General features: G+C 36.6%; 2 protein-coding genes across 4 annotated transcripts; one reads left to right on the top strand and one right to left on the bottom strand.

The window, feature by feature from the left end:
- Nucleotides 1-2,662: 2,662 nt before the first annotated feature.
- On the bottom strand, nt 2,663-61,290 carry AK9 (adenylate kinase 9). The gene is made up of 36 exons (XM_066315261.1): nt 60,808-61,290; nt 60,229-60,353; nt 57,755-57,818; nt 55,327-55,379; nt 55,146-55,242; nt 53,361-53,473; nt 51,484-51,681; nt 50,598-50,723; nt 48,378-48,452; nt 46,856-46,960; nt 44,863-45,002; nt 44,598-44,778; nt 43,626-44,125; nt 41,417-41,549; nt 40,551-40,707; nt 37,887-38,010; nt 37,406-37,476; nt 27,778-27,984; nt 26,651-26,817; nt 25,505-25,717; nt 24,671-24,925; nt 20,964-21,082; nt 19,426-19,645; nt 18,139-18,201; nt 17,140-17,340; nt 16,028-16,246; nt 13,153-13,366; nt 12,149-12,350; nt 10,847-10,993; nt 9,375-9,595; nt 7,992-8,188; nt 7,331-7,494; nt 6,508-6,606; nt 6,324-6,426; nt 5,664-5,778; nt 2,663-3,104 (listed from the first exon to the last, which is right to left on the bottom strand). The coding sequence occupies exons 1-36, from the start codon at nt 60,827-60,829 to the stop codon at nt 2,905-2,907; spliced, it is 5,610 nt and encodes a 1,869-aa protein (XP_066171358.1). The 5' UTR covers nt 60,830-61,290; the 3' UTR covers nt 2,663-2,904.
- Nucleotides 61,291-61,844: 554 nt separating this feature from the next.
- On the top strand, nt 61,845-114,038 carry FIG4 (FIG4 phosphoinositide 5-phosphatase). Of its 3 annotated transcripts, none has more exons than XM_066315253.1 (23): nt 61,845-62,039; nt 72,185-72,283; nt 72,498-72,621; nt 75,563-75,719; nt 76,994-77,044; nt 79,598-79,746; nt 81,663-81,791; nt 83,264-83,364; nt 83,803-83,965; nt 84,511-84,608; nt 85,536-85,669; nt 86,136-86,252; nt 86,643-86,688; nt 87,904-88,052; nt 90,577-90,743; nt 93,532-93,670; nt 96,386-96,444; nt 97,061-97,208; nt 98,027-98,110; nt 100,848-101,043; nt 103,505-103,587; nt 106,572-106,661; nt 112,173-114,038. In XM_066315253.1, exons 1-23 carry the CDS (start codon nt 61,971-61,973, stop codon nt 112,348-112,350), a joined length of 2,730 nt encoding a protein of 909 aa, XP_066171350.1. In that variant the 5' UTR covers nt 61,845-61,970; the 3' UTR covers nt 112,351-114,038. The 3 variants fall into 3 exon arrangements, with proteins under 3 accessions (XP_066171350.1, XP_066171352.1, XP_066171351.1); XM_066315255.1 differs by lacking the exon at nt 112,173-114,038 and adding an exon at nt 109,870-109,939; XM_066315254.1 differs by lacking the exon at nt 76,994-77,044 and having other exon boundaries at nt 112,173-112,904.
- The last annotated feature ends 5,746 nt before the right edge of the window (nt 114,039-119,784 follow it).

Below are 119,784 nucleotides of genomic sequence, written 5' to 3' on the forward strand. Positions count from 1 at the left end.
GGTGGTATCACCTCCGGGATAACAGATTTAATAAGGGGGAAAGAAATGTGCACAACTGCAGCTGGAGAGAGGAGTGAGAATATGTGGAAAAAGCAGCCCTGCAGACACAAGGTTGGTGGAGAAGGAGGGGCTGGAGGTGCTCCAGGTGCCAGAGCAGAGATTCCCCCACAGCCCCTGGTGCAGACCATGGTGAGGCAGCTGTGCCTCTGCAACCCGTGGAGGTCCATGGTGGAGCACAGATCCACCTGCAGCCCCTGGGGGACCCCACACCAGAGCAGGTGGATGCCTGAAAGAGGCTGGGAGCCCGTGGGAAGCCTGTGCTGGGCAGGCTCCTGGCAGGATCTATGGCCTCATGGAGAGAGGAGCCCACACTGAAATGGGTTTGCTGGCAGGACTTGTGACCCCATGGAGGGCCCAGGCTGGAGCAGGCTGTTCCTGAAGGACTGAACCTTCAAAATCCAAGGGGATCCAAGCTGGAACATTTTGTGAAGAACTGCAGCCCACAGCAAGGACTCAGGCTAAAGTAGTTCATGGAAGAAGGACTGTCTCCTGTAGGAGAGATCCCACACTGGAGCAGGTGAATAGTGTGAGGAGTCAAAGGAGACTCAAAGACAATGTGCAATGAACTGACTGCAGCCGCCATTCTCCATCCCCCTGCACTGCTGGAGGGAGGATGAAAAGAAAACTGGGACTAAAACTGAGCCTGGAAAAAAGGGAGAGGTGGGGTGAGCTGTTTAAAGATTTGGGTTTTTCTCATTATCCGACAGTGATCTCATTGACAATAAAGTAATTTCCTCAAGTCTATTTTGCCTGTGCTGGAAACTGGTGAGTGATCACTCTCTGTTCTTATCTCAATCCATGGGCTCCTATTATATTCTCTGTCCCCTGTCCACCTGAGGAGGGGAGTGATGGAGAGGCTCTGGTGGGCACCGATGTCCAGCCAGCACCAACCCACCACACTGAAAACAAAAAGGTCAGCTGCAGTTTCATCAGTGCAGTTTACTCAGGAACAAGGCTAGGAAATCATGTAATGATAAAATTTCACTGGTATCAATGTGGCAGGACTTCATGGCTTCTTTTACCCCATCTATCCTTCTGAAAATGTCTCTTTTTTAACACCTTTTTTAACACTTTCACTTTTTAAACACTTTAACACTTTTAACTTCACTAAGCTTCAGCCTAAGAACGTAAGCAATACAAACAGAAACAGCAGGGGTTTGAAGGGTTCTGTCTAATATAGGGTTCACTAAGGTCTCTATTAATGATGAATTTGACTTGCTAAGCATCTTTGATAGTAAAGCTGCAAAAATTAATAACAAACAAACAAAAAATACAGCAATTTCAGAAGAATCCACCAAGTAATATGGAAGACACATGCCCAAAATGTCCTATTTATAAAGCTCAGCTAAACCAAAGATAAAACAGATTAGTTACCTGTTATATCCTAATTTATACCAGTGTCATATGAAAAACCTATAAATTTGCATATTTGTATTTAGTTACTCCAACAGTTTTAATCACCTGAACAAATGCTCCACAAAACAGCAGACACTATCTACAGACGATACCTAAATGCCACTGAGGTGCTGAACAGGGGATTCTGTAGCCCTAATCATCTACCAAATAGTTCACGGTGGTGGAGTCAAATTGTTTTATCCAGGATCTTCAATTTCTGGAGCATGTGAGGCTGATGTTTGCTGCTGGAGCACCTTAAAGCACAGCTGCAGGTGTGATCCAGTCTGCCTTATCGCGCATTACAAGAATTCCTGGACAGCTGTTGCCAACTCTGCCTGCAGGCATCCCCTAACATCCACACGTGTTCCAGACAAGGCAGTGGGTGTTTCGTGAGTCCTGATTACATGAAGGACTTCGGTGTTTAACCAGGAGGTGATAGCATTAGTATTCTCACTGCAGAATCCAAACCACCATCCTTCCCTAACCCCCCCAACCATTACAGAGTGAGGCTGCACTCCTGCAGAAGGCCCCACGCTGCCGGCAGTGCGTTCGGACACACGCTCCGCTCCAGCCGTGGAAGGGCTCAGGAGCTCCCGGGAGGTGACCCCGGGGCCGGGCCTCGACGCGGGCACGGCCAAGGGCACCGTGCGGGTCGCCGCCCCCGCGCACCGCGAGAGCCCTTGGGGCCGCCGCTCACGGGAAGGCCGCTGGCCCCTCGTGGGGCAGCAGCAGGAGCGGCCCGGAGCACCCGGCCCGGCCGCCGCCCGCCCCGCCCGGCACTCACCGCCCGCCGCCGCCGCCGCCGCCGCGCTTCCGGGCCGGGGCCGGCACCGCGCCTGCGCCGCCGCAATGAGGCACCAGGGCGGGGCTCGGAGCCACGGGGGAGCCTGGCTGGGTACAGCTCCCGGCCCTGCCCGGGACAGCCCCCAAAATCGCACCATGTACCAGAGAGCGCTGCCAAGTGCTTCTTGAACTCTGTCAGCCTTGGTGTTATGACCACTTCCCTGGGGACTCTGTTCTAGTGCCCAGCCACTCTCTGTGTGAAAAACCTTTTCCTAATATTTAAACTAATCCTACTCTGGCACGACTCCAGGCCATTCCCTCGGGTCCTGTCACTGGTCTCCACAGAGAAAAGATCAATGCCTGGCCCTCCCAAGGATGTTGCAGACTGCAGTGAGGTCTCCCCTCAGTCTCCTCCAGCCTGAGCAGACCAAGTGACCTCAGCTGCTCCTCATACGGCTTCCCCTCAAGGCCCTTCACTATCCTCACAGCCATCCTTTGGATGCTCTCTAGTAGCTTTATATCTCTCAACTTCAGACAAAAGATTTTATTTTTAAGATTTCGTATTTAAAAACTGGCCTGAGAACATGTGATGCTCGCAGGCCGTGTTGCAGCCATACTGGTGCCGGATAGTAACACTCCATGTGTTAATCAGCGGAAATACAGGGTTCACACAAAAGTGGGGCGGGTGCCTTTCAAGGAAAAAAAAGTCTGCAGCCTGTCATCAAGACCAAGGGGCCGATCTCTTGGCTCCTTATACGGGCCCATGGCAGTCCCCAGGTAGGGGATGAGTTGGCAGTGCTCCACGAACTGCAACAGCTTCTTCCTGTACATCTGCCGCACTGGCTCCGAGCTCCGGGGGTTGTGTGCTGCAAGAATTTAAGCAGAATGTTAGTGTCCCCTATAAACTTCGTGGGATTACATTACAGAAGTTTCCAGAGGGACCAAATCTACCTCTGTTAGCATTACCCATGGTACAGATAAACATCTTGATTTTGGTGCCAAGCCAAAAAGATCAAGTCTGGTATTTCAGAAAGTTCCTGACTCCAAAGGGTCATGATAATCAGAAGGATAAGGCTTTTGCAAAAGAAGACACAACAAACATGCCCAGCTGCTGTCAACTTCCCATTTCTCAGACCATGACATACTGGTGAATCTCCATGTAGACAGATCTGGGTAGTGTGGCACATAATCTGAAGTGGCACATCCTGGAGATAGCCCAGGTCTGGCATAGCTGATGCTGGGTTACTGTGTCCTTGGGACAGGTGTTCTATGGCCTAAATGCTTTGCCCATAAGGTGGGCTAGCTTGTCATACAAGGAAATCAGGTTTGGTAAGCAGGACTGTGACCAACATGGCCTCATGAGAGAAGAGTCCTGCTTATTAAACCTGATTTTCTTGTATGACAAGGTAATAATCCACCTAGTTGACCCAAGGAATGCCAGTTGATGTAATCTTTTTTAATTTCAGTAAAGCTTTCAATACCTTCTTTCACAGTATCCTTCTGGACAAAATGCCAGGCACACAGCTGGATAAACACGTCATGCCATGGATGAGCAACTGACTCACCACTCAGGCATGAAGGGTTATAGGGAACGGGGTGACATGGGACAGGTGACCTGTCACTGATGGGTTTCCCACAGGGCTCCATCCTTGGCCCTGTGCTCTTCAATATCTTCACAAATTACTTGGATGTAGGAGTGGAATGGATACTGAGGAAAGTCACAGATGATAGAAAACTGGGAGGAGCTGTTGACTCCCTTGAGGGCAGGGAGACCCTGACAAATTAGAGGACTAGGCAATCACCAACCATATGAAGTTCAACGAGGGAAAGTGCCAGATTCTGCATCTGGGATGGGGCAACCCTGGATCAATGGACAGACTGGGGAATGAGAGGCTGGAAAGCAGTGCTCTGGAAAGGGACCTGGGAGTCCTGGTCGATGGCAAATGGAACATGAGTCAGCAGTGCTCTGGCAGCCAGGAGGGCCAACCATGTCCTGGGGTACATCAAACACAACATTGACAGCTGGGCAAGGGAGGGGATTGTCCCACTCTGCTCTGTGCTGGGGCAGCCTCACCTTGAGTCTGTGTGCAGTTTTGGGCACAATACAAGAAAGAAATTAAACTATTAGAAAGGTGACCACATCTTTGTTGTCCTCATTTGAACACTTTCTAGTAGTTCAATTTCTTTCTTGTATTGTGACCACAACTGGAAACATTTTGGTCAAATGTTTTGATCAAGAATGGTGTGACTACTCTGAAGAGATGCACAATAATAAATAATGCTGAATTTGCAACAAATCACAGGATGGGTCAGGCTGGAAGGGACACAGTGGGTCATCTGGGCCAACCTCCCTGCTCAAGCAGGGTCATCCCAGAGCACATGGCACAGGATTATGTTCAGATGGCTCTTGAATATTTCCAGACTCCACAACTTCTCTGGGCAACCTGTTCCAGTGTTTGGTCACTAGTATGTGAAAGAAGTTATTCCTCAAGTTCAAGTGATTTGTCAGTGTACAGGACTGTTATATCTTAAAGCTGAAAGCAGTCCTACCCACTGCTTGTTTTCCTGAATTGCTATGGTAAAGCTGTTTGGCACTGCATGAGGAGAAGAGATTTCTGTACTTGCATAACCCTTCTGGTTCATCATGCATTACTAATAATGATTTAATGTTGCAATATATGAGCAAAACATTCCTAGGATGGGCATCCTTATGTTAGCAAAGCCATGCTAACAATAGAATGAGAACAGCCTTTGTGAATGAAGCAAACTACAATATAAAAGCAGTTTGGTAGCTTAGGAACTGTACTTGTATGCAGAGGCTTAACATGTGCCTGCCCTGTTCAATGGTCCTCCTTAACAAAGCTGAGCTAGCAAAAAAACTCTGTGATAGTTCAAGAAAATTCTGGAGGGCTCTGGAAACTACATGAGAAAACAGGATGTAAAGAGCTTTGAATAAATAATTATTTATTTATTATCTAAAAGAATATCTAAAAGAATTATCTAAAAGAATAAGTATTATCTTATTATAAGATAAGGTATTATCTAAAAGAATAAGTAAAAAATGTAAAATATACAAGGCCAGGTGAAGTTCACCCAGTGAACAGGTTGGCTTATAAAAGACAAAAGTGGTGGGTTGAAAGAAATGTCAGTCATGCTCCAGAAATCTCCAGCAGTGCTGGAAACCAGCCCAAAGCTATAGCAGAGCTGCAAACAAGGACACTGAAACTGAGAAAGCTGGCAACAACTAAACTGATTGCAAACTGATAAAAATTATTACCTGCAACTGATATCTCCAGAAAAAAAAACCAAACAGAAATTCTAAAAAATAGCAAATATGAACACTAATTTGCTATCTATATTGTATCAGAGGACTTACGTCATTTATACAATTAGTTATTTTTATAGCATGCTATTTTATACACTACCTTTTAGATGGAAGGAGACAAAAAGCAGAGCAGTTTCTTTCACACTTAAGAATGGAAACTTTGGCTTAAGGCTGCCAACTTCATGCAGAGCTTTTATTAGAGAAGTTGCTACTCCCTAAAGAAAGAAAACAGATTTAAAAGACCATTACATAAATCTTGAACAATGCTTTATCCTATTGTAACTCAGACTTAACCATACAGGAGGATACCCTAAGTTGATGAATAGTAGAAGGTAACAAATCAGCATACAATAGGCAGGGCTGTGACCATGAATAATTTTTTAATTTGTTCATATGTCAAAGAGGAACAAACGACTCTTAAATTTTTCCAGGTAAGCTTGTGTCTGTGCTGGTATTAAAAGTCACACCATAATGCACTCTTACAAGATAGGATAAACAACTAAGTCAGAAAATCTATCATATAATACTGCAGCTTATTATCTCCCTCTGACAGTCTTGTGTTTTTTCCATTTAAGCTACAAACATCTATTATTTTAAAGCTTTAAAAATTGCTCTCAATTGTAACTAAAAAAAAAAAATTCTTTTTAATATAATCTCATTAATAAAGATAATATTCAAATGCATTAAAATTTTAAAAAACTGAGTGAGATACACTATATATCAAAAAATCATGTTTTAAAATAGAAAAGGAAAAACTGGCCTGTTCAAGGTATCCAGCCAAAGGAAGTGTAGTTAGCAGCATTGGCTCTCTTTTTGGAGGGAGTTTATGGGGAAGCTTCAGATTCCAGTACTTCTCTGGTAACCTAACCAGATAAAAAGTAAGCACTTTTAAGATGTATAAACAGTGACATGATTGAAGATTAAAATGCAGTTAGTGTATTCACCTCATAAACTTCTGAAGTTTTTCTTCACTTTCAAAAATATATACCTTGTCTTGGTATTTTGCTGCATACTCGATGTTGCCGGGCACCAAAGCTTCATATCTGAAGAGATGGAGCAACAATTACTCATTCACAAAAAATGTAAAACATAATTTGTGTGGTGTAAATTCATGAGCTACTGGTAACCTTCTGGTAATTCAACAAGCGTAGCAACTAAAAAAAAAATAGCAATTTTCCAAGTTTCCACTACATGACTGACAGTTACAAGGTTCAAAATCTGATAGTCTCTATCTCAAAATCTGCTTATTAAGGAACTTTTATAGTGCTTCTTTAGAACTCCTCCATTTAAAATGCCAATCGTAGTTGTTCAGGAGATTAAAAAGGGATAACATAGAATTGAATATTATGGTTCTCCTCTGATGAGGAATTCTTGCACACTGAAGAAATCTATGTGACTCTATGGCGGAGTTTTGTGGATCTCTTACAAAAATCATAATACCTAGTTTTGCATTTACTAGGGATTTATGAGATTTCTTTGAACCTTTGAAGGCTTATGATAGAGAGAATTCAAACTATATCTGTCCGTCTTCATCATGAAAGACACCAAGCCAACACAGGTTCTTGTAGAACCTGTAGCCATCTAAGTATTAAAAGGTGATTTTATCTTGATTTCCAAAGCCACAGGTGCAATATAGAGAATTGTAATTGCTTTTCCTGTCCAAACCCTGAACAGCATCAAAAAGTACTTTGAAAATATTTCCTCATGAATGCATTAATATAGGACATATAGTCTGTAATTCAGATTATGAAAACTCTAGTGACATACCTCTGTTTTCCTTCTAGGTAAGTGACTGGACAGTATCCCTGCATTTCAGCCTTGACAGGAAATAAGGCTTCTACTGCAGTCAGTTTCTTTGGTAGCATATGTGGGGGTGGGAGAGGGTGAGATGCCAGTGATGATACATAAACCTCTGGTCTGCTCAAGAATTTCTGTAGAAAAAAAAATTTTTATCATGAAAGAAGCACTGTAGGTCAAATTCCAGAGGACTGGCTCACACAATTTAGATACCTATTTTTTCTACAATGCAACAGTGTGTTGGCACTGCTGTTGCTCCTGGGTAATTTCTTTTCCAGCCTACTCTCAGTTAAATAGTCACTATCCACCCACCATCCATACTATCTACTGCTATCTTAAGCCACTTTCTAACTCAGTCTCCCCACAACAGAAAAGGAGAAGTACTGTTTTCAAATGAATGTTTGATCTGTGACAATTTGCAAGATGAGCTTTAGTTTAATGTGTCTGTGCTGTATATTGTCTGTCTAGACATTTGATAGCAGAAGTATGCAGAACTAAAGCTGGACTGCTAACAACAGTGGTCTAATTCAAGTTGCATATTACCTATATCTGTATGTACCCAAAAATTCTAAGCAACAATGTTCCCTCTTCCCATAATCCCCTCCTTTTGGACCTGCTTTTTGACACGCACTTCCAGTTGTTCCTGTGAAGCCATTTTGTAATAGCGCCCTTGAAATTCTGCAGCAAACTCCAGTGATGGGGTTACAGAGCAGTCAATCAGTTCACCTTTCTCTGCAAGGCTGACAGGACAGTACTGTCCACACTCCCCCAGCTGATCCTGCAGTTCCTTGGGAGTGACACCTAAATAAGCAATGCTGGCTGCTTTTCCTGTTAATGAAAGCAATTAATGATAATGTTTTATTTATGAGAGACATAGAAACATCAAACAATTCTACTCAGGAATGCTACAGTCTAGCAGATAATTAACAATTTGAAAATTATATGAAATAATGAGAACTAAAACAGCAATTTGATAATAAAATGAAGTTGTAACTCATTCTACCAATAATTTTAATAACATGTTTGTATCATTTAAGAAATATAATAATTATTAATGATGTGGGATACTCTGCATGCTCAGCTTATTAGTCAGTTCTTCTTATTTATGGTTTATTGTTTCACTCCTTTGTGTTACTAAGGGACATTTCAGCTATAATTTTATTTCTTAACATTGCTGTAAAAGAGTACAAGGTGCAATGAAAGCCTCCCCTTTATCCATCCATATCTTGCAAATGCTACAGTTGATCTGAAGGAAATATATCCAAAATCTTGAATAAAATGTCATCTCAAACCCAAATTACTTAAAAATCATGCTTTTTCAAGCTTGATGTGTAAAAGTAAAGTGTATTTTAATATTTTTGGTTATGACTCTAATTTTTAAGATGGGTGCAACCACACAGCTGTAAAAGTTAAACCCAAAAGGTGGATATAAGATAAGGAAGTATATTTGCCCTTCAGAGGAATTCTAGTTAAATGGTATTGATATGTTTAAAAGGCATGTTTAATCCTGACCAGTGCTGACACACAAGAAGTCAAGTGGGAATTGTGCCATTTTAGAATAAAGTGGTCTTCTTCTCAAAACGCAGAAATTAACGGAGATGACATATTCAAGCTTATTTCTAGATTTTAAATTAGCACCTTCCCTCTCCCTCCCTCTTCTTCATTCTTAAGTGAAGCTGCAAGCTAGAGCTCCCCTTGTACTTTTGAGATACTCTGTGATTTTTACCACCCAGTGTTGCCAGATCTACCATGGACCAAGGATTCTGCCTTCCTTTAGCAGATTTCTGTTTCCCTGTTCTTTGGAGGATGGCCTCAGACTGCCCTGTAGCTGGCTTTGTCTTCACTCTTTTCAAGAGATCTCTTCAAGATCTCTGCAGATGAGGCTGAAGAATTTAAAGGTATGTATGTGCCCAAGAATTAGCCTCATCCAAAGAAAGGTGTAGTTGTCATGCACATAGTACATTGTAGCTTTTTAAAGAAACAAATATTCTGGGAAACTTTGGGGGTTTTTTACCTTCTTTTCTTCTTTCCAGGTATATCTGCATTTGTTTAACAACCATCTGAACTTCCTGCAGAACAGTGTTCCAGACCTTCCATTTGCTATGATTGGCATCAATCACATACCAGTTCTGATGTTCCTTCATATAGTAAGTTCTAATATCATCAATGTGCTCTTTATAGCAGGAATTTTTAATAGCTAGAATCTGTTGGCTGTCATGTTCAGGATAGGGAGGTCTAAAGATAATGAAAAATAAGAGTGATTTAAATCTGAAGATTAGATAATTTTGTTGAATTTCAGGTGTAAAATTTAGAGTTCACTGTAAGTTATTTTCACAAATTTTTTTTTTACTTGATACGGTAGAACATATTTGAGAAATACAAATTTCTTATTAAGAATACTACCAGCTACATGTGAAAAGCAGTGTACTTACGATCAGACAGTCCTGCTCAAGAATGAAGAACAAAACTTTTTCTATTTATGTCCCAAATACAACTCAATAATTATTTTGCAAAGGATTTGGAATGTATCAACACATATTACCTGACACACACAACAAATACACCTTTAAATGGTACTTTGATATTGCACACTTGATTTGTGCTTAAGCCTATGAAATACAATTAGTTTGGTATTTAAAATGAAGTTTAAAGTAAATACTTTCAAAACCACATAATTTATTTAATTTTTTGCAATGCAAATTGTCTTTGTCTTTTAGTAAACAACTTAACATTGTACTGATTACTTGATAAAAAGAAAGAGACAAAAAGAAAAGGACAAAATGAAAGAGGCATGCAGTAATGCTCCAAGCTATCTGGAACTTCTTAGAAACACTTCCTCTAATGAGAAACAGGTTCTTACACAATTTAATTTTAAGGTGAATGTTCTGTTCTTTTTCATTCTCTGTCTGCTTATAAACTACTTACTGTTCTTCCCCAAAAACAACCAACGGCTCTTTAAACAGAATATTTGTCTTCTCAGAAAAACAAAGAAGGGAATGAACTAAATTGAAAGGCTTAGAACTCCTGAATTCTATATATTACTAAATATGCATTATTTCCATATTTTTAAAAGAACTCTAGTTAAATTTTTGAAAGATACCAATATCTTTTATGATAACGATTGATGAAAAATAAATTTCAGCAGCAGAGAGAAGTGGTAACATTTCTGATGTACAGTTTCATTAAACCAGTTAAACTAAGCAGCGGGTGCACAGCATTGCACATTTGCAATCTCAGTCAAGCAACTGAAGGATCTGGCCAGAGTATACCCCAAATACATTACATCCCTGCTTCTGGTCTATGGAAATCACAGCATTAGAAAGGAGAAGGACAGATTCCCATGTTTTTCATATGTGGAGTTCAGAGACAGCTGAGTTATGCTCAGGTTAGATACAACCTCTGAGTATAGCACTGAGGCACACAAATAGAGATATTATAATACTGTGTAGAAAATAAAAAAAAAATTCTATCAGGGAGTATCACTACCGGTTTGTGCTTTCCTTATCCAACAGTGCTCTTCTGAACACTTCCTTTGTATCCATATCAAATTCAAAGATTTTCACTGGAATTATCTTAGTTGATTCCAAGAGATCTACGTGTTTTCTTGTTAGAGGATATCCATCAATTACAACTCTGTACACAAACAGAAACAGAAAAATAGTTTTCCTAAGAAGTGAGTTTCCAACCAACCAGTTAAGTTTATATATATTTCTAGTATATTTTCCGCGGAGACAAAAGTCTACACCCATGCCATGAAGTTACCACTGCTCTCACCTGACAGGCACTTTCTTCACTCCTAAGAATTTATGACCAAATAAAAAAATCAAGTAGGTAGAAGAAGAAGTAGTAATGAGAAAAAGAAATGCAGAAAGGGCAAAAGCTAAGTGGATGGCTGTGACTTATAAAAATGGTGTAGTTTAAAATTCGGACACATCAATCATTCAGAAACATAATTTTAACTATAAGAAGTCTGCATGTGGGTTGGGAGGAGCAGTTTTGAAAGTGGTAAGTAAAATGATTTACTACAGTATTTTAAAAGTTTTTAAATCATATTGAAGAAGAAATGCTTTTCACATATTAGGCAATACTGGAACAAAATATACTGAAACAATATTCCAGGATTTAACATGAAAGAGAAGCTGAAAGAATTCCGACCTTAAGCACAAATAATTTTCAGAGATTACTGCAGAATTGCCTTTCTCTGTAACAATTCTCCTTTTTTAGATGAGAAGGTGAATGTCATGAAATACTGATGATAAAGCTTTTTAAGTCTGCCCAGTTTCAAAGGTGTTTCAGTGGTGGAGAAAGAGCCTAGGATCACATAAGAATGAGGTGGGAGGACTCATTGGTTTCAGATCCTCCTTAATAACTTAAGCCATTAAGAAAAACAGAAAAAACCCAAACTTGAGTACTGAACCAGTCTGCATGATCAAAGAGAATCAGGTGTGTCCAAGATGGTTTTGGAGTTGGTACTAGAGAGACCAAATGGTAGTTCTCAAAAGATAATAGAAGATACTGGCATACTGACTGAAAAAAACCCTGACTGTCATAAAGCATATTACTTGGATTTACTGGGATGTTACTTGAAAATTGCAGAAAATTATGCTTCAGTCTCATTTCACAGAACAATTGTAAATAAAATCTCCTTTTGTACAGATTATTTTCTTAATGCAGAAACCACTGATGTGTTTTAGTGAAATTGTTTTACAGCGATAACATGGGAATCCATGCCTGGGAAGGGACTGGCATATCTTAGAGAAACCCCCAAAACCCCGAGAAGGCTCTTACCCAGTGGCATTATCCACGTGATTTAGCAGAGCCACATCTAGAGCCTGGATGGCCAATTCATCAGGTACAGTGAGTCCCTGGAGAAGGTGTGACTGTACCTCAAGTGCCAACTCGCTCTCTGGCTGGTTGTTCATCACAAACCGGATGGCATCTCCTAAGGACAGGCGCAGGAACCCATAAACACTCGCAAGCCTCTGGGCAACTGCAAAATATTTTGATTTCAAGTCACAACTTTTAAGCTAAGTCACATCACAATCTTGCATATGCACAGGGCATGCTAACACTATTCAATTTTGTACAAACCCCAGTAGATACAGTCAACATTATTAAAGTGTGTTAGAAAATATGCCTGCATTGCTGCTCCTCTTACACAACAGCCCATCAATTACACAATTTATCCAGAAAATGGGAATTATAGCAAAATTTCATCCTAAATATAAGATAATTTGAACCTGTCTCTCTTCTTCCTAACATCCTATTCTAATCAATAACTATGGTTGAAAATTAGTTTCCTCCTCCTCCAGTAAAAGGCAAAAATGTGTGGATTGACAGTCATGGAGAAGGAAGGGGAGGAGGATGGAAATCTTGGGGGTTTTTTTAATCTAGAAATTTGGAAAGAGACTGGGAAGTTTGGGGTCCTCATCTTTGATCTTAAGACTATTTCTCCATTTTACATTAGCTTATACTGACTGAAAAAAAAAATAAGAAACAATTAGAAAATACTAACAAATAATACAAGGGGTATAAATAGTCTACGTCCAGTTTTTCTAAGTACAAGTCCAGGTCACTAACATCTTAAGGACTTGGGATAAAATTCAGATGGACAATGCACAAGTATCAGACTGTCAAATGAGATACTAGAGAATATAACTAAAAGCATCTGTGCCCATCAAGAAAAGCATGAAGACCAACAACATTAATGGTTTATGATTTCTTAATAACAGTAAAGACAGATACAGCTTGAGTCACTAAAGAATGATTTTTTAATAGATAACTGCTCATACCTGTAGTCTTTCCAGATTTTGGAAGTCCCACAAATGCAATCTTTACTGGCATAGATAGCTTAGGTTTTGGCTGACAAATATATTTGATGGGATTTGTCATAAATGTTTCTCTATTTTCTTTACTTGAAAAGAAATAAATATATTGTCGATGGATTACTGGAAAGACTGTGCTTCCCTGCCTTTGCTGTGGCCTGATCACATCTCCTTGGCTTAACTGTATAACATACAAAATGAGAATCAGTTAATTAGGTTTGACAAAGCCTCTTCTTCCTCCATCTCAGAGAAGTGGCAATATAGGAAGGTAGAGGAGTACCAACCATATGAGACAAACCATCAAAGCATTCTGAAATTCACACAGATTTTGCTCAAATCTGAGAAACTTCTATACCTACACTTCTTGTTAAAAAGATGAAATAAACATTGAAGACAGAAAGAATACTTGCTATTTCCAGTAGGTGGTACCATAACACTTTATGTCTGTCAAGATAGTGTAGTCAGAGAAGATTAACATAACAGGTTTTTGAATTTTCAAAGAACAAAGAGAATAATTTTATTCCTCAGTGAATTAGACTCACCTGCCTGTCTGCCAATAGAAAATACACTGAGAATATTGTATTCATCAGAAGTCATATACAAATGAAGAAGACGTAAAAGGATACCAATACTTACATTATGGTAAAGTGAAAAACCACAAGAAGATAAACTGAAAAAGTTCTTGGAAAAATATATGCACTGCTGATGAAAGCTTTTCAAACCCATCAGACAGCCCACTAAAAAGTCTGCAGTATTGATGGATCATTGACATGTAAGGCATGCAATTGGCAGAAATAGTCATTGAAGTAATGCTGGATTAATTCCTTGCACTACTCTTCTCTATGGAAAAACTTAGTCATGTTCCCGTTGCAGCCCTTCTTGGAAGAACTGTCGTAAAGTGTCAATAAAAGATGCTTTAAAACAACATGTAGAAAAACAGTACGTAGAAAAATTGCCCAGACTGGATCGCACTCACCTTACCATTCTAAAGGGATTCAGAAGTGTCACTCTGAGTAATGTGTAACATTGACCTTCCTTCAACAAAAGAAGGAAGGGGGAGAAAATTACCATTTTAAACTTTTTTTTTCCTCCAGCATAGAACCTGGCAAAAATAATTCAGCAAATCCAACTCTGTATTAAGCAAACTGAAATACATTAAGGAAAAAAACCCAGTACTTAAATGCATACATATCAAGTAATGGGGAAGAGCCAACTCAGCTTCTTGTCAAGAAAAATCCTACCTCACAAATCTATTACTATTCTTTCAAGGAGTCAGTAAGGTTGGTCTGATTATTACAGCTAGAGATGGGGCTGTTCTACTGCGTGGCATTGTTCTGCCAGACTCTTCTCATAACTTTAGGTTCCTATTCCTGCATCAAGTCATTTCAGAGTGCTTGCCCTCAATTTATGGGATTTCATGAGTCTGCTCTACTGCATATCTGCTTCCATTCCTCACTCAGCTCATAATGTTTATTCTCTGCTTATCCAATCAGTTGCATAACTACTTCCCCTCCTCCCCAGATTTAATCTCAAAGTAACTGGCATATACTCAATCCGCATTTCTACCCCAAAGCTTCCAGTCTGTCGTCAATTTTAAAATTTCTATTATTATTATCCAAAAATGCCCTGAAAATGATCCTATTTCCCTTTCATTTTTATCAGCTTGTACATTTTCACTGTCAGCACACTATTCTTATTTTATCCAATAGCTTCCTATGACTTCTTTCTTCTAACTGAATTGTACTTTTTGGTTGGTAAAAAACACTGCATAGAACAAAGGAATTAAGTGGAGAAATGAAATAAAAAAATGTGAAATCTAATAGAATGAAGTGCAAGGACTAGGGTGTAGAGACTAATTGCAATTAAACACAAAACTGTGTTTCAGTAGTTGGAAATGACAGAAGTGTAGACATATCTACTTCTATTAGTATGTACCAAGATTATTAGATGCCAATTGATGCAGCCATGAAAAAGAATGAAGATTCTGACCCTAAGGCTAAAGAGAGACAAATGTCATCTAGAACAGGTGAAGACCCAACATGATGCTATATAAAATGGAATAAAATGGTTCAAGTAATTGGCATAGTAAAATGAAGGCCAAAGTATGTTTCCTTCAGGGCCTTCGTGCTTTCTGTGTGTTGTTCACTGGACTTTGTTTTCAATGAATCTTTTTAATTTTTATTTAATCAGAATCCAATCTGCTTTTATCTCTAGCATTAAACCAAAAGAATTACCTGTGAACATTGAATTTCCTACCTTGGGGATAGTGATGAGTACTTTCTGACCTCAACTTTCCAGATCTCTAGTACAATACCATGGAAATAGATTTCTTGCTCTTCAAAAATTTTGACTAGAAAGATCTATTGCTAATGAATTAAGTACATTTAACATTTTTTGCCACTGCTAGGTTTGGTGGGTAGTTGTGTATGTGGTTTCTTACAAATTCATATTCCAAATCCTTTCTGTTTGTTCTCACTACTATTGGAAAGTTTTAGGATCTTCTCTGCTGTCCTTTGTTTTGTGTATCATTAAGAGTTAGGCATTTCTTTCTGATCCAATGTCACCTTTAATCATGTTATCAATGATAGTGTAACAAATTTTACTAAATGCCTCTCAGCCTTAAATTGGCTGCAACACTAAAAAGACCAACACCTATTATTATTAATGCTTACTGTATTTTTTTTTGTATATTCAGTGGTGTAGTTTTGATTCATTAATGTAGTTTTCATTGAATATTTCTGTTATTAGTTGCTACAGTCTGATAACATCTTGCTAATGTGAAATACATTTTTAAAAAGTGTCAGCTCTTGAAAAACATTCTTCAGTCATTTAAGAACATTACCTTGATTGGGTCCCACTGACCAAAAGAACTTAGGAATTTATAAGAGAAAAATAGCATCTTCTGTGCAAGTGGCAAACTTATTGGGTAACATTTCTCAAAAATGCTCCTGCGGTTTTCCACCAGAGATTGCAGCTTGCTGTAAATTTGGTAGCACACGATGCGAGGCTTCCGTCCTCCATTGATCTCAATTGCTGGTATTAATAACTTTTCAAGTTCTTCCTGGTTATGAAAACATAATGAAATATTAGAATCATAAATGCAATCAGGTTTTTAATGAAGACTCATGGCAAGATTTTCTGTGAACTATCCAGGGTTTCCTAAGCATCTTCTCAGTCAACATAAATCAGCAAAGTTTGATGGGAATTGGTCTTTCTGCCCACTGAAGTTTAAACTTCTATATTAGGTGTCACACTGCTACAATATTGTGTTATTATCTGGTTTTGTAAACCTCCTCCCTGGTCAGTGGATAGAGCTGCTTCTAAATCATGATTAGTTTCTTTCTGAAGTGAGATACTTACTTAGTAGATAATAAACAAATGTTACCAATCTACCGACTGCCTTAGATGTGGCATTAGCCATGCAGATATCTGGTGTTGGATGAGGTTACCTCGCCATAGGCAATTGCACTGATTTCAAGAAAATTATATCACTAGGTGTGGGAATGGTGCCAAACACCTGGCATCTAAATCGAGATTAGATCTGGATTTTTCCTTACATTTGGTTTCTTCACTGACAACTAGGAACTGTATTAAAAAAATAGAGCTGTCTAGTAAGATTTTGCCTCAAAAATTATTTTGAAATACTGTTCATACAGACACAACTGTCTAGGCTAGTTGCCTTTGTCAACTGACCTATCAAAAACGAAATGACACCAAGACTGGATAGATCTACCCAAAAGCTTCTCCTTTTTTTCCTCTACTGTATTAGTAATATAAATTGTATACTCTTTAAAGTCTATACCTTCTCAGTACAGTCTTCATCTTGCTCCTATTCTTAGATAATGAGTACAGCAGCATGGTTATTTAGGCACTATAATGTTTAAATGTGAAAAATACGGAAATTCTTCTTCATGTGATCCTATAATTTAACAAGATAAGCAGTAGTATCAGTACCTGCATGCTTTGTAATATTTCTACTTCTGATTCAAACTTCTCTAAAATTTCATTTTGCATGCGCTCAACAGCATCTTCTTCGCTTTCTTCTTCTTCTTCTGGTTCTTCCTCTTCTTCTGCAAACTCTTCTGCAAGTATAGCTTCAATATCTTCATTCTCCTCCTCCTCAGTAGCTTCATCATTATCCTTATTCGCTAAAGCCTATAAAGACAAAATATTTTGCTGTTTCATGTCTCTGATACAGATATTTTGAAGGAACATACGGTCTTCCTGTCTCCTTTTAAATTAAAAAAGCCATTAGCTCAACAAACCCTCATTTTGGAATATCCTTTATCATATGCATAAATCTAGTAAATTCTAGAATCTTATTTCAGAAGAAAATACAGCAGTATTGCATAGTGCACATAGTGAAGCATCATACCAATTCCAAGAGTACTTTAAAAACCTGAGGAGCTGCACTGCAGTTTTGTAAGAGGAGTGGTTTTTTTTCATACATGGTATTGTAGTTTGATGGGACAAACAATTGTGTTTGATGAAAGTGTAGCTGACAGAATATCATGAGCAGTCAAGTAGTACATGAATGCATTTATAAATATATTATGTAATTGACTTTGGGCAGAAATGCTTGTATAGTCCTATTCTGGATTAACCATGGATTTGAGAGTGTACTGAAAGGCACATGCTTAATTTCAATTAGTGGGGCTACTCTTACGCTTTACAAATTAGATACATTAACACATTCATAAGTATTTTCCTGAATTGAAGCACATGTGGAGAATTCTTTTCAAGTAGTTTTAGTCTTCATGAATCCATAGTTTCTAAAGGAATTCAAACATAATATAAAATTACCTTTGAAAGTCAGAAATAATTTTCTGCAGTCTATCATAATTTTACTGTTCTGCATTGTCCTGAAGTCTGTGAGTAAAAGCTCTAGAAATTTCTGTGGTATGAATGCAAACACTTCTATTTAAAAACTGTCTTATTAGGTTGTTTTCTTACCTCTTGCTTTTTTTTTTGTCGCTCTGCTAGAAGTTCTTCCCTTCTTCTGATAATCTTCTCAATCTATTAGTGAAAAGAAGATGTAAAAGACTGATGATACTTCCTAATAAAAGCTCCCCTCTGAAAATTGCTAATGTAACCTATAATAAACACTGTTCTTTCCACCTTAAAATTCTGTTACAGGTGGTTCTAATGTTAAAAAATACTACCTAGAGTTTGAAATGTTGCAGACCAGATATACCTCTCTACTAGGCAAACTTGTAAGTATATTTTAGAAAAACTAATTTGGCAATTTCTGAGATTAATATTGGAGGAAAAAAAGACTGTGATTCTTATTACACTGAAAATATACTAATAGGTTTATTGGTAGAGTACAGTTTCTCAATTTACAGGTGGTTTCTGCCACCTATAAACATTTGGTAAAGGGGTAACTAGATAAGGTAGTAAATGTGTGGTGTTCCTTTTGACTGCTTAGGGATATTAACGGTATTGTATGAGTCTTGTCCCAAATTTAGTTGTTCTAACTTCCCACATATCAACTGCTCTGTAGTAATTAGGCTCAGATCTTTTCTGATATTACATATTAAGTACTTTATCTTACTTTTATAGAAACTGAGTACTTTATCTTACTTTTATAGAAACATTTACATGTGCCAACTGTAAATGTCTGCAGGGAGGCTTCAGGTTACCTCAACCAATTTGTAACCTGTTCAACAACAGGCACGCTTCATTTGAATGGGACACAGAGCAGCTGCAACAGTACTGAGAATTTACTGAGAATGAGAATGGCTTAGAGTTATTACATTCCTGTGCAGAGTATCAGAGTTGGGAACACATACACACTCCCCATATAGTAGTGAAGTCAGCCTATGGGAGATGCTGATCAACTCAACAGCATGCGCTCAGGGAATCTGGGATGTAACAATACTACAGTGCGTGAACTGTCTATTTGGGTTTCTTATCACCATATTCCCTCCCTCCAGTGACTTGCCTTTTCTCCCAGACTTTCCAGGACTGCCATTTATCTGGCAGCACAGCTACTTTTCTTTTGGGCTGCGAGATGTCCAAATTCCTGCATGCATTAATTGCATAGAAGAGGAAAGCAGCCCTCAATTATTTTTGGTTCCTATGGTAAGCCTAGGAATGCTGTGAATGTATAGGACTGTGTCTCCTGGCTCCAATATCTATTACTCTGTGTGCTCTTCACAGCTTTGGGAGTTTCAGAATCTGTATTCGAACCTCTCCTGTAGAAACGACAAAAAAAATGGAATAGGGCTGAAAACTTACCATTTTTTTTGCTTTTAGTTCCTTCAGCTTCTTTTTATATTCCTTTTTTTTATGCCGTTTGTCTTTCCATTTTTTTAGACGTGGAGGAAAAAGACGGTTAAGAATGTCATCTTCTTCTACTTGAATATAAACTACAACATCAGGACAGAGTCCTTGTTCTGACAAATAACTGGCTTCATCTGAAGTACGAGGGAAGCCATCCAGTATAAAGCCTGTGGATCTAATTAGAAAATAAGGTATTTACCATTACACAGTGTAGTTTAAAGTGCAACACAGTGAACATGTAACTAGTTCGAAAAAAAAAAAAAAATCCCTCACCACAAACTTTCCCATATTAAATGCATATGTGTAGGGGTTTCATATTTGCAAACATAAAGTTTAGTTCCTCTTTAGCTGAAAACAAAACTGTGTTAACCCATGAGAATGTTAGGAGTAAAATTTAAAAAATACTTTCAGCTAGTATCTTTTGACAATGTAAAACTGCTATTTTCCTGTGTATTGTAATTAGTGTACTTACAAATTAATTTCTTCTGAGATTTTAATTTGCAATGCCTAAATATTTTAAAGGAACTTTAAAAAACCAAAACTAATTGTGTCCTCAGATTTGCTTGTGTGACTCTAAAAACAATACTTCTTAAGCACTGGTCTCAAAAAACAGAAGGTGCTCCAAACACTTTTCCGGTAACAACTTGCAAAGAAAGCTTGTGTCTAAAAATTTATGTTTCTTCTGTTGTATAGGATGAGAAATTTGCCACTCAGTGGGACTTATATTTCTCTTCCTGCAAATGTTAAAAACAAGTCAGTTACACCTGAAAAGCTCCAAGGCTTATTGGACCTCTTACAATTTTGAATTAGATGAGTAGTTATGTAAGGATGAATGCTGTGATAATAAGAAGCTAATATTTATATCTATTACTTTAGACTTAAATAGGATACACTGTAAAATTGCAGAAAACTAAAGAAGCTAGAAGAAGTGGAGGGAAGAACAGGTAGCCCTGGATGCTGTGGGGAAGAGTACAACATAGTATATTTTAGTAGTGCAATGCATTGTGATGTGATATAATACAATAGAATTTAATCTAACACAATATAATATTACAACATTATACATAATGCTGGGTAAGTTTTTGTCTTGGTGCATTCTTTTTTTCCTAGAACTGATCCCCCTGGTTCTGCACTCTGTAGAGAACCATTGTCCCCAATCTGTAGTCAGGACAAAAATTATATAAAAATATAAAAGGTTTGGTTTTGTATCTATCCTGCAAGCCCATGAAAACTACCCAGCCATTTAGGAGATTTAATCCAATTCAGGTGTGCCATACTTTTGTCCAATCCTGTGTGCAGCATATGAAACATGGTATTACTGTCAAAATATCAATTAAAACAGTACAAGAAAACCAAGACTGCCAGGTAGGTCATTACTCATAACAAGTTCAAGAGTCTTGAACTGATCTCTTGCCACAGTTATTTACAATTGTGGACACAATGGATGATATACTTCCTAAAATTAAAGGAAGAGAGAGTCTAATTACACTTACCGGAACGGCTCCTTCTTCCACCAGTCAGGAACTATCTTATCAAGGACTTCTGGAGGTAGTTCCGTGTTAGCCATTAGATTTGCTTTGATTGCCTCTTCCTCATCAGTTAATTTCACTTCCTTTATGTAAAGAAAATCCACAAAAAATGAAAAACAAAACAAAACAAAAACCACCAAACAAAACCACAAACAAACAAAAAAACCCCAACAAAAAACCTAAAAAAATCCCAAATCAACCAAACAAAACCAGAAAGAAGTATCTACTTGATACATTTATTGTTTTTGGCTAAATAGGGTACTGTCTTCATTTGACTTAAACCAGCAGAAACAAACTCATTTGCCACATTGCATTGTACCACATTAGACGTTTTAGGCAATTCCCTAAAATTAGGGCAATTGCTGCTATATGAGTTCTAATGAAACCTAAAATCAAGCACAACTGTTAAGTATTTAATTATACATAAACTCAATTCAGAGGAATAGAAGCTGAAAAGAGCACAGTTTCTCCTAATTGTCTACAAGCAGTTTTGCACTTGGCTATACATGTTCCCATGCTGGAAGACTACCTGCACTTCACCAGAATGTTTTTTCACTTTTTGAAAGCAACTATTATATTTGGATGGATTAAAAAAAAATATGTTGAAGAAGGCTATGTAAGGTTATGGTATATAGGCCGAAGAACAGATACCAGACAGATAGCACTGTGATATACAACAGTAGTAGTATTAATGACTAGTCAAATGCTGAGTGTTCAAACACCAAATCAAACTACTCAATTCTTGTGGAAAACTCTTGAGTTTTTCCAGAATATGTAACTCTGTGAGATTGATATGGTTGGAGATGCACTTCTCAGAGAATGGCTTCCTGACAAAGACAGTGGTAAAAAAAATGAAATGATGATATATACATTAGTGGTTCTGAATTAGTTTACATATTTCATATATCAAAACGTGTCAGAATCAAAACATACATGTCTGATATCAAAAGGACATATCTGAATAAGAATTCCTATGCCTGACATCTATTCTGATAATGTAGCCAAAAAGCCTTGAGGACATGCTGGAAGTTACAGGTCTAATGTAGTGTGTATGAGTAATATTTTCTCTAGTGCCTGACACAGTATATGTGTTAAAAGATGTTTGTATGACAGAATATGCCTAAGTAGACAAAGTGGTAGCCAGATTTGCAAGACAGAGGCATCTTGAAAGAAATATGTAAAGTGGGAGGGAAATAGTAAAACACATATAAAAACGTATCACTGGCATTACCACTGCTTAAGAGAGGTAGGAATGGTGTTTATATCTGATAAAAGAAAAGAAGCACGAGATGTATATTCCAGGTAGAAAAAAGAGAACACCCCACAGAGTGATTTGAAGGACAAGGCTGCCCCTCCAAGACCTGTCAATGATGTGGTGCTAAAACAACCAGGATGATATCTTTTTGCTGAACTTTCCAGACTGCATGGTATATTTTTGTTTGCCTTTAGTGGTTTTACTTTGAATATTACAGCTGACCTTAAGCTTAGATAGATAAACTTCTACTGTTTTGTGCCAAAGTGAAAAAGAATGATAAAACAGAATTTAATGAAATTTTGCAGAGGTGGTGAGTCAGTGAAAAATATTAGTCCGACAGTCCAGTGGTATTCATATTCAGAGAAATGCCTGGGAACTCTACAGCCTTGGAAATTATCCTCTAGAGTTTTGTGCCAGGACCAGTGAATGGGGTTCTAAACTGAACTGAAATTGTATGAGCTGTGCTGAGGTCATGTCATCAGATGAAGCACTTTACAAGAAGTATGGGGAAAAAATACTGTTGTAGAAAGTGGTTTCCCAGCAGATACACAGATGATGAGAGAAAAATCCTAACAGAAATACCTTGGTGTAAGACATGTAGTGATGCCAAAAAAATAACATTAAGTAAGAGCCAGCCACAGCCATGAGTGTCAGAAACATTTGCTGTATTTTCAGCTGTGATGACCAAGTTGTAAACTGACTCTCAAAAGAACCTCCTCTTTCATTTTGATGAAAACCTGGATTTTTGTTCTGACATCCATGATTTTGATCTGTATTCCATCCATCTTGAAGCATTTGCTTCCAATATTTCCTGATCTTGTATTATTTCATCAGAACACTACCTTCCAGTTATCAGCGAGCTGCTCTACTGCTCAGGATAGTAGTGGTCTTGAATGTACCTTTGGCAGCTCTATCAGCACCTGTGCACCCCATTGACCTGTATCTGTCCAGTTTACATAAATGATCCCAAATTTTATCATATTCTGGTTTTGCACAGTCCCATTTTTTACCTATTTGACACAGAGCCCTCTGGGCCAAAGATTAGACTGTACTTGCAAAGACCATGTTTCAGTGTTAGAATCATATTTTCTAGATCTTTTACTGCTGTTGTGCTGCAGTAAAAGAAGTTCTTCTTGCAACCCTTCCGATCCCTCACTAGTTTCCACTTCCACTGAGTGCTTATCTTCCTAATACTGTGCCTGAGTATTGTTTCTGTATGCCTCCTGCTTTGTAGCCTGCTGCCTCTCCTGCATGCTTCCTTAATCCTGCAGTAGGAAATACCTTTGATGAAGAAGATCTTTGATGACTAGTAACTTGAGGGAACTTGGCAGGTAGCAGGAGGACACACTAAAAAAAAGGGCTCTTAAAATGTGATGCAGAAACATATTTCTTCCTGAACCTTTGAGTGTTGGGTAAATCCTTATTCCTGTTTTGTGAGAGATAGATTTACTATACATTTTTTATTGATTTATATTTTGTGGACTTATGTTGAGAATTCTCCACATAATGAATGGCTTTTATCATATCCATTGCTATCTAAAGAAATCATTTGCATTAAAACTTTGTGGATTTTTGTTTTTCTCCCAACAGATCACTGCTTAATAGAAGAAAATACTCTCCCCAGTAAACCTTTATGTAAAAGTTTCTTCCTCAGAGAAATGGCATCCTATAAGAGATGGGGTTTAGAACGTATATTTATAAGGATTTTAAGCCAGCAGTCAATCTGATTAAGAAAAAGAACAAATTTTCTGAAAATTATAATTAATTAATTATTCTACCAGTATCATGAACATAGAGCTATTTGAAACAGTTTTTTAGTTGAACTACAAGACATATTTTATGATACCCAAGAGTTGTTTTATTTTTGTGGTTTGAAACTGCTGCCAACAGGCAAAGAAACATTAAAATCCAGGTTAAGAAACCTATTGCATTTAAAAAATACTACCTTCCCCTGTTATTAAGGCTGAATATTTTTTATGAGGGATGATCAGACCAAAGGACTGGTAGAGGCAGTCTATCCTTTTGCTCCAAGGGAGTGTAAAGAGCACACCTGGGGAACATTTTTAAAGTCCTGTGCAATTGGAACACACGCACTTGAGTGAATCTGCATATTATAAACCATTAAAGGAAACCTTGCCTTCCCATTATTATTCTGACCTAGACCTTTTTTTCCCTTCAGTTAGTCTTCCATTGGCCATTTAGCATCTATCTCTACTATTTAGAAAAAAAATGTATATAAATCATGAAAATATTTTCTAGAATATTTGTGATACTTAAAAGAAAATGTAGTCAAGGATTATAATTTCCAAATTTCATCTAATATTTAAAATAATTTTAAAAATTTTACAATTTTATAGGAAATTTCTAGTCTGAAAATGGTTATTTTGTGTATGGATGTATAGAAGATTATTATTACCTGTTTTCTTTTTGCTGTTTCAGTTTTAGTAATGGGCTGAGAGAACTCTTCCAGTTCCGCTGGTATTTTATCGTCATCTTCCTGATCTTCATCAAAAGAGGACCCAACTTTCCTTTTAGTTTTGGGTAAAATCAATTCCTGTAGATATTCCTCAAACTGAATATGGAAAATGCCTAATTTGTCTGCTATCTGTCGTGCACAAGTAGTTTTACCTGCTCCATGAATCCCAAGTAAACACACCCGTAAAGGAGGAGCCTATAGGGAAAAAAAATGGAATATTCTGTAGCATTTTGGAGTGTACAGTGCACCCACCCCCTATTGTTTTTCACTTCAAAAATACCATTATAAAAATTCCATCAAACACAGTCACATAATTTTGTATTTCAATTTTTCCAGACTTTATATTGCTGTTCTAACTAAACTACCTGCTCTCTCTGGAAACACCAAATATATTACCCTACTATCAGCAGGTAAAAATGAAAATTCATTAGACAATTCTAGTAAATTCTCCGTTTTTTGCCCTTTTTCAAGTTACAAAAAATCCCACAAAACCCCCAATGTGTCATTTGTTAAACATATTTTGAGATTATTGTAAGCCTTTATAATCTTCCTCTCTTTTCCACTGTATTTGCATATTAACACATTCAATGTGTTAATTTAAATTTACATTACAAAATCACTAGGGAAGCCATGTGTTTTATTTGCTTCAAGGACTTGCCTAATATATTGTTACCTAGGAAAAAAATCAGCAATAATAAACAAATCTAAATGGGAATGGAAAATAGTTATTTTGATCTGCTATTCTCTGCATTAAATAATTTTTAAGATTCTCACTTGTAGTGGTTCATTGTGAGCCACATACTCCTCAGGGTTCTTCAAAAATTTATCTCTGTACTCAGAAGTTGAAAAGTAATAAATCTTTTCTTTATATTTAGCTGCATGTTCCTGGAGTCCAGGGTAGAGGACAAAGTTCTCTTTCAGACTGACTGGACAAAAATGTTTTGTGTCTCCCATGAGCCTTTTCTTTTGCATAATTGCTTCTTCATCCTGAAAATATGAAAATTTTAAAGAACTCTTAGAATTCAGGAAGTTACTCAGATTAAGTAGATCAGATTAAAAAAAGCCAAATACATTAACTGAGGATTGAATGAGGATGGTATTCCCAGAACAGTTTGTATGCTGAAAATAAGTCTATAATATACACACTTTTTAGATTCTGAGTCAGAAAACAAACTGTCCATGAGAATAACTGAGAAAATAATTAAATTCAAAATATCACTAATATAATAGTTAGCCATTGAGGACCAAAATTAGGGTAGAAGTATCTATGATAAAATCTTTTCCAACTGTGTTCTTGAAACTGATTTTCTGTTTAAATGTAGATCTCTTCAGAAAATACTGAGAGTTGGTGTTATGAAGTCAGATTACTTATCCAGTTAAGTTAATTTCTAAAATATCTATTCAATAATGTTCTAGTACAGTCTATGAATATCCTGTACTGTTAAGTTTGGGGATGGGAATCTTCCAATATAGGATGAAAATAGAAAGGGAAAGCTAGACCTCTCATTTCATTAAAGTGGCTGTGTGAAAATTATCAATAGCTGAAATGGAAGAGGACTCTGCATCTTCTGATGTTTCCAAGATGGCTCATGGAATCATTGCTAGCTGACAGAAATCAAAGTTCACATTTGTTTCTTTAATAAAACTGCTCCATGCCATCTGGCAACAAACACAATTTTCAGTCATTCTCTCTATTATCATGGGGGTATTTGAACTTCTTGCTGTAGTAAAACTACTCTTGGCCACAACACAGAACTGTATTCAAATTGAAGGACATGCTAATATTTATTCTGTAAGATGGCTTCAACTGGATCAAACAACATCAGGGTCAAGCAAAACTTGACTTCTCTGAGGTTATGTTCAAACTGAAAATAAAGGAGTTATAATAAAAGCATAAATAGATAAAGCTGGCATGCTTACTTCTTCTTCTTCTTCCCCTTCTTCCCCTTCCCCTTCCTCTTCTTCACCTTCACCTTCCTCATCCTCTTCCTCTTTCTCTTCCTCATTTTCCTCTTCAGCAGCCACATCTTGTGCTTCCTCCTCTAAGTCTTCGTCAGATAATTCCCAGCCATAATATTTAAAAGGTTCTGAAAAGGTTAGTTATCTTTTTTCTTTTTCAATAGTTCTCCTTTGACTATACCAGAATATATTTTCTTTGTCCATAAAACTAAGTACATACACAGAAGAAAATAATGCCAACTGTATCTTGCATTTTTTCTACTCACAGAACAAAATGTCCTCCCTAGATGTGGAAATCAGTATTTTGTCTCCTCCAAAAATGGAAATTCTACAGGTTGTTTTTGGTTGAAGTAAATTGATATTTTCAATGGGAACTTGTATTACAAAACTATTACACAAACACATGCAGAATAGTACCATTACTATCTGCAACTTTTTTTTTTCCTGTTACTTGTTGGGAAGAATCATCAATCAATTTTTAGTCTATTATAGAGCCAGCACAATAGATGTTTTGGTTAATAAAAACACTTGATATGTAGATAATAGGAAAAACATAGTATTATTTATCCAGTGCTCAAAGTTCTACAAGACCACACAAACAAAGAAATGTAATATGCTGAAGAATTATTAATTAAAAAAAATGTAAAATTCAGTTTTTAAATACAGTCTGTGGAGGTGGTTAGGTTAGATTATTACACACTCCAAAAGTCTCACTAACCCAATGAATATTGTACACTAGTGAACCTTCACTATCTGTCCATTTCTCAAACCAGTATCCTAGCATGCACAGATAGAAAAAGTAACTATGGAAATGTGCTTTCAGAATGTTTAGGGAGCTATTATGCACTTATTTGCACAGCCATATTTTATATACATATTTCAAATATATACATTTTACCCACTCTTAGATGTGGGTAAAAGTCTGCTATTGTGCTTTTCAGCTGACCCAGAGAACACAGTATGACCCTCTTTATATTAGCAATATTAGCAAACTGAATATAACCTTATTCCCTATACAGTTGTCACACGAGCTATCCAAAATCCCTTTTGATAGTTTAAGTGCCAATTACATAAACAGTATTACTTACTTTCCATAACCAGCACAGTTTGATTAAGCAAACTTTCTGGTGTTTGATCAGCAATCTCTAAGACAACAACCTGAACTGGAGATGACTTCTTGATTTCTGATGCCACTTCTTTCCAATCATTCATGAAAAGATCAATCTTTGCTTTAATTGTTTCCATTTCTTCTGTATCTGGAAAACCATCCTCTGAAAACTCAGGTTGCATGATTTCTGAAAATCAAATAATGTAAAATAGGTAATGCTCCTCTAAAATGTTTGTCATTGAAAAGCTATCATTATGCTTTAGGACTCTTTTCATATTGCTCACATATAGGGGCATACTTTTTAATGCTCCTTCCTCCCCATAATTATGAATTATTATATTACTGATTCACAAAGACATTTTGTCGTAGTATTGTATTTTGTCATTTTTCTTTGTATGACATTTTGTCTTCATTTATGTTGATACTCTATACACTGAGGCTTCTCCAGGAATAGAAATGAGGTCAAATTGCTGAACTATATTTGCACATGCTAATTTAAATCAGCACTGAAAATAAATATGACTGTTTCTGCAAAGAAATACAATACAGAATACATTAATCTAAAAATTATTATTTAATGATGAACAGCTTTTGACAGACTCTCCACATAGTCATGCCTCATGCCAATATAGGAAAAATTTGAATGAACAAATAAATGAAAATAAAGTAAAAAAAATCTTTTCATTACTTCCCTCCGTAAATAGTGGAACTGAGAAACTCTCACAAGAAATTCTGGCTTTAAAGAAGCCATGTCTGCACACAATCACTGGTTTAGTAATTAAGAGAGAGAGAATACTTTAATCTCCTATGAATCGTCCAGAGATTTGTAGTGTCTGTTGTTTAAGATCAGTTCAAGCCTGTTTCCTAACACTGTCTCAGGGAAAACAGACAGAAGCTAGAGACTGAAAGGATACATTAATATAAATAAGAAAGTCACAGGTACTACACATTGTAAACATGACAAAACCATGCCAAATGTGTTGCCATACTCTGTAAACAAGTAAACAAGGGGTTAGTTTCTTCCACCACAACTTCTTGCTGAAGAAGACAGATGGAATTAAGAACTTGATACTGAGAGCTGATGTTGATTTTAAAACTTAATATTGACAACAGATATGGAATTTAAAACTTGATATTGTCACGTTAAAAAAGGTTCCAATTAGGAACTAGGTAGAGCTGCAATTACTATCCGTTCATACATTGTTAGACCCTGAGTCCTGAGATAGACTCCTATGTCAGCTAGAAGATGATACCCCAAGTGCCTCCATGACACCATAAAGACCTCATTGCTGGCAGCAGCAATGTGGTGGTGTTGCTGCTATTCCCATTCTCTGCACTCACATGATTTTCAACACTGACTGTGGTTTTTTTTCTTGTAATTTTTCTTTTGTGTTCTGTTAATAAGTGACGTCAGCTAACAAACAGAAAAGCAATTGAGAGCAGTGACCTAAATGATCTGATATTAGATATTAAATTTGCTGGGACTTAAAGCATATGCTGTAGTTTTTCCTTGCTAGAAATTAAGATACAAGAAAAAATTTTATAAGTGATGGAATGATTTTCTATATCACCAAAATTTTCCCCTTCTCTTGTTGTTCCTGTCTTGTCTAGTTTGTTCCTGTCTAGTTTGAAAGAGCAAGAACAGATTTTGACACAAGTAACAACGTGCTCAGCCTATTCCAATGAATATCTACTGATTTTTTACATAAAAAGGAGAATTACTACTGTTCTTCCTTATGTAACTTCCTACATGAACAAATGAGAGGTATTACTGAAAATTACAGTCTTTTGTAATGCCTTGTATGTAAAAAGCTTTGACTACTTCCTCTAAAATACAAAACCTCAAAATGTTAAAACCCGAAAATGCTTTATGGTCTCTCTCTGGCATTAAGCAGGCTCCCTCTGTCAAACTGCAGCACTGCAACATTCATTTTGAGTTTGTCCCAGTCTGAAAAAAACAGAAAAACAATTTTCTGGCTTATGAAGGGTTAGATTGCCCTGTTACAATTTTTCTCATTAAGAAAACATTTTTTTTTTCCCAGAACCAAGTATCTCTCAATCTCCTCTTGTGGACTAATGAAGAAATTTACAAATTACACATTTAATTGTCCAAAATAGAGTCAAAAGGCAAAAAGTGTACAATGTAGCTGTATTTCAGTGATTAGGTACCAGTACGATTTGGAAGAAAACAGATGGAAACTTAATGGTCAGAGTAGAGATGCTGCCTAATTTTTGTGTCATATTCTACCAACTAAAGCATTGCCTCATAGTGCCAATATCAGCTGGGATATGTGAGTGCCTTCAGAACAAGGAACACATCTAACACACCTTCTTTTGAAATTCCTTCATGGCCCACTAAGGTTGGTCCCTTACTAGTTTGCTACTTGTGCTTATTTCTTCAGTCCATACATGAACTCAGGCACTTTAGAGGTAGTGTGGGAGTTTTGGGTACTGCAATGTCTACATCTTCTTAAGGGTTTATGTCACTATGTGTAGCCCTCTAGAAATATGCTATATTTCTAAATATTAGGATGCTTTTAATAATTTTATTCTTCTATTTTTGAGATTGAAACTTTTATTCTCTCAATACCACCATTAACCTGAACTATAAACATAATTGAGTTTTGAAGCAGGTTGGGCTCTCTATAGCAATTCATGTGCTGGCTCAGGGACCTGAGGGCACCCCCAGGGTCTGGCTGTCCCCACCCGGCCCCTGGGGCTCCCCTTACCTGCCCACCGCCCAGGAACCCTTGTCAGCCTTAACACATCTCCACCCATTTTTTTTTCAGCTTTGACCAACACAACTATTAGACTGACACCTTAGTGGCTAACCTTCCTCTTATATGATTATTAATCTAAAAGTGAATCAAAGTGCAAAAGGGCATATCATTAAGGATAAACACCTTGCAGATTTCAAATAGTCTTGAATGGTCTTGAATTAGAAATAAGGTTTTCCCTTGAAAAAGCTTACAAATATTAGCATTTTACTAAACTAGACATTCATTCTATATATGTCATTACATATACCCTGCAATGACATTTTTGCCATGATTCTAAATAGGAATATAAATATACCTTTTAATGTTACATTAGAAGATGTTGTGCATTATGTTGCATTCTGCAGTGATATATTCCAAATGAGACAGAGATTTAGCCAGGTAAAACCTGTTTAAATTTGGGCAGCTCTAATGCAATATGTAATGATGGCTCCCTTAGAAACACAGGTTTTAAGAAAATAAGGAAAGGATACATGAATAACTGGGTTACACTAACTGCTGCTTGCACATGTTATCCCTGGCACAGTCACACTGCAGAAATCACATGTGCTGCCTTGTGAACCACAGCTCTATTCACAGCAATAACACGTTGAAAATGGGACGAGGTCTGGCTGGATCTGGCTTTCAACAGATCATCTTACAGTCCAGCCCTTTAAAAACCTCTCAGTTCTCAGTAGGTCATGACACTTTGGAAATATACAGACAAAACAAGCGATTTAAATGAGGATTTGGCATCATCTGAGACAGAATATTGAATATGGCAATGAATCCACTTAATAGAGTAGTTCCCATAATCTTTAACTCAGAGGCACTTACAAGTCATGTTACCTCTCCTGACAGGCCATATTTAACAAAAGATGGACCAGCGTGTGTTCCAGCTTTGTTTTGCTACTTTAGACACATAATTCCAACAGACTAGCTCTATCCAGAAGTTTTTGTTGCTTAAGGAAACATATCCAGCAGCAATTATTTCATACTTATAGAGCTTGTAAATAGGTTACCCAGGTATAAGTGAATTGGAGAAGCTTTCCCCTAGAAAGAGGGGAGAAGTAACAAAAGAAAAAAGGTTTATATTCCCAGTGAAAAGAGACAGACCAAAAATCAGACAACCCAAACCTCATTTCGTTTTGGTTCAGGTATTTGAACCTTATTATGAAAAAAATGTTGCCTCCCTGACATTTAGTTTGTCTCAGGGAACAAGTAAGACAGCTGTACCTTTGCCATTAGATATAAATTATAATAACACTGCTTGGAGAGGTTATTTATGGTGAGAAGATAATTTTTTAAAAATTAAAAACATAGTCAAGAAAAATACATGAAAAGACAGCAATGGTTTAAAAATAAATTATGTAAAAATGCAAACAACTTTCTCTCCAAGGAGGTGGCCTTCTACCTAACAGTACTGTTCTTAATTTAATTTCCTTATCACAGTGGTAATAGGAAACAATCTTCCCCAGCCTTAAATCCTGGGCTTTTACTGGGAAAGCCTACATGCCAATCTCTCATATTCTTTTGCTCTGCATCTTCTGTGCTTTTACTGAGCATAGTTACCATAGAGACAAATAATCCTCGAAGGCTTTCTGCCCCCACATTCTCTAAGTGAATTGTTGGAGAAAGAGAGCCTTTAATATCTTAGTATCTGTGACTTTTTCTTCCCTCCGTCCATATTGCAACTTCAAAAAAGATGAAAAGATCCTTCTTTTCTCCTCACTGAAACCCTGCCAGAGCTGACACAGACACACCAGAAGCCAGCATGTCTTCTCCATTAGAGCTTAACTATCAAAATAAACAGAAAGACAAAATATATGATAACAGTGACCCTTCAATTTCTTGGAACTGATCTGTATTTCATTATGAATGTATTTTCAGTTGTCTTTTCAAAACAGACTGTAGTTTGTTTATAGACTTTTCATTTCTTATAAACTTCCAAATAATCTTCATCAAGTTACAGTGAAATGTACTCAATAGACAAACCTATATTGTATGTACTGATTTTTTTATTTGGAAAGACAACTTTGGTTTAGGTATAAAGTTGATTCTTTCTAATGCATAAAATATGTATATTTAACAACTTTATATTAAAATAAAATGGTTTATATTTGATTTATTTCTGGTTTGTTCATTAAAATATTCTAAAAATTCTAGCAGATAAAAGCGAAAATGTATATTTTAAAAACTAAAGCAGACCATCTCCATTAAAGATGAGTTTCCTTCAAAATGGTTTTTGAGAGAAAGCTGTTAAAAGATTTCATATATCTTTCCATTAGCTTATGGTTCTTTTTCATTTACAAGACTGGTACTGGACAGGGTCAAGGAGGACAGATGGACAGACATTAAGTGAAGTAAATTAAGAGGGTGTCTCTTCTCTTATTATGTTCAGAAAGTGAGAAGAGCTTTCAGAAAGAGTGATAGCTCTAATCATAGGCTTTTGTTCTTTTTTCTTCTGCAAAATATTGCATAGTTGTTCTCCACTGATATTCCTTTGTTTTTATTTATCTGAATGAGATACTAAAAGAATTTAAGAACTGAAGGTATTTGAGATTTAATTGAGGAAGTTGTTTTTAACCTTTCTGGTTTTTAAATTTTGAATTTTTTTTGCCTAAAAGGCAGGAATTACAGGTATTAAAACGCAATTATCACATCTGATTTAAGAAGGACGCCAGAAAGAAGCTTTGAAGATCGTGCAGCTTTGCTCAAAGACTGAACAAACTGCGAAGGTAATATCACTAGAATTTGCTTTGAAGTTTGCAGTACAAGTAATTTGCAATCTCTCATCTCCAGTTTAATAAACTGCCTTTGTCCAAAATCTCTCACTGAAAAGCCTCCAGTTAAAGGTAGAGGAAAGCACAAATCAGGATGCCAGTCAGTCAAGCAAAACAAAGAAAATATATTTAGAGGCTGTAGGACTAAGCACACATCATCTGCCTGGTAAATGTTATAACTACAATTGATTCCAAAAAATATTTATCTTCAAAGACTAAATAGGAAATGCAAAAACATGAACAGGTTTAATTATTTTTTTCTGTTGTTGTTTCAAATACCTTACTGAATTTAACATGATGATAAAAATAAAAAAGCAAGAACACAGAATAAAAGCCTAAGAGAAGAATATTGATTCAACCCTCCACCACCTGCAATGAGAAAGGAGATCAATATTAAAGAGTTGGGATTCAATATTAAAGAGTTTATAACTAATACTGATTTTAACAGCTGTGAAAGCACAAGCATGAGAGGTGACATCTGGAATTATCAGCCCAGCTACTGATTTATTTTTGCCAAGAACTTCTGGCTAAATAGCAAGAGCAGCAGAAGAAGTATCAGTGAAGATGAGGTTGTACAAACACACCAGCCTGAGCTACTGAGGCATAAGCATGTGTGCTCCAGTTGAGTTTGCAATAGAAAGGAAGTAATCTCTGGCAGAAATGTGGCAGGAAGAGAAAATGCCAAGTATTACTTCAGGAAAATTGGAGTGAACCCACAGATCTGTTTGAAGCTGAGAACTCCTCTACAACAGTGGAAATATAGTCTCACAAATTGATATAGCTGTCTCCTAGTATAAATACAGTCATACTCATGCAAAGCTTCTGCAAAAATGCTTGAATAAAGTAAGAAATTCCTGATAAAAAAACCTCAGAATATTTGTGTCAAAGGACATGAAAAAAATATGTGAAGCTGTAATTTTCAGCTAGACATTACAAGCAAGAGTTACCACATAAATTGATTTCTATATTTTTAGCAGACATTTCAGCACTGAACTTAGCTTCTTAAATCACTTAGATACATTTGTTAGATTTACAATAAGTCTCCTTCTCCAATTACTTTTACTCTCATTAAGACACATGCAAGTACCTTGTTCATTACAGGAACCATTTTTTTTCCTTTTAAACACACACAGTATTATAAACTTGAATGTATTCAGTGCTGAAGCAATCCCAGATTCCACTAACATTACAATAATTGTAATTATTAAAATGTGCATCTATTTATATAGAATAGAATGGACTAGAATGAAATAGAATAGAATAGAATAGAATAGAATAGAATAGAATAGAATAGAATAGAATAGAATAGAATAGAATAGAACTGTTTCAGTTGGAAAGGACTTACAATGATCACCTACTGCTCATCAAATGAGCAATTCAGGGCTGACTAAAAGACATGTTACTAGTGGCATTTCCTAAATGTTTCTTAAATGCTGTTTAAGGTTTGGGACATCAATCATATCTCTAGGAATCCTGTTCTGGTGTTTGACCACCTTCTCAGCAAAGAAACGCTTTCTGACACCCAATCTAAGCCTCCCCTGGTGCAGCTTTGAGCCATTCCCAGAGGACACCATATATGAGAGACCACAGGGGTATGATTTGGGATCTGGAGTACTTTTCTGAGCTATCATTTTTCTATATTAGAACTGCAATATATTATAAAAAATCAACAAACTGTGAACATGTGGACTGCGAACATTCATTTGTATTGTTGTAAAGACATATCACATGGGAGAAAAGCTGCAGTCAATGTGCTGATGGCACTACATGTGAAATAAAACCATGTCAGGCTAAGAGCAGCATGACTGAAGTGTTTTGGTGAGTCAGTGTTTGATTAATGAAATAAAATGTAGGTGTAGGAAAACATGATTTTCTCTCAAAAACGACTTAATACATCTTAAAACCACATCACATTATCACATCTATAATTAATAAATGTTGTTTTGATGTACTCAGATCAAAATTAGATATTCAAAACTACCATAAACTTTGTTATTTGAGACCCAGATGAAAAATAAGCCTTTATATTTAATACTATAGGATTCTTTCCCTTTTGAGAAAAGCTGTGTGTTTTATTAGAAAGTATAAAAAGTTATAATGTGGATTTTCAAAAAAGCTTACATGCAATTTAAAGAACACTAGAAAGCTACAGTATTTTTTTCAGAGTAGGTGTAATGTTACCTCATTAAAAATTAAAAACATGCTATCTTATTCAGTCTATCCTACACTACCTTTAAAATTTAGGCCTTGGTATAAACATGTAAAATAAATGCCAGACTAGGTCAGGCATTTCCAGACTAGGTCAGGAAAGAAAATGTATGGGAGACATACTGATAATACAGAACTTAAGCTTGGCCATATTAATTTTATATAGAAACTAGTATGTTATGTTTGAAAGAAAGACAGTAATAGCAGCCAAGACTCTTGATCAGAAAAAAAAAAAAAAAAAAAAAAAAAAAAGAGAGTGAGAATTCATGCTTTTCATTTTTTAATTTCATCTTCTGGCCTTGGGTGATAACTTAGACTATGAATGGGAAATCTTGAGACTGCATAGTAGAGAAAGAAAATACTCCAAAGTCCCCAACCTAGTTCTTAACATAGAGACAGATACTTATGCACAGTAATTCGTTGTGACAGCAGATCCAAATCAGGCAGAAACACTGTTCTAAGAAACTAGGCACTGATTAAAGAAGGCTAAGAAGGAAATAAAACCCTGCAGCTTTTCGGACTATTAAGATTGAAACTAACTGGAACTTACTCTAAACCTCAATCCAACTGGGAGAATCTGAGGTGCAAAAATCCAGCCTGTATGTAACAGCTGGTCTGCTGCCAAAATCTCACTCCTCACAGATTATTCACTTCTGCCCAGGACAATTATATTTTCTCTGCTGGAAACTAAGTATAACACAATTTTGATATAACAGTAGGATCTTTACAGGAAAAAAAAAAAAAAAAAGTGGTTTTGTCAATACAGAAAACAACAAAGTAAGAATATCTTTACCCGAAATGTTTTATTAATGTTGTTATCAGAGGAGGAACCTCATGAAATACTCAGAAATCCATTATTTTTTATGGTGTTAAGTTACATTGTTAAAGACTGATCTCCATAAGCACAAAGGAGGGGAGAAACAATGACAGATGGATGAATTCCCAAAACTTAATCATGACAAATATAACTTTGACTAGACATCACTCATGGCCATTAGGAGATGATGATGAAGGTATTGTCTGTGTGTGAAATCAATGGAGATGGGTCATCCTGAGAAGCTGTCTCTGGCTTAGGTGTATTACTGCCTACAGGGCACGAGATTCATTAGGGGATGCCTAGGGAAAAGCAGTTTGGGATTGTGGGAGATTTATAATATCAGGAAGCTTTTCTGAGAAGGAAACAAAGGCAAGGAGAAGGAAGGATTAAAGTGGACTGGAGAAGAACTAGCATGGATAACAGAGTAAGAAGAGGATGAAAGGGGAAATGGGAATACATGCTCAGACTCATTGCATGGTCCTACGGACATGGAGCTGCAGCAGCCTCACCTCTACTGGGCTTCTGGATTCAGCAATTCATAATGCGTGTTGCTATCAGATTGAGCAATTCCTAATGCATGTTAAGAGAGCCACTGCTGAACTGATTTCCATTCCCTTTTAATTACTTCAGGCTGAGATTACTGGAGGAAGACCAGAAAATCAGGCAATTTGGTGTTTTTTTCATTAACTATTGACTAAGTTCCAGCAATGTTTTGTAACTTTTAAAGAGCTACAGACTTTTTGATGAGTAATTTCAAGACAGTTAATAAACCACTTAGAAAGGTTGATAGAGGAGATAGAGTCCAATCCTTTAGATTTATTGAAAATTTCAACAGTGCTGGCTGATTTAATGGAAACCATCTCTATTCTGTAACATCCATGAGGAATGGCACAGAGAAATTGAGTGCCCATATCAGTGAAGATAGTAACAAAAAGTCTTTTTTCTCGAGATGCTGAATGCAAAAAGAAAATCAAAACTGGAAAATCAAACCACTAAATAATTGAAACATATAAATAGATAAAACAGAAGTCAAATGATACGCACTTTCACCTTCCTCCTCAGCAGCAGCTGGAGACTGATCTTCCTCTGATGTCAGTGTTTCTTCCACTCCTCCACTGTAAATAAAAGTTTCTTATCTTAAGACCTTTACAAATATTACCAAAGCAAGTTGCAGATATATTAGATGCAAAGATGTGGAAATATAATTTGAGTTGTAAAAAAAAAATATATACATCTTTTATTATTTAAAATGTTATAGTCTCATTGCATTAAAAGATTGGACTAAAGAAAGGATAATGAGAAAACATTTAGAAGGAGATTTTACTGCCACCATATATACTGATACATATGTAATATTCCTCAAAGATAACAGATACTGGATTATTTCCTATACATCATAACTAGTCTTAGAGTACTGCTTTAGTTAATTTATGTGATAAATGCACTAATACCACACTTTAACACAAAACGAGGGTAGAATTTCCTTGTGCTCATTTTACAAACTCAAATATTTGGAATACTTTACCTTGCATCATCTTCTATCTTTTCTGTTTCATCTGTTTTTTCTGCTTCATCTGTTTGTCTTTCCAAAATCTCAGAATTATTTTTATTCCTACTTGCTAGGTATGCTCTGCGTAGTATACAGGCTCCTGCCGCACAATGACATGACAGTAATGACTTCAATGCATCTTTATAAAACTAAAGTCATTGGGTTAGGAATACCATTTAATAAATTATAGGCAACTTTCTTTTAAAGTCAACAAAAAGCATTTATATCACTGAAATGTTATTCTGTTGCTGATTTCTACAGTTTTAGAGCTTTTTTTTCAATTTATATCACCTAATAAACTGAATCTGGGATATTGGAAAGTTACGAAGGATATAAAGGGAGACAGAACTGAAATTATTTGTCTTATATTTTCATATATCATGTGTTACACTGACATTTATTTTATTTGCAAGTGTACAAAAAAGCTATGAAGAAACAAATTAAAAACATTCAAATAAAAATATAAATAATGTGCATACCTCTACTACTACAGCTGGTTGGCAGAAATGAAAAATATGCTGTTCCTGCTAGGAACTCTACTGATTCATTTACTTTGACAAATAGATTTATATATGGCTGTGTGGCTTAAACCTGCTTTCATCAGTGGATTTACATGAGTTTAGACTAGGACAGGGAACAGCTTACCAAACAATGACTAAAATGCTGTGAAAATGTAAACTTCACAACTGCATGATTATTTAAATGACAAAAACGAGTGGAAATCAAGTAAAGAGTCAACATAATTGTGCAAATAAAAAGAATAAAGTGAAACAAAATAGCTAAATTCAAGGAAATGTATCCATAAACAAAAAGTTATGTTTTTTAGTGAAACTCTTATACTACCAAGAATATAAAATAGGTTGTTCAGATTAGAGCAAGTACTTCAGAGCTAGGTTTTGAGAACTGATGGAAATGGCAGAGGTGTACATTGCAGGAAGGAAGCACATAATAGGAAGGTTCTAGAGAGGCCTTAATTTAAAAGCCTCTGCTACAAATTCTTCCCTTTGCAAAAAAAAAAAAAAAAAAAAAAAAAAAAAAAAAAAAAAAAAAAAAAAAAAAAAAAAAAAAAAGAGCAGTCTCAATGTAGTTGTCATGAAGAACTATGTGTTTCAGAAATATCTGATCTAGATTAAAACTTTTCTTCTATCCAATTAATTCACTTATTTATTAAACTGAAAAGTGAAGAGAAATTTAATATAATTCTGAAAGCATCTCTCTCACCTCAGTGTTCTCTCTGCAGTACAGGCCAGAGACTCCTAATATTTATTATTTACCACACAGTAGTGACATTTCATTACCATGAGCCAACTACAGGAAGATGCTTTTTGTGGTTGTATGAAAGGACAATGCACTGTGTCCCAGAAACTAGGTCCATGAACATTTTAATAAGCTTGGAATGGCTGCGAAGCAAAGATGAAGCATGGAAATGCAATTTACCCCTAGGTTTTTTCCAAAAGTGTCTGAGATGAAGTCTTGAAAGACAGCTTCTGCAAATATGATTTTCTGACAAACACTGTATCTAGAACTTTGTCATAGAAATTTTCAGTGACTATTTAGTCTGTGTATGAGTTCTGGCCACTCTGAAACACTTTCAGTTGCAAAATTTCACAAAGCTGCGCGACTAAGTATTTTAGGTACTATTCCTGAGTTGTGAGGATGATTTGCTGATCAGTTGACATACTTCTGAAAAGTTTGGGCTTTTTAAAATAAGAAATCTCTTCTGAGTAAACTGGGTAATCTTATTTTCTCAGATTAACTTTTATATTCAAAGACAAAGATCTCTGGACTAACTCCAGTGTTGGGCATCTACTGAGTTTTCTTGAACTGTATGGGAACAGACCCATCATGCCTTTCTTCAGTGGAAGTTTTTGCCACAGAAAGACCTTAAAAATGGATTGGGTTGAACATTGCCAAAGGTCAATCAAACTTGTGGTGTGGTAGGAATCAAGCAGACATAATCCACGAAGACATGATTTGACAGACAAACTTTTAACAGTATACGAATGTGTTCAGTTATTGATGCCTGCTTCCAACCTTCCTTTTGGCTTGAAAGAATAAAGTAAAAATCTCTCACTCTGAATTCATGGATACTAAGCTATTGTATTCATCTGGGTGGGAAGTTACTGGGTTGGGGTTTTTTTTGATCCCAGAATAGAGAACAGGATACACCTGCATACAAATATTTCCCCTTTTGACTTTTCTCTCAAGCTGAGAAATTTCATACCTCTAACCTGACTTTGCAAATGGGAAAACCAGGGCAGAGAAATGTGACCAACAGCCACATCACAAGGTGGTGGCCAGCCAGCCAGCCAAAGAATACAAAAATCTGACACTACAGGAGTCTATTGGTATTTCCTACTGGTTGTAAATAGGAGAAAATTGAAAATGGATTAAAAATAGGAGGAATTTTCTTTACCGTTATAGCAAAAAATTCCTGTTTTAAAGTCTGTGTAATTCCCTTACTCCAAATTGTAAGAAATCATGGTACTCTTGTTGATTCACTGGATTGATCATTCCTTCTCTACAGCCCTTAAATGGGACATAACTACTAGTTTTTCTCATAATTATGTTTTATATACAGATATCAACACTGAAAAAGATAAAGAAAATATGAAGTTGCATTAGGGTGCATTTACTAACCATCTTTGTGTGTATTCTTCAGACAGACAACAGTGTCAGGTAGAAGTCCTTTCTTTGATAAAGCTGACCAGTGGTCTTCTGACAGAGGGTAGTTATCCACTACCCACCCTCCTCTTTCTGAAGCACCAGGAAACCTGTCTTTGTTTGTCTTCATAAGCTGTTCGAAAATGTCACATTCAGGAATATAAAAAAACTTAAGTCAGCTGTACAAAAAAGACTGCAAAATACAAAATTCAATAAATGCTATGATTTTTCCCTTATTGTCATTTCAGGTCAATAAAATAAGACGTTTATAACTTTATATGTCCGAATTAAATTAAAAACATTTTAAACAAGAAGAGACTAATGTAATAGTGATTTTTAAGCTTGCCTATAAAGAATTTACACCTCAATTTCAATAGTTACATACCACTGAACAAATTTAAAACATTTCAATATTCTTGGATAATCTTCATAAACAATTCCTTTCAAACTCTTACATCTGGTGTTCACCTCTTTAATAGTGACTAAAAACGTAACAATACAGGAAGCATGCAATGATGTCTCAGATAATTCTCCTGGCTGTTAACAATTTAGCTCAAGTAATTTGCAAGACAGAAATCATTTCTGTATAAGTGTGTGAATCTGCATACATCTGCATACACATTTTTATTATATATAAAGGACTATGAAATAGTCTTCAACACATTTGTCTTTCATGATCTTCCACAGTATCTCCTCAATCCCATGTAAGGTTTGGGATATGTGGTATAAATGAAACTGATCTCTCAAATGGAAAAGTTAGGAACATGTATGGATAATGCATAAACTGTTACAAGTTGCTCTTAGGTAAAAAGTACTTTGCTACATAGTACTTGTATTCTCACCTCTGCAATAGCTCCCTCCAGTACTTCAGCACATACTTGAGGTGACACAGCTTCAGGGATTGATGCACTTTTCATGGCTTCTTCTACCATGGCTTGAACTTCTGGATGGTCAGCAGTTATCTCTGGTATTCCTAACAACATAGATTTTTTTAAATGCACTTCACAGAGAAATTAGAAATCAAATAAAGCATTAAATCATAACTCCAGCACAGCAGTCATTTTAAGCAGTACACAATTTCTCTGAGAGAGAAACAAACACCAGTTCTGAATGCAGATGTAGTGTGTGTCTCATAAACTAACATCTTGGTTTGCTCTCTCAGGATGAAAAAACTCAGCTTTTTTAACTCTACAGTATTTTCTAACTCTAAGTTAAATATTGTTTCAATATGAACAGAATGACATTTCTGTACTAGAACAATCCAGCACTTACAGCATGCTAGAATTTCCTTTGATTTGATTTTCCTTTGATTCCTAAGTCAAAAGATTGACCAGACTAATTTTTCAATCAATACAAATTTTAGATTAAGGCAGTGTATTTTAAACAATAAAGTAGCCTGCATTCCCTCTGATATGCAAAACATTCATATTAGATCCACATTTCCTTATTAATTGCTGGCACAACAACGGTAATTATTTAAAAGTTTTTTAAGGAACATTCAAAGTTAACGATCTGACAAAATTAGCTGAAGAACTGTTTTAACCAACTACAGTAAATACTATAATTTGGAAAAAATGCCATATTTACTTTCTGTATTTATGTAAGGATTTTTCCATTATTGTATTGATACTTTTTACATGCACAAATTTACACATTTATTAGGTTATTTTTGCCAAGTTACAAGATGCCAAGAAATGAGGCAGCATCTTAATAATTCCCATTCTGCAAAAAAATCTCAGCGCAGCCCAAACCCAAGCATCTCCTTATCTATTGAAAAACTCTGAAACAATCTTATGCTATGAAAAGAGATGTAAGGGAAAAGACATCTTCTGTTTGTACTTCAGTTTTGCAACGAAACTGCTTGAGCTCTCCAAAGTTTTCAATTAGGATTAATTTCTCATTAATTCTAGTAGGATTTCACATCCCTGGCCTCAAAAGTATTTAAATAGCCAGGAATCTGGAATGTAACTCTTTCAATTTTGGTGTCATAGCTCATTATTATTCTTACTGCAATGCCAATGATTTGTTAGCACTGTCAGCACCAGTTTTGCAGCACTACAGGAATACACTGACCTCTTGTTAGATGTATCCACCCATGAGAAAGTTAAACACAATTCCTTGCTTAGGTGAATAAGGCAAAATGGCCCAATTATCCACTGGAACCATAACTAGAGCTGACTATAAAAAGGAAATTCTAATTCAGTGGAGTATTTTAATTTCAAAAGAAATTATTTTGAAAAGCCTCAATTGAACTTCCTTGGGAAAAAATACAAACTTTGTTTAAAAGATACTAAAATAACATATTATTTTCACCTTTTCAATATACTTATTGAATTTGTCAAGGTGCAGAAAACTAGGCAGCTTAAGAAGTCTAAATGTGAACAGAGCTGGAGGGACTTATGGATATGCCATCTGTGGCAGGATACTTGGAAGGCTGCTCCAAAGTGAAAAATCTGTAGACTGGGGATTCACATCAGTCCAGCTGACAATTTGCTTTCTTGATGAGTATTTCATTTTTTGCAGAGATTGAACTTGTCAGAAAGTCATTAAAATGGAATGTTTTCCACCAATGTCAGTCTGTTTTTCACCAGTGTCAGAACCAATTTCTTCTTTCAGCTCAGAGTTCAGAAAAGTCTTTTTTACATGGCCCTCAAATTCAAAGGATTTTATATATATAGATATGTGTAAAAAATTATTGAATTTTACTAAGCTATTCCCTTCACTGCTATGTTCTTTTAGTTCATATTTAATACACAGCAATCATAACAACTTCTGTAACTTTTTCTATGCCAAAGTGACAGCAACTGCTTCAGTTACATAACGTAAAGCAAATAAGACAGCTTCAAAGACCACAGAACAGCTTATTCACCTGATTCTTCTGATTGCTCTTCTGATTCCAATCTTTTGGGTTCTTCTGGTTGTTCTTCTGATTCCAATCTTTTGGATTCTTCTGGTTGTTGTTCTGGTTCCAGTTTTTTGGATTCTTCCAGTTGTTCTTCTGATTGTTCTTCTGATGGTTCTTCTGATTCCATTCTTTTGGATTCTTCTGGTTGTTCTTCTGGTTGCTCTTCTGGTTCCAATTTTTTGGATTCTTCCAGTTGTTCTTCTGATTGTTCTTCTGATGGTTCTTTTGATTCCAATCTTTTGGATTCTTCTGGTTGTTCTTCTGGTTCCAGTTTTTTGGATTCTTCCAGTTGTTCTTCTGATGGTTCTTCTGATTCCAATCTTTTGGATTCTTCTGATTGTTCTTCTGGTTCCAGTTTTTTGGATTCTTCTAGTTGTTCTCCTGATGGTTCTTCTGATTCCAATCTTTTTGATTCTTCTGGTTGTTCTTCTAATTGTTCTTCTGATTCTAATCTTCTGGATTCTTCTAGTTGTTCTTCTGATGGTTCTTCTGATTCCAATTTTTTTGATTCTTCTAGTTGTTCTTCTGATTCCAATCTATTTTTCACTGCTGCTATAGCCTTTTCTACTGCATCCTTCTGCACTTCCTCAATGATTTTTTCTCTTTCTTCTTTATATTGCTGAATTAGTTTGTCCATATCAATAACCTAGTGAAATTATTTGAAAAAATACAAGTATCACAGAAGACAAATATAGCATCTGATCCAAATTCTATAAAATGAAACTATTTTTTGAAAAGCTCTGCAGATTTCAGAAAAAATTACATATAATTCAACTGCAGAGTTTTGAGTTTTTGGGGAAAAAAAAAAAAAAGAAGTATTTTTAATTTGCATTTATATTTAATTATCTGTTTTAATTATTCAATTATATATTTAATTATCTAATGTCTAAGATCTAATTCATAATATTCTAATGCTAAGACAATTACAATGTAAGAGGATATATAAAAGTACTTCTGATCCATAGTTACTTTTATAAAAATGAATTTCACTAAAATTCTCTGTTTCCTCTGAAATGCCTATAAACACAATGTGAATGTTAATAACGTGGCAAGAATGTGCTTAACTGATTCCCAAGCCCCAGCTGATATTCTGCTACCTAAGATATTTATGAACTTACCTTTCCTTTATAATTGTGTGCAATTACATCACAAATAGTTGTTCTTCCAGAGAATGGAGGACCAAATACGAGCACTTTACAGGGAGAAACTGGCATTGGAGGTAAGAGGTAAGGCCGTGGATTCAACATAAATTTTTTCAATGCCTCTTCAGATGACAGTACGTACATTTTGCCTAGAAAACTTAAAACAGGAGAGAAGCAAACAGATATAGACATCTATCTCATAAAATAGATATGAAAATTAAGAGTGTCAAATTCCACTAACCTGACAGCAAACTCTGGGTTTCCCATTACAATATCCCCTTCCTTTAGAGCCACGGGACACACCTGTCCCCACCTGCTCCTACGCCATCGGTATCTGGGTGCTATCAGCTTGTAAGATGACAGAGCCCGGAAAAGTTCATCCTGTTTATTAAAATAGCCAAATTGCATGTGTAATTGCAGCTACATATGCCTTTTTATTACACTTTTTTAAACTTTTGATGGAAAATAAACAAACTTAAAAATAAAACCACTTCATGATTTTTAGAACATTAAAAAAATTATTTCAGAATTGTAAGACAATTTTAAAGAGAAATTATGTCATTTTTCAGGTCTATTTAAAAGAAATAGTACTTAAAATAGTTCATGTAGGCTTTACTTACTATTTTTAGAAGTTTAAAATTATAAAGAACCATTTATTAAAGACAACAGAAAATGGCTAAAATTTCTTCTAAAGGGTATGAACAAAGGGCCATGATCTGTATCAGAGAATAGCAATATTACAGTATCTATTTTAGGCATGCAGAAATATCATATGATAGGAATAAGTTTAATAGCCTTTTTACAGAATGTGAATAGTGATTGAATTCTGAAGCCATGGTGACTCTGAATTCAGAATAGTACAGACAAATGCTGGCTGTGAAGAACTGCAGAAGAACTTTCAGAACCAACTAAGGCAGGCATTAAAATAGCAGTTTTACATAGAAAGTTATGAATTTTCACTGACTTTTAGTACTCAGAAATAGATCTCTCTGTGAAAACATTTTTTCAATGCCCAAGAGCAGTCAGAAAACCAACTTGAATGTTACGAATGTTGAGCACAGAGAGAATATATGATAAAGGTTTATGTTTAAATTGTTTAAATATTCCCCTTTGCTGCAATGGGCCTCCTACTACCCTAATCTCAGAAAGGACACAGCAAAATCGGCTAAGTTTCAGGAAAAGGTAATGCAACTGATCAATCCCACAAAAAGATTGTTGTGTAAGAAGGAATAAAATTGTACAGACTGGAACTCAGTATAGTTACGAAAGAGCAGGACAGAAGTCTGAAATCATCAGTTATTAGAGGGTAGATATAAAAAATCAAACTATTCACTGACTTCTGCATACTGGAGGACACTGAGATAAAAGGCTGCAGGTTCAACACAAAAGGAAGCAATTCTGTACAAAATGTTCAGTTAAGATGCAGAACCCTTTGCCCTGAATACTGTCGTTATGAAAAGCTTAAACACAAACTAACACACAAACTAACTAACTAATAAATACAGATGACCTTTGACACAGGAAGTCTTTCACTTGTGAATTTGTTAAGAAGTGAGAAAACAGAAAAGTTAAGAGAGGGGTATTTCTCTGAAAATGTGGAGTCTCCCCATGACACTTCCATTCATATATTTGAAGTTTTGTTTAAGAAATAGGAAAGATGATCGCAACTAAATATAGGTGATGACATTTATGCAAGACTTCTGGGTTTCAGTTTTATTTGGAAGGGACACAAATTATAATTGCCATGATTCAGCAAAATTCAGCACTAACTTGTCATATGTCTAATTAATTACAGGAAAATAGAATAAATGTGATCTCAGGCAGAATATTGCTATATTTGGATTAGCATGTTGTTTCCTATCCAGGAAAAGAGTAGACTGAGCTAAGAGTCAGTTGCTGAGATTGTTGTCCTTTGGTTAAAGTTTATTTCCTTGGAAGGAATTGATTTTTCCTCTATTGCTAAAACAAACACTTTGTTCAAAGTTTTATTATAATCCTTATCCCTTTTTTGAAAATGATAGATTATTTTATTTTCATACTTTTAAAGTGAATTTCAGTTCCAGAATTACCTTAAATTCTCTTTTCTGAGAGGTCAATGCTTACAAGATGCCCTTACTGCATGATAAAACAAACTGGTTGTTGTGAAACAAAGATGCTATAATATAAGCTTACAGCAGAACAGAAAAATAATTCTAGTTACCACAGTCAATCACACTTTGGAAAAGCACGCTTACATTTTGCTTTCCCTCCAGCGTTTCTTCTTCTTCATCTTCACTCTGAAGTCTGATTACAGGAGCTGCATTTTGAATGTCCATAGACTGAAGTCGGCCTGCCACTGTCTGAAGTGAAAATAAGTCTTGATTTAGTACCAATCGAAACTGCTTTTGTCTTCTGAAGGGCCCTTAAAATATCTTTAAAACTGTAACTTATTATTTATATAATGGCTACATAAACGCCAAGGCCCAGTTTCTAACAGACTCATGCTAGTTATTGAGTTTTAAGAAGCTATTTGGTAGATACAGGCAGTGCAAAAGACCAAATCATAGCCCTTGTATCTTCTCATTATGCTGCGAATCCCAAGCCTACTAAAGGAGAAGATTGTGGAGGCTCTCCCAAGGCAGTGCAAGTACTCAGATGAGCTCCAATTGGAAAAAGAGGCAAATCTCTTTGGAAAATCAGATTATGCACATTCAGAAGCAATACAACTTTGGGTAGTTTATTTTGAAAGATATTTAAACCAAATGTCTACCAATGAGAATCAGATTATATTAAGTTTATTTGAAGTATTTCCTGAATGTAGTATTGATTGAATGCAAGTATTCTTGAAATGAAAAAGAAAATTCTGTCATGTTTGGGTTAGTTTTATTATAGGCCTTTGCCTTACTAGTAGGTAAAATGGTTGGAATCATAACTTGATTGCACTTACTATAAATTTTGTATTGTAACGTTCACAAACAGATCATAAATGAGGAAATTGTACATTCTAATGCTGCAAAATCTGCCTTTTTTTCCCCATAGGACTATTCTTGGTAGAGTTAAGCACAAACTGAAATAATTAACTTACAGAATTATAATAATACAATTTATTTCAAACAGAGGAGAAAATGCAGAAGAAGTTCACTTCCTATCTTGTCAGAGACAATCTCCTACTTAATTTTAAACCTCATACCCTAGTTTATTATTTGAAGCAACTTTCAGTTGTAAGGCAGAGGATAACACTATTTATCTTGAAAATTTACCGTTGTAGGTTTTTTAACAGGGAGAGCAAGTTGCTCTGTTACAAGCTAAAAATTTAGACACAAGCACTCAGCAGATTCTTAAAAGAATCAAGGGTCTCACTGCAAAACAGTATCAAAATTAATTAAAATTACATTCCAATACACAAAATATATTTTAGACACAAGCATCAAATAAACGAGTTTTGTAAATATATCTTACTGAAAATGTTTTATTTTCTCATTATATTTTACATTAACACAGATCAGAAAAAGCATTGAAACCAGATGGACATAATACAAAAGTTTATAGCCTGCCTAAAGATATTCTCGTGTAACATACATGTAAGCCTGGGGACAGAGCAGTGAATCTTACAACTAATAGGGGAAGGAAAGCAAGTATTTCAAAAGTCATGTTTTCTAATAGTAAGTGAATTTGTTTCAAACCTAACTTAAAAATTTGCCAACAGGAAAACAATCCACAGAATTGAGAAATTGTTTTCTAGTGGAGGTTAACTTAGCTGATGCATAGTTTACTTACCTCAAAGACTTGATCTGCTTGCTGACTTCCATCCACTTCAATAAGATATCTACAATCCTGGTCAGCCAATAATTCCTGTTTAAGGACAAATCTGTCAATGAGTATAGTTAACCAGATGATAACACTGCAGCTCATTCTCTTCCTATACATATCAAAGGTAGGACTCCTAGGGACTTCAGCAAAATCAAGATTCATTATATTAATGGCTTATAAAGTCTTACGGAGATTAACTTTGATGACAGATAAACACAGAGATAATTCCAAAACTGGAGTAACAATGGATTCAGAAGATAGCTTAGATGTCTTAGCTCAAACGCAAGAGAGCTAAAAAAGATCAAGATACAGTAACATTTTGTGTATGAATTGAACTTTTAATTGTCTAACTACCTTAATTTTTTACTGGAAAATAAAGGCAACCTCAATTAATCCAATTAATTCATTTCTTGGAAATGCCAATCAATGTTTTAATTTGATTCCTCTAAAATTTGGTCCATATATTTTATTTTTCTTATTTTAAATTTTTACACTAGCAAATAATGTCTTAGACTGAAAAACACATCCCATGTCGGTTGTTAATGCTTCTCCCTGAGAAATGAGAACACTCACTCTATTCCTGACAAATGCTGGTCTAACCTCAAGCCTGAAAAGGCCTATTGAAGGTGACTTTACAACTTTGCAGGCAATCTGTTCCACTTCTTCACCACATTTATGGTCAGAGCTCATTTCTTGGCTCATTTCATCTAGTCTGTCTTCTATACTTTCTAATACTCTTCTAAAGAGAGAATAATTGTGTTTCTCTTATATACCACGGTCTTACAAGTCTTATTAGTAAATCCATAGTATTTGAGTTTAGACAATAGTATCTCATTTATTCACTCAGTTTTGACTAACTAAATGCTCAGATAGATTGCAGACAGTCTGAAGTACTGAGGTCTAGCCAATTATTTCACGTTATAGTTGTTCATTAGGTTTCCTTCCTCACTGCAGTATTTCACATTTATTTCAGGTCATTTTAATCCCAGCAATTTATCATGAAATCAAAGTGTGTTCTCCAAAGTTCATTCTACCTATCCCCCTATCAGTGCAAACTGCACATCTTACAAGCTTTTTGTTTCAACTTCAATTTCATAATCTCAAACTCTGCCTGGGCCAATTGAGAAAACCCTGTGTTCTTTTATTGTATTAGTGGACCACTAAGCATCTTCACCAACACATTCATTGCTAGTGAACCCTAAGTGAACCCTACTACCTAGTGGAACGTGTTGAAACTGTTGAAGTTTAGTATACATCCTAAAGAAATTTAATCTAAACAACCTTCCATTAGCTCTCTTGTAAGAAATCCATGTGAGATCATGTAATGATTAAAGATACTACATTTTTTGTTTTCATCTTCACAGCAGTAACAAGTTTGTTACCCTAGCAAAGACCATTATACCACTTTTACATGATTTTATCTATAGGTTTAACTAATCCATAGGGAAATTGAAAGGCATAAACAGTAATTCTCAAGTTGGAATCAAACACAAGTCTTTTGCAGTTGCTTGTACTAAGAGATTAAAAAAAAAGAAAAACAAAACAAAAACAAAACAAAAAAAACCCAAAAAATAAAATAAAAGAAAACAAACCCCCAAAAACCCAAACTATTCCTCTGGACCTCAGGCTACTTTTTTTTTTTTTTTTTTTGGGCGGGAGGCGGGGGAGAAGGGGAAGAAACATACAGTAAATTCACTTTCCTGAACACAACAGGGAAAGAAAATGTCAAAGCTTCAGAAATTAAATAAGTAGTAAGGCAAACTAATGGGCTAATTACTGTGTACATAGATCTGCAGGCAATGAAGCAGGCGATAAAGGGAGTAGAAGATGATGGATGCAGATTACTTATGGGATTGCATTCTGGAATGGACTCTGGTAATGGCAATGAAACAATAGAGTCTTCACATATTTCATTTACTAGATTTAGAAAGTATATGCAGAAGCAGGTATGGTTTCACTTCTAAAAGTCAAAGCTGATTTCTTTATCTTGACTGCAGAGTAGAAACAACACCTACAGATGACAACTTTGTATCACTGATTTCAGAATAAATTTCAGAATTTGGGGATATATAGTAGCATGACCACCTCAATACAACAAATCTCAAACTACAAAAAGAAATTAAAACAGTGCAAGATATTTTAAAAATCTTTTGTTGTGCATAATCATATTGCTTTGCTTTTTCTTACTTCTAAGGGAGAATGCATTATATCCTTGTGTATTCCAATTCTTTTTTCTACATTTTCAAGAAAATCTTCAGGCCTCTGCACTAATTGATGAAAAGATTCTAATTTCTTACGTGGACCTTTTCCAGTCTGAAAAACAAAATTTCAAGACACAGAAATAATGTATTAAAATAAGTTTTGTCTTCACTCAAATTTAAATAAAGTAGCTTTGGAGAGTATTGCAAAGAGTATTAGTCCAGTGACTGCTGACCATGATCCTTGTGTTTGTTCAGCGAAGCCACTACAATCCTATCCTGATGAAGTGTAGTTTCTATGAATTGAAAGCAATGTGCCTAGAACTTGCATTGATAAGTCTCTGGACTCTATTATAAAAATTTGACCTGAATTCAAAACTAATACCTTCATGAAAAAAAAAAAAAAAAGAAAATCATGAAACAAAACAAAACAAAACAAAATCCATTTGTAGTAGTGTAACACCAAAACCAGAAAATAAATTAGTGTCCTGCAAATATTAGTAAAAAAGTTGCTACAATGAACAAAAATTAAGAACTCTTTTATTTTTATAGATTAAGAAACAGGCAGTGTAGAGCCACCCTTCTCCTCCTGATTCACACTTTTAACTTATGGTAAGAAACACATCAGTGACTTTTGAGTCAAAGATTGAATCCAGGCTAAGCTGTACAATGATCAACATTTGCTGTCATTTAAACCTACTGTTTAAGTGTTACCCCACATCTCTTAAAGCAGGATAGAAATAGAATTAAGATTAAATTTGAGCAAAAGAAATTCATAACATAGTATGGTGATATTTTAGAAGATCAGAATTTTTTCTGCTTTGTCTAAAGTACATTGTAATATCTTGCACTGGCTAGAAATTAGCAACATTTACCTCTTCTCCTTCTTCCTCTTCTTCATTCTGCTCTTCTTCTTCTTCTTCTTCCTCTTCTTCCTCTTCTTCATCCTGATTTTTCTCTTTCTTAGGCTTGCCAATAACATTAGGATCCCACTGGCTCCTCTGATATATATCCCCTGAATCAGGGTTTTGCCTTTGTCCTGATATTCTTCGGCATAATTCATAATCTGGACACTATCAAAGAAAAATCAAAAAGAAATCGTGTTTATTGTACTGCTATAACGTCTTTTTCTTGGTAAGAGAAAATTTCTCTAAATCAGTCTACTAATAACAGTATTTCATTATTGCCACAGTTATTTAGAATCCCCCTTCTCCTTTTGTTTTTGGTCTAATGAAAATAATTACAATTCTGACATCCCCGTGAAAACAGCTTCAATCCACTGAAATCAAAGGCAAAGTTATTTCTTTGATTTTGGGGCAAGGATTTTTAATGTACATTTAGTCTCTATCGTTTTCCCAGAGGAGATGATGTTACTACGTGAAGTCAAAAATTTCATTTTTCTTTCTGGTGTAGGTAGTATCACTCTTCTATTGGTACTGTTGCCCAGGAATCTATGCAACACATATTCTCAACAATGGGGATTTCTCACTATGTAGCATTAAAACAAAGATTGGCTTTCTGAAAAAATCAAATCTGCCTGAATAGCAGGACAAAAATATGTCTCCTTGATGTTTTAGAATCCTTTGAGATCACAGAAAAAAAGTTTGAAATAGGCATTCACCAACTTCCAGTATGCATGGTAAAGCAAAATTGAGTCTTAAAAGTATGGGATTAAAACGAACACTGAGTCAGATCTGCAAAGTGATAGAGTAGGTCCATACCCTGAGGTTTAGCATCTGACAAAACACATAAAATGTGCCGACTGGAATCAAAATCCCAATGAGAATGGAGCACACCACCAGAGGCTGACTATTCAGAGCTGTCTCAGCAGCTCATTCTGCACATTCAAAGTAGAAGACAAAAATAATCTAGTTGATTAAAAACAAAACATTGCTAGAGGAAGGGCCTGAAAATGTGTTCATGTCCACACATAGGGTTATTTTTTTGGATGGAGTCTGGCACAGTTCAGTGTGGGCCAGCCAGAATCCTCCCCAGTGAACAGCTGGGCACAATCTGGAGAACGGCACAGGCCTCAGGCCTTTCCCTGTGGGCAGTTTGGGCACTGCCACCCCATTCTGACTAACAAGATAGCTTAGCAGTGTTTGGCCAAAGCAGCTGGCCCCATGTCTGAAGAGTCCCTCTTGCCTTGTTTTGTTTACTACTGTCGACATAGCAAGCAAGTCCTTTCTTATAAGCTACATTGAGAAAGTCCTCTAAATCGCACACTATCAATGATTTGTGTTTCTCTGGTTATATCAGAATCACTTTTGTAAAATATCTGGTATGTCACATCACTGCTCATGAAGAAAGTGAGATTTCTAAACAAGATTAATTAATTTTCAATTAATTTGTTTCAATTAATTTGTGGTTTCACAATTAGTGACTTAAAATAAAACTATTTACTTTCTAACTTCCACATGTGAGAAGTTTCTTCCTGCATTACACAAGTGGCAGATGTACATATGTCCAAAATCCCATAATGATCATGTAATTCAAAGTTTTCCTTTCTTGAAAACCCATATCTTCTAATTGGTGGAGATCTATGGGACATGTTCATTATTTTACCTCAGCAATGCTTATAATGGAACAAACTAGTGAAATTCTATTCCAATAATAAAAGAGAAGAATTTATCATTCTTCAATAAATTCTATACTCAAGTATACAGAGGAAAATATTATATTTGGCATGCAAAGCATATGAGTCTACTACTAATAAGGAAAAATACTAGAAAGCTACTGAAGATGACATTACCTTAATGTTAATAAGGACATCTGGTTTTAATTTTAGATTCATTATTTTCTCTATTTGCTGTGGAACAGTCATGTATTCCTCCGAGAGAGAAGGAAATCCAGTGAGAACATAACCTGCCAAATACATTTAATTGAACAAATTTTAAGAGGGTTTGTCAATTACAGAGCTAGTTATACTCATCTTCTTTAAACAATATGTGTAGTGGTACAGTTTTAAACCATGTACATAACACAATGCTGCTAAAAAGACTGTGCACCCATGTCTGCTTCAGATGAAACACAAAATAAGTGTGTTCCTTTCAGCCTTAAAGAGTACTCTCAACATCTGTTAACTCAATTAAAAACACGTAGATATTAAAGACCATAATCAGAGCACCTGCTTTATGTGTCTAGCTCAGACACTGCAGTGACTAAAAAGTAACAAGCTTTTGGTGACCAATTTTGCCACTAAAAGACTTTATAAAAGGAACTGCAAAAAGTAGGCACTCTATGATTTAAAGCATTTCAACTAGGAGTCTAGGCCTTTTACACAACCTTTAAATGTGCTGGCTTCTAATGGAGTCTGAATCACTCTCCTGCCTCTCAAAAGGAGGCACTATGCACACGGATAATTTGGTAAGCATCTCCAAATGCTGAGTCCTGTTTGGCAAACAGACGTAGACACGACAAGCAGAGTGGTAATAATATGTTTTTCTAGTATTACAGTGCTCAGCCTCATGGATGAACTTATGGCCTCAAGTTCCTAGGAAAGTACTGTAACTACTGATGGCTGTATGCATGCAGTAAGAAGAACTGAAAAGCAATAAAATCAGTATTCATGAAGCCAGCATCAGGTGGCTAAACAAAAGTCAGGTGGATGTTTTTAACCAAATAATGAGAATATTCCCTTAGAGAAATGGTGCATGCTCAGAGTTTTATGTGATAACATTTAAATGAAATTCTGGGCAGCAGAAAAACAGTGGCAGTAGTCTTTGCAAGATGCGTTAGGAGTGAAGTCCTGTACTGGAGAAGGAATAAAACTCATTGCAACTGAAAGCTTAAAAAGCAGGCTAGTTTTTAGAGCAGTAGAAACTAACAATGGCAATACACCTGTCTCTCTCCTATAATGGAAATTTCAAATAAAAGTCAAAACAAGAAAAAGAAACTACATTTCCTTTTTACTTCCTTTCCTCTTAGCTGTACATTTGTTTTCTCATCAGGGAAGGAGGTTCAGACACCAGCAAGATCTGCAGCACTTGTCCTGACAGCCTCAATTAACAAAATCTTTCCTCAAACACAAGAATTATATCCACTACCATTACTATTCTCATCCATCCTACTCTGTGTCACAAAATGCAAAGGGAATAAATAATTGTGTAAGAGAAAAAAAACCCCATGATACTTCTCATTTTCAGTAATCTGTTCCTTCTTTTTCATTACTTAAAATGTTTCTGCTGATGGATTGTTCTTATGTCGTTGTTACAGGAGTATTGAAGAATAAAAAATCTTTATTTTAAATCCCAAGATTCTTCTGAACAGATAATATTGTCAAACAAGAGTCATATCAACACTTAAAATTTAGGGAAAATTATTTTCTCAAAATCAACACAACATAGGACCGGTATGACACTTCCTGATCTCCCATACTGGTAAATTAATCCCTAAACACATTTCTGGTTTATTGATATTCCACAACCTGAAGAGCATGAGAAAAAGCTAGAATTATATTTGAGCACCAATGGATGTAAAATGTATGTAAAACTATAGGTAGCACATTCTAAGAAGTTTAGGCTATAAATATACTTACCAAAATGAGCAACTTCTGGTGATTCAATCTTTTGCAGAATCATTTCTGTCACCAGTTCCTCAGGAATGCTTTGACCTTGACAAAGCAATTCTTGACACTAGGGTGAAATGCAAAACATACTCTTTTATAGTAAGTGTTTGTTAAGAATGTGACAAAACCTACTAGAAGATTAGACCTTTACCTTAAGTCCATATTCTGTTCCTTGTTGAATATTCGTTTGAATTACTTCTGAAGCTAAGGAAGGATATCAAACATAAGAAAAATAATTAATAACAAAGTATTTTCTAAACAGATTTGTACATGCAGATACATACGTACATACACATACAGGAGGATGTATGTGCGCTCCAAGCAACCAGACTATTTTGAATGAACAGCTATATGTAGGGTCATTATTATACTTTGCCAATCCAGAATCTGGGGCCTTATGGCAAGGTCTGGATAAGTGTTTCTCCCCACAATTTAACCCTGTATATACTTCACAAAAATGCACAACAGTAGTTTTGCAGGATTATTTGAGCTCCTGATTTAAATTCAATCAGCATTACTGTCTTGTAATCCAGGGATGAGTATTTGAGCTCAATCATTTTTTAAATTTAAAACCCAGGCTTTAGAATAACTGTTTAGACACACAAAATCATCTGCTTTAAGAAAAGTGACATCCATCAAATTCAAAGACTGCTCTATGTCTCTGTGGATAGTGACATCATACTAAAAGGACCCTGGATGTCTTTCACACTTCTGTATGAACAATCAGACATTTTACAAAATTTTTCAATAATTACTTTTAAGGCTACATTTATATTACTAATAAACCAGGACAGTGAAAGGTCCTGAAGCCAGGTGACTCATACCTATAGAGCCATAATCTTTCTTCTCAAAACACAGTGGCTGTTTTCCAACTGCTCCTACTAGGAATGATGACTGTTGTACATCCTACCTTCCATACTATGGATATGTGTTTGAGAGAACAATATTGGCCATAGGCCAAAACTGAGACAGGGAACATACTAATTAACAACACAGGCAACTGAAAATCAGCAATCTGTGCACCAGTGTGCACCCTGGCCCTATTTTACTTATGAGTATTGACTTATTCACTGGATAAATTAATACAAAGTATTACATCATTAAAAAGATTGCAAACACCTTTCCCATTCAATAATTTTCTGTCTTGGTTTATTTTTAACCCAGGACAGGACATATGTTGATACAGACAGGACAGATGTTTATTTTAGCACAGGACAGATGTTGATACTGTGGAGCAAGTTCAGAGGAGAGCACCAAAACCAGCATCAACCAGAAGAATTGAACAGTCTAGGAGATGCCAAAAGAACTGACCTTGTCAGCCAGAAAGCAGACAGCTCTTCCTGCTATCTAAAACTACACCACAGAAGTGCAGGTAGGACAGGAGGCAACAGACAAAAATAGGAACACGAGAAATTCAAATGGGGTAATTAGGAAGCAACTTTTCATCAAGAGGATAGTCAAACATTGCAAAGTGTTTCTCTGGGAGGAGGTGGAGTCTCCATCCTTGGAGATATTCCAAATTCAACTGAGCAGGCCTCTCTAAGTTGACCCTACTTTGAGAGGAATGTTGGACTCAGTCACCACTGGAGGTTCTTTCTTAATTAAATTATTCATGTTTATGTATGTTGAATTTCTTAGTTTCTTTCTTTTTTAATGTAGAAAATGAAAAAATTTACTAGTATAAGTAGCAATGAGTGTGTACACACAGTGTGCGATCACTAGCTAAAAGATTAAAAGAAAGAACATGAACAAAATAAGAAAGGAGTAATTCCTTGAATTAAAAATAAGGCTTAAAAACACAGTAGCTGAGATTTAGATCAGTTGCTAAGAAAAACTTTCTAATGGTGAAGAGTGTGTTACCGTGATAGACTGCCTAGAAATGTTTTTAAAACAAATTTGATGAACATTCTTCAATGCTGATTTAAATATATTCAAACAGAGTGGACTGGCTTAAGTACATTCCTGAAGTCCCTTCTGATTTTGGCCTGATCTATGTTGAGGACCAAGTATTAACTTTTTATCTTGTTATACAATACTATGAATTAAAAATGCTATACATACAAAAAAGCACTTTATTAAAAGTTATTTTTACCATGTTACAATTCTAAATCTTCAAAAGAAGTAAAGATACTTCATTTGATAAATAACTCAGTTTCCTGGATTACATCTCCTTGTTTTGGACACTGCACAAACAGAAAGGAAAGACCCTGCTACGTTTGCATGCTCTGCACTGGAAAATGTCTGTACTCTTTGGAGTTGAATGAGCTGCCCCTGTGTGAACAAGAAGGGTCACATGAATCTCCTTTCAGGATTGGAAATAGAATTTATGATTAAAAAACAAACAAACAAACAAACAAACCAAAACAAAACCAAAAACACAGTGATTTTTCTAAGCCTTTCAGTAACTAAAAGACCATGATCAGCAATTTTATTTCTGGTAAAATGGTTACTTGGTCCTTATCAGGAGTGTTTGCTGCAATCAGAAACATGCCCTTTGAAATACAGAGAACAGTGAGAGTATTCTAAACCAAAAGCTATTGTGAAAGCAAAGCATTGTTCCAAATATAGCATGTGTTTACCTTCTATGAAAATGCAGTTCCATCTCTGTGCTAGCTTTCTAGCTAACGTTTTCTTTCCAGAACCCTTGAAATGAAAAGTACACTTATAAAAGGAAAACAGACAGAACAAAACCAAATGTATAACACAATGAAGAACATATTTTCACATGATAAAAACAATGAAAAAATCTACCATTGTGATTAAGGCTTCTGAGTGATGCATTGGGCAAACACAAAATATTCTTTTTAATACCATCGTCTACTTCATATTACCTAGCATTTATTATATGGTGCTACTTGTAGCTAATTGCTTCCAAAGTCATCATACTGAGTTTGTTTCTGTGTAACTCTACCTAAAACTCAGGTATGATTTGACCACAAATTCCTATGAGAAATTCCTTAGGACTAAAATTTCTTATCTTCAGACTCAAAGCAAATTATGAGGTAAACCTACTAAACCCTTTCTGAGTAGGATACATTGGGATAATTCTTTTACTAAAACAACAAATACTTAAAACCTGCCCTTGTTAGTCCACAAGTCTGGCTAGATACTGATAAAATCTTTATTATTTACATGAATCCAGAGGAAAATCAACACAACTGAGAGTTATGAGGCCTCCAAGAGTGATTAACTGAATGGGGTTTAGCAAAACTCACCGTTTTCCAGCCTTAGAATTATGCCTTTTTTTAAGAAGGGCATATAAGAAGACCTGTTCTGACAGGTTTTCTGTCCTTGATCAATTTTGTGATAAAAAATAGCAAGACCCCACAAATAAATTATATTCCCAGTAAAGAGTGTATCAACAATCACTCCAGCCTACTCACACCTTATATCTTACAGGTGTGATGAAAATATATGTATTTGGCTTTGCTTTAATGGCATTATGGTTTTGATTTAAAAGATATATCTTAAATAGGATGGGCACTCTGCACATCAGTCAGATATATAAAAGACATTATCATAAAAATAAACTATTTCATTCCCTGCTTTCCAGGTAAGGTCTGTACAATTTCAATCCTTTGTAATATTAATGTCAAGCATCTACTGAAGGCAATGGTTGATACTATGACAGGTTTTTTGTGCTGCCTTTCAATGAGCATTTTACGGTAGTTTGGTCTATAAAACAGAAAGTTACATTTTTCATGTAAGGTTCAGATTCTGATGTTCATTTAAAACTAGAAGTTTTAAATGTTCACTGTAGTTTTCTGCTGAGCTTAGTGCACTCTTACACGTGCATATACTCCTAAAACATGTTATAAGGCAAACTTGTACCAAAAAAAAAAGAACTCCCTTCAGCAAACTGAAGCAATAACACAAACTCACATTTGGGGAAAAAAAAAGAAATCTGAAAAGTTTAGGTTTACAAAGCATCAATTTTTTCGAAGTTAAGGAGGCCACAAATTAGTTGAGAAAAAGACAGACTTTGAATTATAGTTAAAATGTAGTACAGATCTTTTATCAGGACACTTTGGTGGATTCTTAATGTTTCCAAATATACAGGATAGCATTTTGTCTAAGTTTTGTATTAACATCTGTAATATCTCATTGTATGTCTAAGTCGGTACCTAAACCTGAAGGTTCTCTTACATGAACTTGTCTTTAATCTGTCAAGTTTATTAAAAACTAGAATATTTTGACAGCATTGTTCTGGTATTGGCTGGGGTAGAGTTAACTTTCTTCACAGTAGCTAGTGTGGGGCTGTGTTTTGGATTTGTGCTGAAGAGTGTTGATAATACAGAGATGCTTCTGTTACTGCTGAGCAGGGCTTGCAAAGAGCCAAGGCCTTTCCTGCTTTCCTTAGTGCCACACTGGTGAGGAAAATGAAGGTGGACGGGAAGGGAAGCTGGGAGGGAACAGAGCCGGGACAGCTGACTCTGACACACAAGGATATTCCAGAGCACATGGTGTCATGCTCAGAATATAAAGCCGAGGAAGAGAAGGGAAGTACTTCTGGAATGACAGCATTTGTGTTCCCAAGTCACTATGAAGCATGATGGAGCCCTGCTTTCCTGGGGATGGCTGAACATCTTCCTGCCCATAGGAAGTGATGAATGAATTCCTTGTTTCGCTTTGCTCATGGGCATGCTTTTGTCAACCCATGCATTTTATTCCTTTCACCTTTCTGATTCTCTGTCTCACCCCACCAGGATGAGTGAGTAAGAGGCTGAGTGGGGTTTGCTTGCTGGCTGGGGTTAAACCACCACAAAAATAAAAACAATCCAGTTGTCAATGTCAAAAGAGAAGAAATGTTTTGAGCAACGTGTAACTTTTAAGTACAGTAATAACATTTTTAACCACAACTGACTGGTCACTGAAGGCAAAAATTGGTCTCATTAAATGAGACTAGAACTTTTACCATCCTGTACAGGATTTGAAGAGCTGCAAAGTAAAAAAGTAGGTATTTGACTTTTTGATAGCACTGGTAAACTAATGTTTTGAAAAGTAAAATTGTTAACAGAATATCTTAAAAAAATACTTCTATCAGACATCTTACTGGCTTTCCAAAGACAATTAAGCAAGTGGGCTTGGACAAGAGAAAAGATCTTTCAGCTTCATCTTCATCAAAGATGTCTGTAAATGGCTGAGCTTGTTTCTCCTCTTGTGAAGCCATTTCTAAGTCTAGAAGGAAAAAAAAGAATTTGCTATAAAGTACAGTAGTTACATGTGTGTAATATGACCTTCAAATGGAACTGAATTACAAGGTAAATGGATTTGTAAAAAATAAAGCTTTTATAAGAAGAAAAAGCATTTAGAGAACATACACAATGCACCCATCAAATGAGAGAAAATCCACTTCTGAAAAAAGAAGGACTGTTGGAACAACCCCTGATCACCAGCTGTTGATGACTTCTTCGTGACTCTCATATTGCTTGTCACTCTTTTTCAGTTGTTTTGATTTTTCCTTCCTGCTCCAATTACCACACAATTGTGACTTCTCTCTGGTCCCTGAAATGGGCCTGCCAAGACCTTTGGTTTTGTGTTTCAGACACAGAAGTGCCCTGCCATGGTCAGTGGAACTACTCTGTGTCCACAGAGGCAGGTATACGAGTAAGACTCTGCAGAGTTCACTCACAGTTCATGATCTCTTCCACCATCCTCTCACAAATCCCAGCTCTTCCAGGAATGCAGGCAGTAGCAAGTCCAGTGCTGCACAACGAATTAAAACCTAAACAAATTTCTAATGAAGTTTAGCTGGAGGAAAATTTGCATGGACCTTTCAAACAAAACGAAGGCCAAAACAAAGGAGCTTGCTGAAGTTTGTTTGGAAAAGGCGAAACAAAACCTCACTGTCTTTAGAGGACCACTTCGATCTCACAGCCCCAGCGAAACTCACATGCAACCATCCAACCTAGCACAGCCCACACAACTCTCAGTCAGTTTTAAATTAAATTAAAAACTTCAACTAAAATAATCTACTTCAGGATGAGAACCTGAAAAGATTTTCTTGAAACATCAAACCCAAACACTCAGACAAACTTGCGTTAAACATTTTAATATTAAAAAAAAAAGTAAAAAGCCACTACATGCGAACCAACTGCCCGTTGCCCTGACAGAAAACTCACCGGCTGAGCTTTACCTGCCGTTCCCAGCAGTCTCGCTCCTTCACAAACCTTCACAACGGTCTACTTCCTAATTCACAAAACCCACCACAACCAAAGCAAAGGATTAAACCAGGGACACCCCTACACACACTGAGGCCGAAGTCCCACTGGGGGCTCCCCTCCCGGTGGGAACCCCGTCGTGCGCGCCCCCGCCGCCGCCCTGCGCGCCCCCGCTGCCCGGGCAACGGCCGCGCCCCGCCCCCGCCCCCTGGCCCCGCCCCCTGCGGGAGGGAGAGGCCCCGCCCCACAGAGGGGCGTGGGCGGAGCTGCGGAGCTGTTCCTGGTGCTGACCGTGCTCGCCCCGCGGGGAGCAGTTCCCGGCGGGAGCAGCGGGGGAGGATTTGGCGGCAGTGTCGCCTCGCCCGCCCGGGTGCCAAGGCCTCTGCGTCCGGAGCTGCCGTTACCGAGAGGCCGCGTGTGACGCGGCTCCGAGACGCAGGCGCGCTCTCGCGGCCATCGCTGGGCGCGCCTGCGCGTTGGCGCGCCGGCGCTTCCGGGTTCCCTCGGTGCCGGTGGTGGTTTTCCGCTCAGCCCCGGCGTGTTCCTCCCCTGGCTCCGGCTGTTCCCGGGGTGTTCCCGGGGTGTTCCCGGGCAGTCCCGGCCGCGCCTGCCCCCGCCGCGCCTCGGGGCTGCCATGCCGGTGGCGGCCGCCGCCCCCCTGATCAGCTCCGTGCAGAAGCTGGTGCTGTACGAGACCAGGGCTGTAAGTAGCGTCTCCCCCGCCGCCGCCGCAGGTCCCGGGGCTGCGGCCGCCGCACAGCGCGGGAGGGGATGTCCAGGCCTCTCCCGGCGTGTTGGCTCGGCCCTGCCCAGAGCTGCTGCCTCGGCTGGGTTGCAGCCTGTCATAAACTACGCCTTACCTTTCTTTTCGTGTGTTGGGATCCGGTTCTTTTTGGTGACACATTCAAAACATCCCAAGAACTGAGAAGAAGGTTTTTAAGTTGTTTTCACTATGTCTCTGCCTTGTGACTTAGGCGAAGGAATGGCCTCTGACAGGCAGGTCAGCGCAGGGCGCTGTGGTGCGGATGCTGCCAGGGAGGGAATGAAGGTTGGGCCCCTGCTTGTTCTGTCCTGTGGCTGCTGTCACACTGCCCGGAGAACAGTGCTCCCCCGTGCCAGCTGGGGTAAAACTGGACAGCTGGAGGTGTCTGGAAATAGGATTTGAATTAAGATTTGAATTAAGAATGGCCGAAGTGGTCACCACCTGTTTGCTGCTTATGACACACTTCAAGTCCTAATTGTCTGAATGGCTGGTGAAACAGCTTCCGAAGTTTTCAGTCTGGCCTCTGGAAGTAAGCTCTTGAAGATTTTCAGCATTCCTTACGTTGCAGAAACTGTAGGCATATGTTATTCACAGTACTTTTTTGTCATGGGCAAAGTGGATTGGAGGTCAGAGTGGTAATTGCTGCTTTAGCCATGTGATGAGCACAGTGTGAGTCAGAAGCCAATTCTTGCTGTAAATACCACTGTGTTTACCGTTCCTTAGCTCCCAATCAAATTTCTTTGTGTTTCATAGTGTTTTGATTTCTCCCTTTTTTCATAGTATGTTGGTTTTCTTCACTTGAGGTAGTTTTGGATAGGGTTAGGTACCATGGCTTTAAATGCAACAGCTACGTTTAGTTTCAAGTTCAGATGTTTCCTGTATTGATAACAGAAAGATAATTTATACACTGAAGCCCTTTGGATACTTCCCAAAATGTCACAGATGCAAGAATGATCTCAGTGTAAATAGGAATCTGACTTCCAGCTTTGCTTCTGTCAGAAGTAGGTTTGTGCTTTTGTGATAATTCCCCACTGAACAGCCTATGAAACAGAGAAGGATTAAAGCATGCAGAGTTATTGTTACAAGTAGACTTAAAAAATAAAGGTCACACTCCAGAAAGTCTTTCCAGAGTGTTACTTTCTTACCTATGCCTAAATGAATTTTGAAGGTTATCATATTAATCTTTCTCACTGTTGCTGGTAAAGGCTATTTTTTGTTCTGTCTTCAGCTGAATTTTTGTTATACTTGAATAGGGCACCCGGGAAATGTGATTTCTGAATCAGGTCCTGTATTACTCGCTTCAGCTGTTCTTGGCTCACAACTCATGCTACATCTTAGTTAGCTGAGATTTGGCTTCTTGTGACTGGCACTTGTGGATACCTGGCCTGCATCTCTCTGAGCTGAGAGGCTCAATTGCTGAGAGACAACATGCTGTGTGCAGGGCCAATATTGTGCTTTGGAGTTCTGTCAGCTCTCTAGGCCTCTCCAGCTGATCCTGTTATTTCAGGAAGCACAGTCTTTCACATTTGGCCAGTGGTAGCTGGCAGTCTCTGTCTGAGTGGATGGGTTTGTCCGTGCTGTGCTTTGCTCAGGATTCAGTGAGGGACAGATCCAGCAGTTCTGATCACACCAGGAGGCAAGATGGTGTTCATTAGCTGTGAAAGGCAATGGTTTGTGGATGAGCATGTGCTGTTTGAAGTGTCTCAGCTGAGCAAGGGCATCTCAAAGCTGTTACTTCAGTCACTTCTTGTGAGTGATGAAAATGGAATATTTTCCCTGAGTATGGTTTTGTTACTGCTTTAAAAAATACAAATCAAAGCACTTTGTGGTTTGATATTCAAATTCTAGTAATTCTTTCAAAAGAAAAAATTCAGTAGGAATCATTTTGGTATGATTATTTGAAAAGACTTGTTGCACTTAATAAATGCATAGACTAAGGGATGTTAAAATTGACTTCCAGAGAGCACCAAGTCGAGCCCCCTGCTCAGAGAAGCTTCAACAAGCATATTGCTCAGGGTTGTGTGCAGCTGAGTTTTGAATACCTTCAAATATATAGATTTTACAACCTCTGCAGACCACTTGAAAGAGTTTGTCTCTCTTATCTACACTTTCCTGTGATACGGTTTTAGACAGCAGCAAGATGCTGCCGAAGCTTTCTGAAGGATGAACAAACCTAAACCTTTTTCTCTCAGCCTCTCCCAGCACATCATGTGCTCTTGTGGATCATCTGGAAAGCTCTCTGCTGGAATCTCTCTGGTGTATCAATGTTTATCTTGTACTGAGGAGCCCAAAATTGGACTTCTGGTTTGTTCAGTTGGTGTTGCAGTTCATTCAGTGTCACATTGTGCTGCTGACAAACTTCTCCCTGAGGTATCCCTCATGCCTTCTCCTTTGCATAAGATCTCTACAATCATACAGTTGCCAGCTGTGATTGTCACTGGGAGTGCATAAGCATCATCCAAAAATAAAAATTAACAGCTTTCTCCTGTATTCTGATTTCCCTAAGGCCATAGACTTGCTAGATCCAGCATGTGGGATTTGGAGTTAACATGAGACTGTATCCTAATATTTCTGGTGCAAAAAAGGGATTATGTAAATTGTCAGATGTGGGAGAAACAGTGAATTTTACACTGGTCATGCAGCTTATTCCTGTAAAATCCCTGTGTTAAAGCAAGAAGAGATTAAATGGATGAGGAAGCATAAAAAGTGGAAATGGTTTACAGAGGGTTTTTTTGTTTGGGTTTCTTTTTAGATAAAAATACAATAATTTTATTGAAGTCAAAGAGGATGGGCTTTGGTAGTGTTATTGGAGTCTAATGAGAGAGCGCAAGAGGTGAGGAGAACTGAATTCATGGTGTCAACTGAATTAGCAGAGAGCAAAATTCTCTTATATTTATATTTAGGATAGTTGCTGAAACCTATCTTTGCAACTGATGCTTTGGGTCAATAAATGTCATGGAGATGTTAACTGTATCTCCTAATTGTCCTAGGAAGTTGAAAGCTTGTTTAGAAGTAGTCAGAAAGATGAACTGAAGGTTTTTTTCAGATCAATGCCAATTATCTTTCCTTTTATGCATATATTGATCATTGAAATGCACACCAGAGGGCACTAAAGATATTTGAGCACTATGACTAATAAATGACAAAAGATATTTTCCTCTGTTCCTCAGAAGATAGAACTTTTTTGTTTCCCCTAGATGAAGCCACCTAAAAGCTGCAGGTTAGTTCACTGGAAATTATCCTTCCCTGAGGCAATGTGACATTGAACAAGACAATTTGTGTTGTCTCTATAAAGTCATATCACTTGCCTATCTTTCCAGATATTATGAGGCTTAATTAATGACATTTTATTCTAATCAGGTTTTTTACAGTCTCCATCTCCACAGTATCCAAATGACTTGCACAAGCTTATTAAGTAATGTGACTGGCATAATTACCTGTAGATATTTCTGCCCTTTATTCACCAGAGAAAACTATGGGCATTTGTTTTATTTTAAATGTAATTTTTTCTAATAATAACAGTGTAAAGATTTTTATATTAAAAACTCCAAAGGTTGCATATTTAATGTTGAAGTTAATCTGTGGTCAATTTGGAAAAACCTCAACATAGAATAGGATTTCACAGGACAAGCTATAGAATTTTTACTGAATTATGAAATCTATATGATTTATATAGATGAGTATCTGCACATTTTAAAAATGCTGAAAGTAGTGAACAGCCAACTGGGCAACCATTAGCTATTGTGATTTTCTAGCTAGAAGTGGCTGTGAAATGAACAGTTTCATTAGCAAAGACAGCTCCTTTCAGCTGACTGTCCTACTCCCTATATATTGGTGTTCTAGCAGTGTTGGTGATGTAGCAGAGCAGAGCATGGAATTGGGACGAGAGGAGTTTTGTGCAACTCAAGAAAACACTGTTTCTGTGTTAACTGTCTTGCCATACTGCTGGATATATGGCTGTAAAATAGAGAAACTTGATCTAGTGGTGTCTGTGGGCTCTGAGAGCATTTATAAACAAGACAGATGGCTGGTGGAATAGCCACCATGAAAACATCACAAGTTTTGAAGGATACGTGCTATTCACACAGTACAAAACTAATGTTCAAAAGTGGATGCATCCCACTTGATGTGAAAGGTGTACCTACAAATGTCTGCCTAAGTTCTGGCAACATGGGTTTTATTTCTTTTGTTCTATTTTGTGCTGGGTTTCTTTATACAATCACTAGAGCAACAGGAGAGATACACTTACAGATTTGGTGTGAATCCATCTTTCTGGATGGGAGGCTTGTGGATAAATGATCACAAATTGATAATTGATGTATTTGAAGGTAATGATTCTATGGGGAAAAAAAAGGTACTTATTTTAATGTAACAAAGGATGAATAAAAATAGGCATTTTCTATTACATTTTTTTATTATTAAAACTGAGTTTTTTATGGCCCTAAAACCGAAATAAATATTTTTCTTTGTTTAAAGTAAAAATTTACTTTGGGTGTGAATGTACTGAACGAGGGGGGAAGAGAAAGTGAGTAACAAGAATAAGGTTATGATAAAGGGACCAATCAGTGTTGAGGTAAAAAATAAAATTAAATATACTAAACAGTGAAATGACTGTGAATATTTTCAAGTCAAGGGTGTGCTGTGACTGGAACACGACAAATGGAATATTTAATCCATTCTGAAGTCCTGCATACAGGAAAGCAATTGCAAATTCAGGCAAATGACATTAAACAGTCTAGACTGATTAACCTGGTTGCATTGCACATTTTAATCTGAAAATTAGATGGTCTTATGTATTTAAATCAAGTCCTCTACTGAGATGCAGTGCCACAAGGAAAATCTCTGGCTTTGTTATGGAAGAAACCTAGTAGAGAAATTAGTAGATAAATTAGTATGGAGTGAATGAGGAATCATTTGGTAGGGATGACTTTTTTCAAGTAATGTTTTTAGGACTGATGTACTTAAGCATTTTCATTAATGTTATTAGCTCAAAACGTGGACCAGCTCTGATTAGTCTTTTAAGGTATTGTAAATAATCAGGATAATCAGAGCACAATAAAGCAAGAAATTATGATGATACTCAGGAGTAGATAAAAGAAATAGTAAGTATAATGGTATACTATAAAATTTCATGCACCTTACAATAGGTTACACACCAATGAAAGTTTGCTGAGAATTTATCAATTCAGAAGCAGCAGATATGAAGGAGGAGGGTCTGGGTGTGTTATCTGAAGGAGTGGGAGGGTTTAGCTGCTGATGAATTACAGCTCTGAAAAAGAGAGATGTGGTTGGTTGTGGTAAGGTCATTAATAAAAAAAACCTTATATATCTCTATAATAAAATCTTGTATGGTATATTGTGTGGATTTACAGCCAATATTCATCTAAGAAACAAGAGTTCAATCAGGAATCGGTTCACTGAAGGTGCGGTGAGGTAACATACATGCTAGTGATGTCTTGGGAGGGATAAAAGGACAGACTGTTCTATTAGACATAGAAATTTCTTTGTCTATTGAAGTGGGTGCTGAAGAGGCATCCAATTACTTATTTTTCTGAAAGTATTCCAGAAAAATAGATGCTGAAGAGCAAATAAGTATTTGGCTGAAGAAAATTTATAGATAGATAAGGAATAGATTTAGCTGAGGATTAGAAGGGAGAATTGGGAGGAATCCTTCACTGGAGTAGCAAGAGAAGTCTTGTTTGGGACCAAAAAGCTTTGGTTGCCTTGGGACAAAAGGGATTCACTGAATTCTGTGGCTTGTAGGATGCAGAATGGATACCCATTCCTACTTGCCCAGGGAGTGGTGCTTGGCAGCATATGATCTTAAAATTTCTCATGTAGTAAGTGCTTCTTTTGAAGAGTTTGAATGGATTATGGGAAGCAGATAGCTTTGCTTTTCCAGGTACCTCTCTTTGTGCCTTACCATGACTTCCTTTCTTCGTGTCATTCTGCCAGTTTCTATGAGAGATGAAAGACAGACACTTCCAGAATTACTCTAGGTCCTGTAGAAAGGAGTAGAGTGGAGTTTTTTACACTGAGGTATAATTATACTATGATGCCATCTTAATTGTCAGTAAATTATATGCATTCTTCCCAGCTCAAGTCTATTTTGCCTGTCATGGTAAGTGTTAGGCAATCTTTCTGTCCTGACCCATCACCTTTTCCAACTTTTTTGCTGTGCCCGTCCTGTTGAGGAGGGGGAGTGAGAGAGCAGCTGGGTGAAGATCTGGCAGATGGCCACGGTGAACCCACTTCTTCAGGGCTTTGTGTTTTTATGGCCCTAGACATCCATGGTCTCAACAGGTATCGTTTGAAAGCTTTTTGTCTAAGATCATAAGTGTTTTCTTCGTCCTATTTGCAGTTTTGAAAACTGGCTGTATTAGTGCACTGCCTATTTCTCAACTTGTAATGTATTTTTGCACTTTTTTCCTGCTGATTAAGCTGTTTGTAGCCTTTTAACTGAGGATTGAAAAATTGTTTTGCTCTGCTGGCATTCCTTAATCATAGTTAGTCTATACAAAGAAGCAAATCATAGTTACAGACTTGGAGTTCTAAGAAGTAATCTTAAAGAAAAAAAAGGCGGAAAAAAGTGAGCCGAATGTTTGATTTCAGAACTATTATCCTGCCACTAAAAAACAACAAATCACAGTAAGAAGTACTTTTATTTTGTTTAGACTCTTTTTAGAAGAAGCTGTTTTGCTTGCTTTGGCTGAATCAAAAGATTGATAAAAGATGGTGTAAAGCCTTTCAATTAGATTGCTTTTGTTAAAATCAGTCCCAGGTGGAAATGACTAATGACTGTTCCTATCTTGTGGTTGCTTAGTGATAATTGTGCAATAAATTAAGGTTCAGTCCAACTCTTGTAGCTGCCTGGTGTGTTGCCATGGTTGGTAAAGTGTGCTTGTTAACAAATTTCAGCAAAGGCCAGGGGCAGAGGAAACTTGGAAGCAGCATGGGTCACCTCAGGTGTGGTTGGAGGGCTCTGGCCAGAGCAGGGTGAGGGAGCTGGCAGATTCTCCTGGAGTGCTGTTCTCTGGAAAAAGTACTTTGTTGGTCAAGGTTGCCTGTTTATCTAAATGCACTGGCTGTGCTGTGATGTGGGATTGTTTGAGACACTTGGGAAATGCTTCAAATTATTCAGTTCAACTTAGTAATAAACGGAATGAAGTAATAAAGATAAATACTCCCAGAAAGGTTTCCGTAGCTTTTTTTTTTTTAAATTGTAACAATTTCTGTAATTCAGAAGAGTTGTAAACACTACAGCACATTTTAGCTTTGATTAATTTTACAATTATATTACAACCATAAAATTTGTTTGCTGTTACATGCTCAGTGTTATGTTGATTTGCTATTTTTCTTTATAATTTCCTCATAGTCATGTGATGGGAAATATAATTGCAGCATATGTCACTGATACGGTTTTATTTGTGCTCTGTGTCATCCAGTAAGACAGACATAGTTATTCATTAGACAAATAAATTAGGTAGCAGAAACAGCTAATGATGAAGTGTCTTCTTTTGTTATTTTTTGCATCATTAGTTTTCATACAATCTTTGTTTTTCTTTCAGATCTTGAAGGTTGAATATGAGTAGGCATATCAGGCTGTTTTTCAAGTAATTCTGAGGTTGTTAGCCAGTCCTGAAAACTTCACAAGCAGAGGCCTAATTTTGGGTTCCTAGTTTTTGAGCACTAACCTAAATTAAAAAGTTTTTGCAGATGTTTCCTTTATTACTTCCACAAGGACATCCTCTAACATGGAGTGGGTAAAATGCCCATTTGCTAAATAGAGATTTCTCATTGCCTGCCTTACTTTAAGTCCACTGATGCTCAGGTTTGATGTTGCTCTCAACTGACCTTCCTTAATACATTACACAGTCCGGCTTTCCAGCTTAAACCCCATAAATTAGTCTTTAAATTACTTCAGAGAGCCTGTTAAGTACTATTCATTATAGTGGTTGCTTCCACGGACTGCAGGTGCAATTACTCCTCATCTAATCTAACTGCTGCTGTTCTAAACAGCAGCAGCACCTAATGCTGGCCCTGTAGCTCTGCACACCCCTGTATTGCAGCTGCCAAGGTGATGTGAGTGATGCATTCCTTAGGGCACTTCTTTATGTTTTATTGGTTAATTAAAATGGAAATGGAGAAGTATCCAGCTGAACTGCTTAGTAATAGCATTTGCAACTCTGTATCTGTCTCTCTGTCCCTCTCTCTTCCCCCTGTGTGTCCTGTGTGCTCCAATTTTAAATGTGCGATGGTCCAAAATGGCATTAGGACAAGCATCTTAGAGTTGTGCTCTTCTGTTTTTATTCAGTATTATTTGTTGGTAAGCATAGGTGTCAGTTTGGGAAGAAATTGCACTCATTTAGTGAGCTGGACATAGTGGGACATCTCTGAGCTGTACTGCAGTATTATGGGATACTTAAAATTGTTTACCTTTAATTAGATAACAGTTTTCTACATATAAAGAAGCTGCACTCTTGAAATGCATGCTAACTTATCATCTGAGTATTACAAATAAATGTATTTCTCTGCCCATTCAGCTTTGCTGCTTAAGAAAAGGATGGCATAATGGTATGGTGAAGGCATGTGTCTGTCTTGGTGGTTTGGTGTTTCTTGCTGATGGTGGGTGATACCACTGTACCATTTGGTGCCACACACTGTTCTTAGGATTTCCCTCCTGGGAAGCAGGAGCTTGGCACTAAGGGGTCTCCTGCAGAGGCTGCTCTGAGGAGGCCAGACTGAGGAGCTTGGGCTGTGCAGTGCAGCACATCAGTGCTGAAAAAAATCCCTGTAGGAAACACATTCCTGTCCCAAAGTGCTACCTCAAAGGCTTCGGTGAGGGAGTGTTGTGATGACATATGAATTTGAAGGGCCTTCTTACTGTCACTTGGGAGTAAACAGCAAAACTCACCGCTCAGTTAGCGCAGTTATGTCATTGTACAAGGCAGAGCCAGAAGTTGGTGGTGTTTCCTTTTATGGCTTTTTTTAATTTTCCTATTTAGAGCTTACTGAATATGTGTATGCTTTTGTGAATTCAAGGAAGCTAAAGAGGGCTTACAAGTTACCTTAAATATTTTGAGGGTAAAGATGTTTCTTAACACCTAATTGATGTAAATTATGAAATTGTGAGGTATGTATGAATATGATTATTGATTTCCTTTCCCACGTCTTAAATCCATGTGACTCTTAGAGTTAAGATGACTGCATAGATCCACATGAATTTGCCACGCTTTCCTGCTAGGCTGAGCATTATTAATGAGTTCCACCTTGCTGTGCTAGCACCACACTGATTAAATGTATCAGAAAAAATGAAAGCTACTTTTAGCAAGTCAGTCCAGCAACCTGTGCTTATTGTTAATTCCTCTAAACGTAGAAGTTGATTTATAGTTGATCTTATATGAGAAATAGACATACTATATGTTTATCTGTGGTCATTCTTTCCTATTTTGAATGTGAAATAAAGCTGATGTTTTTTTTAAGCAGTAGTATTGTTAACCAGAAAATTTTAGCTTTGTGAAAGAATATTGTTGAGAAGACTATCATCGCAAATATAAAGTAGAAGAAGACTTGCAGTACTGAAGTACTTAAAATTTTGCAGTGTTTAATATGAATCAAGAAAGACTGGTTGACAGAAATAGGAAAGGAGTACAATATAGCAACAAAAGTTTTAGATCATGAAAGGTTAAAAACTCATGTATAAGCTTCTGCTAAATTTTACAAAGCAAGTGAAAAGACAGTAGTGCTGGGGCAGGGTATGGTTGGACAGAACATGGCGTAAGTTACAGTTTTTCTTCTCTAAACAGGTTTTAACCTTTGATTTTTTTTCTCCTTATACAAAGGAGAGAAAGAGGTCTTTTAAGTTGGAGAGGTTGATTGTATACAAATATACCTACCTCAGATACTGGTGTCTAAAACAGTTTATTAACAGTCCATGTGAAATACTGCATATTTGATGTTAGTAGGAATGGATCTAGTCTAGACAATATGTAAATGGCATTGCTGATGTCTTGCATTACTCTGGGTTTTGGTTGCTTTATCTTGCATAATATTCTGACTTGTTTTGTTGGTCTTCTTTTATGTAGCGGTATTTTCTAGTTGGAAGTAACCCTGCAGAAACCAAATACCGTGTTTTGAAAATAGATCGCACTGAACCAAAGGATTTGGTTATAATTGATGATAAGGTGAGTGCCTCTGTGTTTGATTGCTGGGCTTTTTTCCCAGTTGTTTCAAATAATACTGGTTACTTGTTGGTAGTACTGAAATGGGAAACAAAGAATGTAGAGCAGGTCTTTGGTTTATTGTATATTTCACTGATTAAGCAAATTCTGCTATTCTCTGACATGAAATATCATTTAACTACCAAGACAGTAACTTCTGTGACTTTTTATTTTAAAGCATGTTTATACGCAACAAGAGGTGAGAGAACTTCTTGGTCGTTTAGACCTGGGAAACAGAACAAAGATGGGGCAGAAGGGCTCTTCTGGGTTATCTCGAGCTGTCTCTGCTTTTGGTATAGTAGGTAAGTGTTTTGATTGATTTTATAAAATCTTCTCTATTCTAGGAGGTGAGGCTTATTGTGTCATGCTGTATATCTTTCTGTCTCTCCCTGATTTTATTTATTTGTAAAACTAAAGAGGATTTTGAAGTTTGTCATGCTCGAAGATAAATAAATTTCTGTGTTTGAAAACACAGGTGGTCAGTACTGGGGTGAAAGTTGTGCTGTCACAGGTCTTTTCTCTGGCACTAAAGAACAGGTCTGGGAAATAGCCAGACTCTAGAAACTTGGTTGAAGATCTTACCAAACTCAGCTGATCTTAGAATACAAATCATGTGGAGTCTGACTCCTGAATTCCAGAGCTCACAGAATGCTTTTTAAAAAGAAAATGAAAGTCAACAGTCTTTATTAGGCTATATTTCTTTATGACACACTATTCAGAAAGATGACTTTTCTATTTGGCTAACTTTTTGCAATGATGTATTTAAAGATTTCTTTTTCATGTTTGAACAAGTATAACTGACTGGTATGTCAGCTGAATTTTAAAATGGTGCTCATTGCTGTCCATAATCCTCAAGCATTCCTTCAAGGATTTAATAACTTTTAACTTCATCTGAAAGTCACTACTTTCCTACCTATTGTCTGATACTGAGGTCAGTGTATTATTGCTGGCTGATGTCTCTCAAGTAAATGTTAATGTGTGCTGTGACAGCTCTCAAGAAGACTTTGTGGTTTCTTGGAGTCAGTATACACCTGCACGTCTAAAGCCAAAGCTGCAGAGAAAGTAAAGAGTGCAATTACTTTAAAGGATGCTCCTGAATATTGCATAACAATCAAAACATAATAAAATTCTATTGTAATCCAAAGTGGCAAATTAAGCAGACTTTTTTCTTCATTCTTTTTACCTGTGAAGCATTTTGGAACTTATCAAATCATCCAGCTTTTCAGAAATTCCTCAGATGGTGTTTCTGTATCTTGCTGATATAAGAGTATTCATAATATGGGTAAATCTAAAGGAGCTTCTAACAGCCTTACAGTATTATTGTTGTTTTTTTTTTCCCAAGCTATCAGTGCTCACTGTCTAAATATGGGATAAATATGGTTGGAAAGTGGTTGCAATCGATTAAAATTTTGCATCCCAGTTGTACAACTGTTTACTCATACTGCTCATAGCAGGAGAGTTTCTATTCTGTTGCACAAATGTGTTGGTTGCCAGATATGATATATGTATTTCTAGATGAGCTCTGTAGAAGTAACAGACTCTCTATCAGATTATATACTTCCAAATTACATGATTCAGACCATTTCTGTATAAACATGTAATTTGAATGAGTGCAACTGGTTGTTTATTTATGCCTCCTGGCTCAGGTCAGAAGAACAGGGCTATTTTTTCTAGAACTGTAAAGAACAGCTTTGTTCTGTGCTCTAGTTATTTCATTAACTGGATGCAGTACATTCATTGCACTCAGAATGGAGATGCTGATAGGCTGAGTTCTGGTTTACTGTGTAGTGTTTAAAAGTAGAAATTGCTGTTAGAGGGAGGGAACCAGGCCAAGGCTCAGTTCTCTATCAGACTTTGGTATAATGTTTGATGAAATTCAAAGGACAGAGGCTGTTCACATAAGTGATTTTAGTACCTGGAGGATACAGGAAGAACTGTGACTACTATTTAACAACTGAAATTCAATAGTCTGCTTCAAATGGAAGGTTTGTTTCTTACTGTCAGCAGGGCCTCCTGTCTTTGTGCAGGTGAGAGCATTTTTCCAAGGGGGGCTAATAAGGTGGAAGAAAAGATTGCATTCGATCACGTTGCAGCCTCCAGCAGTGACAGAGAGGAAAATGTGTGCTCTCCTCATCCTTCTTCTTTACTTTGTAATGCAAAGCTAAAATAACTGAGTATAAATTCAAGTAAAATTGATTCAAATGAATTGTGAAGCCCATTTGTATCATGTCCTCACTTCCCTCTCCAAATTAATTTATTTGTTGATAGTGTGGTAGTGAATGAGGTTCAAGCTCTCAGCAATCTATCAGAGCAGCTACCTCCAATAGCTAATTAATGTAATTTATTACTTATAAAAGCATATTACTGCTGTACTATACTGTATTAGTAACACATTTGCGTTCAGGGGTGGTTATGGTTCTATTTTTCATTTGAATTTCTGTCTTTTTGTTGTATTAAAGGTTTGTTACACTTTTTCCTAATCATATATAATAGAGGTATCCAAAGAAGGCACTCCGTGAAGCAGCGTGGCTATGCCCTGCAGGGAATGATGGTGGAGGCTTCAGAAGCCATCTTTTTATAGGCAGTAAAACCAGACACTGCCTGTTCTACCTTCTTAGCCTTCTGCATTTCATCAGGGTCAAGTGTTGCTATCTGAGAGAGGAAACAGGAAATAAAGGAGTACCCCTGGTACTCTGAATGGCTGATTTGGGGGAGATGCTGCTCTAGTCAAGGAATTCAGGAGATAGAGCAGAAAGATGTTGTTTTACCCACAACTTCTTTTACTGTTCTGTGTCCCTCCCCAGCACAGAATATATGAACCTGAAAAGAAAATTGGAGTCTGGGATTCTTCCTTACTCTGGAAAATTAACCTTTTGGTATCTGAAGTAATAAGAATATGCCTCACTCTAAACAATGAGAGTCTTGTCAAAAGCAAATACAAGTATGTTAAGCAGACAGAAACATAGTCCAAATTTTCAGTGTCTTAACTCTGCTACCTAGTGTTAAAAATACCCACAGTGGGAGGGGAAATAAGTAAAAGCTGTGTATTTCATTGGTTAATGGGAGTGAATTTTAAAACTCTGTATGGATATAGATAGGTAGATAGATATGCATATAACATTAAGAACAAATAAAAGTTCTTTGAAGTCTTGAGACAATTTTGATACTGTTTTGCTAAATATGTCTTATCAAGTAAACACAAACATGCAACTAAAAAAAAGCATTGTAATGCTCTTTTAACAGGCTTTGTCAGGTTTTTAGAAGGCTACTACATTGTGTTAATAACAAAAAGAAGAAAAATGGCAGATATCGGAGGTCATGCAATATATAAAATAGAAGATACAAATATGATCTACATTCCAAATGACTCTGTAAGAGTCAGTCATCCTGATGAGGCCAGGTAAATAATGCTGGTAATCGGTGTGTACTTGTTGAATATTTTCTAAACAATGTTGATCTGCAACTGGAAACTTCTGTCATGGGTTTTTTGTGTTAGTATGTCATTGAAGCCATTTTATCTTGTTGAGTGGAAGGTAGGCTGCAAGTTCTGTGGCCTCTGGCCTTGAGAGTAAATACAGCTGTCATAGTCTTCTAGAGTTTATTGTCCAGTCTCCATGTCACAGCTAAGTTTAGCAAATGTGCACCAAGGAGTGTCAAATATAAGCATTTTTCCTGCAAAATGGGCAAAATAATGCTAAAACTGGTTTGTAGGATTTGGAGCACTGTTCTTTATTTAGTAGCTCTTCCATGATGTTAATCTCACTTGAAGAGATCTTTTGTGCCCTTCAAAAAGTGCTGAATAGATTATTAAATGATGCTGTGCTATCAGAATCTTGTGAATGTTGCAGTTGTAAAGGGTGGTGAAAAGACTCACTGGTAAGTTTAACTGCTTCTTTCTTTTCAGGAACTTTTTTATGAAGAGAGAAGTTTGAGCCTTTATGTTTTTATCAGGGTAGGGTAACTTTGCTTCTATGAAATAGCAGGCAACTGATATCAATAAACTGCTTTTCATTCTCCACTATGTGAATAGTCATAAAGTGATGACTTATGATAAATTGATGTCAGGTAACAAACCAAGCCATTAGTAAATATTAAAGAAGTCCACTGTAAGGTGGGATTGATCACAGACTTCAGCCTCTCCTCTTTGTGTGCAGCAGACTATGTTATCTAACCTAGGTATTTATGGTAGGTTAGATATTATTCATTTTATTGTTCAAGGAAATTACCCATTCTGTTATGCATAGACAATGTAATGGTTTCTTCTGGGAATTTGCAAAGCTATGAAAGATTTTTCTAGATATTTCTTTTCTTGTTCATTTATTTGATAGTAACTGAAAAGTTCTGTTTCTTTTGTAGTATTTTTGAGAGTTTCCTTGTTTAATTCCTGAAAATTTTTATGTGCATAAGTGGAAAATAGAACCAGAACTTTACAACTGCCTAAGGAAACAGAATATGTGTATGAGTAGACATTAGTTCCTTTTTTTTAAGGGTCTTTGATTTATTTAACCCATATGCTGACATTCTAGTGTAAAAACAATTACAGCAAGATAGGAAGGGAACATAGGGCAAGAATCAATATTTGTGTGCTTTCTTTTCTGTGATCCTCTGAATGACTTCTTATGGCCTATCTGTTTAAAATAATAATTTTTCCTACAACTTTAATTATTTTGCTAGGTATCTGAGAATCTTTCAAAATGTGGACCTTTCTAGCAACTTCTATTTTAGGTAGGTAGTAGTTACTATTCTTTTTTTAAAAAATGTGCATTTTACTTGCTAGATTATAGGTTTTGGATTTGATACCCAAGACATTTAGGTTGATATTCTGGAGAAGTAAGACTCATGGTCATGCCGCCTGTCCATTTTCATCTGTGTATTTTGAACCTGCTTTCTCCTTTAATCAATTGGCTAGGAATTTAGTCTCCATTAGGTTAAAAAATATTGAACTATTAATGGCATGGAAAAAAGTAGACACTGAAACTACTGTTTCCACTGACTGTTCAGCCTTGCCAGATTATGCAGAAGTTCTCTCTTTGGAAAAGTATTATGTTTCAGGGGGCTTGCTTGTCTTGTTATTTATTCTTTATTGATTTCATTTTCCATAAATAAAGCTTTGCCTTGATTCAGGAGCACAAGCAGAAAAATAGGTCCCCATTTAAGATACACTCTGTATAGGGTATGTCTTTCATAGGGCTTTCTAGGCATTGCAGTTCTCTTCTTTATTGTTTCATGAATGCCATACCTAAAACAAGTTTCTTTGTCCCAGCTACTATTAAGTGAGATTTCTGGGACAGCACAAAAAAGGGAGAAATGTGGTGATAAACCTGGTAGTAGTAGTTAGAAGACCTGAAGACTTAAAAAAAATAAATAAACAAAAATAAAATCCCTCTTGCAATGACCAAAAGGTATGTCAGTACAGAAGATGCTTCCTCCTGGAGAATGAAGGCTTTTTGTCACAGATGGATCTGCGAGGATAAAACCTACCCAAGTTTTGTGTGTGCTTCATGCTTTTGCATGTGAAAGACTTTTTGTAGTACAAAGCCTGAGTTTTTCTTCCATGCCAGCCCTAGTATTGCATGACTTCTCCCCCACTACCTCATTTGCTTGGAGATGGCAAATTTCACTGTTTCTGTGATCTTACATAGAAGGGAAAGGAGAAGGTTCTTATGTGACTCTAATAAACATGTTTATCACAAATGAATCATAGCATGGTCTGGGCTGGAAGGGACCTTACAGATCATCCACTTCCATCCCTACTGCCCTCACAGTACAGAATTTCCTCCTAAATCTCTCCAAGTTTAGTTTAAAACCATTCCACCTTGTCTAATCATCATTTGCCCATGTAAAAAGTTGCTCCCCCTCCTTTTTTGTAAGCTCCCTTAAAGTATTGGATGGCCATAGGGAAGTCTTCCCAAAGACTTATTTTCTCCAAGCTGAAACTGTAGAATTAAGATAAACTACATATTTAAAATTTCTTGTACAGAAAAAGTGAGTAAGTGAATGACTTATACAAAAGCATGTATTTGGCACAAATCCTGTGTGGCATAAATGAAAATTTTCCTACTGGCAGATAATTTACTGTTTATGTTTTATTTTTCATTTAAAAATTGTTTTCACAAAACGTTTTTGTGCTCTGTGTTTTAACTGCATATTTAGCCTGATTTTCACTTTCAAAAAGAGAAACATAGGAGGGTAGTAATATTCTTTCTTATAGTTTAGAATCTTTTTAATTTATCAGCTTCATTTTAATTGTTCTTGGCTGTTAGCATAGCACATTTTTCTGCATGATTTTTATATAAAACCTGAAGAAAATTAGAAATCAGTTACAAGAAAACATTTGGTCTAAAGGGAGAGTGGGGAAACAGCCTGACCATATCTCTTATTGGGATACTCTTTAAAGGTACTGTTATATGCAAATGTCAGACTTCTTTTTCCCCTAACAGATGGGTCAGGACATTATTATGGAAATATGTGTGTGCATGGGTTACACTTTGTTATCATTAGTGATAAATCTAAATGTCTAATGTTTAAATATTTTTTTACATCGTTAATGAACACATGAAGACCAGTAATCACTGATGCTGTCTTATGGAAAATGGAAATATATTAGTATTTGTGATTTAAGTGTACTGTGCATTTGGTTTCTCTTTTGAAAGAAGCCTAGTAGCTTAAAAAATTAGCAATTAGTATAGACTGTCAGTAAAAGAGATATGAGGTGGAAAATTTGTAACTATTACGGAGCTAATTAAAAAACCCCTATTCTTTATTCAGCAACCATTGCCTTAATATGCATCTGTCCTGCATAATATTTGGGGACAGATAGAATTTTTGTGGAACAGTTTTTTGGCTATTTTGAGTTTGGGTAGCAGTTGGAAAGTAGCAGCACTTAAATCTCAAAACAATGAGGTTGTCAATGTATATAGATATTTCTGATGGAATAGCTTTTCTAAAGCTTCTGGAATGCTTCTTGGGACATAGTGAATTAAGTTTCTTGTTATGCTTTGTTCGAAAGATACGTTTAGTTTTCAGTTAAAAGTAGAATATAAACACATTTTCAGTCTTTGTAAGCTGAAAACAGTTTCTGTGTTTGTAAAGCCTCTTTTGGAAATCATTTATATAATTTATATAATTTGCCATTTTAGAATCAGAATCTGTGTGTCTTGTTCAGAAGTCTTTTCTATGAAAGAGTGCTATGTTCAATATTAGTACAGATGGAAAGTAAGGGCTTTTGGAAAATTCCTCTGCATCTACAATTATTAATAAATGTTGCCTGTCTATCAGTTACAGCTATGATCTATCTCACTCCCTTCAGTATAATCTTACTGTCCTGAGAATGCCACTTGAGACATTAAAAACTGAAACAACCCAAACCCGACAAGAGAGTTTCGATATATTTGAAGATGAAGGACTTTCAACACAGGGGGGAAGTGGTAAGAAAACACATCTAATTAAACTGATGTTATTGGTCATGAGTGCATTTAAAATATGCTCCACTTACGTTTACTTTTGAGAAACATTCATGTCTTCTGTTGTTGGTCAGTAGTGTCCTAATAATTGTGAGTTAATAAAAGATTTTGTAAAGTGCCAAGTACATTTCAATTTGAATAGTGCCATTTCTCGAGGTGTGTAGTCATTGTTTTTAGTTGCATTGTAACCAGGGAAGATGACTGAGCATGCTGACATTTTTCAGCAATTGATTACTCAATTGACTTCTGAGTCTCCCAACAGGAATGAGTTACAAGGAGAGTGGGAAGTAATAACTAATTAAGTACCAACACTTTTTTTTGTTTTTCATTGGAGAATACTAACAGAGGAACTGTATGAAGTTAGCATCATCTTACTGTAGTAACCCCTGTCAAGAAATATAAGAGAATTACTCATTTTGGTGGGAAACTTCAGCCTTCAGTTTGTATCTAACATATTCGTAAAAGTTTAAAGATGAGCAGCCAGAGAGAAAAACTATTTTCTCTCCCTTCTTCTTCATGCACGCACACACACGCACACACACACAGAGTTTCTCTTGAAATTCTTAATATTGGATTTTATTCTGTTGAATGAAACTCCCATATCCCCAAGAAAAACGTCCTAGTAACATGGTCATATATATCAAGATACCAGCAGCTGGTTATCAAATACTACCATATCAGAAAGGACCATAAGGAATGAAGAGTGCAATAATTCCTCTTCTGCAGACTCTAATCTGGAGGATCCCTCAGGAATCCTTACAGGGGCACCATCTCTTCTTTTTCTTTAAAAACAGTAGGAAATGAAGATGTCCTAACCTTGACCCCATCAGCACTGTGTGTTAGTCACCTGTCTATTCATAGAACATGTGTGACAAATAGCCACCTGTCATTTAAGAATTAATTCTCACCAAGATAAATCTGCTAGTAGTAAGAAAGAGGAAAAATTGCTGGCTAAGTGCTTGTTACCAGCTTCTGCTGATTGTCTAAACTCCTTCATGATAGTATTTTAGTTACGTCAATTTTCCTTGGGCTTACAGTAAGTTGGGTCTATGTAGCAATAGTTTGTTCAACAGCTGCTTTTTCACCTGCAGTCTGTAAGAACTCCTTTTTTCCTCCAGCAGAATGTTTGACTGCTGTAGTTGTCTGCTATAATTGGTATTCATGCTGCTACAATGCAATTCGTCCTGTCAGAAACTTCACACGAAAAAAGTGTGAAAAAATATAGAATTCTTGTCCTCCTTATTCTCTTTTAAGTTTCAGATTCTTTCCATTCCATCTGCCACCTTTCAGTGACAGTTGTCATCTTGGTCCTGATATTTGAAATAGAAAAAGATTCTGATTCCAGATATATCAGAAGATATATTTTAAGTTGCAGGTTTACAATAGTACATTTCTTGGTGTTAGTGCAAATTAGGAAAACTGTGTTGAATTGTGTGAAAAAGGATTGATGTGCATGATCTTCCAGAACCTAGTAGGTAATTAGAGGTGACCCAGAACTGAGAAGCTTAGAAAGTCCTCCTGTAAGAGCATTTTTGCCTTAACTGGAATTCACAACTTTATTTCCCTTGTTATCATATCCCTTGATGCTACTACGTAGAGATCCCTTTTCAGTACTGGGAAATATCAGTAACTCCTGCATGAAGGCACTCAAGTCACAACACTGACTGACAACTATAGAAAAACTGCAAATCCTCACAAACACTGGACTTCAGCATGTGCCTGAAATTATCTGTGTTCGGCAAACCTCAAGGATGCAAGTAAACGATAACACTGAGTTGCAGTCAAGGGAAAATCAAAACAAAGATCCAATTTCTTGGATTTCAAAGCAGGTGAGCTTGTTTCTTAATGGCTAATGCACTTTCATTGTAACAACTTCCTAGGTGTATTTGGGATTTGCAGTAAGCCTTACGAAAAGTACGTATGGAATGCCAAGCTTCTGGAAGCAGTAAGAGATGCTGTTCATCGTGACTGGCTGCTGTATATTATTCATGGATTCTGTGGGCAATCAAGTATCCTTCTACTGTTGTAATGAATTTTGTTTATCAGTTTGGAAAAAAACTCAGTTTGAACATTTAATTATTTCCTTGTCATATAAATACCATTCAATTTTATACTTACTGTTTGGCTTTTATTTTCATTCCTTTCGTAATCCAGTTGTTTTTAGAAGGCCCTAACACAGGTAGATTAGATTTTCAGTGAGGCTCTGTTTATAAGCAAGGGGTTTAGTAGTAAAGAACTTGAGTGGATTTTTAGGCTGAGCTGTATTTTTTCAAAGATGTTTGAGGAAAGGGAGAAACTCTAAGCAGAACTCAATTGTTAACTGATCTGGTTTCAGCTGTGTTTAAGCCATGACATTGCCATAGAAATGCTGTCCTACTAATCTTCTCTAAAACATTTTTAGTAACTGAGATTTGCAGAAATTCTTGGATTTACTCTCTTTCTGCTGAAGATGATGATACTACTTCAGCCCTGCAGTGTGAAGAGCACTAGAACATGTGAAAGTCTCTTTTCTTGACTATATGCTATTTTAAATGGCAAAATGAGTCTGTGTACATTGTAGCAGGAGGAGCAAAACTCCAAATGCATACCACAGTCCAAAGAAATGTCATGTTATGTGTTAAGAATTTAGCATAATACAAAGACACTGTTTTATTCACCAACACTATTATGTTAGCTTAAAATTTCTGGGGAAGCAAATACAATTATGAAGTTAATGTTAGTGGTGTCTGCAAAATTTTGCTTTTTTTATGATTGTAAGACTGTTGGTCATTGGCTTAGTCCCCAGACAAAAAGCTAGATCTGTGTTCATATACCATTATTTCATTTGTGGTCTTACTTAATCAAAGCTGGATCTGACCACCACTGTTATGCCCACAGCTGCTTAGTGTGTGAGCAAATGTTTTCTTAACTCTTTCTTGTGCCTCCCTTACACTGAGGAAGCAGTGGTAGTCACACTAGGCTCTGATTCTGTTTGATGTTCGTAAAATGGAAAAAGACTATAAAAAAGCCACCACTGCATCTGTAGCCTGTTTGCCTCTGGCTTTCAATTGTTGTTACTTAAGTGGTTGCAAATTTATCTATAATGTGAGGGCAACTAATATACTTAATCTGAAAATGAAGCCCCCAAGTTTTAATCCCAGTATTTACAAAATCAGCATTTGCGGTTTTAGGTGTGTCTTGTATCTATTTCACCTCCACTGTCATTTCATAAAATAGAAATGCTTCTTCTCTTGTGTAGGTTCTGAAAAGCGAGTGATGTATTACAATGTAGATTTGCTTTCCTAAAACTGATTGTTGGAATGGACAATGTTCTCTTCCAGCTGCAAAATAAGTTTGGAAGTGATACTCATCATTGTTAAGGTGATTTTAGTAAATCAGATTTATTGGTTTTGTACACCTTTGTTCAAAGTTATTTTTGCTTGCATAAAGTAAATGAACAAAAAATTGCATGTGACATGTAAACCTTAACTTCTCTTTCAAGAGCTGTTAATATATGGCCGCCCTATATATGTCACTCTGATAGCCAGAAGGTCAAGCAAATTTGCTGGAACCCGTTTTCTGAAACGAGGATCAAACTGTGAGGTAAATCAAATATGATTTTAGAGGTTGTTTCCTCCTGCTCCTCCCCAGTATGAAAGCTTGAGCTTGACTGACTGAAGAGCTGAAGTGGGTTAAAGGGTTGTTACGGGTTTGGCTATAAATGGTGCTATTAGGTGATGTTATTGGAGGTATTTTTCTTGGCACAATAAAGTTGTTCCTAAAATAATAAGTTTAATAGCTCTAAATTGGCACTTGTTTTGGTTTTTTACACTTAGAGATAATGTTTTTTCCCAAACTGAGGGGGAAAAAAAATGGTAACATACATTAGGGACAAATGGGAATTTAACCTTCAGTGTTGTTCTCACTACTGTAGTTCACTGTCTCACGGTTAATTGTGATGTTTGTAATGATCAATTCTCTGTACTGCATGCAGCTTTGAATGTCATGTCTACCTCATATGTGTATTTCTGTTTGGTTTAGGGAGATGTTGCTAATGAAGTGGAAACTGAACAAATACTTTATGATGCTTCAGTTATGTCATTTTCTGCGGGGAGTTATTCTTCCTATGTTCAGGTTCGAGGGTCTGTCCCTCTGTACTGGTCTCAAGATATTTCAACTATGATGCCTAAGCCACCCATAACACGTGTGTACAAATTATTCTTTGTGGTAGATTATGGTCAGTGCTGTGTCCTAAAGGAACATCTGAGAGAATAAGTGAAAACTGAATTTGCAAAAATGAAGAGATTGTCTGTTCAATTGTGCTTTGCGAAGCCATAATTTGAAGTGAAAAATTAAGACAAAAATCTCCATCTTAGACTTCACATTCAGAAATTAAATAGGAAAAGTTTCTGTTTGAAGATGTGAGCTTTCTTTGTATTACTTTGGGTACAAAGTTAGCTACATTTATCTTAGTATTGTGGGTAAAATATTAATACTGTTGAAAATAGTGTAAAATGTCTGGACAGAGATTAATGGGACCAGAATAATTGTTCTTTATAAGCATTTCATGAAAATTTAGGATTCCATGAAGGGAATACTTTTTTAACAGCTTTTGCATGAAAAGAGGGTAAAGTACTTTACTTTTCTCTGTTATTACTACCAGGGAACTAATGCATTTTTGTGGGAAGTACTATTAAGGGAAAATTCTACAGCTCATTTATTGTCATCTTCAATTTACATTTGTTTTAGTGGACCAAGCAGATCCTTATGCACATGTTGCTGCTCTTCACTTTGACCAAATGCTTCAGAGATTTGGCTCTCCCATTATTATATTGAATCTTGTGAAGGTACAATATTTTGAATATGTTCTATGTGTTTGATTTTTAATATTATGCTTCTTTCTGTAGGGTTGCTGTGTAATTTTGGTTATGTTCTAAAACTAATATCAGCTTACAAGTGGAATATTTTCTTCATAAATCTCATGATAGAGGATATAGTACATAACTCTGCTTCCACTACAGCCCTTCAAAAACAAAATTTCCCATGTTTAGAGATTTCTTACAGTAACCTGTCACTGTTCTTTTAAGATTTTTGCTATTACCCATTAGATCTAAGTCTAAATAAATTTATCACTAAATTTAATTTAACCTTAAAACTACTGAAATAGTATGGCTCCATTCAAAGCAAGGTTGGAACTAGATGACTTTAAGGTCTCTTCTAACCCAAACGATTCTGTGGTTCTATGAAAATATATATTATATTCAGGCAATGGCAACACAATTCTAATTTTTAAAAATTAATGCACGACTGGGAGATGGGAGCTGTTCTTCCTCATCTCTTGCCAGTAATGGAGAAGAATTTCCCTTTGTCCTCCTATATTCCACAACTGAATGGGATGCTTCCCTTTCTGCCTGTGTTTTTGCTTCTCTTTTGTGATTCTCCATTTCATCTATATTGCCACTTTGATTTCTGTGTGTTCTTCTTTACACTTACAGCATTCCATTTTTCAGCCAGTGATTATGCATAGTTAAAACAGGTGGATAAACATCTTACTACTAATACAAATTGATTGTTAAAAACCTAGAATGTTCAGATTTTTCTATCTTTTCTGTTCTTAATTTAATTGTACTATTTATGAAGAACTGCCTGCTTTTGTTACAGCTTCCACTTTTGATTTCCATTATATGTGCATGTGTCTATGTGTGCATGTGTATGGGTTATATATAGTGGTTAATGGAAATTGTGACATTGCATTCCTTTTCTTTTTGCTAAAGGAACGTGAAAAAAGAAAGCACGAAAGGATTCTCAGTGAGGAACTTGTTGCTGCTGTGACATATCTCAACCAGTTCTTACCCCCAGAGCATGCAATTATATATATACCCTGGGATATGGCCAAATACACTAAAAGGTAGAAAAAGTCTTTTCTATACTAGTGGCTGTAGCTGCAATATACATATTGGAAGCAAATGCTACTGAACAAAACAGCAACTTGCAAACAAAACAAGAGAATGTGATTCGGCATAATCATACATCCTTTTCTGCCTCATTCCTATTTTTGAATCACAGAAAGTTTGGTAGAGAAAAATCAGTGTGATGTAAAAATCAAGGAGTTTTAGTTTTTTTATGTCTTCTGCTTCTAGTTTTTCTAATATTTTTTATCAAAAAGAAGCAAAATTACTCAGATACAGTCTGCCTCTCTCTCCTGTAAAATCTAAGAAAATTGTAGACATAATTACTGTTGGATGAACAAAGCTATGATATGGGCCTGTTTTCAAGTAATTTTTGTTGTGGAAAAACTTTTCAAGTAGTGAAATTTTTTTAGTATTTATGTATCTTGACTGTCTCTTTTTTTTTTTTTTTTTCTCTCTCCTCAGCAAACTTTGCAATGTCCTTGACAGACTGAATGTGATTGCAGAAAGCGTGGTAAAGAAGACTGGATTTTTTGTAAATCGACCTGATTCCTACTGCAGTATCTTGCGTCCAGATGAAAAGTACCTATAATTTCTTTGATGTATAATGAATGCCACCTATTCCTTAGAAAGCTGTTTGGAATTTCTATGTTTATTAAATTATTTCTTATTTTAAGACTTACTAATTTGGAAACTACTAAGTGACTTCTTTTGAGGCATACTAATAAGAAAATTGTCATCAAAATTTTACTGAGACTGTTGCTAACCAGTGGATTATATGGTTTTATAAATAGAAAATTTGAAACTTTTTTTAAAAACAGAAATTGTAGTGGCTTGGGCTGCTGCAGATGAAATCTCTCAAGTACCTGAAAATCCAGAAGTAACTATTTATCACTGAGTAGATCAATACATGATACGATCTGTTATTTTATTAAACAATTTAAAAGTCATTCTGTTTTGTTTCTTTTTCAGGTGGAATGAACTGGGAGGTTGTGTTATTTCCACTGGTCGCTTGCAGGTACTAAAATACACTTTTTTAGTTCATAGTTATAGTGATGTAGGTCAGCACTCCCAAAGAACAGTGAATCATTTCACTTAAATAGCTCATTGGTGACTCACAGACTGCTCTTAAATGAATATTTATAGTACACTTATTATGGCTGTCCTTCCTAGAAATCTAATTGGGAATTAGGGCCTTAAGTTTTTGCATGGTACCCCAAAACCTTATGGTGTTGGAATTGTATCTTTTCTGGATAATTTCTATTACTGTTTATTCTGTAATGTTACCAGTGCAGTGAAAGTTAGACCATCAGCATTTTAGCAAATTGTGTCATAAAATGTTACACAGAAGAAGAGAGGAATAAGCACATACTTAACCCTGGTAATATATTCATACACATGAACATGGGTTACTGACATTTTCACCAGTTCTGAATATTGTCTACATTGTTATAGTTTCCAGCACTAAAAGAAAATAAAACTAGAAACATGTCTTCCTTTAAGGTCAGAAAAGTACTGACTAAACTGCAAACCACACACTATCAAATTTATACCTGAATGTTACAGTTATATACTCTGAAGACAGGATGTATTCTTAAGAAGCATTAATTGGTGTGACCTGCCATTCATAATTAGTTGGTGTGACCTGCCATTCAACTGGAACTTACTGGATGTTCCAGTTGAAGGAACATCCAGTAAGTTAGAGAGCATGTGACTATTCCTGTATTAGCTGATCACTGGGATATGTTTGTTGAGGGTGGATAAACTGCAGAGCAGATTGAATTTGATCTCTAAAAAAAAACCTACCCTCGTTAGATTTTTTATGTTAGTCTTACAGGTCTACCGGTAGTAGGAAAGTATTATTTTATCTTTAATAATTTGAGACTCACCAGTGGGCACATGTAAGCATTCAGATCACAGTTCATCTCTGATTAGACATCTTGCAAATCACATCCAAGTTGTGACTTCTTCAGGGCTGTTTGTGAGTTGAAGGAACATCCAGTTGGTGTGATGATAAAAGCAAGAATATTTTGAAAATAGGCATGACAGCAGTCTGATGTAGCTTGCTAGAGATGAATTGCTTTTGAACTTTTATTAGGAGGGTCTTTCTTCACATTTTTGTGAAGACATAATTTGAGATTTGATAAGACTTAGCTAATAGTAAGAAAGTAATAATCATGAGTGTAGTAATGTGTTGATTAACGTAAATCTTTTATTTGGATTGCTTTACCAGACTGGAGTCCTCCGAACCAACTGCGTGGACTGTTTAGATCGCACTAACACAGCCCAGTTTATGGTGGGGAAATGTGCTTTGGCCTACCAGTTGTATTCATTGGGATTAATCGATAAACCAAATTTGCAATTTGATACAGATGCTGTAAGGTAAGATAGATTAATAGTGCGTCATGTTTTAAATTTTTAATTTTGAGTCAAGAGATTATGGAGAATTATGCTCATGTAGAAGAAGCACACAGTTATTTCTGCTGGAATCATTTAATGTTTATTCATCCAAGTTTAAAACATCTTTCATACTTGAAATCTTGAGAAAATCCCATTATGCTAAAAGTTCCGTCTTCTGGGAAAGTGTGTTAATCAGTCTTACGATATAACTGCTTCACATCATTCTATTTATATGCCTAAACTTAAAGAGATGTGTTTTCCTTTGAAATAAGTTCAAGAAAACCTCTGACCCAGTCTTTTACACTTGTTTCAATTGCTTGAGGCAAAATGCTGACTGAGAGTAAAAACTGAAATAAATACATGCTTTCGTGGAGAATGCCAGACTGGTAATTGAATTGAAGTACATCTTACCTTGCTATTTCCTACTTTTTCTTTGGAAATATTTCATGGTTTTTGATTTATTGAAGTTTTTCAGCAAAATTGTTCTTTCAGATCAAGTGTCAATACAAGCATCCTCAAATCCCTTATGAAAACCCAGCATTTGTATTGAAATGCTTTGGGGGTCAGGGTGAACTAAGCTGCTTAACTTGTACACATGCTTCAGAAATTAATGTAGGAATCTTTAAAGTGCTGGATTTTTATTCCTTTACGCCATCATTGTGACTGTGAAACTTATGGCTTCATTGCTGATTTTAGCTAATGGTTTGATAGTTTTAAAGCATTGAGACCTAGCTTGTGTTCAGAAGCCACAAGTAGTCAGGCTTCAGTCCCCTTCACTTGAGATGTATCTTCAGTTCCTCCTCTTTTTTTCCATTAGCTTCCCACACCTACCTGGTTCCTGGAGCTGGTATGTGCTGGTAAAACCACCTCACCTGCATCATGTTGGTTCACTGTGCAAGTGTTGGTTCCTGGCCTCTGGTGGCCAGGGAGAGCACCCACTGGTGGTTTCCTGGGTGTGCTAGCAGTGCCTCTCATCCACCATGTCCCAGCTGCTGGGAGCTGCATGTTTACCTCTGGGAATAAATAATTCCTGCTGCCAATACCACTTGCTGTGCAGCCTCCTGGGGCTACTGGTCAAATAGAAACATACCAACCTACCAAACCCAAAGAAACAAATTAGATTGTCATACATGGTGTATGATCTCTGAACAATTTGTGTGGAGGCAAGTGGGTTTGGGGTTGTTTCTTTGGGAGTTTTTTGTCTGTTTTTGTCTTTTGTTTTCTTAAAGTTACTTAGCAGATGTTTCCTCCTAATTGATCTTATTGTACTTGACCTTGGACAGAAGATTTGTTGGTTTGCTGGACAGCTATTTAGTTTTTACAGAAATTGATTTGCTGCTCAGATAAATGTTCTTTATCCAGATCATTTCCAGGCGAACTTCAGTCAGATGGTTGCTAGGTTACATATGCAATACTGTCTCTTTTGTTGGAAATTTTATTAGGGGAATGTTTTTGTTGTCTTGTTTTGATGCCTTTTTTTTTTATTATTATGTTCTTTCTTGCTATCTTCCTTTTCACTCCTCAAGGACTTCTTTCCCCTGAAGGTATTACGTGTAGATGCCTGATTTACTTTGTCTTCCTATACTGATGTGAAATATATTCTCACATTAGTGCTTGGGTTTGCTTTTTAGTTTTGGGGAGAGGCTGGGGCTTGTTTTGTTCTGGTTTGGAGTTTTTAGTTTCTTAACTAAACTTCCAGCCTTTTTTAGCAAAATATCGCCCTTGTCATTGTCTTGCTCAAGCAAAACCGTAGTCTGCATTCCTGAGAAGCACTTTTCAGTCTCTTATGTTTTAGACTGAGTGCCATCTCCTGAAGATAGCCTCTTTTTCTGAGACTATTGTCTTGTTTCTGTCATTGATAGGAAACTTGTTCAATTTTTGCTATACCAGTTTGAATAGTGTCAACTTCTTGATGCCAGAGGACTTCTTTCCTTTTTAGCCAGCTTTACTTGTTCAAGTCAATTCTTAGCCAATTCTTTTTGCTTTTTGCTTACATCAAGAACTTCCAGCTCCAGCAAATGTTACCTGACTGCCATATGCTTTTCTTACAAGTCATGCTTAATCATTTTGTACCTTTGAGCCATCATTATTGTAACTGCAGAGATTTTTGGAAGGTTATGCTAACTTCATTCCTGGTGCACTTAACAGAAAATATTGACTTGAGATACTGATATGTTCTGTCCCTTTTAGTGTATTAAACATGCCTTGGTTAGTGAAGATACATTGTTTGTTTTCTCAACATTAAGTAGTAGGACATGTTGATCTTCTTCCTGAATCTACAGAACTGCATACTCTGTGTGAACCTCTTCCATTGTATTAAAAAATAATGAAAATTTTTAAAGTCTAAACCTTCTTAGTAATTATTATGTCTGAATAAAATTTCCACATATTTATCTGAATAAAGGAGAAGAAATTGTATGGCATTTTCAGAAATACTTTATTATATTTTCTCTTAAAAAATTCTATTCAGAAGTTTGATAGATGACACATTTTGCTTTTTGTTCAGATTATTTGAAGAACTATATGAAGATCATGGGGACACGCTTTCTCTGCAGTACGGAGGCTCTCAGCTTGTCCACAGAGTAAAAACATACAGAAAGATTGCTCCATGGACTCAGCATTCCAAAGACATTATGCAAACGCTCTCAAGATACTATAGTAATGCTTTCTCAGGTAAATTTAAGTGTTGTCTTTCAAGCTGTTGTTTACAAAACATCTCACTCATGATGTTTCAATAATGTACACTATGATCTTATGACAGAGTTCCTCTATACTTATATATATAATTTTAAATATATAATTTTAAAATAATTCTGTAACATCTCAGATAGGTATTCTGGTTTGATGATATATTTATTTATCCTATGTTGTAGCCTGCAGCCCTCTATTTAAAAAATGCATACATGTAGAACTGCATCTGCAGTGACATTTGTAGATCAATATAGAAGCAGGTAGGTTTTACAGAGTTGTAAAATGGTGGACAGAGTGTCTTCAGCAAATATAAGGAAAATGGTAAATCTAAACATGAGTAGAAGGCTTCACGTGGAGTATTTCTTGTGATGTTTCTGAGAGCACAAAACAAAGCAAGCTGTAATGTGTGTAATTGTTTTGTGTAAATAGGAGCTACAAACCATTAAATCTATGGTAGAAAAGACAAAATTGAATTTAAAACCCAAGTAAATAAGCAAATTTTTCAGTTAAATAAGGTGTAAAATATTAACTTACTCCTTCACTAGCTCATATCACTTATTAGTTGAGCACTGGATGTTCTACTTTCGTCTGGGCAACACTGCTAACAGAAAACGTCTTTGTAAAATGCTGAGCCTTATCTTATGCAAAATAACAAAAAAGTGTGGTGTGTTAAGAAGTCTTGCAAAAGATCTAAAGGAATGATCAAAGGACAGTCTAAGATATGTCAGAAGGGCAAACACTGAGTGCTACTGTGTTATAAATATTGTGTCAGTCCTCTATTACTCTTTTGCACAAAAGTTGTGTAGCCAAGAGTGGAAGTACCTTTTTTCCTTTGTTCCAATAGACTGCAATTAGTTAGAAACTGGGAACTTTAAAACAGTGAGTTGTGCAATGGCTAGAAATACTTCAGTGATCTCTGATTTCTTTGACTGAAATTATTGCTTTTGTGCATATAACAATGTTGAGAACACATCATTCAGGTTAACTTTTCTGAATGTAAATTACATCATTTGTGTATCATATTTGTCCAAACTAAATGGGAAGTGGAGAACTTATTTATTTCAGTGATGTGGTCTGTTATTGTTTGCATGGCAATAAAGTCTAGCTTCATCAATTCTTACAAGCCAAAGGTAGCACACTGGCAGTGTCACCTATACTGTGACATAGGGGATGGAACAAATATCTGAGCTGTCCATTTTTATGTCAGCCACTGAAATGGTTAAGCAAAGTTCTATGTCCCCATTTGGGGTTGTGGTCTGCTTGCAAGGACAGTCATGATATTCACGCCTTCTAGTAATAAAAGATTTTGTTCTAAAAAACATGTTACAAAAAGAAGAAAAAATTTAGAAATAAATAAAGTCCATCTTGTCATCTCAATGAACTTGTAGGAAAGTGCACAAACAAACATTAGTATTTACTGAAGTCAATACTATCTTTGACTGAAATTTTCTTAAAGGTGCTGCATACTTCCCCCAATTTACTTAGGATTTTGGTATTTTATCCCATTTGAGGCGTGCATTTTTTGGTGCTGTATGCATTCCTTGTGTTTGAAGATGACATTGTTAAAATGTAGCATTCAGTGTCATATTTACTTTGTCACATTTTTGTATTGAGTGTTAAAAGACTTGTTTCAATGAAATTTAAAGGTTCACTGTCCAACACTGCCTGTTCAGATGGCAACAGCTGGTTTGTTAAAGTGGCACATTGAGAGAGATCACTTTGTTCCTTGTTTCCTAAGAAAGCAGAGAAAAAGGAAACAGTTTTAGAACAAGATGCTGATTTGCTGTACTGCATGTATTGTCGTTGCTATCCATGATATATCCTTTAAAATGCAATTATGATCTGAGTACTAGCTAGTTCATGAACCAGCATTTCTTTGTGTTTCTGATCTGAGAAACTTTTTTAAATGCTTGTGTATTTTATTAATTAATTCACCTGAATTAAACAGATTTAGAAAATTTTAGTGATTCACTTGGAGTCATACAGTAGGTAAGATTCAGAGCAGGGTTAAAAGAGGCCTGCTATCACTGCCTCTTAGATAAATCTTTTAGCCACACATGTACTTCTTGTCTGTCATTCAAAATACATGAATCTAAAAATAATCTACTCTCATAAGAAAATATTTTCTTGTGTTGACCTCAACGCTCTTAAGATAATTACTACTAATTAAGTTGTACAGATGAGAAAAAGTAAGACAGGTATCAAGTAATAATTTGGTGGAGCTTCAAGTGTGACAAGCTAAACTGATGATTTAAACCAATAGGAAACAAGACCAAATTACTAAAAGGTGTTTGTGAAATTTAATTTTACTATGTATTGGCAAGAAAATCCCAAAGAACTCCTCATTTGTATGTTTTATTGGAAACTTGTGTTGTATGGATATTGTTTAATTTCATTAAATCATTTTTCAGTTATTTAGGCTGCAGTGAATTCACTAAGGTATGACAGTTTTCCTGAAACATGCCTTAATGCATGCATGTGCTTCATGCACACACATGGCAGACAGAGTGGCAGTGTGAGGTCTGATTTGTGCCGAGCCTGGCTCCCGAGGGAGAAGCCAAGGGGAGAGGCAGCGTTGGTACCAGCTCCACGTGCCTCCAGCGTAGCAGGTCTGCTGTAAATGAAGTTCCATGGTGCTGCATGAGGCCCAGAGAGCCCTGCAGCAGTCACAGGATACAGGCACTGTCTCTGAGGAGCAAAGAGCAGCAGTGTCTGAATGGGCTTCAGCTGTGCAGTGCTCCTGGTGTAAAGCGTGCCTCTTGTCTAACAGATGCGGACAGGCAAGATTCTATCAATCTCTTTCTGGGAGTGTTCAAGCCTGCAGAAGGAAAGCCTCATCTCTGGGAACTTCCCACTGATTTTTATTTGCATCACAAGAACACCCTCAGTCTGTCACAGACGAGGCAAAGGTATTTTGCTGTTTTGATTTTTTGTTTGGTTTGGTTATTGCTCTAATAAATTCTAAAAAACACACGTTGCTAATCAAATAATTAGGTCAGCCTGTCAAAAACTTGCTTACTGTTTTTTATGTTTATACAAAAGTTTAAAAAAGCATCTTCAAGAGACTATCAAAAAATGCTGAACATGAGTGTTTCAAAGGATTTGCTTTAGTATGTTTTTTCCTGTTGTACTTAAAAAGAAGGTTAATTTTATATGAAATTCCATCCTTCAGTGTAAAATGCTTCACTATTTTACTGAAGTACATTTAATACAGTTTCATTAAGTAATATATAGGTGCATTCTTCATTGTCAGATTTATTAGTGGTTGAATTTGAGATTATGTGATAAGGATAATATTTAGTTTTCTATGTACTGCACTTAGTCTGCAGCTGTTCAGACCAAGAAACCCATGATTTTCTGCCTTCCTTTCAGCATGTCTGGCCTGTTTTGAATACTATTTTTCTTCAATTGCATCCCACTGTAGTTGCATGGTAATAAACAGAAGTAATAAAGTATAAAAATTTTAAGTAATATGATTCCTTCACAGAGGGAAATTATTCTTTTGAAGACTATGAATACTGTACATTTTTAAAAATTCCATTTCAACAAAAAGGACAGTAGTCAACTTGTCAACTAAATAATCTCTTGGGATTTTGGCAGGTTTTATCTTTATTCATTCTGTGAGCCATAAAGCTCTTTAGTACAAATGGCAGATCTGAATATCTGCATTTAGATTTTTTGTCTGGGTAAAACTGCAAGTGTTTAACCAGTGTGATCAGTCCCTGTTGTCTGCTTATTCTGTTAACCTGTCGCAGCAGCTGGCACATGATATGGCTCTTTCTGAATTTTAGTCCTCTTGTATTGTCTCCTGAGGCTTCTCTTAAACGTAGCTTATATGAGCCATGCAATCAAGTGCTATTGCAGGCATACATTAAACATGCAATAATAATTTTCTTGACTGCTCATTCAGAACATTATTGTATGTCTAAAATTAATTCGGCTGATATATTGCAAATATGCAAATGTTCTAGTCTCCCTTTCATCTGTTACTCTGTTAAAACAACCATGTCTTATTTGTCACACATACTGTTCTCAAATGAGGTGGAATATTAAAAAGAAATCTTGGTACTCTTCATTTACTTGTTAATTATTTTTACCTTTCATTCTAACCAGAATTTCTTCTGAGCAGTTAAAATATACAATCAAGATGTTTCATCATGTGAATGACACCTTTCTGTAACAACTAGGTGAAATAAATATGTGAAAAGTACTCCTCTAAGTAATTTTTTGTTTCTACCAAACATTTGGACACATTCTTTGTGTAACTTTTTCCTGCCTGTCTATATAATGCCTCTTTTGGGTTCCTTGGCCACAGCAGCAAAAAAGTAATGACACTCATAATGAAATCAAGGATATAGGAGAAGGAAGATGATGTTTCCTGTCACTCAAACTTCCTTTGGCTATCTGTGCTTTTCACATATTGTAATTGTCTCCTCATCAGGAGGAAAATATTTAATAAGGTTCATATCTTACTTCTATATAATTTATGATTCACGTGAAAGGACAGTGAATATGGAAAAGGAGGCTTTGTGTTGCCATGTTACTTATCATTTATGCAGGCAACAAAACTGGGTGTGTCTGCATAATTTCTGAAGGCACTGGAGAAAATAGCTTACTAGCATGGGACTTTGAGGAGAGGCAGGACCATCAGGTATAAGTCATTCCTTACTGTCTAGGATATACACAGTTCTTGGAACTGAAGTGTGTTTTCCTGCCTGTCCTGTATCATCTCCTAAATCCCACTAACAAGCCTATTCCTGGCCATGGGAATGCTGCAGCATTGTGTCTGCTGCAGATGGCTGCATTGACAGGAGTAGGAGATAACCATATTAATACTCTGATTACAGCCCTCACAGTTTTGTGAATACACACGTATTTGAAATAAAAATCAATGAAGACAATTGTGTTTTATTCCATGTAATGAAATAGAAGAAGCTATCTGAATAAATCAGAGAAGAAATTAAAGTATATTTGAGAAGAGACAATAAAAATGTGTAAACATGAATGAAAGATAAAACATGCTTTGTTTTATGGATGTTGCTTGACTTTATTTGCTGTTTTACAGAAATCCTGAATAAGCTTCCAGCAGGGTTTGAATTTTGCTGTTAGATGTGCCAACGGCACTCAGACTTATAACAGCTGTTATATCAAAATGTATTTCTTCGTGTAGAAGTCAGCTGCTTTGACAATCATCCATTCCTGTTATCATTGACCTTCACCTCTTCAAAATTTATCCTATATTTTGGGATCTGAACATGTGGGAGGGGATGCCTTCCCCCCCACTCCTCCCACCCTCCAACAACCAAAACAAAAGAAATGCATAAATACTTTTGATATGTACTAAGACTTTAATTTTCAGTGCTGTAGAGGTAGGCATCTGAAACGTATTTTTAAATGAAATGATACCACTCTTCTGTCCATACCTGTACTGCATTTCATGTGTTTAAATTTCTTGATTTAAGAGCAAAGTAGTTGGACAGGGCCTTTTTGAAATCCTCCATCCAATTCAGCAGTGTTTGCTGAAGTGACACTGTATGGATGGGTGAATGTTATATTCAAACTGGATAGGCTGGATACAAGATCTAGTCTCCTATATCAATTGTGTTTCTGTTTTTCCTGTACAGCTATACTTACTGGTGGACCACAGGTGTGCTAAAGCATTTACCTCTTCCTTTTGATGAAGGTAGGATCTATATTTGCTCCTTGCCTTGCAGAGTATTTTGAAAAAGAAATTTTAGTCACCAATGCTTTTTAACTGGTTTAGATGCCAAATCTGGAAAAAAATGTGTTTCCATAATGGTTTCTAAATACTTCTCTGCCCCCTCCCCCCCTCCAAGGAGATATGATCTTTCAGTTGCAGGTTGCAAGAACTACCTAAGTGGCTAAAACTTGACCTTCATGTGTTTATGAGCCAGGGCACACTTAATTGTTTTTTTCTTTTTTTTCTTGTCTGTTAGCATATATTTATAGTCTGTGCTGGTGAATCTATTCCTAATTATAGCTAGTATGTCTTATTTCTCTCTTTCTTGTTTTCTGTCAATGTAGCTAGTGTGTGTTATTTCTCTGTGGTATTGTGGAGCATGTTTTATTAGGAATTGTCACCACGAAGTGAAAGCAAATTACAGTGGTTGATAATGCATATTTATTAAAGACGTGCAATGCATCTTCTTCATGTCATATTTCCTTGTCTCAGATGGGATTTGACTGTAGGAAAAAAATTGCCTGCTCTCCTAGCCATTGTTTGATTAGATTTTTTGCAAGAGTCAGTAATTGCTAGTAAAAAATGTTTTTCCCCTCAGTGACATGTGCTGAAAACAGACGCAAGTTGACAGTGAAGAAATTCCACAAATACGAAGAGGAAATTGATATCCACAATGAGTTTTTTAGGCCATACGAGTTGAGCAGTTTTGATGAGACCTTCTGCTTGGCCATGACCAATTCTACACGGTACATTGGGATATTCTGTGGCTTTAAATCCTTGACTGGAAGTTAATTTGGTGTGAATTAAATATGCATTTGATGTATTTGGTTAAATAGGTATGGTTTCAAATTTAGCAAAGTTCTTGAAACTAAATCACCAAGCTACATGGAAATGTTACTCTAAAAAAAAAGTCAGTTAAAATAGCAATTAGATTTCCAATTATTTTTTGTTATGGAGTACCTGGTGTCTGGGCACTTGATGGCTGAGAGATGAACTTTTCTCTGTTGACTCAGATCACAGAGGCTACTTTGAAAACAATTGTTTTCTTGTTGTTCTGCTCTCGTTTTGCAGTTGTTTTCTTCAGTTCATCTGGTTCTCACAGCTGGTCAGATATTTTTGGGAATTTTTTTGTTGGCAGCAGTCAGCTGAATATTCTGAGCATAATCTGAATCATGGTTTGGCTAAAGGCTTCCAGGCAGATTATGTTTCATGTAGCTGTTTGACCCAATTTGTGTGTTGGCAGCATTTTGAAAACAATATACAAACCCCTGAGTTACTGGGCTTCTTCAGCACAGGAATGGAGCACAGTGCTTTAGCATCTTTGGAGAGTGGTGGTACTTGCAGCTGTTTTATGGAACTAAATAATGCAACTGAAAGCTTTTTAAAAACCTTGGTTGTATATACATCAACCTGAAATGATAAAGTTAGAACATAATATCTCTTTATGATAACTTTTTTTTTTTTTCATTCACAGGTAGATGTTACAAGTGGTTCTTCCAGAAAATTTTAAAATTTTATTTGTTGCACTTTGTTTATGAACCCTTTTTCTTTTCTATTTTGGCAGAGATTTTATGCCTAAGAATGTGGGAATTGATCCAAGTCCATTTACTGTTCGTAAACCTGATGAAACTGGAAAATCTGTGTTAGGGTAAGTCTGAAATCAGAAATTTTGTTGTGGCTTAATAGTAATGACGTTGTAATGTAAATGTATCAACTCTTACGTGTGTGCCTGTGAAACATATTCTACGTTACATGGGAAATAAAAAATTCATTGGCGTTATACTGCAGAATTGTACACTTTGAAAATCACGTCTAATTTGAGATTTTTATTTGAGACTAGGAATTCTTAATTCAACTTGTTTAATATTTTCTGTTTTCTCTCATTCCTCAAAGTGAAATTCATGAGAAAATTTTACTAATATACAAAAATTATTAAAATTTGATCATCTCTTCATCCTAGTGGCAGCTCTATTCTCTACTGGCGTTGACAGCAGTGCATATTTTCTTGTTATTTTTTAAAAAATGATAAAATTTTCATAACTTGTGCATATTCTGAAACAGCAATAAATGCCAATTTCAGCATAGTCTTTGATAAAATACGTTATTAAAATATTTATGGATAAAATTATATAAAAGACTCCAACAACAGTTGCTAGGACAAAAAATGCTTCATTTAGCTGCTTTTGCATCCTGGACCTGCTTTGTTATTCTCTTTATTCCACTGCTGTGTCCCACAAGGGCTGTGCAGAATTTTCCCGAATTCCTTCTGTGTTTGGTAGCTCATATTAAGGAAACCTTTTGTCAGTAGTTACCATGCTGTGAAAACATTATAAGTTCCTCTGAAAACTTGCTGTTCTGTTAAACACTACAACATTTGTCTCTCTCATGTGCTCTGATCTTGAGGGTCTCATTGTCAATAAATGTTGAGAGCAGACTATGCTTATCTCCAGTAGAACCTCATTTCATGCTACTGATTCCCTGGGAATAAACAGGAAGACCGCTCAACTGTTACACAGTTTATCTCTGCTAAGAAATTGAGTTTATGAGTATTTTGAGGATAAGCTTTATTCTTCCACTATGGTATAATGTCAGATTTTGGGCTAATTTGTCTCCAGGTACTCCATTAAGTAGTTGACCATTATATAATTTTCTCAGGCACTGTTATTCAAGCTCTTCACCATGATTTTTAGGGATTGATGTGGGACAGACAATCAGCTCCATCAAAGCCACATTCCAGGACTCCCTGTATATCATTTATAGGGCTTTCCCTTCACTGACTGTGTTGTAGGGTAAAACATGGCTTCACTCTTGCACCTCACCCCTGTTTAGCCTTGCAAAAGGTGGTACCACCTTGCTCGTTTATCATCATCTTTTGATCTAAGACATTTCTGAAGGAAATTTGGTGATCTCTTTTTGTCTGTAGGTGTTCAGGTCCCAAGGATGCTTGTACTCATGGCTGAGTACGTGTTGGGAGTGGAGTGAGGATAACACTCTTAGCAGTGTTTGGCTACTTGCTCCATTCCTCAGCTTTCAGAAAGGCCTGCTTTTCTTGTGATCTTCACCTCATCTAGAAAAGTAGGGGAAAATCCCTTTATTTTCCCTAAAAAGAATGCTTATGTCTTCATAACTTCCTGTAAATTTCAGTCCAAGGAAATGTTAGGTTCTGCTGAGTCAGAAATCAAAGTCACCCATGGTGTTATTTTCCCCAAGGCATTTGTGCCAGCTCCAAGATTTCTTCTGATACAATCGTGGCCTTGGGGGGGGAGCATGCTCTTAGATTAGAACCTTTCCAAGGACTCTTCTACTTGTTTATATGTATTCCTTGAGCATATAAAGTGTAGCTAATTCAGTACAGGGATAAACTGCTGTGTGAGTTTCACTTCCAGAGGCAGCATCTGTAACAGTCACAGTGTGCTCCACTAAGGCTCAAGTGATGCTGATGAGAGCAACTAGACCTGCATCTCCAAATAGCATTTGCATCAGTCTGTGTGCTCTTCACAGTCTCTAGCATGCTGCTGTCTTCCTTTTGGACAAGTCACACACTGACTGTCAGTGATACGTGGGACAGTCACTACAGCAAGGAAGAGATGTTCCTTCCCTATTTTCAGGGATTTGTCTATAAACTGTCTATTCATTAGCTAATGTCTATTCATTAACTGCCTTCCCTGAAAGATTATGACAGCATCTGAGAGGAAATTGCAACTAAATACTCTTCTGTGGCCAGTAGGAGAGGATGCAGAGCTCATAAGTGTGATATGATTTCTGATGGGTGAAATAATGTGTACCTTTCAGAGAGCTACAGTTAAATTCTGTGTTAGCCTGCTCACATAGAGATGCTGTATCTTGAAGGCTTCTTATAAATATGGCACCTCTTTATATTGACTAGAATTTCTTGAGCGAGAAATATATACTGCATCAAGAAATGCTGCTGATTAAAGAGATAAATAGAGGGGAGAAGTATGGAAAATAAAGGGAAAAAAGTGACAATACAATTAAAATTTGGAATCAAGAGTAAGGAAGCTATTGGAGTCGCTATTGTTATTAATCAGAAAGTGAAACTTTTTCCAAGATCAAAACCAAAGATGTTATGTCTCAATTAATTTTTATTCCTTTTTATTTATTCAGTTGTGGGGAGGAATTTAAGTAACAAATCAGAGAATTGGTAGAGAAAGGCTGACAGAATCCTTTGGGCTTTCTTTAAATGCTCTGGACTAATAAGAGATTGACGAAGAGAAATCAATCGGGGATTTAAAAAGATGAGCAAAGAGTTGCCCCAGAGGTTAAAACTTATTTCCCTGGAAAGATTGTAACCAAGATTAGGAATTTTAAATATTCATTGCTATTATCCTGCTGATTTCATAAATACACACTGCCTTTTCTAATAGGAATAAAAATAATAGAGAAGAAGCTGTGCTGCAGCGCAAAACAGCTGCTAGTGCTCCTCCTCCCCCAAGCGAGGAAGCAGTGTCAAGTAGTTCTGAAGATGATTCTGGGACAGATAAAGAAGATGAAGGTGCTGTTTCTCAACGTTCAACTCCAGTAAAAGTGACTGATGCAGGAGACAATACAAAAATCACAGAGGTAAGAAATTACTGTGTTAGGCAAGAAGGCTTGAAAGTCAAATTGTCTTAAAACAAAACCATTATAGAACAGTCAGAAGTGAAGCACTGAGAAATGTACTGACAGAGGTCTCCAGTGTATTTTTTTCTGCAGATATTAGCATAACTGCAGCACCACTGCTCGTTAACCTTTTCTGTTCTTCTTGTCATGTAACAGTGAAACACAAAGGGAAATAGCATTAAATGAAAAGAAAACTACTCTCAGAAACCTATGACATTTGAAAGATATTTGGTCATTCCATAATGTAAAATGCACTTGTATTAGTGTGCTAATTCAGAGCAATAGTGCACCTCTGATTATTGCCTGTTACCATCCTCTGGCACACATCATTAAGTGGCCTTGGAGTATGCAAGTAAGATTCCTTTTCTCCAGGAATGTACTTGATCTACCTACTTAATCAACATTAAGTCCATGGGAATTAATCTGGAGCAAACCCCCAGAAAGACATGTAGTATGAACCTGAGATCCTGAGAACCACCTCTTAGAATTACAAAGCAATTTGTTTTGGACGATGCCACTTGCTTAGGTCAATTAACTATAAATTAGTGTTCATTCTGTCTAAATTTCAACCTGATTTATGTGAACACTTTTAAACTGCTGTTCCATAATTATGTGGTCTGGCATTTTAAAAAATTAACTAAAATGTGCGTGATAATGTGCACAGGTCAGATGCTATTACTGCTACTAAGGTTGCAGATAATGGCAGTGAATAAAACAGTGAAATAAATTGCATTTGCCCAGTTAGGTGGAGAGAATGTATATTTTCAGTTGTGGGCTATTAATCTTTTTTTCAGTTGTGGGCTATTAATCTTTTTTTTGCTTTATACCTCTGATTTTGTTGGAATCCCTTGGGTGCTAATTTAATGAAAATACTAAGTTGTATAAAGAATTAGGGAAGTATCTATTTTATTGGTTCATGTAATAGTCCTTCAAATTCCTTCTTGTAAATATCCATTTTGGATACCATTGAAAGTGCCTTTACAAAAGGTTATGCTAATGTATACTATAGAAATATGAGGAAAATACTTATGTTGTCTGGCGGGGTTGTTTTTTTTTTTAGTCACAGCTAATTTAAATAGTTATAGAATTGTGCATGTTATTGCTTCTGAAGAAAATTGAGTATTTATGACCTTAGCATGAAATGTAGTGCCTGACAGGCAACAGACAATTACACTGCATTTTTTTTTTTTTTTTACCCTCAATTCAAATTTTGATTCTATTCAGTCTTTAGCCTAGGGTTGTGTGTTTTCAGGTAATAGATTGTCAGCCTTCAGTAGTGCAATAGTGTCTTATTCCTAAGCCAGTATTCCTGAGCCATTATTGAGTTTATAATAATAGAGTACCTGTTCTCCAGCAAATCAGATTGTTTCTAGATTTTTTTAGCAAAACTCCAAGTTGAAATTTTATTATTGACTCCTACTGTTGCATATTTCATCTCACATCAGTGTTTCCCTCTGTTTTGAACACACTTCAGCACTCAGACCTAGGATATCTTTTTTAGATTTTTAAGATACTTGAATGAAAGGTGTATATAAACACAAAGTATGATTTGAAATATTGAATTTCAATGGTTTAAAAATTGGGTGAGCTATTCTGACTTTTTGGTAATGATGTGAAGAATTATATTCCAATTTATTAGCACCATTACATGCATTGGATTTTAGTCATAATTTACATTGTTAATTCATTCCATTCCTTATTATCTGGGGAACTCAAAAAGCTAATTCCTTTCTGTTCACATCTCGGAGAAGTTAAAAAATGCATTTATACTTCTGGTCCAGACTCATCTTTCTGAAGTTGTTTGACTTTGAGTTGTTTTGAACTAAGAGAAAAGTGCCTTTCTATTTGACTCACAGTCATATGTGTCTTGTCAGAAAACCCCCTCAGTTTAGCACTGAGTCACTAGACACAGTGAACTATTGCATGTTCATTGATTCCTTGTTATAGTTGACTGACATGATTGCATAATGTATAAAATAAAAATAATTTTGTTCAACCTGAGGTTTGTAATTATTGCAAAATTGGCAGCAGGAAATGTGAAACCAAATGTGGGAGAACGTTCTGAACGAATACGATTTATTCTATATAAAGTTTCAACACAGAACTGAGTTTATTAACTACACCATTATGTTCTATTAATATAATTTATTCTCCTAATATGTTGTTTTAGCTGATGATATCTTTTAAGAATTCTTTACTTGTTGAATAAATATGTTGATTAATATATTTTTTAAATTATTTTCTTAAAAAAAATGTGTAAGCTAAGATTGCAGTAGATATGAAAAACCTATTTGTTTTTGTCTGAACTTCTGAAATGATATTTTGGTGTGTAAGGAAGTTCTTTCTTAAGAGCAAACTTGCTTTCGATGTTGTTACAGTGTTCCTAATCTTATTCTTAATCTTAATCTTTCTTATGTCCCAGAACGTAGTGCAATCAACAAAAGATGTGTATGGAGTCAATCTTTCAGATATCCCTTCAGAAGGTGATCTTGCAATATATGCAAGGTGAGTTAAATTTCCAGTGGTAATAGGTAAAGGATAATTTGAGCTAGTTAAGTGCAGTTTGGGAAAGTGCTGCCTTTGATTAATTATTTAAATGAGAAAATTGCCTATATATGCTATATCTTTCAAAATCAAACTGTTTTCAGCTGTCTGTGTCAATTCTGGTTTCAGTGGAAGTTCTCCAGATGTCTCTGAAAGCAGAATTTGGAGCTTAAGTCAAATGAAAGACGCTTCAAAAGAAATTAATATTTCACTTAACTGTCACTTAATATAGTCCTAGAAATTCATAAGTAAATTCATAGGATTTCCATATTCCATTGATAAGTAAATTCCACAGAAATGGTTCCAATGACTGCAAGCTTTGTAAACTGTGGGGTTTGCATTTTGAAGTGTTGAATTACTCCAATTTAAGACAGTCATAATGAAATAACTTATCCTGTAAAAGTGCACATAAAAGAATAGAAGTTGTCTTTTTGTTTAATGTGATGTCATATAGGGGTCTAAAAAATCTACAGCTCATCTCAGGAAAGCACTGCGTGTAAATTGAAGTGAATACTTGTGAGACATGCATTGAAATGGCCTTATGTGCATTTGTTTTTATTTTCTAATGTGTAATAGCAGTAGCTACTTTGTTATATTTTAAACATTTTCCATTTTTAAGGGAAGTTTTAATTCACTTTGATGTCTATTTGGTGATATGTGGTTTCATCCTGACTTACTTCATTAATCCACTCAAAGCATTTTTTCTTTTTATTTAAAATTATTTTTTTCTTTCTTTGCCTGTAGCTATTTCTCCTGCACTCTTCTGTTCTTTAAAATTCCTATTTCTACCTATTTCCTACAAGCTGAGTCATTTGAAGATACTACACTTGAATAGGGTTAAAGAGGATATTTATCACTATATCTGAAATTTTTACCTCCATCTATTTTTATTTTAACCCTAGAAGATGGATGCAAATTTGACAGCTATCCTTTGATACAGCAGGTAGTTACTGTGGTTCTGAAAATGGCCGAGTGTGAGCTGGTATCTACTGAGAGTCTCTCCGTGCAAATGAAAAACTCGGTGTTAACATCCAGAATTGCAGCTACTTCCAATTTTACAATTTCTTCAGGCTGGCCTAATGTTCAATCTATTGTTAATGTAAAACTGTAAACCCCTTGGAGGTTTTGAAGCCCCTATTTATATCCTTCTTAAGAATTGCATTTATTTCATTTCCTTCGAGCAATGCAGGTTTTAAAATAGAAAAAATTACAAATTCTTTATCTCTTTTAACTAACAAGACATAGTTCTATTTCTGGTCTGGTGTGCTGATTTATGCAATAAAGGATGTCAGTAAAATCTATACTTTCCAAAATGTACATCACTTGAGAATAGCAGCAATTTGTTTCACAGTATGATTACAGTTCTCACATCAAACCTTTTTCTGTTACTGGAATAAGGGAAATGGGGATGTAAGATCCTGACTCTACATGACATGGCTGGACATGATACATTACATTATTAGGATTAGGGTCTTGCAGATTCAAAGTACTTCAGGTTAAGTTGCTTTACATCAACTAATCTATATTAAGTGTATTTGCAAAAGCAAAATAGACTTAATTAAATAGACTTAACATAGACTTAATAGACTTAAAATCTAGAAGTGATTTAGATCTATTCAGCCTGTTTTCACTGATGGCTGAGATAATACTCTTTAAAACAGAAAGCATGGAAACACAGGTTGGTTGAATTTGGAAGGAACAGAAAGTCTCTCAAATAATTTGAGGATGTACACTGCAGCTCAACCAAGCACGGTATCTTCCTGACATTGGAGAACTGGCTTGTGCGCATTCAGGTCTTGTAGTTTAGAAAATATTGAATAATTTGAGGCAATTAATTGGTTTGCCTTTGGATTCTTAAATTGGTTTCAATAGCAGGCTCCTGCACTAGAAGATCTTCATTATCTTCATTTCCACTTAAAATTTTCTTATTTAGTAAAGTATTTGTTCCTTTAATGGTCAGCATGATGTTGCTTGTCTCAAAGACTTTTGTTTCTACTTTTGGACTCTGAATGGAGCAGAAAAAAAAGCTGCAATAAGTTGTTTAGGAACATGTTGTTCATTTCACTTCTGTATACTCTTTCATGCAATTGTTTTTGCATTGGTAATAGTTGCTTGTTAAAATGTAGTAAATATTCCTGAAGTAGACCAATAAGATTTCTTAAGCTAAATGGAAGCTCACTGTTAAGAGAAACCCTCTGCCTGAGCAAATTAAACTAGTAAATCACAACTGACATTCACTTGTCTCTTCACTGGCACAGATGTGTTGGAGAGTGAACACACTGAGTGCAAGATAGCTACATATATTTACATTTGAAACTGTCTGACTTTTCCTTCTTTTCTAAGTGACTGAGATTAGTGAAAAACTACTTTTCAGAAGATTTTGTTCCACTTCATTGCCAAGAAAAATAAGCCATCAGAGTATTTTCCAGTGGCAGTATCTTCCAGCAAATATTTGGAGATGGAGAAATTATCCCAAAAGGTTGTGCTTGTAATTAATGATCTGGAGTAACTGTGATTCAGATGAACAAACTGAATTGATTGAATTCAGCATAGGACTGACTTAAATCTGAAACTCTGGAGACTTTGTCTCTTTTGCTGATTTTTCCATAGGCTATTCCCCTCTGATTGCTTTGAGAAAGGCATAGGAAGTTGACTGTATCAGGCTGCCTGTTTCTTAGGAGAGGCCTGTTTATTCCCATGATATACTAGGTGACACCAATTGATAAGCAAATCTTTTCTTAAGGGAGGTTCTGAGTTCATGCATGCACCTCTCTATAAATTTTTTAAAATCTCTTGTTCACCGAAGAAGTACATCTCATGATCAGTGACATACTTAGCATGACTCGAAAATTACACTAAGAAATGACATTTTTTTTGTTTGGTGATTTTTGGGGGATAGTTCTTTTATTTCTTTGGTTTATTCTTTGATCTACTGCTTTTCACAGGTTTGTTCAGCTGGGACAGAGTCAGCATAAACAAGACAAGGGCAGCCAGCAGTTTTACTCAAAACACACTTTGGATAAGGTCATAAATTTGTAAGTATTCTTTTTCTTTTTTCCCCTTTAGCCTTGTTTTTGTTTTTTCATTAGATATGAAAAGTGATCTGGTAAATTTGATGTTGAATTACTTGAGAGTCATACTTCCATTTTCTCTACTGCATAAGGGGATTCAATGCATAGCATGAAGAGCTGTTTTTTTGAGGGTTTGGGTATTTTGGGGGTTTAGTTTTTGTTTGTGTTATTTTGGGGAATTTTGTTTTGTTTTTGTTTGTTTCTTTGTTTTTGTAGTATCAAGGGGTGTGTATTCAAAGGTCTTAGCAATCCTTTATTAACAGGAAGTACTGAATCTATTGAGTTTAGAGGGCAATTTCTTCTTGCATATTCTTCACTAAAAACATTCAAAGTTGCATTTCAATCTTCTTAGTACTAGTGTACTGGAAGAAAAAGGGTCATACTTTTATATTGAACCAGGTCTTACAATTTAGATGATCAAGTACTACCTTCCCAGTTGACATCTTCCTGTACTGTAGGCAGCTTAAAGTTTCACCAAGGCAAGGCAGAATTTTATTTACTTCTGTCACTGGGGTACATGATCCTTTATCCAACAGCATGACCATTTCCTAGAACTGCAAGAGCTTTTCTGCAATCCACTGATTTAGAGAAGCCTCAATTTTGTTTTCTGCACTTCCTCTTGTCCACCCCTCTGTGCTGGTGAAGTGAGGAAACCTTGAACACAGCATTTACACCTAAGTAGGGGGAGACACTGAGTGAGTCTCAGTTCTCATTCTGAGAAAGAATGATATGAAACAGATGTAATGCTGTGTATGAGACAGTACTGTCTAAAAGCAGTGTTTAGTCACATGGTGTTAGCTATATCTAAAGTGATGATACCATGTTTGTAGGTAAATGAGCCTGTAGTTTTATAATAAAACATGCCTAATGTGTATTAAACTAGTAAATTAGATTGGCAAACTGTAAAACTTTTTCAACGAGGGAGTAAGCCTGAATGTTTTAAATGAACATGTTTATTAAGAAAATATTTTGGAAGAAGAAGAAGAACATTTTTTCTATTAACGAAGGCAATTTTTTTATTTTCAAAATCTTCCAGCATGTAAGACAGTCTAGGAGATAATCATTCCTTTTTTACCCCTTAAATGTAATTTTTTTTTCCCAATGCTGAGCTGCAGTAAAGTGAACACATTAAAGAGACTTTCTACACAGAATTCTGGTGGTTTTGGGATAGTCAGATGTTAATTTTTCTCTTTTCCCAATTTCTAATGTGTTTCTGAATAGTAGAAGTGTAAAAGTCATAGGGCACACAAATCTTTGCTTCCTGTCACTCCTCCTCTCAAAGTCATGTAGATCATCTCTCCTTGCAAGTTCTACCAAACATGCTCCTCTGTGCAGATCAGAGAGGAAACAGGGTATCTTAGAGTTGGTAATTTCTTTTTTTATTACTATATATCCCTGGATAGCTTAAAATTTTTTTTTGTTTTGTTCTGTAACTTTTAAAAAACCTTTAAATACTGTTTGGATGATGACAGATTGTTCATTTAGTTAAATTCATAAATGTAACCATTCTTAAAAGGCATGTTGTTCAACTCTGAAACAAGGAAGCTTTCTTTTACTTCAGAGTGTGAATTGCTGCTCTGAATTAGGAATTTCCTTGGAGAATACTAACTTTTTAGAGATAAAATAGAATGAACAAAAGTGTACTCAAGATTGGGGGAGAGAAGGGGGGTTTCAGTAACAGCAGCTGAGACACCATTTGCACTTGTTTCTCAGGGAGCTCTCGAAGAAATTGAAAAATTATACTAACTTTTATTAATTTGATGTTAGATGCCTTTTAAATTGGAAAAAAATTCTGACAAATTTAATTCGCTAGTGGTATCATATATGATACAAATGCAATCAAACTCTTGTTCTTTTCATAGTAAAATGAAGTACTCAGTCTAAAACTTTAGTTTCATATCAGCCGGGAGATACAATTTAGGCTTAGGTTAGTTGTCTTTTCCACACTCCTCAAGAAAATCTTTTTTTAATAACCCCACATTTCACCATTTTAAACACTTGGCCATTTTAATCAAATACATGAAGGCACTACAAAGAAGAAATATTTATTATTTTTGTAATATTGCTGCAGCAATATTTATTAATTCAAATAGGAATTGTATAGATACTGAAGAGAAAGTTCTGGTTTAAATTTAGAAACCGTAAGTGTAGAATAGAAATAAAAAATGGCTACTTGAACAGGGACCAAAGTGATGCTATGAAATAATACTGAACTTGAGAGAAGGCTGTGGAAGGATATTGAAATTCTTCTTTTTGTTCTTAGAAATTCCATGAAGGAAAAATTGTTGTTATTTTACTTAGAGCTAAACAGAGCTGGACTACTTTTAGCACAGTCTGCTATAATGTGTATGAAGAGAGACTCTGAGCACTGTAGTGTAATTACTGTTGGCTGACACAGTGCACCTGTTCCTAATTCCCTGGTATTAATTCTGGTATGATATAAATAATAGTGTTGTAAAACTACACTCTCAAAACCTTTTCAAATGTACTTCATTCATTTATCTAGGAGTACAAGAAACTTTATTCCTTCCTGGAAAGAGAATCAAGTGTTTTGATTCCCTGTAGCACAAAAGAAGAGTGTGCTTAAACCTCCTTGTACCAGAGTGTGGCTGGTCCATACATCAAGGTCCAAGCTGTCTTCAGTGCTTGTGCTTCAGGTCAGGTCATAGAATCCTTTGGGTTCGAAGAACTCTTAAAGACCATCCAGTTCCAACCCCCTACCATGGGCAGGGACACTTTCCACTAGACGAGGTTGCTCAAAGCCCCGTCCAGCCTGGCCTTGAACACTGCCAGGAACAGGGCAAACACACCTTCTCTGGGTGATCCATTCCAGTGCCTTGTTGCCCTCACAGTGAAGGATTTCCTCCTACTGCCTAAATTAAACCTGTCTTCTTTCAGTTTAAAGCCATCACCCCTTGTCCCATCACAAGGGGATGGCTTTAAAAATCATGCCCTTTAAAAAAGTCCCTCTGCAGCCCTCTTGCAGTCCCCTTTAGGTGCTGGAAGGTACTACTATAAGGCCTCCCCTGGAGCTTCCTCATCTCTATGCTGAACAGCCCCAACTCTATCAGCCTTTCTTCATAGGAGAGGTACTCTAGCCCTCTGATCATCTTTGTAGATATTTGCTTAGGGTTCAAACAAGGTGAAAAAGTACATTTTGTTTACTGTTTAGATATACTTCAGAGACTTGAGGAGAACTAATCAGTGTTGAAACAAATGCGGTGGCTTTTTGCTGACTGCAATGTGTCTGAGAGCTGATCCACATCACCATGCACCTTTCCTTGGAAGTATGGAACACCCTCATTATAACTGAAGGCTTTAACTGTATCTTTTGCAGTAGAGACAATAATACTCTTGATGAAACCATAATCCCAGGAAGCCTGCTCACAAGTGTGATGAAAATAATTGAAAATTGTGTGTCAAGGGTGCTGTCCTTCATGACATAAAGTTTATGTTCCTATCTCCCTTTTCGCTCGGAGGCCATAAAGCTACAGGTCTCTAGGGAAACCTGATAGCCAAGTCATAAATAACATGCTCTCCTTCATGACTATTGAAGATATTAAACTTATAAAGTAGAATGGATTTTTACATTAATATGTTAGAGAAATGACTTTTAATTAAATGTCTGGATAATACAAGCACTCTACAAATAGTTACAGCTTAATACAGGGTTATTAATCAAAGTTGGCATGCATGAACATGCAGTTCTTTCAATATATTTTTATCATGTTGATGAAAGTAGGAGGAAAATTGAGATTCAGTTATTAAATGCTCAAAATGAAATGCACTCTGCTGCCCAGCTTCCATTGTACCTAAGGAAAGGATTTTTGAGTCATTAGTGCTTCAGAAATGTCATATCTTTAGGAACTAAACAATAAACAGAGAAGGCATCAATTTAGTGTTATGGCTCTGTTTTGCTCTTTTACTTAATCGTCCAGTGGCTAGTGGACCAGACAGACCAGTTATATTTGAGTAAGTGACATCTTTTGTTGTTACAAAGTGATATTGATAAGTTAGTACAGTGTGCTACTGTCAAATGCCATTGCTAGTGTCTCAGCTTGGATGCTTTACACTGGTTAAATAAGTACTGCAGAAACGATGGATGCTTTGAAAAGCAATCTACTTTTAAAGCATCTAGACTAATGTTTTTTACCTGTTCTGAAAACACCCACCTTAAATAAACTAGAAGTGATGATAAGAAGAAACTATCACATCATTGAGGAAAAAAGAAAGTTTTAGAGTATGCAGCCAAATTCTGTGATTTTATTGTCTCAAGTTCAATAGTATACTTGTATAAATAATTCTCTCATTCCAGTCAAAGAGTAATTAAATGAATGTATGGCTATGCAAAGTTGAAATATAAAATTGAAAAGTATTACTTTAATCTGGAAACCTTTTTGTTTTATATACAATATTCCAGTTGTAGTGGCATATTAGGCACATTAATATATCCTACATGACATGCTGCAGTAATTTTTTAAGACTAATGAACTGTCACATGATGAAACATCCAAAATTCAATATACTTTACTAAAATAAAAGGCTGCAAAATGAGGGAGCAAGAGGTTTTGGCAATTTTAATGGAGGTCTTCATTTAGAAACAGGGTCAAGCATTAGTTTGTGCCCACAATGCAAGTAGGAGTTTATTAGGGCATTTTATTTATAGAAGGGCTTTCCCTTTGCTTAAGTGTTCCGGTTCTTACTTGATTTTTTATCTTCAAAAGAGGAGATTCTACACATAAAAATAACTTCTTGTCTCCTGAAAAGCACTTTGGTAGCATGGCTTCTGTAGAATATGGCAATGATACTAATATCTGACTCTTCATTGCAGTTGGGCTGATTGCTTTATGAAATAGTGAGCTTTGACAGTAAGTTGCCAGTTTGCTTTCTTACCTGAGAAGTTTTGAGCCCAAAAATAGGCGTATATTAGGATTCAAATATAGTATTTGTTGAATAAAGATTTTAAAAATATTTTCATAAAATATTTGAGTGCTGTTGCTTATAATAAATTCTCTGTTTCCTGATAATAAGATGGAAATTTCTTACCTAATTAATCCTTTCTGTGTGTTGGCTCAGAGTATAATCACTTGTTATAATTGCTACTAAGTGGATAGCTCAATGAAGTCTTTTATCTGCTATAATGCATGGCACAGATCTACTTTAGCTGAGGTATGTACTCATCGTAGCAGATCATAGCAGAGGAAGGATGAAGAAATGAGGGCAGGGCAAAGGGAAGTGAGAAGGCATTCTGTAATGGGATTAATGACAACTTACCTAATTACCCTACTTGGAAAGCTGGGTCTTATCAGGTCTGCAGTAGTGATAAAAATCTAGGTAAATGAATTATCTACTGGGAACTTGCCCTTTCATTGACTCTCCTGTATATTTCAAGGAAAATAAATACTCCTCTCTCTCTGTCTGTGGAAAATTTTTTACCTAAAGCTTCAAATACTCTGCATGTTTGGTGTTTTCCAGAATACCCATCTCGTCCTTTTCTCAAGACAATATTTACGAAGTCCAGCCTCCAAGAGCTGATAGGAAATCAATAGAGATTTTCCATGCACACATTCAGGCTGGAAGAGGAAACATGCAGCCCTTGGGAAGAGATGACTTCCTCATGTACAGAGAATACATTCGAAACAGATACATGTAAATCCAAGCTGGATTCTCCTGCCAAATCTACAGTACTGATAAGTCACAAAAATAATTTTAGAAAGGAAATCTAGTTTTCTTCTTTTGCCGAAATGAATTTATTACTAACTTTTCTATTTATTATTCTTTACTGTTACCCATTTATGGTATTGTGTTTTAGGGTGAAAGGTGGTTTAATATCTGATTTAAAAGGTTATTTAATATCTTTTTAGCTGAAAGTGTATCTTAAGAGACTAAGTGAATAATTGGGGCACCCAGAGTCACTAGAGAGTGTGTAAAGATTTGTGGCAAAGAAAATATGGCATCTTTAGTTTTTTTAATAGTAATTTCTTACATTGCTATGTTTGCTAATAAAACAGAAGTGATTTGTACACAAGAAACAAGAGAGAATAGTTTTTCTTCCTCCTCTTTCTTCCATGACAAAACAATCTTATTTTACAATGAGTGCTAGAGTGACTGCTTGCATTTTCTGCTTTCTTAAGCAAAAGTGAAAAATAATGTGGCTTACGTCAAAATCAAAATTAGCATCAACACTAATAAACTTTGTAACCCTAATCTGTGTCAAAACTGATCTCTCTGGTGCTGGTAGCTATGAGATCTGTTCCACATGCTGCAGGGTGAAGATGGCTTGTGACTAATTATCACAGGTTTCTAGCAGGAGGCTGAGGAGAACCCCATAATGACTGCATCTGCAAATAAGGGAATGCTCTTCACATTACTGGGTTTGGACACCTAGAGAGTGCCAAAGTCTCCTGTCATTCTTCTGTATGACAGGCATTATCCTTTTGAAGTATACTCTTCCCATCCCTGTGTTTACGCTCCTGTGAGATGCCTTCGGGTTCAAGCCTAGAGCCTCCAGGGAAAATGGTGTTGGTAAGTGACTGGATCAGCTGGGGTGATCACACAAGAGGAAACAGTGGTTGGGTTTGGCAAGACTGAACTGTAGTGGGTAAGAGGTAAAAGAGGCAGCAGATGTCTAAATAGGTTCTTGTGGGCATGTGAGTAAAACATTTTTCAAATTAAAAAAAGAAAAAAGGGAGGAGGGAGCCTACTTTGCAATTGCGAGCTAAAATTCCCAACACTTTGTAGCCCTTTCCTTTGAAGAATACTGACAGTATCAGCAGCATTCTTGACAAAACATTTTGTTCTACAAGCTTGTACAGACCACGTTTCAGAATTTCCTGGAATAGCAGAATAACTGTTTTAGGGATGTAGCCAACTGCATGTAACAGATGTAGAGAACATGTTTGTGTTCACAGTAAATTGCTTTTCAGGCAGCTACTGTAGATTTGTGGCTGCTTGCTCCAAACATGTTTGCATATCTTTGAATATTTTATGCAGTAAGTTGCACCTCTGTCAGTAATTCAATATAAGAAAAGATGCAGTGGGTAAAGGGAAAGAAGTTTTCTTGTGATACAAGTTTGTGTGTCTCAGGGAAGGACTTGCTTGTAGTCAAAGAGAACATGGTACCTTGAGCTACCGAAGGAGTTGGGTGTCCATTCTCTTTTGTTAGTTCTTTTGAGCCACATGGTTGTAATTTAGGAGATGCAAGAATGAATTGTCACTTCAGCTAACACTTCATTGCAACTGTCAATGTTTTTATCCTCTGGAAAAAGAAACCTATACTGAATTTTTTTGCTCAATATGAAAATACATAGAAGCAATAAATGCTTGCTTTGAAAAAATGTAGAGCTGGAGTTCGTGTCTTAATGAGACAAACACACACTTTCCTTAAACTATTGCAAGGAATGTTTTCTAGACTATCACAGACCTTACTTTTGTTGTGGATAGATACTGGTAATTCATAAAAGTTACCCTTGAAATTGTACCACTTACCCACAGATAACTCAAAAGATGATACTCCCTTTTCAGCAACCAATGATGTTGTTGCAAAATTTAGGGATAGTAATAATTTTACAGCTCTAGGAAGAAATACGTTCAGCCCTCAGCAATTCAGACACTCCTCAAAGAAGAGGATTAAAGGAGATCAGTTTACAGTTCTGAGAGCTGAATGACACCTCAGTGATGGCTTGTGTGATCTACCATCAGCATACTCTTAGCAGCTGCTCAGAATGCTTCAGGGTGCCAATGTCAACTTTCAATAGGCTTGTTTAAAGAAAAAAAAATGGCCAATGCACAAAGCAAGACTCCCAGCTTAACCTTGAGTAAATTCAACAGTCTGAGTGGACCTGTTGCCTAATGCACATAAATGATTATTTGAAATAGAAATACACTCAATTACCCTCCTAACAAGTTCAGCTGAGTGAAGGACTCCCAAGGTGCTGCCTCTGCATCTACCTACTTTATTCCATTCTTGTGATAATAAGGTTCAGTTCTCAAGAGTGTTAGAAGCTCTCAATAGATGCATATATTTCCTTTTCAGAAGCAGAAGAAAAAGTATGTAAAATAAGAATAAAGATGAAAAGAGTGGGCTGTGTTGGCTCTGAGCAATAACATGGTGCTCTTTTTCACTCTTCAGTGCTAATAAACACCTTTAACTTTAAACCATATGTGTTGCAGCAGCCCTCTCATTAGAGGGTAAAAATGAGCCGAGGCACAGACTTCTTATTAAACACAGCATAGAAAGGATCCTGGTTTATTCCTCTTCACAATTTAGTCATCTTAATTCCAACTATTCACTGGCTCTGGCTGCAGCAAGCTCCTACTGTAGATTTCCCTTCCAGCCTCTGAATGCTGGTTATTTTCTCCTGGACTATGACTGCATGTAGTAGTTTGCAGCCTCTGACTGCAGGCTTTTACCTGGCTAGACTGTGGCTGCAGGTTCCAGCAAAACACTCTAACTGCAGACCCAGACTGACCTCACAGCAGTGATTTTTTCTCCCCAGGGTCCTACTTCGTGATAATTTCCTCTCCTTCATACTCCTCAAGGTTCCTCCTCTTACTGGCTAACTCAGTCTTTTGTCTCACTCATCCTTACTGGATATAGCTGTGACTCATCAGGGGTGAGGCTGTAATGGTTAATTAATACAGCTGTTACTTGTCAAGGGTGAGGTCACCTGTATTCCCTTCTCCTACACATACGGACAAAAAAAATATTTGAGAAACATGTTGATTTTTCCTCCAAAATATGTTTCGTTTGTTTCAGTGTGTTTCAAGGTTACATTGCGATACAATCTCAAAAGGTACCCTTGGAAAATAATGACTTCAGGTTCTTTTCCTGTGCAATCAGGAAGCACAAATATTGAATTAGGACTGATTTGGTCATTTCTGTGCCATTTCTGTGCCAATGGATTTTGGTGCCAGTCCAACAGTTTAAGCTTTGTGCTGTGACTGCAGGAGCAGTTCTTTTCCACAATTTTCATTAGTAGTTTCCCTTCCTTGTGAGTCTTGTGTCCACTTGCAAAACCCACTGACTTTCTGTTCTCTTCCTCTCATTCTCCAAAGGGACTCATCTATGATGCTAAAATAGGACCTTTTAGTGTTCACACAGCTCCCAGAGGGAATAAGCAAAAGAGCTGTGTATAATTCCGGGGTGACACTTGTGGCAGCTCTTTGTTTGGTTACTGACTTTCTGAGATTTTTCTCCATCATCCAGGAAGGTTCTCTTGGCTTTCACAGACTCAGGCCAGCCTTCACTTGCATAGACTCAAAAGCATATGCCCTGTCAGATAGTCATGTTTTACAGTCAGAGGAAATACCAGCTTCACTCGGGAGATCATTTCATTCTCCATAGGGGTTTTTACCCTATCAGTAATTACAAGGATGAGTCCAGTTCACTGAAGGTAAAACTGTGGTATGTACACAGGAGTGTTCTATTTGCTGGCATAGTAGGGAAAAATACAACGTGCTTGGCTTCCAAATGCCTCCCTCTCTCTTGTTTTAAAACCTAATTGAAGTTGTCACTTTTGGTGGTGATTTAGAAATAATGTGAAACTAGTGCATAAAGTTACAAAATATTAATAATAAAAAATCATACACTGAAATTACAACCCTTGCAATACATTGATAATTAGCAGTCCCCTTCTGGAGTTTTTAAATCTACCTATTACGAAAAAAAACATTGCAGCTGCTGAGCTGTCCACTGGAACCAAGCACGAGAGTGCTAAGGAAAAGCATGAAAAACAATGTTTAGTGTTATTATGTATTGCTCCACCAGAAAGGCATGCTCTCTTTGCATGACCCGAGGTTTGACTAGAACATTTGTATTCCTTTTTTTTTAATACACTCATCTTTGTAGCATAGAGGGATAGTGTAATCAAGGTAGGACAGCCAACAGCATGACATGAACCATCTCTGATGCTCCATTAGCACTTCCCCATTCTAGGGGAGTTTGCTGCCACCACTAAAGCCCAGTGTGGTTTTCAATCATTGCAACAGCCACCTCTCATTTCCAGAGAAATTCAGATGTGGCCCTAAAATAGGTTTGTTATTTTGGTTTTTTTGTATACCCTGACAGCTCAGGTACTTTTTTTTTTTTTTTTTTTTTTTTTAAATAGAGGTTATCTTTTGTTTATTTCCCTTCTTCTTCTTCTGGTTTTTTTGGTAGTGTGTTTGCTTTTTTCAGCATCTGTGGTTCAGAATCCTTTTTCTCACATGTAACTGTGCCACAAGTTGAAGTTTTCCCACTCTATCACTCTCCTCCTTTTGGAGTTTTCACTTCTTGAAGCAAAACTCTGTAGTTCCAATACACTGTCTTGTTTGTTTTATTACGGATGTATTCCAAGTTGCCATCAATGAGAAAATGTAATTTTTCTTAACTTGTTTGATTTTCCACCTACTTCTCTGGAAATGCAATGTGAATTATGTAGAGGAGAAAATAAAAGGAGAAACTGAAGGAAGTGGTAGGATTTTGACTCATAATCAAACTTAAACCTTGCTTGGAGACATTCTCTGTGGGCCGGAACTCCCATAATAACTTCTCCAATAATAAAATTAAACACCCTGTGCCACCCTCTTCCTGGGTTTTCCCCAGATCACATTATTGGATAATTGACTCAGATGCTCACAAGCCTAAGCTATGAAACCTCATGCTGGGTTTAAGGTTCTACACTATATTTTGAGGGATTGTTTTTATTTTTCTCCTCAACAGCTTGCAAGGGTATTTTGTAGGCTCATGAACTCTCTTCTTAGCAAGAGGAGTAAAGCACTCAGTAAAACCTTTCCTAAAAGAGGCAGGATTTTAAGGAAGGGTTAGACCACTTACCTGGTGGAAAACCTTTTTCCTGAGATGCTCTGATAACCTTTCTACACTAAGTCCTAAGGGAGGTTTTTGGGTATTTTTCGTTTTGGTCTTCCTTCTTTCCACATAAATCACAGTCCTTTACTGGGGTGAGCAAGAGCTGAAATGCATCTCAGGGAAGCAGGGGGAAAGGAAAAGGGCAAATAAGGGAAGAGCTGGCGCCATCTGGGTGAAAAGAGAGGGTTGGATGCCAGTGAGGTGTATTTGAATAAGCAAACTGATGCACAGGGAAGAGTAGATTGGCAGGGAGGCTGCAATTTAGTTGCTAGGAACTGCGGAAGAGCTGAGCACAGCGCTTGCTCTCACATTGCCAGCCGGGTGGGCAGGTTGAGGGTGCAGAGCTGGAGCTCACGGAGTGGCAGAGCCCAGCTCAGTGTGTGGGCATGGCCCAACACACTCAGGGACACGTGGAGCAAAGGGCTTGTGCTCCTGTGGCAGGGAGGAGGTTGGGTCACAGCACGTGGAAAGCAAGTGGCGAGCCTGCCATTAAGACATACCCCGTATCCACATGAGCCCTGATGGGAGTCACAGCAGTCATTTGGAAGACACATGTGCCAAGCCTGATTTGAATTTCCAAAGGTCACATTTCTCATTCTCTGCGTACCAGGATTCTCATTAACAAGTGTCTCCAGCTGGCTCTGTGCAAGTCCTCAGGGGACATGCTGTTGTAACCAAGGCATGCACACAGGGCTTCCCCCAAGGCTTCAGTCTCATCTCACTGCTCTCCACTTCTGGGATGTCATAGGAGAGGGGGCTGTGTCCTGGACACACTGTGTAGGGGATCAGATTTTGACCTATCAGGCACACCCTACTAAGTGTTGCATGAAACCTATGGAGCAGCTTTCTAGAGGTGTAGGCTGGTTTGTAGCACTATCTGATTGAATTCCCCCTTACCTGCTGGCAGAGGCATCGAAGCCACTATAAACAGAGGCTGTAAACAGAGAGGAGGGCTTCCAGAGGTGAGTTGGATCACCTCTCTTGGGGAATGAGAAGTTTGTTTCTCCCCACTGTGCCTCCTTGGAGGAACCTATACAGATGGCTTAGCAAAAACACCTGCACTTAAAAAACTAAAATTAGATGAGTCCCTCAATAGCCTTTATAAAACCTGGCAGAGCTGTGAGATAAGTAAACAGCTACATTATAGGGTCCCTTACAAAAGAATTTTATGGCTTTAACCTCTGTCTCATCTACTCCAGACACAGCTACAGACATCTACACAGACACACAGTCCTCTGGTACAGTGTTTCTCTAAAATAAGGGTGTGTGCCACCTCAGGGCTGCCCTGTGTTGTCAGGGGTAGATGGGACTTCTGATCTATCACCAGCCAGGCCAGAGAACAGGCTGCTCAGGGTTAGAGAAGCTTGTCAATCATCACTGGCTTTGAACAAAACAGAACTTTCTCTGTCTCCATTGCTGATGGGACATGGTGACCTCTCTACCCATGTCAGGAGCCTCATGTGGGGAGTCAATTCTCCTTGACTCCCCTGAGACTCACGATGCTTAGCTCTGCTTCTCCTCTGCCTGCTGACAACATGTTCTCCATCTGCTGCCTTGGCCTGAATCTCTGACAAACATTGTATTATGGAATGGCTTCTCCAGTAACATTTATACCATTAGAGACTCCACAGAATTATCCACTTCCCACTCAATAAATGCTTTCCCTTCAAATGTTGTTTTTGGAGAGTGTTTGCAGGGCAGTCTGATGAGCAAAAGCCATATGGGGAAGTTTCTGAGAGCTTCACTCTGTCTGAAGCTCAGGAAAGTAACCTTCACCTGAAGATGTTACCTGCCTTTTTGATCAGAAGTAATTGGTCACAATTAGGAATCTTCACTTACCTGCCATATATGAATGTTACCTGATCCTCATCTACCTCCTGTATCCTGCTTTTAGATGTTCAATACTAACTGTCCCCGAGATCACTGAATGTGTTGGTCTGCTTTAATCATCACCACTCACCTCCTCCATTTATTAGATGTTGGTGAAGTTTTATATTCCTGTTTATTAAATGCAGACCATATGATGGTAGCACAAATACTGCATTGGTTAATTGTTTTTGCAGATGTGCCCTTTAGATTTCTTTTCTTATAACTCATATACACGAAGTTTTGCCTGCTTTCACTTTGCATATCATTGCCATTGTTAATTTTATTGATCTTTCTGCACATCTTCAGTATCATGGGTCTGAGCACAGGATCACAATTCCTGCTCTGAGCAATCACAAAACATCTCTTCAC

Source organism: Sylvia atricapilla, chromosome 3 (genome assembly GCF_009819655.1).
Source record: "Sylvia atricapilla isolate bSylAtr1 chromosome 3, bSylAtr1.pri, whole genome shotgun sequence".
Taxonomy (NCBI): domain Eukaryota; kingdom Metazoa; phylum Chordata; class Aves; order Passeriformes; family Sylviidae; genus Sylvia; species Sylvia atricapilla.

Excerpts from the sequence above, each read along its gene's own strand:
- AK9 (XM_066315261.1), bottom strand. The coding sequence starts at position 60,829 with ATGGTGGAAGAGATCATGAACT. Across the intron at positions 26,818-27,777 it reads AACTGTGCTGGTTATGGAAA|AACCTTTTAAATATTATGGC; the intron begins GTAAGTAATACT and ends TAACCTTTTCAG. Across the intron at positions 6,427-6,507 it reads AAACTTCAGAAGTTTATGAG|GTTACCAGAGAAGTACTGGA; the intron begins GTGAATACACTA and ends TTATCTGGTTAG.
- FIG4 (XM_066315253.1), top strand. The coding sequence starts at position 61,971 with ATGCCGGTGGCGGCCGCCGCCCCCCTGATCAGCTCCGTGCAGAAGCTG. Across the intron at positions 96,445-97,060 it reads ACCTCTTCCTTTTGATGAAG|TGACATGTGCTGAAAACAGA; the intron begins GTAGGATCTATA and ends TTTTCCCCTCAG. Across the intron at positions 106,662-112,172 it reads TTGGATAAGGTCATAAATTT|AATACCCATCTCGTCCTTTT; the intron begins GTAAGTATTCTT and ends GGTGTTTTCCAG.